At 43.4% G+C, this 133055-nt stretch overlaps 2 protein-coding genes across 5 annotated transcripts; one reads left to right on the top strand and one right to left on the bottom strand.

Moving 5' to 3' along the window:
- The first annotated feature begins 19864 nt into the window (after positions 1-19864).
- LOC116971269 (histone PARylation factor 1) lies at positions 19865-33635 on the top strand. The gene is made up of 8 exons (XM_033018300.1): positions 19865-19998; positions 22982-23144; positions 25186-25372; positions 26560-26658; positions 28000-28150; positions 30013-30100; positions 31811-31983; positions 33364-33635. The coding sequence occupies exons 1-8, from the start codon at positions 19954-19956 to the stop codon at positions 33493-33495; spliced, it is 1038 nt and encodes a 345-aa protein (XP_032874191.1). The 5' UTR covers positions 19865-19953; the 3' UTR covers positions 33496-33635.
- Positions 33636-40459: 6824 nt separating this feature from the next.
- clcn3 (chloride voltage-gated channel 3) lies at positions 40460-123445 on the bottom strand. 4 transcript variants are annotated; one of them, XM_033018297.1, is made up of 13 exons: positions 123219-123445; positions 85681-85838; positions 83053-83152; positions 80070-80257; positions 78735-78857; positions 73264-73470; positions 71870-71950; positions 63686-64231; positions 62107-62293; positions 56440-56838; positions 53774-53990; positions 46662-46737; positions 40460-43384 (listed from the first exon to the last, which is right to left on the bottom strand). In XM_033018297.1, exons 1-13 carry the CDS (start codon positions 123298-123300, stop codon positions 43226-43228), a joined length of 2523 nt encoding a protein of 840 aa, XP_032874188.1. In that variant the 5' UTR covers positions 123301-123445; the 3' UTR covers positions 40460-43225. The 4 variants fall into 4 exon arrangements, 3 of the variants coding, with proteins under 3 accessions (XP_032874188.1, XP_032874190.1, XP_032874189.1); XM_033018298.1 differs by lacking the exon at positions 123219-123445 and adding an exon at positions 122498-122518 and having other exon boundaries at positions 43226-43384; XR_004411456.1 differs by having other exon boundaries at positions 43249-43384; positions 46500-46737.
- Positions 123446-133055: the final 9610 nt, after the last annotated feature.

Raw genomic sequence — 133055 nt, 5'->3', positions numbered from 1 at the left:
GGCAGATACCCCTGGACAAACGCTCCACGGACCTGACCACGTTCAGCACGCCCTTCGGCAGGTTTAAGTTTTTGCGGATGCCGTTCGGTATCAACTCCGCCAGCGAGGTATTTCAGCGTTCAATGGAACAATTGTTTGCAGGTCTGCCCTGCGCGATCATTGTGGACGACATTCTGGTCTATGGGAGGGATGTGGCCGAACATGACCGCAACCTCCGACGGATTCTGGACCGTGCTCGGCAGATAAATTTGAAGCTTAATCGGTCAAAATGCAAGTTCCGGGTGCCTGAGGTCACATATGTTGGCCACATTTTCACGGCCCAAGGGTTGAAGCCGGACCCGCAAAAGACCAGCGCCATCTCAGAGCTGCCCGCCCCGACAGACGTTGTCAGTCTACAGCGTTTCCTGGGTATGGTGAACTACCTGGGAAAGTTTATCCCCGACCTCAGCGAGTTGAGCGCACCCCTGAGACAACTCACAAAAAAGGACATTGCCTGGGCATGGTTTCCACACCACCAACAGGCGTTTGATCTGCTAAAGACGAGGCTGGTCAGCACACCAACTCTGAAGTTCTTTGATCTACTGCGTCCGATCGTGGTCACTTGCGACGCCTCTCGATTTGGACTGGGTGCTGCTTGCCTGCAACCCCACGCTGATGACTCGCTGCTGCCCATCTCCTATGCCTCTAGGACCATGACGGACACAGAGCAGCGCTATGCACAGATAGAGAAGGAGCTGCTGGCGGTGGTTTTCGCGTGTTCGAAGTTTAAGGACTTCCGATTTGGCACCAGGTTCACCGTTGAGACGGATCACCAGCCTCTGGTAACGATACTGAACAAGCCTATACACTGTGCTCCAGCCAGGCTACAGCGGATGATGCTGCAGCTACAGCGCTTTGACTTTAAAATCATATATAAGAGGGGCACCGAGATGCATGTGGCTGATGCGCTGTCCTGGGCCCCCCGGACCTCCTGCGACCAGCACCCCTTCGAGCAGTCGGACTTACAGGTACTGAACGTTAACTTCGTCCCTTCTCAGCAACTACAGTGCTTGGTTGAACATACCGCTAACGACCCTGACCTGCAGCAGCTTGCTGCTGTCATCAAGCGCGGGTGGCCCACCAAACGGAATTCGTTGCCTGCCAGCGTCCACCCCTATTTTTTGGTCCGCGATGAGTTGGTCCTCCGGGACGGCATTATTATCAAAGGACACAAAGTGGTCGTCCCTGCCTCGCTGCATAGCTTGTATTTTGACGCCGCCCACATGGGGCATCCAGGGGCAGATGCCACTATCTCGCATGCCCAGGAACAGTACTACTGGCCGGCCATGGCAAAGTACATCCAGGCCAGGGTGGATTCCTGTCCGGACTGTAACTCTCTTGCCCCGCATCAGCAACGACAGCCGCTTTTGCAGCAGCCTGCCCCTGACATGCCCTGGTCTTCTCTGGCTGCCGATATTTTCGACTGGCATGGGAAGCAATACCTTGTGCTAGTAGACTCTTACTCGAATTGGTTCGAGGTGGACCTCCTCCCTGCCATCACCTCCGAGATGGTGATCAGCAAGCTTCGCCGTCACTTTGTCACGTTTGGTTCCCCTGTCCACACTGTATCTCTAATCTAATCTAAACTAGACACTTGGCATTCTGAAGCTACGAAAGAGGAAGATGAAGAAACATTCAAAACATCTACAATGCTAACAGATAGCAGCAATGAAACCAAAATTAACTGAAGGATATTGGGAAAAACAGTTTGGCAATCCTTTAGAGATGCAGTCCTGAAACAGACCCTTTACCCCACCAAGTTCCTGCCGATTCTACACATTAGTGACAATTTTACCAAAACCAATTAACCTATAAACCTGTACGTCTTTGGAGTGTGGGGGGAAACCGGAGCACCTGGAGAAAACCTACGCGGTCACAGGGAGAACGTACAAACTCCAATCAGACGGCACCAGGATTGAACCCGGGTCTCTGGGTATAGTCTGTATAATCCTGTGTAGTCTTTCCGCTGACGGGTTAGCATGCAACAAAAAAGCTTTTCACTGTGACAATCAACTCACCTCAACTAAAAGGGTTTACTGATAGTTGTGATGTTGGATCCTAGTTACTGTGTACGCATTGCATTAACTATCCCTGTTTCGAGGCTTCATGTCTCACAATGCCACTATTTTGCTGCATTTTAAATAGGTCACCTCAACATTCTGCGTGCAATGGCACTGGCCAACTGGGTCGCTGCCACATTCAGGGGCTTTGGCTGTACACCAGCTCAAGAAAAAATGCAACGTCAGCCAGAAGTGAACTTCTGCCAGCCTGATTTAACACTAGCAGGACCGCAGTAAATGTCTGCACTGAAATATACTGGCAGGTCACAAAATGGAAACACCAACCAAGGGAGTCTTTATCACTTGCCGTCCAAATGCTTTCCGACTGCAGTCCTGATAGATGAAGTTCAATGATGTTGTATCCGTGGAGTTCACTCACCTATCTGTCACTGCTGTAACACCGCTGTCACCACAGTAGTCTGTCTCCGTGGCAGCTGCAGTTTGCTGCAGTATTTACTGTTCTAGCTGTGTTAGGGAAAGATTACAATAAGGCGTCCACAAAACCAAACCCGTTCAAGCACTCAACGCATCCTGCAGCAGCTAGATCCAAGAGTCAAGAGTGTCACAGATACCCACTATTGAACAATGAAACTCTTACTTGCATCTGCATAACAAGTCTGTAAACACATCACCGGTAGTATATAAAACACAAAATAACATATTAATATAAAATATAACATACCGTAACATAATATCATAATAATATAATATAATTTTGTTATATTCAAAGGCACGATTGTAATCATGAAAAATCTTCCACTGACCAGACAGCATGCAACAGAAAAGCTTTTTACTGTATCTTGATAAACTAAGTATAATATAATATAATATATTTGTGTTATATAAATGTAATATATAATAAACAAAAATGTATAATATATATTATTATATAATCAACAGATACTATATAATAAACAACAAATCAATAATCCCAATACTAGTGCAAAAAGACAAAAATCTTTAATACAATCAAAAACAGTTCATAGTTCATCAGCTAGTGGAGCAACAAGAAACTAGACACTGGAAATCAGTGGGTAAAGACTGGTGCATTCATCTTATCAATTCCAAAATGCAGAATGTACTGTAGTTCTCAGCAATGTAGCATAATAGTTCCAGAGGCAAACTCCAATATTATCATACGCACACAAGTACAGTGATGTACCGATACAATGAAAATCTTGCTCGCGGCATCCAATGATGTAAAGGGAGGTCAGCACCACACTCTAGCTGATGGGAGGACAGTTGTGTTTCCTGATAACAGCTGGGAAGAAACTGTTCCTGAATCTGGAGGTGTGCGTTTGCAAACTTCTGTACTTCTTGCTGGATGGGAGAGCGGAGGAGAGGGCGTGTCTGGGCTGCAACTGGTCCTTGATTATGCTGGTGGCCTTGCTGAGGCAGCATGAAGTATAGATGGAGTCACTGGAAGGGAGGTTGGTTTGTGTGATGGTCTGTGCTAGGCTACATCCACAACCCTCTGCAATTTCTTGCGGTCTTGGATAGAGCTGTTCCCAAACCAGGATGTGATGCATCCCAGTAAGATGTTTTCTACAGCGCATCTGTAGAAGTTGTGAGAGTTGTTGGGGACATGCCGAACTTCCTGCGCCTAAGGAAGTAGAGGAATTGGTGTGATTTCTCAGCCATAGCTTCAATGGGGCCAGTCCAGGACAAATTGCTTGTGACGTTTATTCCGAGGAACTTGAAGCTTTTGACCATCTCTACTTCGGCGCCATCTATGTGAACTGGAGTGTGTGTGCTGTTTCACTTCCTGAAGTCAATCACTATCTCTTTTGGCTTGCTGACATTGAGGGAGAGGATGTTGTCTTGCTATCAAGTTACAAGGTTCTCAATCTCCTTTCTGTCCTCCATCTGATCATTTTTCAATATCTGACCCACTACACTGGTGTTGTCTGTAAACTTGTAGATTGAGTTGGATTGCTATTTGGATTGCTATGAGTGTATAAGGAATAGAGTAGGGGACTGATAATTCATCTTTGTGGACCCCAATGTTTAGAACACACAGAAACATAATGTCTGCTCCTGTCATCCATATGGTTATGACTGATCCAATCTTTTGGATCAGTCAAAACCGTTTAGTCTTTACTTTACAGTCTGAAGAAGGGTTCCAACCTGAAACGTCACCCATCCTTTTTCTCCAGAGGTGCTGCCTGACCCACTAAGTTACTCCAGCACTTAGTGTCAATCTTCAGTCTTTACTTTAGAGATGCAGTGTGGAGACATGCACTTCAGCCCACCGAGTCCACGCCAACCATCAATTTCCTTCCACGTCCCAAAGACATGTGGGTTTGTAGGTTAATGGGCTTCTGTAAAATGTCCCTGTTGTGTAGAATAGTGCTAGTGTATGAGGTTGCCGTGGACTCGGTGGATCAAAGGATCTGTTCCACGATGTGTCTCTAAAATAAACATGGTGGTGCAGCGGTAGAGTTGCTGCTTTACAGCGCTCACAGCGCCTGAGGTCCGGGTTCAATCCCGGCTACGGGTGTTGTCTGTACAGAGTTTGTACGTTCTCCCCGTGACTGCGTGGGCTTTCTCCAAGATCTTCAGTTTCCTCCCACATTCCAAAGACATACAGGTTTGTAGGAAACATTGGCTTGCTATCAATGTAAATTGTCCCTAGTGTGTGTAGGATAATGTTAATGTACAGGGTGATCACAGGTCGAGGCAGACCCGGTGGGCCAAAGGGCCTGTTTCCCCACTGTAAACTAAACTAAACCCGGGACACTGGCACTTTCCTACACATTAGGGTGAATTTACAATTTACAGAAGCCAATTAAACTACAAACCTGCATGTCTTTGGAGCGCGAGATGAAACCAGAGCACCTGGAGAAAACCCACGCAGTCACGGGGTGAACGTACAAACTCCGTACAGGCGACACCCGAAGTCAAGATCGAACCCGGGTCTCTGGTGCTGTAAGGCAGCACCACCCTGCTGCCCAGTCATGGCCCCAAGCTTCAGCCTGTTCCCCATGCATGAAGCTAAGTTGTTTTGTATTCAGCAATTGGAACCCAGAGTCAATGGTTTGACCGCATGGGCGAATGGTGGACACCCAACCTTTACCCACTGGGGTGACAACCTGTAAAGGAGCAAAGGAATGACTTCAGGAAAGGGATATCAGACTGCCCGATATCTGGAGTGCTTTAATCTGCCTGAAATTTCTTCAGGAGATTGTATCAGCCTTTGTCTGCTGAACTCTTAGGAAATAGAAAGCAATAGCTCACAGATTAATCTCCTGGAAATTATGGGGAAGATAATTGAATCAACGAACCTATTCCATAAATTGGGTTAGATTTACTTGGAATCAGGAAGATGCTCGATAAAATTCTTTGCAAGGTTTCGAGGGAAGGTCGGAGATTGTGGTCCCAATGACGATTCAATGGGCTGGGTTGAAATCTGGTTTACAATGGGGGCAGTGATGTAAGGTGCGGCTCAGCTGGTAGCAAGTTCACTGTGGGAACGGAAGGTCGCGCTGTCCCAGAGAGCTGCTTACAAAGGTCATGAGGTCATTAGGGATAGGAGTAGAATTAGGCCATTCGGCCCATCAAGTCTACTCCGCCATTCAATCATGGCTGATCTATCTCCCCCTCCTAACCCCATTCTCCTGCCTTCTCCCCATAACCTCAAGTTCTAGGTTGACATCCAGTACTGTAACGAGGGAGTGCTGATCTGTTAGAGGTACAGCGTTTCAGATAGGATGACAAAAGAGGGGCCCGGCGTAGGGGTGGCCGCCGAGAGAACAAAGAGGGACCTGTTGTGGGGGGAGGGGGAGAGGGGCAGCCGAGAACGAGGTTGGACCATCGGTACTATAATGAATACTTTTGTAACTCTGACAGCGCCCTATATATGGTGACTCTTTGCATACTTGTGTATGTATACAAAACAAAGAATTTTACTGTACCTAGGTACATGTGACAATAAAGTATCATTTATTCATTCAAAACACGGGTGGCACAATGGTAGAAATGATGCGTCACAGCACGAGAGACCCGGGTTTGATCCTGACCTCGGGTTCTGTCTGTGTGGAGTTTGCACGTTCTCCCTGTGACCACATGGGCTTCCTCCAAGTGCTCAAGTTTCCTCCCACATCCATAATTATGTTCATAAGTCTATGTCATAGTAGCAGAGGTAGGTCCATCAAGTCTACTTCATCATTCAATCATGGCTGATTTATCTTCCCATCTCAACCTCATTCTCCTGCCTTCTCCCCATAACCCCTGACACCCGCACTATTGAAGAATCTGTCAATCTGCAAAATGAATTCCCACAGATTCATCACCCTCTGACTAAAGAAATTCTTCCTCATCTTCTTTCTTAGGGTACATCCTTTTATTCTGAGGTACGTACTTTTATTCTGTGGGTTTGTAGGTTACTTGCCCTTTATAAACCACACCTAGTGTTTAATAAATGAATGTGAAAAATGAATAACATGGAACAAGTGTGAATTGCCTGTCCATTCCCTCCACAGATGCTGCCTGATCTGCTGTTACTCCAGTACTTTATGATCTACTTCATCATAAAACATGATTTGCCTTTAATAAGCTTAACCTGGCTTTATCTAATCAATCCACACTAAGTCAAACCCTTCTCCATGGATTGTCACCTTGTCGAGGTGGAGAAGCTTGTGTGGACCTGAGATCCTGAGAGCGATGCCGTCTGGAGCTATGCTCCTGGTAGGACCACCCATGGCGGTAAGGTCGAGGGGGAGGCCTCTGACAAAGAGCAATCCAACCAAGACCTCAACGGTGGAACAGACGGACGATGATGGCTGACCTTAGTGGAGCATCACAACGGCTGGGAAGGCGGATGAAGGCTGCAGCAGAAAAGGGTCTCCATGGACTCCATGCCACTGGATCCTGACCCAGATCTGCCAAGGACCATCGGGTGGCTGTCTGTGCACCAGTCTCCCCATGTTAAACAAAGTCTCCACAGGCGTCCTCCATATTGGGAATAGCACCCTGGAGACACCCATGGTCAGCCATGACTGAAGAAGGTCTAAGAAGACGAACTCAAACCATTTCTGTCCATGATTATTGGCTCCAGAGCTTTCCCACAGCTAAGGTTAAACTGACCGCCCTGTAATTACTTTGTTTATCCCTACACCCTCTTAGTTTAGTTTAGTTTATTGTCACGTGTATCGGGGTACAGTGAAAAGCTTTTTGTCGCCTTCTATCCAGTCAGCGAAAAGACTGTACATGATTACCATCAAGCCTTCCGCAGTGTACAGATACAGGATAAAGGGAATTTTTTTTTAGAGAAAGATAAAGTACAGTAAAATCCAATTAAAGATAGTTCACTGGTCTCCAATGAGATAGATGGTAGGTCAGGACCGCTCTCTAGTTGGTGAGATGATGGCTCAGTTGCCTGATAACAGCCCAAATAAGCAGGCATGCAATTTGTTTTTGTGTGGAATTGCTTTTTTAAATACATTTCTTTCTTTAATTAATTAATTAATTAATTCACTCAGCTTCTATATCTCCATCTGGCATTTGTTCCAGATACAGACTGCCCTCTGAGTAAAAAAGTTGCCGCTGAGGTCCTTCTTAAATCTCTCCCCTCTCCCCTATCATAAAGCGATGCCCTCTAGTTTTAGAATCCTCTACCGTGGGAAAAGGACTCGGAGCGTTCACTTCATCCACATTGTTTAATCTGTATACGTTTCACATGCAGCTGCTTTTTTAGCATGCTATTTGCTTCTGTATGTAATTGCTTCCTCAAATAAATCTATCTAAATAAACATGGTATTATTGTCCTCTGTAATTATCTCTGACACTCTATTATTTTGCTGAATAATTCGGTCCCGAGCTAGTTATTTGTTAAATCCTTGAACTCTAATCCACTCACAACAGATAGGGAGAAAATAAATAAAACTGCAGGCGTCAGAATCTGAAACAAAAGCAGAAAATGCAGGAAGAATTCAGCCAGTTGGGCAGCATCTGCGGAAGGGGAAACTGATATTTCAGGTCAAAGATTATTCATCAAAGCTGGGAAGGTTTAGTTTAGTTTAGTTTATTGTCACGTGTGCCGAGGTACAGTGAAAAGTTTTTGTTGCGTGCTAACCAGTCGGCAGAAAGATAATAATACATGATTACACTCGAGCCATTCACAGTGTACAGATACACTGGAATAACGTGAATGATGTTTAGTGCAAGATAAAGCCAGTAAAGTTCAATCAAAGATAGTCCGAGGGTCTCTAACGAGGTAGATGAGAGAAGTTGCAGGGAGCATGGGGGAGGAATGGATAGGACAACGGGAATGTGTCTGATAGAGTGATGCAAGGGTTGCCGTGGAAACAAACCTGCTGGAATAATATACACAGAAGAGAAGACACAAATAGGCCCCTTGGCTCACCATCTGTTATCTGCCTGCACATAGTCATATCCCTCTATTCCCTGCATATACATCCAAAAGCCCCTTAAATGCCGCTATTTCCAACCCGGACAGAGTGCTCCAGGCAATCACCATCCTCTGTGTAAAAAAGCTGCCCTGCACCCCTCCTTTAAACTTTGCCCCTCTCACCTTAAAGCTAATGTAGACACAAGGAACTGCAGATGCTGGTTTCAGAAAATAAATGACACACCCACCAATCACTTTCCAGGCTTTGTCCAGCCCCTTCCAGCTTTCTTCCCCTTCTACAATCAGTCTGAAGAAGGGTCCTGACCCGAAACGGAAAGACACAAAGTGCTGGAGTAACTCAGCGGGTCAGGCACAATCCCTGCAGAACATGGATAGGTGACGGTTTTGGGTCGGGGTTTGTCTGAAGGGTGCCTATCCAAAACGGAAAGACACAAGTACAGGGATAACTCAGGTCAGGCAGCAATCCTGGAGAACATGGATAGACGATGTTTTGAGTTGGGACTTGGTTGAACAAAGGGTCCCGATCCGAAACGTCATCTATCAATATTCTCCAAAGATGCTGCCTGACCCGCTGAGTTACTCCAGCATTTTGTGCCTTTTTTTCTTGGTGCGGTAATCTACTTGAAAGGTTAATGGGGGAAATTAGAGAGAGAGACAAAAGTGTGAAGAGATGCCGGTGCAGTCCAATTGGTAGAGGGAGAAAACAGCAAGTCAGTATTCAAGATAAATAATCTACAGTAGAACTAGCCAGTCAGATACTGAGAAAGTAGGATACATCTAACTCGAGGGGAAACTTATTTTTCACAAAGGGTGATGGGTGTATGGAATGAGCTGCCGGAGGAGGTAGTTGAGGCATGTACCATAACAATGTTTAAAAAGACATTTGGACAGGTACATGGATGGACTTTAGACTTTGGAGATACAGCATGGAAACAGGCCCTTTGGCATCACCGAGTCCACACCGGCCAACGATCATCACGGACACTCGACTATCCTACACACCAGGGACAATTTACAGAAGCCAATTAACCCCAGTCTGAGGAAGGGTCCCCACCCAAAACATCACTCAGCCTTTTCCTCCAGAGATGTTGCCTGACCTGCTGAGTTACTCCAGCACTTTGTGTCAACCTACTAACCTGTATGCCTTTGGATTGTAGGAAGAAACTGGAGCACCTATATGAAACCCACGCAGAATGTACAAACTTCGTACAGACAGCACCCAAAGTCAGGATTGAACGGTCTCTGACGCTGTTAGACAGCAACTCTATTGCTGCTCCACTGTGCTGCCTGATAGGTTTAGAAGGATATGTGCCAAACACAGGCAGGTAGGACTACTGTAGATGGGGCATATAGGTCGGCATGGGCAAGTTGGGATGAACGGCATGCTCTAGAGGTACGACTCTATGACTCTATGAGTATGACTCGTTGACTTATGTTGGGCCATGTGGTAACTGTGCAGGAAGTCACAGACAAGCATGCCAGAGTGGAAATGGGATGGAGAATTAAAGTGGCAGCAAATGGAAGCTCAGGCTGCATGGAAATTGATAAGTGCATACTGTTATGGGCCTGTCCCACTTACGCGACTTTTTCGGCGACTGCCGGTACCCGTCATAGATCATTGCAGGTCGCCAAAAAATGTCAACGTTGAAAATCCAGCGGCGACCAGAACAAGGTACGATTCTTTGGGCGACTACTCACGACCATACAGGCTTCACCTCACGACCATACAGGCTTCATTCACCCCTGTATGGTCGTGGGTAGTCTCCTCAGTCGCCCAAAGAGTGGTAGCATCTTTCTGGTCGCCGCTGGATTTTCAACGTTGAAAATTTTCGGCGACCTGCAATGATCTATGACTGGTGCCGGCAGTCGCCGTAAAAGTTCGTAAGTGGGACAGGCCCATAAGTCATAGAAGCAAAATTAGACCATTCTGTATATCGAGTCTACTCCGCCATTCGATCATGGCTGATCTATCTTTCCCTCTCAACCCCATTCTCTGGTCTTCTCCACATAACGTTTGACACCTGTACTAATCCAGAATCTATCATTCTCCGTGTATGTTCTGCAAAATCGCCACCAATCTGCGTCTGGTGTTGCCACCTACAGATGTGTGGTTTCCTTACAGTGTGAGTCAGGTGGACAGAGTGATAAAGAAGGCGTGTGGCACAGTTGCCTTCGTTGGGAAGGGCATTGATACAAAACTTGGGACATCATGATGCAGTTGTACAAGTCTTTAGCTTAGTTTAGTTTAGTTTATTTTCAGGTGTACCAAAGTACCGTGAAAAGCTTTTTAGTTTTGTGATAGCCAGTCAGCGGAAGGACAATGGTATAATCGAGTTGTCAACAGTGTACAAATACACGAAAAAGGGACTAACGTTTAGTGCACGGTAACATCCAGTAAAGTCCAATTAAAGTTGGTCTGAGGATCTCCAATGGCATAGATGAGCGATCAGGAAGGCTCTCTAGTTGTTGGTAGGATGGTTCAGTTGCCTGATAACAGCTGGGAAGTAACTGCCCCTGAATCTGGAGGTGCGCATTTTCACATTTCTGTACCTCTTGCCTGATGGGAGAGGGGAGAAGAGGGAGTGATCGGGGTGAGACTGGTCCTTGATTATGCTGGTGGCCTTAGCGAGGCAGCGTGAAATGTAGATGGAGTCAATTGGTGAGACAATAACTAGGCCGATAGTCCAGTATAGTGCTGAGGAAGGGTGCATGGATGAAGGTGCTGATTTTCCAGTGAGAAGCTTAGCTGCTACCTTGTCTAATCTATCAGGTCAATGGAAAAGGATTTATGGTGCTAATTCAATTTAAAAAAGTGAGGCACAAAGCATAGACACAAAGTGCTGGAGTAATTTAGCAGATCAAGCAGTATCTCTGGAGAAAGGGAATAGGTGACGTTTTGAATCCAGAACCTTCTTCAAACAGAGGGTCAGGTGTGAGGCAAACCAGAGGTCAAAGCAGGCATATCGTGAGGAGATTTCGCAGTGGATCAGACAAAATGTGTAAGAAGGAACTGCAAATGCTGGTTTACACTGAAGATAACACAAAATGCTGGAGTAACTCGGAGCACAGAATGCCGTCAGTACTGCACTGGACTGTCTGACTAGGTTCTGTGGTCAAGGAGGGAGACTCCAGCCAATTACCCATCAACATAAACAAAAGTACCACAAGAACTAAACTTAACTCCATCCACAGGATAGACACAAAGTGCTGGAGTAACTCAGTGGGTCGGGCAGCATCTCTGGAGAAAAGCAATAGGTGATGTTTAGGGTTGAGACCCTTCTTCAGACTGAGAGTCAGGTGAGAGGGAAACTGTTCATGATTTCAATAAACCACCGTGAATCAAGTAGAGTGTAGAAGTGCTTTCATCCCTGTGTCCGATTCCAACTAACTGATGTCAGCTAGATATGACAGTTTAAATGGTTACCGACATACGGAAAACCCGGACTGGACCCTATGAACTGGATGTGTAATATGAATGACAGATATCATCAAGTAAGCTAATATGATTAATCGACAGAAACTAGAGGTCAGAGTAGTCAGACCTTGAGGAGATTTTGCAGTGGGTACAGCTATAAATAACTAACTTTAATTGTCCACCCTTATGTGCACCAACACAAACTGTATCACTTGGACAATTATGGTCACCCACCCACATAAATCGCTTTGTTATCTCCCTTCTTCCCCATCTCTGCAATGCTTATTTTTTCCCTTTTCCTGTCCATTGACTTGATATGTTAATTCTGTTCCTCTCTCTAATGTTCCTCTCTGATATGCTGGATAGAGGGATTTTTTGCTCTTATTTCAAATTTCAATCATCTGCAGTATTTTGTTTTTACTTATAGATTTTTACTTGGCAAGGCTTTTATTATGCAGCTGATCAATAGGTTGCCAAACTACGCAATTCGAACATTCAATCAATCAGTGTCTGACATTGGTCATTTTACTGTTTTCTAGACTGTCCACTTTCTAAGCATAGGTAACAGTGAAAAGCTGACCATCATTCATTCGTTCACACGAGTTCAAAGTTATCCCACTTTCACATCCACTCTCGACACACTAGGGCCAATTTACAGAGGTCAATTAACCTACAAACCCGCACGTCTTTGGGATGTGGGAGGAAACCAGAGCACCCGGAGGAAGCCCACACAGTTACATGGAGAACGTGCAAACTCCACACACTCGAACCCAGGTCTCTGGCGCTATGAGGCCGCAACTCTACCAGCTGCGCCACAGTTCTGCCCTTGCAAAAGGTTGTTTGACTTGGGAAAACTGGTCCTTTTAAAGCATCCAGCTGTATTTTTAATACTCTCGCTGTACTGCCACAGCTGTCTTATTTTAACATTTTTAAACACCAAAGTCAATCTTGAGCTAGTTTACCCAAATGATCAAACACCTGCTGTGTGGTACAAATGACTTTAACGGAAAGCTCACTCCAGAAACCTTGTTCATATTTATCTTTCTGAGGTGTAGCTCATTCTACCACTGGAGCGCCATGATGTTGCTTCAAATCTCTGCTGCCAGCACCAGTTCTTTGAAAATCAAAACATGCAGGTGCTGAAAATCTGAAATAAAAACAGAAAATGCTTGAAATGCTCATGGGTCAGGCAGCATCTGTGGAAAGGGAACAGAGTTAATGTTTCAGGCTGAAGATGCTGTGTATGACCAGCATTTGTTGTCCTCATTTCAGATTTTCGGCATCTGCAGCTTTTTTCGGTTCAATGGTACTGTATTGTCACGTACCTAAGTACAGTGAAATTTCTATTTTCCATACAGTTCAGTGATGATCATACAAATTACAAGAGTGTAAGACAGTGGAAACAGTGAGAGTTTAGTTGAGTTTTGATGAGTTGAGCCGAGTTGGGTTTGGTTTTGTACAGTTTACTTTACATTAATTTAATTTAGCTTAGAGATACAGGTTGGAAACAGGCTCTTCAGCCCACCGAGTCCACACCAACTGACGATCACCCATGCACTAGTTCTATGCTAGACACAAGGTACAATTTACAGAAGCCAATTATCCTACAAACCTGCATGTCTTTGGGATGTGGGAGTGTTGATTCTGAATCTGATACTCTCTCCCTCGTCAGGTTCAGTAAATCACTGAGTCAAACACTGGAGTCCAAACCCTGCTTTGTTTGTATACAACACCGCGGGCCGGCCTCGGATCCACTCACTTGAGACCTCAGCAGCCTCGCGTAAACAGAACAGAAGGAAACACAACCGACACGCCGCAACAAAACGATCGCCCTTATATACCCCCGTGCAGTGGCGGGAAACTAACGGCGCAAAAGTACAAGGGGAGGTAACCCCTACAACCGAATCACGGCACCTACACAGTACACAGAAACAAAGTAGAAACATATTCAGTGAGGTAACCCCTCTGGACCAATCGCAGATACCGGCAGGAAGATACAGAAACAAAGTAGAAACATAAAACTCCCCGAACCAATCAGACACGGAACAAGTGTCAGTGTATTGAAACATAACAAAAACCTCTTTAGGTACCCAGATTTGGTGGCGACAGGGTCACATAGGCAGAAGATTCCTGGAGCTTCTTCAGAGGTCCAGACTTAGTGGCGACAGCTAGGTCACATGGGTCTCTCGCACCTTGCAATGTTTAGTCACTATCAGTGAAACCCACTCTTTCACAGACACCTGCCATTTCCCAAAGTACCCAAATCCCTGCATATTCACAGGAGGAAACAGGAGCACCCAGAGAAATCCCACGTGGTCCCAGGGAGAACATTGGGACTCGGCACAGACAGCACTCGTAGTCAGGATCGAATTGGAAACAGAAACTGAAAATATCAGGGAAAAAAAGATAGCTGTGGAGGTGAGGATTGCATCTGTAGGAAGAGAATCATAGTCAACATTTTAGGTCAATGCTGTCCCAGGGAGAACGAACAGGGAGAATGTATAAACTGCGCTGGTGGTCAAGATTGAACCCCGGTCTCTGGCGCTGTAAGGCAGCAACTCTGCCACTGTACTACTGTTCCGTTCACAAGAGTCGCCATATTTCAGGTGACATTTTGTACCCTTCAAGTCCAAAGGTTTTTTTAAAATGTTGGAACCTTAAATTGGCCGTAATTCCCCCTGTGCTTTTATTCTGAGGCTGTACCCTCTGATCGCAGACTCTCCCACTATGGTGGAGTTGCTGCCTCACAGCACCAGAGACCCAGGTTTGATCCTGACTACGGGTGCTATCTGTGCAGAGTTTGTATGTTCTGCCTGTGACCGTGTGGGTTTTTTTCCGGGTGCTCCGGTTTCCTCACACATCCCAAGGACGTTAAATGTTTATAGATTAATTGGCTTCTGTAGATTGTCCATAGTGTGTAGGATAGAACTAGAGTACGGGTGATCATTGGCCAGTGCGGACTCAGCCCACAATGTCTGTGCTGAACAGGATTACAAATCAGAGATAGTTCTAAATTAAATTTAAACAGTCAATTAAATCTACTTCTTTCGCCTAGTCTTTGATCATCTCATTAGCATCTGAAGTGACTTGATATCAAATATTTATAATAACATCACCATGATATGCCTTGGGCATTTTACAGTGTTAAAGACTCCATATAAAATATAATTGTAATTACTAGTTGAATTTCTTTTGTTCTGTTGAATTGAAACATAAAAAATAAACAGACCATCTGCCAGCACAGGATCCGTATCCTTCCATTCCCTGCATGTCCATATGCCTATCTAAAGCCATTAAATACCACTACGGTAGTAGACACAAAATGCTGGAGTAACTCAGCAGGACAGGCAGCATCTCTGGAGAGAAGGAGTGGGTGACCTTTCCAATCGAGGCCCTTAGGACTCGGCACAGACAGCACTCGTAGTCAGGATCGAATGGGAAACAGAAACTGAAAATATCAGGAAAGAAAAGATAGCAGTGGAGGTCAGGGTTGCATCTGTAGGAAGAGAATCATAGTCAACATTTCAGGTCAACGGAAGATCGTCAACATTAAATATTGACCACTTTCTCATAAGTTTAAAATTTTATAAGTTATATGAACAGAATTAGGCCAATCAGTCCATCATGTCTACTATACCATTCAATCATGGCTGATCTAGCTTTCCCTCTCAACCCCATTCTCCTGCCTTCTCCCAATAACCCCTGACTCCCCACCCCACCCCCCCTCTACTAATCAAGAATCTGTCAATCTGTGCCTTAAATCTGTCAATCTGTGCCATGTACCCAGTGACTTGACCTCCACATCAGTTTGTGGCAATGAATTTCACAGATTCACAACCCACTGACCAAAGAAATCCCACCTCCTTTCCAAGGTAGGTCATTTTATTCTGAGGCTATGGTCTCTGGTCTGAGACTCTCCCACTCTCTACCCTCATTCAAGATGGTTACAGGGAGAAGGCAGGAGAATGGAGTTGTTAGGGAAAAATAGATAGGCCATGATCCTATCAGAGCAGACTCGATGGGCCAAATGGCCCATTCTGCTCCTGTGTCTTATAATGATCGTATGAAGATGCCCTAGAAGCATATTTCTAGACCAAGTTGTTAGCCATTTGCTCTATCACCTACTTGCATGGCTTAATGAGTAATTTTGTTTGATAATTCTCCTTTAAGACCAATTGGAATAATTTTCTAACTGATACAAGATTTGTTTGATGTTCAGTATGGGATGGTAGGCTGAAGGCATGTCTCTCCGTGGTATTGCTTTCTTAGTGTTATTCAGCACACAAAGTATTTTTGTAGTAAACTTTGCTCTGGAATTTGATCCTTAAATGTCTCTGTGACTCGATTACTCCTTATCCTTTGAGCCACTTAATAATTCTACCCCTATCATCTCCTACCATCAGTCTTTTGATCACTTTATTTGGATCTTCTGATGTGACCTGATGTTAAATTTTCTTCATAACACCATAATGATATGCCTTGGGCATTTCCCACTGTTAATGATGTTGTACAAATGTGGGCTTAAGGGGTTTAGGTCCATTTTCTGTGCTGTACTGTTCTCTATAAAATATAATTGTTATAGCAAATTGAATGCCTTTCTTTGTAGAGTTAAGAAAATTAAAAATATAGAGTATTTCATGCCATGCCTCCTCCATCATTCTATTAGATCATAGATAACTTTTACTCTCAGCGACGCTTTCTTGCACTAATCCCGCATTCCTCATTCCCTTATAATATCTAAAAATGAATTGATCTCTGCCTTGAATATAACCCCCATCTGAGCCTCCGCAGCCCACTTAGGTAGGGAATTGCAAAGATTATGTGAGGCACAGTGGCACAGCTAATAGAGCCACTCCACTCATGTTACTCCACTTTATAAGAAAGGAAGGAGAGAGAAAACGGGGAATTATAGACCAGTTAGCCTTACATCGGTAGTGGGGAAGATGCTCGAGTCGATTATTAAAGATGTTATAGCAGCGCATTTGGAAAGCAGTGACAGGATCAGTCAATGTCAGCATGGATTTATGGAGGGGAAATCATGCTTGACTTATCTTCTGGAATTTTTTGAGGATGTAACAAGTAAAATGGATAAGGGAGAGCCAGTGGATATGATGTATCTGGACTTTTAAAAAGCCTTTGATAAGGTCCCACACAAGAGATTAGTGTGCAAAATTAGAGCACATGGTATTGGGGGTAGGGTATTGACATGGATAAAGAACTGGTTGGCAGACAGGAAACAAAGAGTAGGAATTAATGGTTCAATTTTAGAATGGCAGGCAGAGCCTAGTGGGGTGTCGCAAGGCTCGGTGCTGGGACCCCAGTTATTTACAATCTCTGAATAACTAAAAGTCTTCATCTTCTTTGTTCCCATTATGTGCCCACGATGTGGCTCTGTGTCAATCTGGTTTTCCTATCTTCTTCCAAACGCTAGGCCACAGTCTTTCTATTTTCACACATCCTGCTCACATTTTTCTGTGGTGGCGATAAACATCTTCCCGTCGCATTTCCACCTATATTTCCAAAGTTATTAATAATTGAAATTTTAAAAAGAGCCAAAACTGCCTTCTCACAGACAGCTTCCAGCCTTCTCACAGTGATGATGTCACAATGCCTCTCACAGTGCACCAATCACAATGGGCTCTCAAGCTGGCTGCCGACTGCCACAATGACATCACAACGGGACGTTGCCAGCAGTAACGAGGCTGCTACCCCTCTACCACTATCTGAAGGGGCTGCTCCTCAAGTTCTGGTTGCATTTTGGTCCCACGCCGTACTCAGCTTCATTTAAGATTTCATGCTATATTTCAAAAGTTATTCATGATTAAAGTTTTTTTTTTTTTAAAGCCAAATTAACTGCTTTTCAGTGGCAGACTCTTGCAGCACTTTCAGTGATTATGTCACAATGCCATCTCACAGACGTCCAATCACAATGGATCTCATTTACAAATGACATCACAATGGGACGTTGCCAATGGTAACGAGGTTGCTGCCACTGTTGCTGCCATGTTTTCTTGCTGTATCTCTAAACTAAACACCAGGTAGGGCAAGGCAATCAAGAGTGTCAAATACAACGGCCATTGGGAACAGTCAAGTTAGACTGTTCATGAACAAAGATTTATGTTATCTTTTAGTCATAGAGTTATAGTCTTACAGTGTGGAAACAGAACCTTCGGCCCAACGTGTCCCTCTAAACCTGTCCTATCCATATACCTGTCCAAATGTTTCTTAATCTTTTATACAATTTTCTCTCTTTGTTGTCCATTTACACTATAATCCTGTAATAGATTTCACACAGGCCATTCAGTATTTATTGTTTCTTTAGAATGGTCGAAGAACAGTTCTAAGTCATACACCTCTGATAGACACTGAGCAAACAACACAGCTCAAGCCAAACGCCATGACAGATGTCCTGTTACCATTTGACCTTTTTACAATTACAATTTATTCTTTTACAAAGGTGAAAATTGGATAGTTTATTCCATCACTATTTACAGCACAAATCCTTCTGTCCTGCAGCCAATAAATGCAATGGAAAAATCGAAGGTAGATAAACATGCTGGAGCAATGCAGCGGATGAGGCAGCATCTATGGAGTGAAGGAATAGGTGACGTTTCGGGTGGAGACCCTTCAATATGTTTGTGATTTTTGAACATGTCTAGACTAGAAGGCAGTCCTAACCTCTTATCTCCTCATTTGAGATCCTCACACTATTTTTAATCGGACTCTTCCTTGCACTAAACGCTATACTTTATCCTGTGGAAGGCTTGATTGTAATCATGTAGTCTTTCCGCTGACTGGATAGCATGCAACAAAAAAGCTTTTCATTGTATCTCGGTGCATGCGACAATAATAAACGAAACTATTCAAGAATTACAATGATGAAACCCAAATGCAGCCTTGACCCACTGCAGTTCACCGACCGCCACAACAGGTCCACGGCTGATGTCATCTCACTGGCCCTACGCTCATCTCTGGCACATCTGGATAAGAGAGACACCCAAGGCAGACTTCTATTCACAGACTACAGCTTTGTTTTTAATACTATTATCCCATCCTAGCTTCTTATCACCAAACTCGTGGAACCATCAGAAGGGGTAAACGGTAATATTTTAACAATAATACAACAGAAACAGTCCTTTCAGGTGAGGCAGAGTTTCACTTGCACCTCCTCCAACCTCATCTATTGTATCTGTTGTTCTTGATGTGAGCTCCTATACATCAGCAAGACCAAGCGCAGACTGGGCGGTCGTTTTGCTGAACACCTTAGTCATCCTACTAGTTCCACTGTTCACTCTCGTTTTCACTTCTTCCCCAGCCAACAATGGGCCATTATGGGCTTCACGCTTTCTTGGTCATTAGTTGCTGGCCCTGTTTTGTTGCTTTGTTCAGGCCTTTTCCTACCTCCAATCTCCTGGCAATGAATTCCACAGATTCACCATCCTCTGACTAAAGAAGATAGACTTTATCTTCAGTAATATTATTAATTAGTATTATCAAAATTGTTCACGAATATCTTGAAATTATTTTTTACATCCATACTTCAAATCAGTGCCAACATTATCCCACAGGTTAAATATCGCTCCACTTACTGACAGTCACCCTGTGCTCCCATTGGTCACACCACCCCGCACTCCCATTGGTCACACTGCCCCGTACTCTCATTGGCTCCCGTGGGTTTGCTACCTGATTGGTTCACATGACAGTCTGGCTGTGGGCTGATTGGTCCACTGTCACCTTCGAGGAAGCTGATTTGGTCCTGGGGTGGAGGAAGGGGATTTGGTCTTGTGGTGGAGGAAGGGGATTTGGTCCTGTGGTGGAGGACGGGGATTTGGTCCTGTGGTGGAGGCAGGGAATTTGGTCCTGTGGTGGAGGAAGGGGATTTGGTCCTGTGGTGGAGGATCGGGATTTGGTCCTGTGGTGGAGGCAGTGGATTTGGTCCTGTGGTGGAGGAAGGGGGTTTGGTCATGTGGTGGAGAAAAATAACGTCCCTGTGGCGGAGGGAGCTGGCGGGAACGGCCTGCCCCTGCATTATTTGCAGCGCGGTGGAGTTAATTTTCTTGTTGCTGGTGATGGCGGGGCGCGGGAAGAGGAAAGCGAGCGGCCGGAGCTCGGAGGTACAGGCAGCGGATGGGGAGGGGCAGGAGCTACATTGTAGCAGCAATGGTTATTGTTACAAAGTATCCCGCAACTGTTCCTGGCAGCCTTCGATGTGCCGTGGATGCGGGGAGCCGGCGAGGCCTCCCTCCGCTGGTACCGATGCCTGAGATAATGTGCAATAAAAAGCAACTGCACATGCTGGTTTATACCAGAGATAGACACAAAATGCTGGGGCAACTCCGCGGTCTTTTAACTTGGTTGAGTAGGGACAGGCCTAATCCGGTGCATTCTGCAACAAATATGCAATTTTAACATAAAATGCATAGACCCAATGTGCGGAGGCTGAGGGGAAATATAGAAAACAGAATAACTAATTATATTTTACCTTTTCTGTATCATTGCCTTGGAATATTATTTTTTTCCCCAATATCTACAAAATCTTGCTGGTTTAGAAATGACACAAGAATATGCTCAGGTCAGGAACAACGGGCCTTAAAAGTTGCTTGTATCAACAAGGGAATCAGGAAATGCAGGTGAAGGCCTACAACCCTGACTTCTGCTGCTTAAAACTATTCAGCAGATCAGTTTGTTCTGGCTTTTTCTCGCTTACAATTTATTTCCCTCTCCCTCCCCCTTCTACTTTCAGTCTGAAGAAGGGTAAAGACCCAAAACGTCACCTACTCCTTTTCTCCAGAGATGCTGCCTGACCGGCTGAGTTACTCCAGCATTTTTTGTCTACTCCAGCATCTGCAGTTCTTACCTACACTGTTCAGTTTAAGGTTTTGTTTATTATTATTTTCAAGTATACCGAGGTACAGTGAAAAGCTTTTTATATACCGAGGTACATGCTGAACAGTCGGCAAAAAGACTATACATGATTGCAAACAGGCCGTTCACAGTGTACAGATACAGGATAAAGGGAATAACGTTTCGTGCAAGATAAAATCCAGCAAAGTTCAATTAAAGACAGTTCAAAGGTTTCCAATGAGGTGGATGGGAGGTCAGGATCACTCTCTAGTTGGTGCTAAGATGGTTCAGTTGCCTGATAACAGCTGGGAAGAAACTGTCCCTGAAGAAGGCTCCTGACCAAAAATGTCATCTGGCCATTTCCCTCCAAATATGTTGTCTGACCCATAGAGTTCGTCCAGCACTTTAATCCAGGTTACAGCATCTGTGATCTCTTATGTCTGCAGGTGTTTCAATGGTTCAATGGTGCTTTGATTGTCACGTGTGCAAACGCACAGTGAAATTATTTTTTTACATACAGTCCAGTACAGTATTGCCATACCTAAGCACAATCCCCAATTAGCAAATTGTACAGAAATAGTCCACTGAGCCCCCTTGCAAGAGCCGCCATGTTTTGGCACAATTTTCTACGTCCAGTCCACGCTGTAGGTATTATGAGCGGTGCCCGTTCCAGGCAAGCCCCGGGTTGCTGCGGGCCTCCAGCCATCGCCTTCCTTGGACACATGGATGACCAGTGAACCCACGACCCTCTTCTCGCCCGTCCTCCTTTGTTCTCCGGGGGCACCTCCTGCAGTCGACCTCGAGGGTGCGGTGGTTAGGCTAGACCCCGGTTCCCTCTCCTCTCCCACCGGCCTCATTCCTCGCCCGTCACATGCTCCCGGTCTCTGGTCATGGAGGGACTAGCTTAGCGGCCTCTCCCCCCCCCTAACCTCCCCCCCCCCCAAAATTGTGAAGCCAGCCCAGCCAAAGATGTGACTACCAATAGGGATTACATAAAATAACAAACTGCTGGAGGAACTCAGCAGGTCAGGCAGCATCTGTGGATGGCAATGGGCGTGACATTTTGGGTCGCGATGAGAAGTCGTCATGGAACAGTTTTCCCCCCTGCACTGTTTTGTACCCAAGACAGTTTTTTTAACGCGTCAGTTTCCAAAGTTTTAAGTTCTTGATAGAAATCGCATTATTACCAAGTCCTGACCCGAAATGTCACTTTCGTCCCTGGATGCTGTCTGACCTGCCAAGTTCCTCCTGCACTTTGTGTTTTGCTCCATATTCCAGCATCTGTAGTCTCTTGTGTCTTCTGCAAGGCCCATTCCATCTTCTGTTTCTTCCTGGGGTAGAAACAAAGAACTGCAGATGCTGGTTTATACCAAAGTGTTGGAGTAACTCAGCGGGTCAGGCAGCATCTCTGGTGGAAAAAGACGTGTGACATTTCAGGTCGGGACCCTTCTTCAGACTAGAAGAAGGGTCACGACCCGAAACGTCACCTATGCATGTTCTCCAGGGATGCTGCCTGACCCGCTGAGTTACTCCAGCACTTTGTGTTTATCTCCTGTTTCATCCTTTTGTGGTGGCAAAGGTGCCTACAGATTGTACACATGCTTCCATTACTTATTCCTGTCTGTGACGTGAGCACTACAGTCATGGCCACGTCGAACCACTATGGCAGAAAGACTATACAAGATTACAATTGAGCCGACCACAGCATACAGATACAGGGTAAAGGGTATGGCGTTTAATGCAAAATAAAATCCGATGAAGATAGTTTGGAAGAACTGCTGTTGAAGTAAAGATTTAAAAGAGTGGAGCGATTGTAATGAATGATAGCAGATCCCCTTCTGCGACCAGCACGCTAAAGATTCGCCTAGCTTCGGTGCCATCCTGGACTATTATCAAACCAGCCTGTATAATGCAAATAGTGTTCCCTAGTTGGATCATGTACAGGCAATTCAGATCAATTTAATTTAGCATCATGTTCGGCACAAACATTGTGGGCCAAAGAGCCCGTTCCTACGCTGTACTGTTCTACGCTCTAATTCATCATTCGTACAAGTAAAACTTTAAACATAAACTTAAATGTAAACTTACACGTAAGCTTAAACTTAACGGTAATCTTAAACTAAAACTCAAACGCACAATAGATATGAGGTGCAGTGGGCTGATGGAAGTCCCCGGAGATTGGCTGAGTCCGGGTGTTATCTTTTGCTTCCAAATATATCCGAAGCCACTGCATTTTTCCCGTGTCGCCCTCAGACGAGGAATCCGGCAGAAGATGGGAAGAAAAACCGAGGGGGGGAGTCTGGCATCTCCGAAGATCTGCAACAGGAACTTCAACATCTGTACCAGCTGCCGATGCCCGAGGACTTCTACCACCTCTGGCAGTTTTGCGAGGAGCTGAATCCAGGGAATCCATGCGGTAAGTCCCAACTCCTTTGTGCCTCACCTACCCCTCATTCACAGAGAGTTGCAGGTGGAGAGCTGCCCGGCCAAGTGCTCTCCCAGAATAGTAGGGTAAGGCTCTTATGCATCTCGTTGGGTTCATCTCCTCAAACTCCAGGCAATCCAGTCTTCACGCTGCCTCGGCAAGACCGCCAGCATAATGTCTCACCCTGGTCTCTCCCCCTTCTCCCTTCTCCCATCAGGCAAGAGGTACAGAGGCGTGAGACCACAAACCAGATTCAGGGACAGTTTCTTCCCAGCTGCTTATCAGGCAAATGAACCATTTTATCACCAACTAGAGAGCGATCCCGACCTACCATCTACCTCATTAGGGACCTTCCGTTTACCTTTAATCGGACTTTACAGGATTTTATTTTGCACAAAACGTTATTCCCTTTATCCTGTATCTGTACACTGTGGATGGCTTAATTGTAATCATGTATAGTCTTTCCTCTGACTGGATAGCACACAACAAAAAAAGCTTTCCACTGTACTTTGGTAGACGTGACAATAAAACTAAACGAAATATGGATCCATTCTCTGTGATCTCTGCCCAGAATCCATTGTTATTTTCTCCAGTAGGAGTATGAAAGTGAGGGAGATGATTCTTGAGACCACGAGACATGAAGTGCTGGAGTAACTCGGAGAGTCAGGCAGCATCTCTGGAGGGCGTTTCGTGTCAGGAATTAAGAAGGTTCAGGGAAAACATTTGGATGTTCACAGACAGGAAAGGTTTAGAGGGATATGGGCCAAATGTGGTCAGGTGAGACTGGTGTAGATGTAGATGGGGCATCTTGTTCATAATGGGCAAGTTGGGCTGTAGGATCTGTTTCGACTCTCTCTGACTTGAAGCATTATCCATGTTCTCCAGAGTTGCTGCCTTAGGTCACCTATGAGTCTGAAGAAGGGCCCTGACCCGAAACATCCATGTTCTCCAGAGATGTTGCCTGCCCTAGTGTTACTCCTGCAGTTTCTATATATTTTCTGTATACCAGCATCTGCAGTTTCCTGCTTCTACCCTTTGCTTTATACCAATGTTGGCATGTCCTCGGGTGCTCCGCTTTCCTTACACATCTCAAACGAGGTTGGCAGAATAATGGGCCTCTGAGAATCGTCCATGGGTGTAGAATTTAGAGGTGCAGAATTGAATGGGGGTGGAGGGGTGCAGCATGCCGGACGGAAGCAGGCCTTTCGGTCCATCAAGTCCATGCCCTTAACAAGGAGGAGCGGCACAGTGGTGCAGCGGTAGAGTTGCTGTTTTACAGTACAGGGTACCAGAGACCCGGATTCAATCCTGACTACAGCTGCTGTCTGTACAGAGTTTGTACGTTCTCCATGTGACCGCGTGGGTTTTCTCTGAGTGCTCCAGTTTCCTCCCTCACTCCAAAGACATGCAGGTTTGCTGGTTAATTGGCTTCTGTAATTTACCAATTGTCCCTAGTGTGTAGGATAGAACTAGTGTATGGAGTGGTCGCTGGTCGGCATGGTCTTGGTGGGCCGAAGAACATATTTCCATGCCGTATCTCTAAACTAAGAAGATGTGATCATTTTTCTGAGGGAGATACAAGGAACTGCCGTTGCTGAAATCTTGAGGGAAACAAAAGGTAACTCAGGGGCTCATTGTAACATCTGTGGGTAGAATGGACGGACGACGCTTTGGCGCTGTATTTCCAAAGTAAAGGTGCTTTTACTCAAATAATCACAGCTACCAAAGTACTGGAAAGATCAAAACTGCCCAGCGGTTTGCAAACATCAATCAATCGATCATCAGATGACAACATTATCATCCTTGTCCATGTCCCCCCCCCCCCCCCCCCATGGTGACCAGCATTAACGGAAGTCCACCAAAGTCCCGTGGACACCGTGTGTCCCCGCTACACCAAGTCCATGCAAACCATCGAGCACAAATTGACGCATGGGGCATGACGGAAACAGGAGTGACCGGATTCTCCGCAGACTGATATTCCACTTTGTTCAAACTGACTTGGTGCTTGTGTTTGTTTCTATGTTTTAAACAGACGCGCTGACTTCCAGTCTTGGGCTACAGCTCGTTGGGCCCTACGATATACTAGCGGGAAAGCATAAAGTAACAACTAATGTGGAACCTAATTACTTTCTGCACTGGAGGTATTTCTACGACCCACCCGAATTTCAGACTGTCATCGCTGGAGACTATGAGACGCAGTATCATCTTGGCTATTTCAGGTAACGGGAAGACTGAAGCACAGGGGACACTTTGAGGCTGTTCAATTTTTGAGTATGGAGTCACAGAGTCATACAGAGTGGAAACGGGCCCTTCGGCCCAACTTGCCCACATAGACAAACATGCCCCATCTGCACAAGTCCCCACCTGCCTGGATTTGGCCAATATTCCTCCGTACCTATCCTATCCATGTACATGTCTGAATGTCTCTAAAATAGGTCAACAATCACCTGTACACTAGTTCCATCCTATACACTAGGAACAATTTACAGAAGTTATTTAATCTACAAACCTGCATGTCTTTTGGACGTGGGAGGAAACCGGAGCACCCAGAGGAAATGTACACCATCACAGGGAGAACGTGCAAACTCAGTGCACACAGACAGCACCTGTGGTCAGATCACTAGCGCTGTGAGGCAGTGGCTCTAACAGCTGCGTCACTGTGCCACCTGCCAGCAATCTTTGGCTTAGTTTTGTTTAATATATTATTGTCACGTGTACTGAGGTACAGTGAAAAGCTTTTTTGTTGCGTGCTATCCAGTCAGCGGAAAGACTAGAAACAATTACAATTGAGTTGTCCACAGTATTCAGATACAAGTTAAAGGGAATAACATATAGTGCAAGATAAACTCCAGTAAAATCTGATTTAAGTTAGTTTGAAAGTCTCCAATGAGGTAGATGGGTCAGGACCGCTCTCTAGTTGTTGATAGGATGGTTTAATTGGCTGATTACAGCTGGGAAGAAACTGTCCCTGAATCTGGAGGTGTGCATTTTCACACTTTTGTACCTCTAGCCTGTTGGTAGAGGGGAGAAGAGGGATGGGGGCTGGTCCTTGAGTATGCCGGTGGCAGCATGAAGTGTAGATGGAATCAATGGAAGGGAGGTTGATTTGCGTGATGGTCTGGGCTACGTTTCAAAACTCTCTGCAATTTGTTGCGGTCTTGGATGGAGCGATTCCTGAACCATACGTGGGTTGTGAGCTTGGGATCTGGTGTCCGATTCGCATTGATGAGTTGCTCTGCCGCATTTTGTAGATGGAAAACACTGCGACCAAGGTGGAGGGATTGGATGTTGAAGATGATAGTGTGTTCATGATGCCCGGGATGATGTTGGGTTGAGACTAGGTCTGCACTCCTCCAAGCTAGTGCTCAGAATTCCCTCACCCTCCGGTGTGTTGCATCTATTGCAGAGACACTCCTGACGAGCTGCCAGCGTTCGTGGCTGCGGGCGAGGCTAAGAAAGGCTGCTCATTGCTCCAGATGGGAGACAACTTGTTTTGCTCGCTCAAGTGAGTATGTTCTACTGTGGGAAGCTGAGACAGAACAGAACCTGCTTAGAGATACAGTGTACAAACAGCCCTCTGAGTCCAAGTCGACCAATGATCGCTCCGCACACCAGTTCATCCTACACCATCGGGGCAATCTACACAAACCTATTTTTTAGCTATAAGTATAGCTATAACTAAATAGACACAAAATGCTGGAGTTACTCAGAAGGTCAGGCAGGATCTCTGGAGGAAAGGAATAGGTGACGTTTCTGGTTGAGACCCTCCTTCAGACCTATTACTTTTCTCCAGAGATGCTGTCTGACCAGCTGAATTATTCCAGCGCCTTGTCTATTTTTGGTGTAAACCAGCATCTGCAGTTCCTTCCTACATTTTATAGCTCTAGCTATAGTGGCTGTAAGTTATTTATGTTGCTGAAAGCTAAAAATACAGACATGTCATATTCTTGTCATTAGAGACGGTTCTTGTCAATTTCAATGAGCCCTCGCCATAAAACTGACAGACTGTGTTCTTAGGAGACAATGCCGTCTGATTACTGCGGGGAGGTTACATAAAACAGTCTTTTCCATAAACATATTTTTCGCAAAGCAGCTTTTTTTCCATGGCTTGTCAATTTCTAAAGTAACTTATAAATGGTCCGTTACCGATATAAATCATGTCGTAGCCAGTTTGTCGAACGTAATAGAAGTAGTATGTTCCCTTTCAGTGATATTGTTGTGAAAACATGGGTTGTTTGCCATTGTGGTGTTGTAGGTTAATTGGCTTTGGTAAAGATTGTAAATTGTCCCTAGTGCTAGGATAGTGCTGGTCATCACGGATGCGGTGGGCCGAAGGGCGTGTTTCTGCACTGTATCTCTGAACTAAAGTACAGTAAGCTAAGTGTCCCTGTTGTAGCTGGAACTCCATAGAGGGATACTCTCCTGAAGAAAAACCACGGCAGGACTGACCCTGCTCCGTATGCAACCTCTGCGTATGTTGCGTTTAGATTAGCTTTAATTGTGTGCTGGCCATGTGGCCAGGTGGCTTTTATGGGAGACAGACAGGGAAGTTATAAAATTCCAGTTACATGTTTCTAAGTGTAGCTGTTGTCCCTTCGAACCCTTCACTCTTACATTGTGTAGGAAGGAACTCCAGATGCTGGTTTATACTGTAGACACAAATTGTTGGAGTAACTCAGCGGGTTAGGCAGCATCTCTGCAGAAATGGAATAGGTGACGTTTTGGCTTGGCATTCTAAAGAAAGGTTCTCACCCGAAACATCATCTATTCTTTTTCTCCAGGGATGCTGCCCGACCCGCTGAGTTACTCCAGCATTTTGTGTCTAACTCAAATTTCTTTTTTCCAGCCTACTTTTAAATAGAAGATTGAAGGAAATAAGTAATAAACGGCAGATCAGTTCGCTGAAGGAGCTGGAGACCAAACTGACGGCGATGGCAAAGAAATTGAATTATTCTCTAGAGCAAAGAACGAAAGGAATGAAAGCGAGGGATAGGAAGGTACGTTTTTGTGCTTCTGCCCAGAGGCGATTCTTGTCAATTTCAATGGCCTCCCATGGTGAAACAGACAGACTATGTTCTTTAGAGACAATGTGTCTGATTACTGCTGGGAGATCACATAGAAATTGTTTCTTTTCCCTACACTTTTTTTCCCCCAAAGCAGTTTTTTTTATCTCTGGCTTGTCAACTTCCCAAATAACATTTAAGTGGTTCTCTCAAGTTTCCGATAGAAATCACGTTATAACCAATAGCCTTTGCCACTTATTCCTCCCACCTGCTAATCAACCCTTCCTCACCTGTATCACTTGCCAAGCTTCACCCCTTGCAGAGCAGACTCGATGGGCCAAATGGTCTAAATCAGCTCCTATGTCCCATGGTCTTCGACTCCACTACTACTACAATCAGGCTGAGTAAGGGTCCAGATCTGAAAGGTCATCTGTCCATCTCCACCCCAGATGCTGCCTGACCCGCTGAGTTACTCCAGTACTTTGCATTTTGCTGAACATTCCAACACCTACAGTTCCTTGCGTCTCTCATAAATGATGTACAATTCTTGCCAGAGTCATAGAAAGATACAGCAGGGAAACAGGCCCATTGGCCCACCGAGTGTGGTCTGACCATCAACCCCCCACCCTCTTCCATTTACACTGACCCCTCATTAATCCCATTTCCTATTCTCTCCAATTTCTCTTCAGCCAGTAAACAGCCTGTTACTCTGCTTGTTACAAAGGCAAAGTAATAGGCTCTGTAACTCTGCCTTTATTACAGATAACAATGTTCCATTGAAGAAAATAAAGATTCACAGTATAGGAAGGAACCAACATATTGGCATGGGTAGAAGAATGGTTAACTAACAGGAAACAGAGTAGACATAATCGACTCTTCTCTGGTTGGCAAGTTTGATTGAATTGATTGAACGATGGAGCCAGGCCATTTGGCCCATCGAGTCCATACTGACCATTGATTACCTGTTCGCACTAGTTTTGTGTTATCCCACTTTGTCATCCATTCCCTATACACTTGGGGCAATTAACCTACAAGCCCACGCATCTTTGCCATGGGGTGGGTGGAAACTAGAGCACCCAGAGAAAGCCCACGCAGTCACAGGGACAACACGCAAACTCCACACAGACAGCACCCAAGTTCAGGATTGAACCTAGGTCTCTGGTATTGAGGCAGCAATTCTACTGCTACGTCACTGTGTCGTTCTACCAAACACCTACTCTCCACCCCCCTACTTCTGTGCCTTCTTTTCCAGCTACTTTCTCAATGACCACCTGTTGCAACAAGTGGTGAGTGAGTTCAATCTACACTTCATGCTGCCTCGGCAAGGCCACCAGCATAATCACGGACAGGTCTCGCCCGGGGCACTCCTTCTTCTCCCCTCTACCATCAGGCAAGAAGTGTGAAAATGCACACCTCCAGATTCAGGGACAGTTTCTTCCCAGCTGTTATCAGGCAACTGTGACCGTGTGGGTTTTCCCTGGGTGCTCCGGTTTCCTCCCACACTCCAAAGACGTGCAGGTTTGTAGGTTCATTGGCTTTAATAAAATTGTAAATTGTCTCTAGAGTGTAGGATAGTGTTAGTGTATGGGGTGATCATTGATCGGCACGGGCTTGGAGGGCCGAAGGGCCTGTTTCTATGCTGTATCTAAAGTCTAAAAAAATAAAGTCCTAGCTCACCCAACCTCTCCCTATTGCCCAGCCCCTCGAGTCATGGCAACATCCTCGTTAATCTTCTCTGCACTTTTCCAGCTTGTGTGGATGAACAATTAAGCCTCTGGCCAAATGTTGCTGTTTTGTTTCTGAATGCGGAGTTATTTATATAGTTATAGCGCAGTCATTTCTGCCTTTATTTCCAGGTTTCCACAAAAACATTCCATGGTGCAGGTTTGGTTGTTCCAATAGATAAAAGTGGCGTGGGTTACAGAGAACTTCCCGAGACTGACGGTGCGTTTTGATACGTTATTTACCTCTTCATAGAATCATAGTCATTGAGTCATACAGCATGGAAACAGTCCCATCGGCCCAAATTGCCCACGCCAACCAACATGTCCCATCTACACTAGTCCCACCTGCCCGCGTTTGGCCCATATCCCTCTAAACTTGCCCTATCCACATATCTGGCTAAATGTCTCATAAACATTATGATAGTATCTGCCTCAACTATCTCCTCTGGCAGCTCATTCCATACATCCACCACCCTTTCTGTAAAAAGCTATCCCTCGGGTTCCTATTAAATCTGTTCCCCTTCACCTTAAACCAGGGGTTCCCAACCTTTTTCGTCCCGTTCGCCCCTGGCAACTTTAATAGCACATAACAATGTTATTTCACTTATTTATGAACAACTAATAATGAACAGATACCAGTATACCAGAACCAAACAAAGTCAGTCAATGAGAAAAAATATGTACAAATCCAGAATCAACAAATTTACCCCCTGAGTCGGCATAATTTACCCCCTGAGTCGGCATAATTTACCCCCTGGGGGTAGATTTACCCCAGGTTGGAAACCCTTGCCTTAAACCTATGTCTTGTTCTCAATTCCCCTGATCGACATTTATCTGATTTATTCCTCTTGTGATTTTGTGCACTTCAATAAGATCACCGATCACCTCCTCATCCTCAGGCGTATCAAGGTATAGAGTCCGAGGGTGATCAACCTCTCCCTATAGCTCAGGCCCTCGAGTTCATTTTGTGAGTCAATCTCTATTTTAAAAAAACTCTATGACATTAGGGTCATAGAGTTGTAGAGTACAGAACATTACTTTTACTTTAGACTTTAGAAATACAGCGTGGAAACAGGCTCTTCGGCCCACCCAGTCAAGCGCCGACCAGCTAACCCCCTACACTAGCACTATCCTGCACACTGGGTACAATTTACAATTTTACCAAATCTAATACACCTGCATGTCTTTGGAGAGTGGGAGGAAACCGGTGCACCCCGGAGAAAATCCACGTGGTCACGGGGAGAACGTGTACATTCTGTACAGACAACACCCGTGGTCAGGATCGAACCCAGGTCCCTGGAGCTACGGTATATGGCAGCAACTCTACCGCTGTGCCACAGTGCCCTTTGGTCCACTGCGTCTATGCTAACCTCTTTATCCATCTACATTAATCCTATTTGCCTACACTTAGGTATTCATTTCTGCCCTGCCTATTTACTGCTTAAATGTCTCTGAAATGTCATGACTGTGTCTGATTCCACCACTTTCTGTGATAGTGTGTTTCAGATATCAATCAGAACTTAAATGTTTAAAAGCGGCAGAGACTCGGGTTTGATTCTGACCTTGGGTGCTGTCAGCATGGAGTTTGCACGTTCTGCCTGTGACCACGTGGGTTTCCTCTGGGTGCTCTGATTTTCTCACACATCCCACTTACGTTTGCAGGTTAATTGGCCTCTGTAAATTGCCCCAAGTGTGCAGGGAGTGGATGCAAAAGGGGGATAACATAGAATTAGTGTGACCGGAGAATCGATGGTCAGCCTGGACTTGGTGGGCCGAAGGGTCTGTTTCCATGCTGTGTCCCTTTTTGTAAAAAACTTGGCCTCGGGTTCGGCATGAACATTGCGAGCCGAGGGCTTGTTCCTGTGCTGTACTGATCGGTGATAATGTGTGTAGAAATAACCATCATTTCTTTCTCTCCAAAACAAAAAAGGAAGTCTTAAAAAGATCTGCAAAGCAATCGTAGAAGCCCCAAGTGATGAAGCCCGGATCAAAGCTTTTGCCCCGATCCAAGAGATGATAACCTATGTTCAATTTGCAAACGATGAATGTGACTACGGCATGGGATATGAACTTGGGATCGACCTCTTCTGTTATGGATCGCACGTGAGTAGATGACTGACCTTCAGCACAGCTTCTAATATGAGTGGGTACCAGATCTATCAATGAAGTACGGTTAACTAAAGTTGTCTTGAAAAGTAAGTGCTGGTTAGGTCAGTGTAGTGCGTACCTCTCGAATAAATGAATAAAGAGTTAACATATGAGGGGTTAATGGCTCTGGGTCTGCACTCGCTGGAGAAAGTCCTGGATAGAGTTGAGGTGGAGAGGTAGAGAGGATGTATTCCCCGTAGTAGGAGTCTAGGACCAGAGGGACAGCCTCAGAATAAAAGGACGTACCTTTAGATTGGAGATGAGGAGGGATTTCTTTAGCAGAGGGTGGTGAATCTGGAATTCATTGCCACAGATGGCCGTGGAGGAGGCCAAGTCATTGGGTATTTTTCAAGCGTAGATTGACAGATTATTGATTAGTAAGGGTGTTCACACTAGTTCTATAGGGAACCCGCACTAGTTCTATAGGGTGTTCACACTAGTTCCATAGGGAATTTACATTAGTTCTATAGGCACACACTAGGAACAATTTACAGAAGGCAATTAACCTACAAATCTGTTTGTCTTTGGAATGTGGGAGGAAACCGGAGCACCTGGAGAAAACCCACACTGTCACAGGGAGAATGTACAAACACCGCAGACAGCACACCTCTGAAGAAGGGTTTCGGCCCGAAACGTTGCCTATTTCCTTTGCTCCATAGATGCTGCTGCACCCGCTGAGTTTCTCCAGCACTTTTGTCTACCTAGTCAGAATCTAACGTGGGTCGCTGGTGCTGTGAGGCAACTGCTCTACCATTGTGCCACTCAGATTGACTTATGATGAGATTCCACCGACTGTCCAGCACACTTTTTTTACTAGTCCTACCATGGCCTTTTATGATTCCCACATTATCATCAACTTGCACTAGATTCTATCACTTATCTACTCACTGGGGATTATTAAGTCAGTTAATCTATCAATTTCTTTTTTTTCCCCAAAATTTAATTTAACCTTATAGATGTAGGCTGGTAGAGCCGCTGCCTCACAATGGCAGAGACCTGGGTTCGATCCTGACCTTGGGTGCTGTCAGTGTAGAGTTTGCACGTTCTCCCTCTGAACGCGTGGCTCCAAGTTGCCAGCCACATCCCAAAAACGTGTGGGTTTGTAGGTCAATTGGCCTCTGTAAATTGTCATTAACGTGCAGGGAGTGCATGCGAAGTAGGATAGCAGAGAACGGGTATGAGCGGATGGCCGATGGTTGGCGTGGACTCGATGGGCCAAAGGGACTGTTTCCATGCTGTATTTCCAAATTAATTTAAACTAAACCAAGTGACCTGCAGCAGCATTGACTTGTTAGGTTTAAATTATTTCACGAAGACACATTCTTCTCTTTACAGTATTTCCACAAGGTGGTGCGGCAACTGTTACCTCTAGCCTACAAGCTCTTAAAGAGTCACCTCTTTGCAGAGATTGTTGAAGCTCACATAGCCAAGAGAAAATGGGACGATTTGGACCAACTTAAAGGTTGAAGCTGTGATGAAAGGATTGTGACAACACAGCATTGAATCTACATGTTTACTACATAGTTACTAGCATTTTCAATTTGGATTGTATTATTTTGAAGAATGAGTGTTTTGTTTTTTACAATAAAGATTCATTGGTGCTTTAATAATGCTTGTTTTAAAAAAAATAATGATATTGACATCCATTTGAATCTGACACAGTGCTGGAGGAATGCAGCGGGTCAGGCTGCATCTCTGGAGAACATGGATAGATGATGTTCCAGTTAGGAGGGTCCAGACTCGAAACATCACCTATCCATGTTCTCCAGAGATGCTGCCTAACCTGCTGAATTACTCCAGCGCTGTGTCTGTTTTTGTAAACCAGCATCTGCAGTTCCCTGTATCTCAATCTAAAGTTGGGTCATCTGAAGACCATCGGGTTATCTGGGTTTGGCTTGTTTCCAGGCACTCGGGTCTATCCAAATTACAACATTTAAAAGACATTTGGACTAGAATCTTTAGCAAAACATAAAGAGGTGGAGTAACTCAGGGGTCAGGCAGCATCTGTGGAGGGAATGGATAGGTGACGTTTTAGGTTGGGACCCTTCAACAACTCAAAACTTGGCTTGTCCGTTCCCTCCACAGTTGCTGCCTGACCCGCTGAGTTCCTCCAGCACTTCATGTTTTACTCAAGAGAATTTGGGGAATACAAGTGCGGCACATTGGTGCAGTGGTAGAGACTCGGGTTCAATCCTGACCACAGGTGTTGTCCGTACAGTCAGGGCCTGCCTTAAGCCGATTTGACCGATTGCCCCCAATTGGGCCCCGCGCCTAATGGAGGCCCCGCACTAATGTTCCGTATTTCGTACGGAAATACGAATTCTCTTTGTTAAATAAAGATTTTTTTTTAAATTTGCCATCCGGATTTTTTTTTTAAACGAAGATGTATAACAACCGCTGCACGGCCATCAGACACAAACGATTTGTTAACTAGTACTGTTAGCACTTCTTAACATGAAGTAGTTAACAAGATGTTATATCAATCTGCATCCATCCACATTCCTCAGTAAATGTTATTGTGTTTTGAATGAGTATTAATGACGCCATGTTCCTTTGAATAAAATTCACGCGGCGTCAATAATACTTGTTTAAAACACAATTACATTTACTGAGGAATGTAGATCGATGACACATTGAGAATTTCTTTAAACTCACCATCATGAGTGAGGGCCCCGGACCGCGAGAACGGGCTTCTTCCTGGTGTGCAGGTTAGTCATTCACCTACCGACCCACGTTGTGTCTCTCTGTGTTTTGCTCTCTCCCTCTCTCTCCCTCTCCCGCTCCCCGTCTCGTCTCTCTCTAGCTCTCTCACCCTGTTGTCTCAGCATTCCCGGAATCATTGACGTTTAGCGGTTGACAAAAATGTTCGGGAAACCCAGCGGGTGAGGCAGCCGCCTTGCCCGCTGAGTTCCTCCAGCACTCTGTGTTTTTTGTTTGGCTCGGAAGTCAGCGGCTCTGGGGAGAGGGTTGCGTTTCTGGTCGAGACCCTTCTTCAGACAATCACAAGTACTCTCACCGACGAGAGTTCAATTCAGTCTGAAGAAGGGTCTTCTCTCCAGTCGCTGCGCTACCTGGCCTGCTGAGTTACTCCAGCTTTATGTCTATCTTCAATTTCAGAGAAATGCAATTTCTCACGGGGGGCTTATAACGTCTCTAAACCCCACTGGGACCCTCTGAACACCTCTAAACCCTCTCTATTCCCCCCTATTTCCCTCTACAACACTTCTGAACCCATCTGAAGTCCTCTAAACATCTCTAAACTGTTTAAACTAGGAGGCTACAAGGTGACGTATAGGCTGGGTGAGTGGGCAAATGCATGGCAGATGCAGTATAATGTGGATAAATGTGAGGTTACCCACTTTGGTGAAAAAACAGGAAAGTATATTATCTGAATGGTGGCCGATTAGGAAAAGGAGTTGGAGGAATTGAGTGAAATCCAGGTTAGCCGGGAAGTGGTGTTGGGTAAATTGAATGGATTAAAGGCCGATAAATCCCCAGGGCCAGATAGGCTGCATCCCAGAGTACTTAAGGAAGTAGCTCCAGAAATAGTGGATGCATTAGTAATAATCTTTCAAAACTCTTTAGATTCTGGAGTAGTTCCTGAGGATTGGCGGGTAGCAAACGTAACCCCACTTTTTAAGAAGGGAGGGAGAGAGAAAACGGGGAATTACAGACCAGTTAGTCTAACATCGGTAGTGGGGAAACTGCTAGAGTCAGTTATTAAAGATGGGATAGCAGCACATTTGGAAAGTGGTGAAATCATTGGACAAAGTCAGCATGGATTTACAAAAGGTAAATCATGTCTGACGAATCTTATAGAATTCTTCGAGGATGTAACTAGTAGCGTGGATAGGGGAGAACCAGTGGATGTGGTGTATCTGGACTTCCAGAAGGCTTTCGACAAGGTCCCACATAAGAGATTAGTATACAAACTTAAAGCACACGGCATTGGGGATTCAGTATTGATGTGGATAGAGAACTGGCTGGCAAACAGGAAGCAAAGAGTAGGAGTAAACGGGTCCTTTTCACAATGGCAGGCAGTGACTAGTGGGGTACCGCAAGGCTCAGTGCTGGGACCCCAGCTATTTACAATATATATTAATGATCTGGATGAGGGAATTGAAGGCAATATCTCCAAGTTTGCGGATGACACTAAGCTGGGGGGCAGTGTTAGCTGTGAGGAGGATGCTAGGAGACTGCAAGGTGACTTGGATAGGCTGGGTGAGTGGGCAAATGTTTGGCAGATGCAGTATAATGTGGATAAATGTGAGGTTATCCATTTTGGTGGCAAAAACAGGAAAGCAGACTATTATCTAAATGGTGGCAGACTAGGAAAAGGGGAGATGCAGCGAGACCTGGGTGTCATGGTACACCAGTCATTGAAAGTGGGCATGCAGGTGCAGCAGGCAGTGAAGAAAGCGAATGGTATGTTAGCTTTCATAGCATAAGGATTTGAGTATAGGAGCAGGGAGGTTCTACTGCAGTTGTACAGGGTCTTGGTGAGACCACACCTGGAGTATTGCATACAGTTTTGGTCTCCAAATCTGAGGAAGGACATTATTGCCATAGAGGGAGTGCAGAGAATGTTCACCAGACTGATTCCTGGGATGTCAGGACTGTCTTATGAAGAAAGACTGGATAGACTTGGTTTATACTCTCTAGAATTTAGGAGATTGAGAGGGGATCTTATAGAAACTTACAAAATTCTTAAGGGGTTGGACAGGCTAGATGCAGGAAGATTGCTCCCGATGTTGGGGAAGTCCAGGACAAGGGGTCACAGCTTAAGGATAAGGGGGAAATCCTTTAAAACCGAGATGAGAAGAACTTTTTTCACACAGAGAGTGGTGAATCTCTGGAACTCTCTGCCACAGAGGGTAGTCGAGGCCAGTTCATTGGCTATATTTAAGAGGGAGTTAGATGTGGCCCTTGTGACTAAGGGGATCAGAGTATGGAGAGAAGGCAGGTACGGGATACTGAGTTGGATGATCAGCCATGATCATATTGAATGGCGGTGCAGGCTCGAAGGGCCGAATGGCCTACTCCTGCACCTAATTTCTATGTTTCTATGTTTCTATGTCATGGTACACCAGTCATTGAAAGTAGGCACGCAGGTGCAGAAGGCCGTGAAGAAAGCGAATGGTATGTTAGCATTCATAGCAAAATGATTTGAGTATAGGAGCAGGGAGGTTCTACTGCAGTTGTACAGGGTCTTGGTGAGACCACACCAGGAGTATTGCGTACAGTTTTGGGCTCCTAATCTGAGGAAAGACATTCTTGCCATAGAGTGAGTACAGAGAAGGTTCACCAGACTGATTCCTGGGATGTCAGGACTTTCATATGAAGAAAGACTGGATAGACTCGGCTTGCACTTGCTAAAATTTAGAAGATTGAGGGGGGATCTTATAGAAACGCACAAAATTCTTAAGGAGTTGGACAGATGCAGGAAGATTGTTCCCGATGTTGGGGAAGTCCAGAACAAGGGGTCACAGTTTAAGGATAAAGGGGAAATCTTTTAGGACTGAGATGAGAAAAACATTTTTTACACAGAGAGTGGTGAATCTCTGGAATTCTCTGGCACAGAATGTAGTTGAGGCCAGTTCGTTGGCTATATTTAAGAGGGAGTTAGATGTGGCCCTTGTGGCTAAAGGAATCAGGGGGTATGGAGAGAAAGCAGGTTCAGGACACTGAGTTGGATGATCAGCCATGATCACATTGAATGGCTGTGCACGCTCAAAGGGCCGAATGGCCTACTCCTGCACCTTGTTTCTATGTTTCTATGACTGCATCCAACTGCTGTCTGGTTCGTTGATCGGTTTGCTAGATATGAACTGTTTTGGGAGAGAAAAATGCTCACGGCAGACCAAACGTGTTAAACAGAAATTGGTCAGATATTGAGCTTTACACAGTAAGAAATCATGTGAAATAATCATTGAATTTTAAATGAATGTACCTGCATGTTATACTGTTTAGTTTGGAGATACAACCAGATAGTCTACTGAGTTCGCACCGACCAGCGATTTTTGTTACAGATTTGACAATTTTATTTGGCAGCCAATCAATCGCTGTCTCTAAGGGGGTTGCATCCAATCACCAACCAGCTTGCTTTAAAATTCCCGTCCAATCAACAAATAGGTCTCTTCCCGTCCAATCAGCCGCTGTCTCCAAGGGCATTGTGTCCAATCACATAATGCAGTTTAATGGTAATTAGCAGCTACGGTAAAGGTTGAAAGCCAGCGGAGCCAAAGATCTTATAGCGGATCTTTGAGCGGAGCTACTGACAGTCAAACGGGAGGGAGCAGGAGAGATTCACACAGTGTATAATCCATAGCACCTAGTGTACAATTTCATAATATATACTAAATAACTGGGCTGACACACCTTGGCTGGGAACCTGGGGCCCACCAAAATTGTTCCCAATTGGGCCCCGCACATCCTAAGGCCGGCCCTGCGTACAGTGCATGTTCTCCCTGTGACCACATAGGTTTTCTCCGGGTGCTCCGGTTTCCTCCCACATTCCAAAGACGTGCAAGTTTGTAGGTTAATTGGCTTCTGTAAAATTGTCCCTAGTGTGTATGATAGAACTAGTGCACGGGGTGATCACTGGTTGGTGTGAACTCGGTGGGCCAAAGAGCCTGTTTCCACACTATTTCTAAACTATAGAATTAGATCATAAATAATCATTTATCTCCTGGGTAGACGTTTAGTAATGAAGGGACAGTGAAAGACACGACTGAATTTCATGAAAATTCCCCCAAAACCTCCAGATATTAAGCAGGTCAGGTAGCATCTGAAGAGAGAGAGAGAGAGAGTAAATGTTACAAGTTGAGGACCTTTCTATTCTGACCTGATCCATCCAAAGCTGCCACCCGCCTGCTAAATGTTTCCAGTATTTTTGACTTGGTTTTTATAACATCATGCATTTATTTAATTTACATCAGACTTTAGCAATATAGAATGGAATCTGTACACTATCCAACACACTAGGGACAATTTGTAATTTTACAGAAGCCAATTAACCTACAAATCTGTACATCTTTGGAGTACAATCTTTCTTCATAGGATCTTGCCTTGAAAACTCCCTATGCTTTGAAACACTAATTGGCTACCATCTGCCCACAAAGGACAGAGGAGGTCTTTTACGTGGTATCCAATGGTGCAGAGATTCGGCGGGAGGAAACCGGAGCACACAGTGAAAACCCACACGGTCTCGGGGAGAAAGTACAAACTCCGTACAGACAGCTCCCGTAGTCAGGATCGAACCCGGGTATTCGGTGCAATAAGGCCAACCTTTGATCACAGATTAACACTCGTTCTATGTTATCTCACATAAGACCTTAGAGATACAGTGTGTAAATAGTCCCTTCGGCCCATCGAGAATGCACCGACCAGCGATCACCCCATACCCTAACACTATATCCTACACACTGGGGACCATTTAAAATGTTTTATGTTCTTGGAGTGTGGGAGGAAACCAGAGCATCCGAAGAAAACCCACACAGAGAACGTACAAACCCCATACAGACAGCCCCTATAGTCAGCTTTGAACCCGGTTCTCTGTCACTATAAGATAGCAGCTCTACTGTTGCGCCACCGCGCCGCCCTTTCACTTTCTCCAACTACATTAGGGGATTTTTTTTTTTACAAAGACCAAGTAACCTACAAACCTGCATGTCTTTGTGTTGCGGGAGGAAACCCATGCGGTCATAGGGAGAACGTGCAAACTCCACACAGCCAGCACGAGGTCAGTAACGAACCCGGCCACTGGGGCTATGAGGCAGCAACTCTACCAGCTGCGCCAATGTGCCACCCAGATAACTCTAGATTCTCCCAAGAGGAAAAATATTCTCCTGACCTCTACCCCGTCAAACTCCTCAGAATCAAGTTTCATAAAATTAATCTCTCATTCTGCTAAATTCCAACCTGCTCAAGCTCTATACTCCGAGTGTGAGCTGACCAATGGTTGGTACCACTGTAACATGACATCCCAACTCTTGAATTCAATGAAACAAGGAACTGCAGATGCTGGTTAGTACACAAAAGGACACAGACTGCTGGAGTAACTCAGCGGATCAGGCACCATCTCTGGAGAAGGTAGACAAAAATGCTGGGGAAACTCAGCGGATGAGGTAGCACCGAAGGGTCTCGACCCGAAACGTCACCTATTTCCTTCGTTCCATAGATGCTGCCTCACTCGCTGAGTTTCTCCAGCATTTTCAGCATCTACCTTCTCCAGCATCTACCTTCGATTTTCCAGCATCTGCAGTTCCTTCTTAAACATCTCTGGAGAACATCGATTGGTGACGTTTCGGGTCGAGACTCTTCTTAAGGCTTGAACAATACCTTGGCTGGAGAAGTTAAAGTAGCCTTTTTACTGAATAATGAAAGAGATAAAATCAATACAGGAAAGTCCCAAGGAAACTCCCAACAACAATTTACTGTTTTAACGGAGAATTTAATACAATATAATATATAATCAGACTTTCACAGTAACCATAATTAAGCTCACCTTAAGAATGTGAAATTCTATTACACCAAATATAAATTAAAAAATACCATTGAGGATCAGTATTAAATACAATTCTAGGCAACATTGCAGGTTAACAAAGATGAAGCATTCTTTGTTAACCAAAAGCAGGGCGACAGGTAATAACTGGGCACAGGCACCACCCCGAAAGGATCTTTCCTTCAAACTTTCTGCTTTATCTGGTACGTGTAAAGTGGCTGGAGGAAATTCCTCTTGGGGGCCAAGACCCCACATTTGCTGTGTAAAAGCAAAAATTGCCAGCGATTAACCAAAGGACATTCTTTACCCAAAGAGTGGCGAGAGTTGTGGAACTTACAACGTGGGAAGCCGTTGAGGGAAATACCAGAAAACACCCCTAAAGAAGAAGCCACACCATTACAAAAAATGAATAGTTCATGTCAATATTACTGGGGTAATGACCTGTTTTGGTTCTGTACACTCTAGTTAAGATCTATAACCATGTGAACGGGAAGGGGGGGGGGGGGGGGAGGCTAATTGTTTCCAGGGAAGACATCCAAACCTCATTTGGCAGTGATTTTTACCCTGAAAAAAACCTAGTCAATCTGTCTTCATCCTTTGTACCTGGTGATTTGCCTGCTCTCTACCTCTGGAACTTCACATTTATTATTTCCAGCACAGGCATCTCGCGTTTCACGTGCGTTTGATGCATGCATTTTTGAAATGTCGCGCTTGCTCATTCAATACCTAAGCTTAATTTATGGGCTTCTATTTTCGAATAACACGCTCAAATTTACTGCTAGCAGCGTGGTTGTGTATGTGTTTAATTCGCTCGTCTTTGTATTCTGCGTGGTTTTTCAAGCACATAACCCCTGGGTAAAACGCAAGGTGCCTGTATTTGCAATATTACTTCAGTTATTTAACACGTTGAACTGAACACTTGCTCTAAATGCTTGGACTTTAGCTGCATAAGCTGTCCGAGATATCTTTTAACTGCAGATGCTCTCTGAGATGTTGAATTCTGCTATGATGTTGTTACTTGTAGATTTTTTAAATGACTTTTAATTATTCTACTGCCCATTCTGATTTTGATATCTTGGGCATATTTCCTAAATTACGGGTTTGAGGATGTACAAAGACTGCAAGGAAGCAATTAACTGATAATGCTTAATCGCTTTCAAGTGGTTCACACTGAGTACTTTTACTCAAGCGAGCTTGAGGTCCATTGAAACGTCTCACAGGGTTTTAGTCCCTAACCAGCAACTTGACAGAATAAAAGGAACACAAAACCTTGTCCATTCTGTGCAAAAACGCTGGATCACCTTTATAACAGTGAGAAATTTAGTGCAATCTTCAAGTCATTTAAAACAGAAAGCAACATCTGTTTTACAAAAGTTTATATATTAGTCCAAACTTTCTTTAAAATAACCACAGGTAATATCGTGTGAAGTATACAAATTATGTATGAATTATGCCAGTTTTACTGTGGTTTCATTTAGTTAATTTAGTTAATATACATTATTCTGTAAACTTTTCTCTATGAACGCTCTATGAATAATGATGCAAATTCAAAGTGCAACAAACAAACGGATGAATAGTCAGTCACAAGATGTGACCACCTGATGCCACCAGTAAGAAGAGAAAATCACCTGAATATGGAATGCACAATAGTTCACTGAAATAAAACCACATGCAAGGTTCCAGTTAGAAAAATTACAATGATTGTGCGGAAAATATTAAACGTTCAGATGAGATACACAAGCAATTATCTGTGTTGTACTGTATCTGCAATATTGTTGACTACGCAAACACAATCCAGAGATTACTGGTAAATCTTGTGGTAAAAGGAAGAGGGGCGGAATCGATGCACATAAAAGCTTGTTATCCTGCAGTAATAGATCCTCATAGCTTCATTAAAAGGTTATTAAATTAAAGTAAAATGCAGGACGGATAAAAGGTTCCACATATTGCCAAGGCCCCAGTCCAACTCAGGAAAGTACTTTCTTTAAACACTTTGGATTTTGATGCAGGCCTCTCAGATCTTGTGGTTGTTCCAACCCAGTATGCTGCAGGCAGGGACATTTCACTTGGTGTTTGCTTCAACTTGATTCGCTTCACCTCAACTGTCTACTTCGGTGGCCGAGACTTCCACACAAAGTCAGGTCCCCGTTTTTCTTCAACTTTCCGGGGTGGGAAAAGTGGTCAAGCATTCAGGGAATTGAGCACAGCTCATTTTAAATTAAGCATCCTGCTTCCTTCCCCCTACCCCTCTCTCCCCCCCTCCCTCACCCCCCCCCCCCCCCCTCCCCCCAACCCTGGCAACAAGACACCAGTGTCGATATCTCTGAAATGGACTGTATTCTATGTGAAGACGTAGGATGTTTGTTTCGGTTCAACCCAGGAGTCGTCAAGAACTAATGACTGAGTATAGTGGTTTAAACATGGCAGGAGGACCATTAACATCTGATTTTGTTTTCCAACATTGTTGTCTTATCTGTTAATAGCATACCTCAACAACAACAAAAGTCTTAAAAGTGGACATTTCTCGGCATAGTTTTACTTGTATAGCGGGCTTGTAGTATCAGGTTTAATACTGACTTGGGCCTCTGCTGATAAAACTCCCACTCCAAAGCAGACCAGTGCTAACTGAAAACTGCAGTAAGATGTGTTGCCTTCCCTCTCTGTGGTGCCGTTGAGCTGGAATCTTTGGAGCGGTCAGATCTCTGTGCTCTTTAACAGGTGGACTTCCTCCTCACTCTCCTCGCGATCCTCCAACACGGTGTTCAGTTGAACATGATCGACTCTGGGTCTTGATCTGCCATTTGAGCCATATGACGAAGGATGTCCTTCTTTGTTATGATGCCAAGGAGACGCCTGGGGAAGGAGAAAGGGAAAACAACGGATCGGATTCAATGAAAGGGCGATAACCGCGTTAAGAAGCAGCAGATGAGGGGAAGAAAAAGCAGGTGGAAAGAAACGACAGAGAACGTTCATGCCATTCCCACTTGCGATGATCAATATCAGCGTGGGACTGGCACGCTAATAGTGCCACCCTAAATGGTACTCCAAATGGTAATGGCTGGAACGTGTACACCCCCAAGAAACAATATTTAAGATTTGTTTTGTTAATTTCATTGATCAAAAAAAAAGTACAGAGTGTGACATTAGCGATAGGATTTGACAAAATTATTCGGAAGAAAGCAGAAAGTAAAATCGGATAGTCACCGTTCTCACTGATCCGGTTAGTATAATAACGGCAGCAGGATGCATGAAACGTGAACTATGAACAAATTAGCAGGAAGCATCTTTGCCTTTGGGTCAGCTGGGGATTGGGAATGGGAAAGGTGGGTTGGTGGAGATGTGAGGGAGAGGTGGAGGATGGAATACACTGATCATTTCCAAAACTAAACAACTTGGGAATATTCAGCATGGGGATCTCGCAGCAGCCTAAACCTGAGGGGATGAAGCAATGTTTGATACATACCAATTCCACTGATAAACACCAAACATATTGGAAGGTGATGTCTATGATCTCTTAACACTGTAGCAATGTTGACCATGAGCTATAAAGCACAAAGCAAAACGTGCATCCGACTATCGTTGTAAAAACAAAAGGCAAATCCATAAAAGGCAATTACTTAAAATATAATTTAAAAATCAGTTCAAATGAAAAAAAAAAGATGGAATCTAATTTTCTGCAAAAATCATTTTGTGTGCAATTTATAAAATTACATGCTCAGATTTACAACAAAATGTTTTTTTTAATGGTGTCTTACGCGCACACACACACACACACACACCAATAGCATTACATTTTGACTTGTATTACCACCAGAAGAGATCGCTGGGCTGAAGGACTTTTCATTTGTATTAGAGGAAACAATGAATGGATACCATGATATAAAGACCTAGAAAGCGGGGTAATGACTTTCAACATAACAGAGAGGGCTCCTGTTGATGCGACTGCCATTATTTTTGAGACTGGGGCCGGTTCCAGCTCTCTGAATATTTCACTTATGAATGAGGATCAGCTATTGATCCCGGGGAAAGTTTCTGTAGGGAATAAAATAAACCTGTTCCCCTAAAGAGCAAAAATAAATTTGTGGACATAGAACCCGTGGGACTGTGTTTAGTTTAGACATTACTTTAGTTTGGAGATACAGCATGGGAACAGAACCATCGGCCCACCGAGTCCGCCCCGACCAGCGTACACTAACACTATCATACACACTTAGGGACAATTTCCAATTTCACCCTACAAACCTCCACATCTTTGGAATGTGGGAGCAAACCAGAGCTCCCGGAGAAAACCCACGCGGTCACGGGGAGAACATACAAAGTCCATACAGACAGCACCCGTGGTCAAGTTTGAACCCGGGTCTCTGACACTAAGGCAGCAACTCTACCGCTGCACCACCGTGCTGCCCCTTGTTTGCCCATTTTTGTTTATAAAATTATGAGAGGCATAGCGGGGTATTCCCCATAGATAGGTAGCCAGTCAGAACCTTTCTCCCAGGGTGGAAACGTCCAACACTGGAGGGCATAGCAATAAGGTGAGAGGGGAAAAGTTTAATGAGATGTGCGTGGTCGTTTTTTGCACCTGGTGTGGAGGGGGACTGGAATGCCATGGGAGGTGGTGGACAGACACAATAATGGCGTTTAAGTCTTTTATGTGCATGGAATAGAGGAATATGGATTATGTACAGGCCGATGAGATCAGTTTAACTTGGAATCATGTTCGACACAAACATAGTGTGCCGAAGGGCATGTTCCAGGTCGGTACTGGTCTATGTTCTGTCAATAGATTGCCTAAGTGCAGGGAACAAGGATTTTGTTGTGATCTCTGGTCTGGATTGTGCATAAGCAATGTAAAAAATGCAGAGCCAGGCCCTTATATAAACATCTCCAAGGAATATAGTCCAAGCCTGCCCAACACCTCCCAATAACTCAGGCCCTCAAGTCCTGGTAAAATCCTTGTAAATCCTCGTAAATCATTTCTGCACTCTTTCCAGCTGAACAACATCTTCCCTATAGCAATTCCCCATGACTCGGGAACAGAGCCACCTTCTGCATCTGCATCAGCACAGACTGCCAGAGATGAAGAAGGCAGCCTGTTGGGACGGACTAAAAATAGACAAGAGGGATATCAGTGACAAGACAATAAATGACAATGGGCGATTCTAAATTATTTGACGCCGCACGTTACGAGTACGTCCAAACTGGTGGTCCGACATCTCCTTTAATCTGGACAAAATGACATGAGCATAACTTGAAATCCTCTCCGGAAGTCCCACCGAAAATGTGGTGCCTAGACCAGGTGGGGCGACTGGTCACAACCTCATCGGGACTTCCGCGACCGATCAGCCGGGGCTCTGGAACTCCGGCCCGGCTGGAGCCGGTAGATCCGTTCCCACGGCCAACCTCCATGGCCGACTTTGTAGGCCGGTATCTCGGCTCCTCTGCAGCCCAGATGGACCGTTCCAGTACCATTGGACTCCTCTTAGAAGCCATGACCTCTGTCGGTCCAACGAAACTGATAATCCAGAAAGGCTCTGGAACCAAGGCTGCCTGAAAATCGGATGGACCTGTACTGTGCCTGTAAATTAATTTTCTTAGGTCAGCAGTCCACACTAAGTTTCAACATTTACCTGTCAGTGAATAACAAGTTGAAACATATGCATGCACATGGTGGCTGAAAAGATAACAGAGGTCACACTGCAGATAAAAAAGAGCCACAGATGCTGCATCTGGTTGTTCACTTTCCTTTATACTGAGCTCGGGTCTGGCTGACTGGACAATGAATAGAAAGTTAGAGGACTGATGGTCTTCAGACACTTAAAGCCTCTGGCAGGAATAGAAAGAGCACAGTTCTCAGTGATAATAAAATACATCACCGATGTCTGGTGTATTTAATCCAGTCTTAATTAAAGAAAAATGAGATGAAGACTTCTTCACAGCTAGAGGTTAGACAAGCTTGTATGGTTCTTACTTAAGTAGTCAATAAGATATGTGATCTCAGCTGTTCCCAAATATAAAAACAATTTTGAGTAGTTTTTCAATGTTATTCATATCACAGTTTCATGCTTCCTCGCACAGCAGTTTTTAAAAATAGTGTATTCCTCTATTTAGCAGATCTGCCATGACTAGTCACCAAAGGTTCGACGTGTTGTTTTAGTTGCTCGAGGTGTTCTAATATGTTCTTCTTTGTGATGATCCCCAAGATATTCCTGAAACAAACCATGTTTTGCTAATGACTGCGTGTTGCGATAAAATGAAGCAAATTAAGTTTGTACAACCGGAAAACAGGCTGTAGAAACTAATTAAAAGTAAAATGCATGACAAAATGCAGCAACTAAAATGCATAAAAGCTAAAAATAATAATAACATGCCTCCCTCATTTCGGTTAAAGCTTCAGAATCAAGCATAAAGCAACCCTTCCTCCCCCCTCCCCCCCCACCTCGCAACTCAATAAAAATGAATGATTATATTTCATTCATGGCATTGATTATGATGATTACAAGCACCTCAAAGGATAGGTTTGCATTATTAGCAGTAGATCAGGTGCATATTATTGTCTACAAGTCTTGGCCTCGTAATCCATGGAGCCATCAGCTAGAGTCTGCTGAGTTTCACTGTGAAAATTGTCATCAGTGTCTAACAGACTTAACACTTCAGGTTAAACAAAGTGAAGAAACGAATTCCATGCTAGTTCACAAAGCATTGTGTTGATTATATATACTTCATGCAATTCCAAGCCATTTTCACTTTGAGTGCTTAACAGGCCTTGTGGCGTAACATGCAGATGGGTGAAGCAAATATATGGAAGGATGTTCACAGATCAGTTTTTCAAAAAGCTGAATGGAGAGAGAAGTGCACATTACCTCCTGAAGTTAGAGTTTTCATTATTCAAACTTATTATTAAGACTGTTTCTAAATGTTATTCAGCACAATGTTCCTTTTTCCCCTCAAAATATTTTGGTAAATCAAATGCATTGTTGGTTCGTCAAGGTTGAATAAGGTGGGGAACAAAGTGGCTGAAAACTGAAGCTGAGCTGTGAAAAAGGAAATGGAAACCTGCACTGGCTAACCAAAAGTGACATCATGTTGCACAGATCTGCGAAAAACAGCATGAACTGGAATTAGAAAGCCTAAAACAAAAAGCCAAAGCAGTATTGTGTGCTACAACGTTGTTTTGGACAGCACAGTGGGCAGCTGTAGAGTTGCTGTTTCAGAGGGGCCAAAGTCCCGAGTTCAACCATGACCTCAGATGCTGTGTGTATGGAGCTTGTACGTTCTCCCTGTGACCGTATGGGTTTTCTCTGTGTGCTCCAGTTTCCTCCCACGCACCAAAGAAGTTCAGGTTTGTAGATTAATTGGCTTCTGTAAAGTGTAAAAAAAAACGTCCCTATTGTGTAAGACAGCGATAGTATACAGGTGATCGCTGGTCTGTGCGGACTTAGTGGGCCGAAGGGCCTGCTTCCACGTTGTATTTCTAACATATAAAGTCTAAACATTTGCATTTTCACACCACAGCACGCTGATGCGTACAGTACGGGGAAACGGTGAGTAGGCATCAGATCCTGGGATAATGGCAGGCACGTGCAGGAAACAATGCTGCCATGGAAGTGGGGTGGGGAGAGAGAAAATTATCTGGGTTACTCTTGGACCTCGCTTGTCTAATGACTGCAACTACTTCTCGTCATTGTCCTGGCTAACACATCAGCAAAGATGGCAGAAGGATGAAGAAAAAGCACAATTAAGCCAGTGATATACAGTAAACACCCATTATAATGGACTTTAGGGGTGGGGTGGAGAATGGTATCCGTTATTGCCGATTGTTCGATTACCAAGTAATATGATATAATTGTAAAAGTAGTGGGAACAAAGAGCTGCAGATGCTGGTTACAAAGTGCTGGAGTAACTCAGCAGGTCAGGCAGCACCTCTGGAGAACATGGATAGGTTATTTTCTGGGTCAGGACCCTTCTTCAGACTCTCAGCGTGGTATTGGGGCTAGAATCAGGTGCGCTGGCGGCGGGAGGGAGAGGCGATGATCGGCAGTATTGGTCGCGGCCGATGGGCGCCCGTAGTGCTGGTAAGGGGCGGTGACAGGCATGGCCTGGGAGTGGCTGGGGAAGGTGTGTAGGACGGCGGTGTACGTCCGGCCTGGAACCGGCCATGTGCGGCTTTGTGGGGTGGCGATGGCAGCCAGCCTGCAAGCGTCCAGGGACGGCGGTGCGGGCTGGGGGTGGACGCGGCAGCCTGTCCTGGCCATGAAGATCAGTAGGCCTGTCCGTTATAACTGAAATCTGTTATAAAGCAGTCCGAATTAACGAGGGTTTACTGTATACTAAAAGATATGGTCAATTTTTTTTAATTCACCAGATCAAGGCCCGCAGCAACTGCTCCCTGGAAGAATAACCCCCACTTTAATAGGAGATTAAAGCAGCTCCTGCATCCTTTAATGGGAACAATAGCTCACCTCCCATTAAAGAAAGCAAGTTATTGTTGAGAAATTGTCGAGATATTTTGGAAGAAATACTTTCGAAAAACACGATTGGTTTTCCTGAAACACTGCAATTTGCCATTGCTGTGTATTGCCTCCACATTACCACCCAGAGTTTCCTCCACCATCCTGATTGACTGATTAAATCAAAATATATCTCTGCGCCTCCAACACACTTCATTAAAATTTTACAATTCCTACAATTCAGGGATCTATCAACGAGAGTCGCTGCCTCAGAATGGCAGTCAGCATCATCAGAGCCCCACACCACACTGTCCACACTCTCATTTTACTCCTGCCATCGAGCAGAAGGTATAGGCACCTGAAAACTGTAACGGCCAGGTTCAGGAGCAGCTTCTTCTCTACAACCAACAGGCTATTGATCACTAAAACTTCCAAATAATCCCTGAACTATATAGACTTGGGGACATTATTTTTTTGCACTATTTATTTGTCTGTGTATGTGTATATTATATATATATAATATATATAAATTTATATATATATATATATATAAACTTTTTTTGTTGTTTATTATGGGTTTTATAGAGAAATATGTTTACATATCTGTTTTGCTACTGCTAGTATTTAATTGTTCTTATTCGAGACATGACAATAAAATACTCTTGACTATTGAGTACCAACACCAAATCGACTGCAGTGGTTGAAGAAGGCAGTCTAGCACTATTGCTGTCCATGCCGGTGCTCCAGTGAGAACAATCTCACCCTATGTCCAATGTAAAAATTCCCAATGCCTCAGCAATTGTGCAGTGTGAAATACAGGTACCTGTACAGGGAAATTAATTATTTCACTGTTCAGCTACTGTCATCAGAGGATATATACCTGAGCCAGCAGAGGGCGCTCACATCAAGTGACCACAAAAATGAACACTATCAATTGGACACTGCCAAAAAGCAAACCATGTTCTATTTCATTTTTACAACCAGCAATTTTCAGTGTGCCTTGTAAAAAACTAGTGATATCTGGAGGCTGATATTCCTGTCCTCAGTGCAAAGATCGACATGGGTGAAAGATTTCTACTTTATTTCACATCGAGTTGCGATGTCATGTTGCAGTTGTATAAGACGTTGATGAGGCCACATTTAGAGTGTTGTGTTCAGTTTTGGGCACCATGTTATAGGAAGTTTGTTGTCAAGCTGGAAAGGGTGCAGAGAGGATTTATGAGGATGTTGCCAGGACTCAAGGGTCGGAGCTATAGGGAGAAGTTGAGCAGGCTAGGACTATTCCTTGGAATGCAGGATGATGTGGGGTGATGTTATTAGAGATGCACAAAATCATGAGAGGAATAGATTAGGTAAACGCACAGAGTCACTTGCCCAGAGTACAGGAGTCGAGAACCAGAGGACATAGGTTCAAGGTAAGGGGGGAAAGATTTAATAGGAACCTGAGGGGTAACTTTTTAAAGAGTGGGGGGGGGGGGGTGTATGAAACAAGCTGCCGTAGAAGATAGGTTGAGGCTGGTACTATCGCAACGTTTTGACAGGTACATGGATAGGACAGGTTTAGAGGGACATGAGCGTAATGCAGGCAGGTGGGACCAGTGTAGATGGGACATGTTGGCCAGTGTGGACAAGATTGGCTGAAGGGTCTGTTTCCACACTGAATAAATTCAGCTACAGTGTGTTGGGAGTGTCACCTACTGACCTTTTAAGCATTTTTGCAACAGCCGAAATTAAGAAGTAAGGCAGACACTCCCAGCTGGAGGTAGAATGTAGAAACAAAGGGTTGGTAGCCGACTAAAAATCAAGGTCTATTTGCTCCTGTCCCGGTGATAAATAAATCCATGAAAAGAAGCAAATGAATAATAAAGGGAAGCACTGACAAGTGCATACATGTATGAATCATTTATGACACACAAGAAACATAATCTGGAAGAGGCCATTTTTCTCCCTCAGTAAAATGTGGGTAGATCTTTTACCTCAGCGCCACTTTCTTGGATTAACCCCATAATGTTGATTCTCTTAAAGTATGCTAAAATCCAATTTTGGATTTCAGGGTGTTATGGCCATCTTGAGTCGAGCATTTCTAAGATTCATTACCCTCTGGGTGAAGATGTTTCTTCGCAACCCAGTCCTCAATAACAAGGGGTTTACAGGAGGTGGCTTCAGGGACTTTCAAGCCCATGAGGTGAAGTGTTCCAAAACTCACTTAATTCTGGGAGGGTACCAGCATTATGGAAAAAATTAAATGTGATACCCTTGTTCAAGAAGGGAGAGAGGCATAAAGCGGGAAACTATAGGCCATTTAGTTTAATATTCGAGAATATTATGCTGTCTATGATCAAGGAATAAATAATTCTTTAGAAAGTTATTTAAATACAATTTTATGAAATAAATCATGTTTGACATATTTGGTGGGATTCTTAGAGATAAAACAATCAGGGTCAAAGTTCTGGGAAGCCTATCAGATGCAGTTTACTTGCACTTTCAGAAGGCATTTGATAAGGTGCCAATTAAATGTGAATGCACACGATAGCTCATGTAAACCTTGTAAATTGAGGCATGTGCTAGAATTGGGGGCACCGTGAAACTGGCACAGAGAGGCTTGATGCAGTCAGCCAAGATCATATTGAATGGGAGGACATACTTGACGAACCATGTGGCCCACTTCAACTCCAGGAAGCTTTCTCCTGCTCCTGTTTTCTTGGCCCTATTCTTGTGTTGCATTCTACAGGTGATAATGCAGGACAAGTGGAGGATGGAGTGAATATTTACGGTAACAATCATCCAGGCTGTTCTGTTTTGGAGGATGTCAAGTTTCTAGAATGCTATCATAACTATATGCATCAAGGAAATTTGAAAATATTCTAGCAACTACTGAAAAAAACAGAAAATGCTGGAAACAGCAGGTCAGGCATCAGCTGTGGAAAGAGAAACAGAGTTAACATTTCAGGTCCAAGACCTTTTATTCAGAACTGGGAAAGAGAGAAGAAACATTTAGACTATCCACCCCTGAATCATGCATTATAGATAATAAGGTAAAATACAGGGAATCAGGACCAGAATATTCATGAGTCTAAATCTTGAAACCCATCCTCACACCTTATGGATACGATTTAATCACACAGAATAAAGCAGGTTTGAGAAAAAAAACACCTTTCCGAGGAACTTGAGAAGAATGATAATATTCTGGCCTTCAGGTCAGAATAATATGACTTGAGACGAGATTAACAAGAAGAGATTAACAACCTGATGGTAAAATGGAGAATAATGAATAAAGAACAGGACAAAGCAGAGTGTGTGCACTTCTTACTCTGACAGGGAATTTGAGATTTAATTCCACTCCCTATTTCATTCTAAAATGGATCTGCTCAAATGTACAAAATACTATTGACCTTTGAAACTTTTCAAAGGTGTTGACATTTTCAATTTGATTTGTATGGGCAGAGATTAATGTTGTTGTGTAAGGAGTTGATAAGAGCTATTTATTAGGCATGGCAATCTCCACCGACTGTAGAACCTTGGATGCAGCCAAAGCCTGAATTCACTTTACACATAAATAGAAATCTTGTGCATTCAAGATGTATTGCCCTTTAGCAATCAGGAGGGTAGCACAGCATCGCCTGGCATTGTTTGGAACTTAGCCTCTGTTACTGATCATTGACGATTTTAGCAAAAATTATAATTTGAAGAAGCGAGACTGAGTCATAGTAAGAACTATCAACCATCAAGATCTTGAACCACATGCCACAACCCTAACCACAACCCTACCCTAGCAACAGCCTACTATGGATTTAGTTTTACGCAAGGTTTTTCAGTTTGTACTGTTACGGTTACCTAGAATAACTGATATTTTATTGTGTTATTGATTATTGCAAATTTATTTGCTGTGTTATTGCGTTAATGGGCCTGTGAAGCTGCAGAAGGTAAGAATTTCATTGTTCCATTACTGATGACTATGAAAATCAAACACTCTTAACCCATGATTTCTCTTCTGGGTCATGTTGATGAGAAACAACCTTTGCTTCACGAGTGTACACCAATCCATTTGCTCCTTGCTGCCTCCTTTTGAACAAAAATTGACCTATGTCTGCCCTTTTGTGTACTAACACTAAGCAAGGTCTACTGGATTTTCATGTAGCCCACTCTCTGCAGCTCTGCACAATTATCAATGCCCAACAAAACGTAAAATGCTCAGAAATAACGAGAAAATGGTATGAGTATTTACTCCTACAGTACCACTGTTTGCTATATATTCCTGTTGTGTATATCAACGTACACTAATTTTAACCTTGCAAAAGGTTTTTAAAAATACAATAACCAATACAATAACCAACATAATGATTTAACCATATATTGTAATAATTAACTTAAAACCGAAATGGATGGGCACACTTTGTAAATTGTCTGCAGGAGGGTTTCATGAAGGGGTGGCAATTTTCCCCTGATGGATAGCCTAATTTCCATGTACGTGGAGATTGAATACATATGAAAGAGCCTTTCATCCACAATACCAAACCCTCACTGTGTTTAGAGAGTATCACGGAAAACCCATTCTTAAAGCCTCCACAAATTGAATAGATTGTTTTACATGTTTCTTTCCCTCTTGACTGCTTCTCCGCACGTGCTAAATAGCTTGAAACTTCTTCCATTTCCAGCGCATCCTCGTGTTGTTTTCTTTCAGCTAATGATTAAAACTCTGGAGGAATTACAGTGAAATTTATCCTTTAAGTCTCGGCAGTCAGAATTACTGTGGGCCAAACATTTTCCTGAGGGTGTGATTCTGAACATGACTTACCCATTGTGCGTTACAAGGCACTGCCTCAGGCCCAGCTTGCGGAAGATGTCCACTACAATCTCCATAGGCGTATGGTCTGTGACCGTGAATGGGCTCATATCAAGAATGCTTCGCAGCTTCAATGGGCGTGGGCTGTCTGCTGGAAGTGTCGGAGCGTGCTGGGTAAAGTGAACCCTGGAACTGCTGACAATGCCTTCTTGCTTTCTTCTAGAATTTTCTGAAAGGAGAGGATAAAAAAAAAATCAAATTTGAAAATCTGCTTCAATTATCAGGAACTCAGGATTCAGGGCGGTTGATTATTTCAGCACATTTGCATTGTTTAATCTTGCTTTCAATAATAACTATTACTGAAGTACGTGTGCCCCGACATTTGCAATGTGCAGTGTGCAACAATACTCATGAACTAAACAAAGTCACAAAGTGCTGGAGTAACTCAGTAGGTCAGGCAGCATCCCTGGAGAACATGATTAGTACGGGTGTCAGAGGTCATGGGGAGAATGCAGGAGAATGGGGTTGAGGGGGAAAGATAAATCAGCCATCATTGAATAGCGAAGTAGACCTGATAGACCGAATGGCCTAATTCTGTTCCTAGAACTTATGAAGAACATGGACAGGTGATGTTTCGGGTCGAAATCCGTCTTCACACTGATTGTGGTGGGGGCAAAAAGCTGGAAGAGACGTTGGCAACTACAGATGCTGATCTACACAAAAGGGTACAAAGTGCAGGAGCAACTTAGCGGGTCTGGCAGCATCTCTGGAGAACATGGATAGGTGACGTTTTAGTTCCGGACTCTTCTTCAGACTGATTGGGAAGGGGTGGGGGGTGGGAGGGATTCTCTTCCAGCTTTCTTTATTCCCCGTTTATCCCTCCTCACCTGCAATGTCTGAAGAAGGGTCCCAACCCAAAATGTCACCTTACATGTTCTCTGGGGATGCTGTCTGATCAGCTGTGTTACTCCAGAACTTTGTGTTTTTTTTCCTGTAAACCAGCATCTACAGTTTTATGTTTCTACAATAATCATAAACTTGTAGGTTGTACTGAAAATGAGAAGCTGGGACAGAGGATGCCGCCTGCTCAGCATGGGCACAGCCTGTCCTTGGAAAATTGGAGTACACAATTATATTATTTTCTCTCTCTTTCTCTTAATATTGATCCCATCTACACCTTGACAAAAAACATATGAATTCCAAAATGATGCACGAATACCCAAACTAAGAACCCTCAAAAGGACAAACTGAAATGTCACCTATTCTTTTTCTCCAGAGATGCTGCCTGACCCGCTGAGTTACTCCAGCATTTGGTGTCTATCTTCGGTATAAACCAGCATCTGCAGTTCCTTCCTACACACTGAGAACCCTTCTGATACAGTCCTCTGCTTTTCCACTAATGTTCCACCAACCTCCCAAGCCTCTGCGCTAGTGAACCCACTGCATTTTAATAAGGTGGATGTCAGAGTGGGATGGGGCAGTGGAGAGCAAATAGCAGCTGAAATGGACACTGCAGCACTTAACTCCCACTTTCAGGAAAACTACTATTTATTTTACTCCGACTATATGTTTTTTCTCTTTTGTTAATTTCTGTAAGGTGTCCTTGAGACTTTGAAAGGCGCCCGCAAATAAAATTTATTATTATTATTATTATTAACATTCTGCTTGCCTCCTGCTCTTCATCACTTGTTTCCTAAGGCTTATTTTTAAAGAAGCTCCTTTCATTTTTCTTTTTCCAATAACTTTCATGCAGTGTCAGAACACCAACACACAACATCGGTCTGTGGGTTTGATTTATTTAGATCTGCAGCCTCCCTTTAAACAGTGATCTGTAAATACTATTTATGTCTGCTTGATCTGTATATTTCAAATGTAACTTCACGGTTTTATCTCACTGGTTACTGTTTTGAAATATGCCTTTGAAATATAATTTTCAAGATATGGGAGTTGCTAGCAAAATTGAGCTGCAATGATTATTGGGCTATGATGATTAATTAACTGTGCTTTTGCCTCCTTCCTTCATGGACCACATTTTCAGATAGAAAGCGAGAGGTTTTCTGAGCAGAAAAACACTTAGCAAAGTGAGTTCACACTCCTGATTTAAAAGATCACATTCACTGTATCCAATGAGCGATTTCCGAAGATGTGGGTATTATAACAACATTTAAAAGACTTTCAGATTGGTACATGGATAGGAAAGGTTTAGACGGATATGAGCCAAACACAGGCAGATGGGACTAGTGTAGATGGGGCATCGTAATTGTAATGGCATGTTGGGCCCAAGGGCCTGTTTCCACGCTGTATGACCATGTCTTTATGCGTGTGTGAACATACACAATATACAACCCGTACTGAAGTCATTGGGCGGCATGGTGACGCAGCGGTAGAGTTGCTGCCTTGCAGCCCCAGAAACCCGGGTTCAATCCTGACTATGGGTGTCATCTGTATAGAGTTTGTACGTTCTCCCTGTGACCACGTGGGTTTTCTCCGGGTGCTCTGGTTTCCTCCCCCAGTTCAAAGACACACAGGTTTGCAGGTTAATTGACTTTGGTAAAAATTGTAAATTGTCCCTAGTGTGCAGGGTAGTGCTAGTTTACGGGGTGATTGCTGGTCGGCACAGGCTCAGTGAGTCGAAGGCCTGTGTCTGCACTGTATTTCTAAACTAAACTAAACCATACCTAATGCAATAGTTATATCCCTTCGGAGTGCAAATCCAACCAATCTTTGCGACTCTTTTGAAACAATGACAGGAAAACCATTATACGTTGATTCATTAATCGTCATTTCTAGGTCTTCTACTGTCATATCGTCCTGTGTCAGGACCGAGAGAGGTGCTTCATTGCTCCGAGGACGCATCACGTCCGCTGCCAGCGTTGTATGGGTGAACTCTTCTTTAGCGTCCAGGAATGGATACCCATTCAAGCGGATGTGCGATTCGTAAATGCCCTCTCTGCCAAACGCGTCTCCCACCCACTTGCTTGTCATCACAGCTGCCATGAGGGGAACGATGTACTCCAGCCCACCGGTTAATTCAAACACAATTACCACCAGGGAAACAGTCATCCGGGTCACACCGCCTGTAAAACAAACGGAAACAAAATTACTGCCAGAGAATGGGCAGCACGTTAGTGCAGCGGTAGAGTTGCTGCCTTATAGCGCCAGAGATCCGTGTTCAGTCCTGACTACAGGTGCTGTCTGTACGGAGTTTGTACGTTCTCCCCGTGACCGTGTGGGTTTTCTCTGGGTGCTCTGATTTCTTCCACACTCCAAAGATATACAAGTTTGTAGATTAATTGGCTTTGGCAAAGATTGTAAATTGTCCCTAGTGTGTAAGATAATCGCTGGTCCGCGCGGACTCGATGGGCCGAAGGACCTATTTCCATGCCGTATCTCTAAACTAAGAAGATGTGATAATTTTCCTGAGGGAGATTCAAGGAACTGCCAATGCTGAAATCTTGAGGGGAACAAAAGGTAATACAGAAGCTCAGGCAGCATCTGTGGGGAGAATGGACAGACAACGTTTCAGGTCAGACTTCACCAGTCTAAATAAGGGCCCTGATCCGAACGTTGTCTGTCCATTCTCTCCACAGATGCTGCTTGACCCACTAAGTTCCTCCTGCATTTTATGTGTTTTGTGGAATAATTTTCTATCTATACTATTTTTTAAGATCACCTCTCTTCCATTCATTAGACCAGCTCATCTCTTTGCTGAGCAATGCGACAAGAATTTTATATTGTGGAAAACCTCCTTGTTCAGACAATGACTTTGGTAAAAACATTTTAAATTGTCTCCAGTGTGTAGGATAGTGCTAGTGTACGGTTGATCACTGGTCGGCACGGTCTCAGTGGGCTGAAGGGCCTCTTTCCACACTGTATCTCCTGTCTAATTTACAGCTTCATCCGTTTTGTGCCATCTATCTCGCTGAATTAATTGTCCTATCAATGATTATAAGGTCATAACTTCATGTCATCAGAGCAGAATTAGACCATTCAGCCCATCGAGTCTACACCGCCATCCCATCATTGCTGATCTATCTTTCCCTCTCAACCCCATTCTCCAGCCTTCTCCTCATAATCCTTCACACCCTTGATTTCAAGAGAGAGTTAGATAGGGCTCTTAAAGATAAAGGAGTCTAGGGGAGAAGGCAGGAACGGGGTTTCTTGGTCCTCCAAAATATTCCAAATGGAATTTAAACTGGAGGTGGTGAATGGAGGGCTTAAGCCAGAAAGGGGTACTGATTGTGGATGATCAGCCATGATCACATTGAATGGAGGTGCTGGCTCGAAGGGCCGAATGGCCTACTCCTGCACCTATTGTCTATTGCCTTACTAATCTGGACAGGGTCATTGGTTACAAATTAATATCCTGCAAAGATTGCTTTATTGATTTCAGAGTCTATATTGCAAAGTGCAAGGGCTTTACAACTAAAATGATAGATGGAATAATGCTGAAGCTGTTCGAATCCAAAGCGACTAAAGGTGGAACAACTCATTTTGACATCAAAACTAATTTTTTGGGGGTTGTACAGCTTAGGCCTATTTGAATCTTTAGATGTTCCCAAAGGGTGAAGATCGGAGAGAAGTTCTCAGCTCCCACACACAACTCTCATATAAAGGGAGAGGGGAATGATTTAATATGGGTCTGTGGAACAACATTTTCATACAAAGGATTGTGGTATTTAGAATGAGTTGCCAGAGACGGATATAATTAAACTGTTTAAACAGCATTTGGACAGGGGCATGACTGAAAAAATTTAGAGGGGTATGGCTTAGATAGATATCCCAACCCAACTTGGTTAGCACACAACAGATTTTCGCTGTACCTTATAATCTTTGATAGGACACGTGACAATAAACTAAACTCAAACTCATTTGAAAGATCTACAGCTTACAAAGCACAAATGTATTTATTGATGCTGTCTTGAACAATTTTTATCGCCATTTTCAAGTTCCACATAGGTTACCCACCTCTGTCCTGCTATCGATAATCCAAAGGTGCCCCTCACTGCAGTGGTCATTTTCCAGTTGATGAATTTGTCTAATTCAGTTTAGAGACACAACATGGAAACAGGCCTTTTGGACCATCGGGTCTACAGTGACTCTCACCCATTCACACTTGTTCTGTTATCCCACATGATTCACTTCCCACACACTAGGGGCAATTTCAAGAATCAATTTCATTAACCTACAAATCTTAGGGGTGTGAGAGGAAACCGGAGCACCCGGAGGAAACCCACCTAGTCATGTGCAAACTCACACAGCACTTGAGGTCAGAATCAAATTCGGGTCTCTCGAGCTGTGAGGCAGCCGTTCTACCTGCTGCAACACCGTGCCTTCCGAACCATTTTGCTTTCTAAAGCATGAGTGCTTTCAGTGATAATAATCTTTTCAGTGCTATTCTATTCTCTAAAAATAAATAGCTTCTGAAGATGAGCAAAAGCTTGCAGCCATTTTGAGTCACCCACTCCATTAGAGTTGGCTCAATTTTGACCCTTACAACATGGTATTCAGCAGCTTCCTCTATGAAAAGGTTGCCATGAAAGTGAAAGGTATAGTGATACAACCTAAACCTTTCCAGTGGGAACAAGGTGTGAATGTGTTACCGAGCTGATGACCTGCAAGAAAACATGATGATGAACATATGGTACATCAGCTTGTGAGCAACGCTTGGATCCCAAGATCCCAGGATCACATCACAGGATTCAGCATCAATTCTTTGGATCATTTCCAAAGTCTAAATTTATCAGCTTGTGATTTTGTTGACAACAGCTGTTTCTCGAGTTGAAGCATACCTTTTGTGTTCATGGGATCAGTTGAAGGTATTTTGGGCCCATTGGATCTCATAAGAGGGGTACCGCAAGGCTCGGTGCTGGGACCACAGCTATTTGCAATATACATCAATGATTTAGATGTAGGGATTCAAAGTAACATTAGCAAATTTGCAGATGACACAAAGCTGGGTGGCAGTGTGAACTGTGAGGAGAATGCAGGGTGACTTGGACAGGTTGGGTGAGTGGGCAGATGCATGGCAGATGCAGTTTAATGTAGATAAATGTGAGGTTATCCACATTGATAGCAAAAACAGGAAGGCAGATTATTATCTAAATGGTGTCAAGTTGGGAAAAGGGGAAGTACAATGGGATCTGGGGGTCCTTGTTCATCAGTCAATGAAAGTAAGCATGCAGGTACAGCAGGCAGTGAAGAAAGTGAATGGCATGTTGGCTTTCATAGCAAGAGGAGTATATGAGCAAAGAGGTCCTTCTGCAGTTGTATAGGGCCCTAGTGAGGCCACACCTGGAGTATTGTGTGCTGTTTTGGTCCCCTAATTTGAGGAAGGACATTATTGCGATTGAGGGAGTGCAGTGTAGGTTTACAAGGTTAATTCCCGGGATGGTGGGACTGTCATATGCTGAGAAAATGGAGCGGCTGGGCTTGTATACTCTGGTGTTTAGAAGGATGAGAGGTTCTTATTGAAACAAATAAGATTATTAAGGGTTTGGACACTCTAGAGGCAGGAAACATGTTCCCGATGTTGGGGGAGTCCAGAACCAGGGGCCACTGTTTAAGAATTAAGGTTTAAGCCATTTATAACGGAGATGAGGAAACACTTTTTCACACAGAGTGTTGTGAGTCTGTCAAATTCTCTGCCTCAGGGAAGGCTGGTTACTTTCAAGAGAGAACTAAATAGGGCTCAAAGATAGCAGAGTCAGGGGATATGGGGAGAAGGTGTAAATCCAGGCCAAAATGGAGCCAGAATAGAACCAAAATTTAGCAGAGGATTCATGCATTGCAAGGCCTTTTTGGTCAAGTCTGTGTCTCAGTATATAAAAGTCACAAGCTGCTGGCTAGTGCCAGGAAGTCTAGGTCCCAGATCAATGTTGCAGATAAGAAATATATGAATATCTCTTCCATTGTCAGAATAAATGAGATTCTTACAGAGGACCTCCAAAGTATTGTAAATGCATGAAGTTGATTGGATTGCTGCAAAAGAATTGTAAATAATGTAAATAATGTCGCAAGACAGTTACCCTGCTGTTTGTTGATTGGCCAAAGTGTTTAGCCCTGGCAGGATTGTTTTGAGTTCCAGGGTAAATGTTGCACTATTCAGTTAGTTAGCCCTTTCCAGAAGCTTCTCCAAGAAACAATGTATGGGAGACTCTCTAATTGGTTTGGGAAACTGTTAATAATGTATTGATGTAATTAATGTTTGATTGGACTGTAAAGAGACCACCCCTATGTAGTTCGGCCTTAGATTTTAGATCGGTGTCGATCTTCTGGAGGAACGCTTGGGACTACGTGACGTTTTCGAGTATTTCTGCTTGCACGAGGCTGAAGGGCTTGGCCAGGCAGAGACAAGGATCGAACCCGCGGTGGTTTAGGTATCGTATAGGGGAATTTACTGTTCAATCTAAAAATAAAGTTTAGTTGTTCCAGGGCTTGACTCAGTGTTTTTGACTGAACTAGACTAGGGGGTAAGCTTGACAAGAGCGTATTTACAAAGGCAGGAACGGGGTACTAAATGGGGATGATCAGCCATGATCACATTGAATGGCTGTGCTGGCTCAAAGGGCCGAATGGCCTACTCCTACACCTATTGTCTATAAGTCGCGTCTTTGATGACGTACTTTGCTCTTTCCAAACAAATTAACCCAACATTGATTTGTCTTCGTATTAGTTGCAACAAGGTGGGCCTCATGCCACATTTTGTGCTTGGTTGGCATAATTTTCATAACTAGTGTGAACAGGTGATCAATGGTCAGCATTGACTCTATCGGCCGAAGGGCCTGTTTCCATGCTGTATCTCAAAGTTAAACTAAACTAAACTTGTCACCTATCTATGTGTTTTCCCTTCTATGAATTTTCTGTCAGCTTTGAGAGGATACCATATTGTTACCATAATGACGTCACCCTTCAATCTACCCCCTGCACAAACGGACCCTATCAATCTGTGTGAGAGTGTAACCTTATTTAGCTTTCTAAGGATTCCCCTGATCCCATGAGAAACTCATCAACATTTATTTGGAGAGTATGACTTTACCCTATGCATACTTGTGGACCGTTAGGATTACATAGAAACATAGAAATTAGGTGCAGGAGTAGGCCATTCAGCCCTTCGAGCCTTCACCTCCATTCAATATGATCATGGCTGATCATCCAACTCATTAGAAATAGAACAGAAGGACACAAAGTACTGGATTAAATCAGAAGGTGAGACAAGTTCTCCAGGGATGCTGCCTGACCCGCTGAGTTACCCCAGCACTCTGTGTCCTTCTGCATAAACCAGCATCTGCAGTTCCTTGTTTCTAGGATTAATTCTAGATTGCCAATAAAGTTTACAAACGTACCCAAACATGCTGCAGCACCAACCATTGCATACAGGCCAGGTGTAACACAGTCGGCTCCAACATTACACCACTGGTTAAATATGAACCAGTCATGGTGATGATAGGCCATTTGTTCCACTGCAATTCCCACTATCCTGCCAGCAATGGCACCAATTGCCATGCTTGGAATGAAGAGACCTGAAGGTACCTGCAACGAAGTACAGAATGCAGTATTAATAGAAACCAACTGAGAGATGGATAAGACAATTTTTGTACCCATACTAATTCTACTTCTGCTTCTATTAGGTCTTGCATGTTGTTGCACAGATATATGTCACTGCAGCTCACAAAAATGTGCTCTAAAACAAAATGTTGCGATTTGTAGTTTTGGAATTGATAGTCATAGTGTGGAAACAGGCACTTCGGCCAAACTTGCCCACACCGGCCAACATGTCCCATCTATACTAGTCCCACCTGCCCGCGTTTGATTCATATCCCTCTAAACCCTATCCATGAGCCTGTCTAACTGTTTCTTAAATGTTGGGATAGTCCCTGCCTCAACTATCTCCACTGGCAGCTTGTTCCATACATCCACCACCCTTTGTGTGAAAAGGTCACACCTCAAATTCCTATTAAAGGGCCTGTCCCATTTTCCACAGTCCTCTGTTGAGTTGAAAGGACCTTAAAAAAAAATCAAGATTTTTGTGATCTACGAAATCCTCCTCCCAACTATCTTTTTATTCGTGGACTTTTTTGACATGCTGGAAAAAACATCCAGACTTACCTGATGCCCCGAGTACCTACAGCTGGCATAACGAGCCGCTACGATATATCTACGGACTCCTACGGCATCCTACGGACTCGCTACGGACATTCTCCGAGTTTGAATCAAGGTGAAAACTCGGGCGAATTCGTGAGTAACTCAGGAAAGTGGGACAGGCCCTTAAATCTTTTCCCCTTCACCTTAAACCTATGTCCCCTGGTCCTCAATTCACCTACTCTGGGCAAGAGACTCTGCATTCAAGGATATAGGACTAAATAACTGCACACCATGTAATAGAAATGAATGACTGATACTGGAGTAATTAAAAGGGTCAGGCAGCGTCTCTGGAGAAAATGGATAAGTGACATTTTAGGTCGGGACCTTTCTTCAGAATGTCACCTACCGAGTTACTCCAATAGCACACTAGCGTGTAGGAAGTGGATGCGAAGGATATAGTGTGAATGGGTGAATGGCGATCGGTGTGGACTCGGTGGGCCGAAAGACCTTTTTCCATGCTGTTAAACTAAAACTAAAAGCACCCCACTGCTAACCAGTCTCACATTGCTTAATGTAATAAATGATCTAATTCAAGATCTACTCTGCACGCATGGTTTAGCGACAAAAATAAAATATATACAACTCTTTTCAACTTTTGATCTGTTACTGTAATACATTTCTAATCTTTGAAACAATTAAGCACAGAGATAGTGTGGTTATCTAGTCCTGTCATTTCCAAAACTACAACTCCCAACTCTTTGTTTGAAAGGATTGCACAATTAACGGATTCCTATGAACATCTGAACGTTGTAGTTAGTTTGAAAATAAAACATTTGTTACCTTAATTCCAAATGTGAAAATGGTCATAATAATTTTGAATATTAGTGCCAGGGCCAGTTTACCAATGGCATCGTAAACTCCTTGGCCTGCGGGTCGATCTGGAATATCATCCAACAGCTTACTGACGTTTGCATCAGTCTGGTAGTCACAAAGTGGTGAAGATTCGAGTGGCCCACAGTCAGTGAAAAGCTCTTTAATCAACTCGCTAGTGTTCTTCCTTGTGTACTGGTTGGGAAAAGCGATCACTGCGGTGATGACGGTCACTATAATGACTTCTAGGACGGGAAACTTGCCAAACTTAGTGGTTTTCCGTCGCCTACACCACGCAATGTTAGCACGGATGAAGAAAGCTCCCCACAGTCCTCCAAACACGCCCAGCAGGATGAAAGGGATCAGTTCAAATAAATACCAGGGTGTGTGGTACTCCACATAAAAGAGGACCAAACGGCTGTTTCCAAACGGATTAATGGAGCGCAAGATGAAGGCTGCCACTAATGCAGCAAAAAATGACCTCCACAGGGTTTTCAAGGGAAAGTAGTAGCTAACCTGGAAGACAAAGGGTTTTATTTTTAAAGGTGAATAGGAAATACACCTAAAATTACCTCTTTCAAAATCTTTTCAATATCGAATTCATAGCAGGCTGGTCAAAGAAAGCTGGCCAACTTATTGACAATAAAGGGGAAATTTTAACTTTTGGAATGTTGCTTATTACAAAGGTATGCATTTGCCCAAAAGTGGATATTTGGTTAAATGGCAGATGTAAATGGTGCTTTACAGATTTTTAATAAAACCGTAAACTAATCTCAATCATGCACATAAACAAGAAAAAGGACAAAGGCCAATTTCTCCGTCAAACGCATGAACCATCCCATTTTTCTTTTTTTTTTATAATTGAACACTTTTTTTGTTTATCATATTACCCATAGAGTAATGTGTTCACAAAACTGTTGTGTTGCTGCAAGTAAGAATTTCTTTAGACTTTACAGATGCAATGTGGAAACAGGCCCTTAGGCCCATCAGCCAACTAACACCCTGTACACTAGCACTATCCTACACACTAGGAACAATTTAAAGAAGCCAATTAACCTACAAACCTGTATGTCTTTGGAGTGTGGGAGGAAACCAGAGAAGGTGGCAGAGCACCAGGAGAAAACCTACGCGGTCACAGTGAGAACATACAAATTCCGTACACACAGCACCTGTAGGCAGGATCGAACCTATGTCTCTTGCGTTGTAAGGAAGTAAGTCTACTGCTGCACGAATATGCGGCCCTAAATGTCATTGTTCCGTTTTGGTACATATGACAATTAAATACTCTGGAAATACAAATTGTCCACATAATATTGTTATATTTCAGAATGTGGCATTGCTGAACATGCTAGCGTTTATTGGCCATCGTTGAATGACCCTGGTGCTGAGTCACTTCTTAAACTTCTGCTGCCTTTCTGCCAATGATATTTACACATTGCTGTAAGAAACGAGTTCCAGGATTTAGACCCAGAGACAATGAAGGAATGGTGACACATTTCAAAATAAGGAATGTGCGTGACCTGGTGGTGGTGGTCCCATGGGTCCTTTGTGGGGCGGTATTCATGGAACGGCTGGCAGGTCGTCGGCAGCAAGGTGGGACTTGGTGAGAGCAATCTAGCGGATGGGCCACCGAGAACAAAGAGGGAGCCGGTGGGACGCCGCCAACAGCAAAGTGGGACTTGGCGGGGCGCTGCTGAGAGCAATCCAGCGGGGGGGGGGGGGCTGCCGAGAACTAAGAGGGACCCGGCGGGCCACCACGGGCCACGTGCGGCGGCAGGCCTGGTTCGCCGCTGCGAGAAGACAAGACTGTACTTTTGAAACTTTGTCGGCGCCAGAAACATGGCGACTCATTGTGCACTGCCTACGCAAAGTCTGCTGTATGATTTTACCGGATTTTATACAAAAACAATGCATTTCACTGTACCTAGGGACATGTTACAATAAAGTGCCATTGATTTGAATGGTTGGATTTGGGAATAGTCTGGGTGAGGAAGTGCAGCGGGTTTTACAGGTTTACTTTGCACTGCAGCTACCGCCTGCCAGTCACGGAGGGAATGAGTGTTTAGGTGTGGTGGATGAACTGCCAATTAAGTGTGCTGCTTTGTCCTGGATGCTTTTGTATCTATACATCCAGGCATGTGGAGAGCATTTCATCATGCTCTTGAATTTCCTCCTGTGGAAAGACTCAAATTCAAGACGTGTCACTGACACACACATCCAGTCTGGGCGGTGGACTCGATTTCATTGAACATCAAAGAAAAGTTTTGTGGTGCTATTATTACTTTCCACTTCATAAGCCCTTGCCTGAATGATACTTTGTTACAGCTGCCTGCAGGAAAGTAATGCTTCACTTGCAGTTGAAATGAAATTAAATATAATGCAATCATCAGTGAGCTCAGTGAACATTATGTACAAAATCATGAGAGGAATAGATCGGGTAGATGGATAGAGTCTCTCGCCCAGATAAGGGGAATTGAGAACCAGAGAACATAGGTTTAAGGTGAAGGGGGAAAGATTTAATAGGAATCTGACATAACTTTTTCACACAAAGAGTGGTGGGTGTGTGGAAGGAGCTGCCAGAGGAGGTAATTGAGGCAGATACTACTGCAACATTTAAGAACAATTTGGACTGGTACAGTACATGGATAGGACAGGTTTAGAGGGATATGGACCAAACGCAAGCAGGTGGGACTAGTGTAGATGACACATTATGGTCAGTGTGGGCAACGGGCCTGTTTCCACGCTGTATGACTCTATCTCCTCCTGCACTTCAGCGGAGCAAAAATCATTGATGAAATCAGTGAAGGTGAATGTTCATATAGCAGCATCTGCCAACAAACTCTTGCAGTAATGTCCTGAGGTCAGGTGATTCATATCCAAACAATACAACCTCCTTCTTTTGTGCTGCATGAAAGGACACAAAGTGCTGGAGTAACTCAGCGGGCCAGGTAGCATCTCTGGAGAACATGGAAAGGTGACGTTACGGATCGGAATCCTTCTTCAGACTGAAGGCTTCCTTTGTGCTGGGTATGGTTACAACCATTGAAATTATTTCCTCGCTGACTTCAGTTTTATCTGTCACTGCAATCAGACACGTGCCATTTTGATTGTCACGTACAGTCATTTTCACCTAATGTCTGCACTTTAGATTTTTGGTCTGCATTTAGCCCAAGGTTGCGATGAGGTCTGGAGTGGATCGTTTCTGGTAACACAAAAATATGCTTCGGCAGCAAGTTCCCAGGGTTTTTCTTGATCCTGGCTGCCTTTTCCGTGTTTGTTTTGTTTCAATTTTTATTTTCACGTTTTGTATTTCATTCCATGGATGGGTTGGGCATTTAACCCCCTGAGCCTGTTTTACCACATAATGAGATCATAGATGATTGTGACCTTTCTTTGTACACCTCCCTTTGTCCCATGTTTCTCAACATGATTAATCAACAATCTTTGATTTAAAATTAATGAGTAGCCTGAGTATCAACTGTGTTTGTGCAAAACTAATTCAAACTTCCATTACCCATTACATGTTCAAGCATTCTCTAACTTCAGCACCGAAAGACATGGAACTAATTTATAAAATATGACCTAATAGTCCCAGACACTACCAACAGTAGAAAGAATCTATCCTTTCATTTCCCATTAGTATTTTTGATTAAATTTACCTTTCAATCTTCTAAACCTCAGAAATACAATCCTAGCTTGTGAAATTTCATCTCTTAATTTAGAGCTTTCACATTCTGGATAAATGTAGGCTGCACCCCCTCTCAAGATCAATCCATTCTCAGAAGTGCACAGAATGCCCAAATGCAGTGTAATCTAGAATTAGTCTGTTTGTTAAGGGCGGTACGGTGGTGCGGCGGTGGAGTTGCTGCTATACCGCACCAGGGACCTGGGTTGGAACCTGACTACGGGTGCTGTGTTACGGAGTTTGTCCGTTCTCCCTGTGACCGTGTGGGTTTGCTCTGGGCACTCCAGTGTCATCCCACACTCCAAAGACATGCAGGTTTGTAGGTTAACTGGCTTCGGTAAAAAAAATTGTAAATTGTCCCCAGTGTGTAGGATAGTGCTAGTGAACATGGTGATTGCTGGTTGGCACAGACTTGGTGGGCTGAAGGGCCTAATTCCATGCTGTATCTCTACAGTGAAGTCTTGTAAAGCCAAAATTAACTTAAATCACTATTTTCTATTCCTCTAGATGTAAAGACCAACGTTTCATTAAGAGTTTTTGATTATTATCTGTGGCTATTCCTGACATTTTAACCTTTGTACATGAACTCTTTAGACAAGCACATGGATAGGACAGGTTCAGAGGGATATCGGCCAAACGCAGGCAGGTGGGATTTGTGTAGATGGGACATGTTGGCCGGAGAGGGCAAGTTGGGCTGAAGGGCCTGTTTCCACGCTGTAAGACTCTACGACTCTTTACATCTCCAATCATTCCAGCTTTAGAAAGTATTCGGATCAATCCTTTTTCGCACCAAAGTCTCATGTTCAATTACTCTGAAATACATCCTCCACAGTATCGCTGAGCCACCCGATCTCTTAATAGTTCGCTTTTTAATACTTTTGTTACAATGCTGCCTTTTGTTCAACATAAAGGTGTTTATATATACAGCTGAGGTCCCACTCCCAAGACAATTTCTGATGCAAAATCATGAGTTACATCCTGTCAATTTGATACCTACCCATTATCACAACTCTGTCTTCTGTTGCTCATAACATTTCTAACACGGGTTAGTAATTTACCTGGACTTTTATGATCTTTAACCTTAAGCAATAGTCCCTCATCAGAGATGTTATTGATTACCTCCTGCAAGTCCACACAAATAACATTAACAGGCATTACTCAGTCTGCTATATAGTCACCCATTTCAGGAAATTAAACATTTACATATGTACCTACCCGTCACATATGCCGATACAAGGAACTACAGATGCTGGCTAATACACAAAGTGCTGGAGTAACAGAAGGTCAAGTAGCACCTCTGGAGAACATGGACTGATGACATTTCGGATCCAAAACGTCACCTATCCTTGTTCTCCAAAGATGCTGCATTACCCGCTGAGTTACTCTAGCACTTTGTGTCCATTGCACATACAAGCTGGCTCTCTTCATTCAGCAGAAATTTTCCTGGTGTTCAATCAACCTTAATCATGGACTCCATTTTCTAACATTAAATGTCACACCAAATGGAATCCAATTCTCGGATTTTCTTATTTAGGTATCAGAAATAACTGAGAGAAATGTATTTTCCTTATCTGAAAAGGAATTAAAACAAATAAATACAATTTTGGTTCAGGGGATTCGCTATGTTTTCACCAGGTTCCTGTAAATCTGGTTCTGAACCTTTGGGCGGCACAGTGGTAGAGCTGCTGCCACACAGTGCTGGAGACCCAGGTTTGATTATGACCTTGTCCGTGTGGAGTTTGCATGTTCTTCCTGTGACCTTATGGGTTTCCTCCGGGTGCTTCGGTTTCCTCCCACATCCCAAAGACGTGTGGTTTGTAGGCTAATTGGCCTCTGTAAGATTGCTTTCAGTGTGTAGGGAATGGATGCAAAGGTGGGTTAACATAGAACTAATGTGAACGGGTGATCAATGGTCAGCATGGACTCAGTAAGCTGAAGGCCCTGATTCCATGCTGTCTATCTAAAAAAACTAAAGACTAAAAAATCTAAAATTTTATTTATTTTTAATGCCATTATTTTATTCATAGAATCATAGAGTGAATCACAGCGTGGAAGCAGGCCCTTCGGCCCAACTTGCCCACATCGACCAACATCCCAATTACAGTCATCTCATCTCTCTGTGTTTGGCCCATATCCTGTCCTATCCATGTACCTGTTTAATTGGCCCATATCCTGTCCTATCCATGTACCTGTCTAATTGCAATAGTCCCTGCCTTAATTACCTCCTCTGGCAGTTAGTTCCATTCACCCAGCACCCTTTGTGCGAAAATATGTTACCCCTCAGATTCCTATAAAATCTTTCCCCCTTCACCTTAAACCTATGTCCTCTGGTTCTCGATTTCCCCTACTCTGGGCAAGAGACTGTGTGTGTCTACCTGATCTATTCCTCTCATGATTTTATACACCTCGAAGATCACCCCTCATCCTCCTGCGCTCCAAGGTATAGAGTCCCAGACTGCTCAACCTCTCCCGAGAGCTCAGACTCTCGTCAACTTTTTTGGTCACATCGTCAAACTCAATCAGATTTGTGAGATATGGCCTCACATGTACAAAACCATGCTGACTCTCCCTAATGAATGCTTGTCCATCTAAATGCATGTATATCCTATGCCTCAGATACTCTCTGGTAACTTTCCAACTACAGATGTTAAGCTCATTGGCCTATAGTATCCAGCCTTTTCCCTGCAGCCCTTCTTGAATAGAGGCACAACATTTGCCACCCTCCGGTCTTCCAGCACCTCTCCTCTATGTAATGACGACTCGTAAATTTCAACTAGTGCTTCCGCAGTTTGCTCTCGAGCTTCCTACAATGTCCTCGGATATATCTGATCAGGCCCAGAAGATCTGTTTACTTTTATACGCGTCAGGACCTTCAGCACCTCTTTGACCACAATACTGACTGCTCTCAAGATACTTCCATTGACTGCCCCAAGTTCCTCAATCCTCTCGTCGTTCTCCATAGTTGAAGCAGAGGAGAAATACTCATTGACGACCTTGTCCATCTCATGTGGCTCCACACATGATTGCTGTGATTCCTGAGGGGTCCCTCTCTCTCTAGTTACCTTTTTCTCTTTATCTTAAGTAAATCTCTTGGGATTATATTTAATGCTATTTGCCTGAGCTATCTACTGTCCCCCTTTTGCCCTTTTGATTTCCTTCTTAGTTTGCTCCTTAGTTCCTGAAACTCCTCTCGGGATACACTTGATCCCATCCGCCAAAACCTATCCCATTGCCTCCTTCTTAATCTTGACCAATGCCTCAATTTTCCTCGTCATCCAAGGTTCCTTACGTTTGCCTGCCTTGCCTTTCAATCTAACAGGGACATGCATGTCCTGTGCTCTTATCAGCACACTTTTAAAAATATCCCACATTCCTGACGTTCCTTTTCCTTCATTACAGATAATCTATTTGTGTTAATGTTATTGAATCTCTGTCCCTGATTTAATTTTAGTTTAGTTGGACTGTTGAGGCCAGCATTAATCAGTTATGATCATATAGCATGGCTTGTAGGGCCTGTAGGCCTACTACTGCTCCCATTTCCGTTCTAGTCTCCCACTCTAAACATAGAGGCAAAGGTTAACCCAGTTCTTGAGTTCAACATTCAGACTTCTGCTCTAAACATTGATGCTAATGCGAGGTGCAGCAAAGCCGAGGCTCTGAAAGACCCTTTATTCCTGTGTACAGATTGTGTATAAAAATGAGAACACAGTTGAAAATGTATGAATGCTAACTGTTCAATTTGTAAAGGCTGCACGCAAAGCCTTGGCTACTGCCAAACTAAACTTCATTCCACGTTACAAAATCAGACAGCAGCTTTATTTTGGGTGGCTACAGAAGGTAAAACAGCACTGCAGCTGCTACCCACTGCTATTTACGTTTACTAATGTAATATGCCTCAAAACCGGGCCCCATACCTGAGGAAGGATGTGATGGCATTGGAGAGGATCCAGAGGATGTTTACGAGAATGATCCCAGGGACGATTGTGTTAACATATGATGAGCATTTGACGGCACTGAGCCTGCACTCGCTGGAGTTTACGAGGAAGGGGGGGGGGGGAACACACGACCCTCATTGAAACTTACCAAATAGTGAAAGGCCAGGATAGAGTGGATGTGGAGAGGATGTTTCCACTAGCGGGAGAGTCTAGGACCAGAGGCCATAGCAACAGAATAAAAGGAAAAACCCTTTAAAAAGATGAGGAGGAATTTATTTACTCAGAGGATGGTGAATCTGCAGAATTCATTGCCACAGTTGGCTCAATGGATGTTTTTAAGGTGGAGATTGACAAATTCTTGATTAGTATGGGTGTCAGGGGTTACGTGGAGAAGGCAAGATAATGGGGTTGAGAGGGAAAGATAGATCAGCCATGATTGAATGCTGGAGAAGACTTGATGGGCTAAATGGCCTAATTCTGCTCCACTGACTTTTGAACTTATGAAACTGAAAGTGAAGAGAAAGCACCCATTACCTCTTCCAAGCTAAAAAGGACACCGCCAATTGGAGCACCAAAAGCCACAGAGACTCCAGCTGCTGACGCTGCAGACAACACCTGTGTGAAGAAACAACAGTTGGTGAACTTACTTTAATGTCTAGTTGTTTAGTTTATTATTGTCACATGTACCCAGGTGCAGTGAAAATATCTTTGTTACCTGTTATCCAGTCAGTGAAAATACAATACACGATTACAATCATGCCATCACAATACAGATATAGGATAAAGAGAGTAACATTTAGTGCAAGATAAAATCTGATTAAAGACAGTGCGAAGGTCTCCAATGAGGTAGATGAAAGGTCTGGACCGCTCTCTAGTTGGTGATAGGATGGTTCAGTTGCCTGATAACAGCTGGGAAGAAACTGTCCCTGAATCTGGAGGTGTGTGTGTTTTCACACTTCTGTACCTCTTGCCTGTTGGGAAAGAAAAGACAAAGGAGTGGCTGGGGTGAGACTGGCCCGTGATTATGCTGGTGGCCTTGCCGAAGCAGCGTGAAGTGCAGATGGAGTTAATGGAAGAGAAGTTGGTTTGCGTGATGGTCTGGGCTACGTCCACAACTCTCTGCAATTTCTTGTGGTCTTGGATGGAGCTGTTCCCAAGATGTGGTTCACAGTGAATACTTTTAGATGCAGAAAATGCACAGAGGTAGATGTATAGTCTTGTAACCAGGGTAGGGGATCAAGTACTGGAGTACATTGGTTTAAGGTGAGAGGGAAATGATTTAATAGGAACCTGAGGGGCAACTTTCTCCATACAGTGTGTGGTAGTTATATGGAACGAGGTGCCAGACGAGATAGTTGAGGCACGTACAATAACAACATTTAAAATAAATCTGGTCAGGTACATGACTCTAAGATTGGCTTGTTGACAGATGGCAGAAGGTATTGTTGGATCAATGTTTCTATTGAATCACATTTAAAAAGGTTAAGTATAACCAACATCACAGAGATGCAGTGGTAGAGCTAGGTTGAGCGCAGGGGAGTATATGTGTGTGCGCATAGTTTGAACATTCTCCCTGTGACTATATGTGTTTTTCTGGGTTCTCTGGTTTATTCCTACTTTCCGAAGACATACAGGTTTGTAGGTTGATTAGATTCTGTAAATTGCCTTTGGTGTGTAGGACAGAACTAATGTGCGGGTGATCAATGGTCGGCGTGGACTCAGTGGGCCGAAGGGCCTGTTCACACTGTATCTCTAAACTAAACTTAACCAAGTGCTTTATAAAGATTCAAGAGTCAAGGCAGAATGCTGATTACAAGACCTACCTCTAAGATGATGGGAAACAAAGCAAGCACAGAAATGCTTGACAAACCTTTGAAAGGGAAGGAATCGTAAGAAAAAATAATGAAAAAATATAGTAGGATTCCTACCTCTCGCTTCTTTGCTTCATTTTTGTTGTATTTTGGGAATAAATAAGAAAATATATTTCCACAGCAACAGGCAACATGTACAAGAGGACCCTCTTTCCCCAGGCTGAGTCCAGAAGCCACAGCTAAAACCAGAGTGATTGTTTTAATTAGCAACGTCCATTTGCCTAGGTAGCCCCGGATGATGAAGCCACTAAGAATAGTTTTAATCTGTAATAGAGAAACATAAATAATATTAGATTGAAAAAAAATGGTGTTATGTGATAAGACAGGCAGATAAACTTGGGAAGAAAGAATAAGGAGTGATAATACTGACTAAACGCAAAGTTCTAAAGGGTGGCACGGTGGCGCAGCGGTAGAGGCTAATTTATTTTTGGTAAAAGTGTAAATTGTCCGTAGTGTGATAGTGCTAGTGTAGGGGGATTGCTGGTCGGCGAGGACTCGTGGGTCGAAGGGCCTGCTTCCGCGTTGTATCTCTAAACTAAACTAGAAGAATGTGAGGACAGAGGGTGCTGGGAGTGTCTGTGCGTTCACCATTGAAAAACCTAAGGCATATTCAGATTCAGATTCAGATTCAGATTCAACTTTAATTGTCATTGTCCGTGTACAGTACAGAGACAACGAAATGCATTTAGCATCTCCTTGGAAGAGCGACATAGCATATGATTTGAATAAATATTTACATTAGCATATATACAGACATAGTGTTTTTCCTGTGGGAGGAGTGTCCGGTGGGGGGGGTTGATTGGCAGTCACCGAGGTACGTTGTTGAGTAGAGTGACAGCCGCAGGGAAGAAGCTGTTCCTGGACCTGCTGGTCCGGCAACGGAGAGACCTGTAGTGCCTCCCGGATGGTAGGAGGGTAAACAGTCCATGGTTGGGGTGAGAGCAGCCCTTGGCGATGCTGAGCGCCCTCCGCAGACAACGCTTGCTTTGGACAGACTCAATGGAGGGGAGTGAGGAACCGGTGATGCGTTGGGCAATTTTCACCACCCTCTGCAATGCCTTCCGGTCGGAGACAGAGCAGTTGCCATACCATACTGTGATACAGTTGGTAAGGATGCTCTCGATGGTGCAGCGGTAGAAGTTCACCAGGATCTGAGGAGGCAGATGGACCTTCTTCAGTCTCCTCAGGAAGAAGAGACGCTGGTGAGCCTTCTTGATCAGAGTTGAGGTATTGTGGGTCCAAGAGAGGTCATCGGAGATGTTAACACCCAGGAACCTGAAGCTAGAAACACGTTCCACCTCCATCCCGTTAATGTGGATGGGGGTGTGCGTGCCGCCCCTGGACTTCCTGAAGTCTACAATGAGCTCCTTGGTCTTCTTGGAGTTAAGGGCCAGGTTGTTGTCAGCGCACCATGCTGCTAAGTGCTGGACCTCCTCCCTGTAGGCCGACTCATCGTTGTTGCTGATGAGGCCAATCACCGTTGTATCATCTGCATACTTGATGATGGTGTTAGTACCATGTACAGGTGTGCAGTCATAGGTGAAGAGGGAGTAGAGGAGGGGGCTCAGCACACGGCCCTGTGGAACGCCAGTGTTCAGGGTGAGGGTTGAAGAGGTGTGCTTGTCTAACCTAACAGACTGTGGTCTGTTGGTTAGAAAGTCCAGTATCCAGTTGCAGAGGGAGGGATCGATGCCCAGGTTACCGAGTTTGGTGATCAGTTTAGATGGTATAATGGTGTTGAATGCTGAGCTGTAATCGATGAACAGCATTCTTACGTAAGTGTCTCTGTTGTCGAGGTGGGAGAGGTAGGAGTGATGTGCCGTTGAGATGGCATCCTCCGTACTCCTATTCTTGCGGTAGGCAAACTGATAGGAAATTGGAAATACCAATGTGGGGGGTAGGCAGCCTTTGAGGTGTGCCAGGACCAACCTCTCGAAGCACTTGGTGATGATGGGAGTTAGTGCAACTGGGCGGAAGTCGTTGAGGCTTGCCGCAGTGGAGTGTTTTGGCACTGGCACGATGGAGGTGGTTTTAAGGCACGTGGGGACAACTGCTTGGGCAAGTGACAGGTTGAAGATGTCAGTCCAGACGTCTGTCAGCTGCGCAGCACAGGCCCTGAGCACGCGCCCGGGGATGCCGTCAGGGCCAGCAGCCTTACGTGCATTAGTCCTACTCAGTGCCACGTATACGTCGTAGGGGGTGAGTGTGAGGGGTTGGTGATTGGCAGGGAGCACAGCCTTGATGGCTGTCTCTAGATTGTCCCTGTCGAAGCGGCCATAGAAGTGATTAAGCTCCTCAAGGAAGGAGGCGTCGCTGGATGTGGGGGTGGTGTTGGAGGGTCTATAGTCCGTGATGGCCTGGATGCCTTGCCACATGCGTCGGGGGTCGGAGTTGTTGTTGAAGTGCTCCTCAATCCTGAGCTTATGGCAGTGCTTGGCCTTCTTGATGCCTCTCTTCAGGTTAGCCCTGGATGAGCTGTAGGCTCCAGTATCGCCTGACCTGAAAGCGTTGTCCCGTGAAATTGAGAAAGTCATCAAAATACATGGGCATATTGAGTGAGTGGAACTTATGGGATTTTAATCCTCATAAGTAGAGGCTTCCTAAAAGCAGGAAAGTTACATTGGAATCCATGAAAACCTGGTGGATTGGATTCAAAATTCAGCTTAACCATAGAAGATAGAAAGTAGAAATGGAAGGGAGTTAAGGGCCTGTCCCACTTTCACGACCTTTTTTACTCGTGGACATTTTTCATCAGGCTAGAAAAACGCCCTGACCTACTTCATGCCACGAGTACCTACGACTAGCATCACTGCCTGCTACAACCTACCTACGACCTCGTGACAACCATACTGCGAGTACGAGTCAAGGGCAAACTCAGCAGGGGTCGTGAATTAGGTCGTGAAAGTGGGACAGGCCCTTTATTCTGACTGGAGGTCTGTGACCAGTGGTGTTCACCAGCAATCAATCCTGGTACTTCTGCTATTTGAGAAATGGTACCCTGAGATTAAGCTGGACCAATGTGAGGTTTTGCACTGGTTCTGACAGAGGTCAAATATAAGAAAGTACCCTAGGGAGCATTGATGTAGAAGGGAGCAAGTCGATAGCTCCCCCAAAGTGGATAGGATGATGAAGACAGTCAGTCAGTGTATAAAAGTCAGGATATTTAACAATGCAGCGTTTAAAAACTTTGGTTAGGCCATATTTTAAGTATTATCTGCAATTCTGTTCATCACATTACAGGAAGGATGTGTCGGCTTTGGAGTGGGTAAAGAAGAGATTCACCAGGATGTTGCCTGGACTAGAGAGTATTAGATATAAGCAGAGGTTGGACAAACTTGTGATTGTGTTCCCTGGAGCATCTGAAGGCGAGGGGGGACCTGATGGATGAATGAAAGGCACAAACGCGGTAGATAGTCAGAGTCATTTTCCCAGAAAGAAAATGTGAAATACAGGATGACAGTTTTAAGGTGAGAGAGGGAACGTTTAAAGGAAATTTACGAGGCACACAAACTGGTAGGTGCCTGGAACGCACTACTAGGGAAGTGGTAGAAGCAAATAAATAGTTTTAATTAATAATTAAAATAAAAGAGTAATAAATGTCAAGATGCATCTAAACAGACATAAGGCCAGCGGGGAATAGAGGGATAAAGATCATGTGCTGGCAAATGTGCAGATTAGATTGGCATCATGATCAGCACAATGTAGTTGAAGGACCGGTTCCTCTGCTGTACTGTGCTATATCTGTTCTACATAAAAGAGGCTTCAAGGACAAATTGTTTTCTAAATGCAGATCTGTTATTCACTGCAAGTGATGGTGGTGGAATAAATCAAGGTTTTCGAGGGGCATTGGAAGGAAAATAATCTGTCGGGCCAGAGATGGGATTGACTGCATTGCTCTGCTAGATGGTCAGTTTCCTTCGTGCCCAAATCTTTCTTTAATTCTGTGAAAGCATTTCAAAATCGTGCCAATGACAGTGGCACATTTCGGGAATTGGAAAGCACGTTTGACACACTGCGACAGACCAGTCATCACTCATAAACCTTTGAATCATGTGAGAGTAACACGAGGAGACAAAGGTTAAAACTGATGCCGAAGACTTAAGAGGGATCAGGAATTGATTTTTCATTTAATAAGCATTGAGAAATTGCTTTTACACAAAATGACATAGAAATTTGACAGGCATTTAAAATTATGAAGGACTTAGACATTGGCATAGAGAAACTCCCCAGCATGGGCTCAAGTGAGCTGAATAGCGCCCTTCTGTGCAGTAACCCTTCTCTGATTCTGTAAATTGGAGGTCATGCATGTTTTCTCCTAGATTAATTATAATAGTTTGAAATCCCCATGCACTTTTTATCCAGCTAACTAAAAAAAAGTAAAATTATGGTTAGTATTCAATCAAGATGCTCGTTCAAATTTCTTAATATTCTTAGCATATGTGGAGAACAAACATGAAAGGTTATAAAAACATGTCAAAATTGGTACTTGTCAAGATGACATACTAAGGAATACAGTTCTTCCATTCTCCCAAAGGAATTCAGAAGTCATAGACAGAATGACTCATTTTATTCTAACAAATTGTTTTGATTCTCAACACAAGACCGGCCTTCAGAACTGAAAAATATTTCTACTGGCAGTTGAACTATTATTGCCCAGTGCTATATGATAGCCCAAGTAGAACTGGACTAAATCCTTCACACTCAGCTCAGTTAAATATTTCAGACAGCAGGAGACAGAGGACACTAAATTCATCATTCCAGATTAGATCCAAATTAAGAATCCAAATATAATTTGATGTGCAAATCACAGGTGAATGTTTTTTTCAATTTCTTACCAGTTTTTTAATTTCTCACCCGTTTCTTACTAATTTCTGACATCCATGTCAGTGAAGCTTTTTAACTGGCTTCTACTGGGAGACATTATTCTTGCCCATTGATGTGTTTCGGCTCAACAGGAAACCTTTTCTTTAGACTTTAGAGATACAGCGCGGAAACAGGCCCTTCGGCCCACTGAGTCCACGCCGACCAGCGATTATCCCATACACTAGCACTATCCTACACACTAAGGACAATTTACAATTCTTACCGAAGTTAGATTAACCTACAAACCTGTACTTCTTTGGAGTGTGGATGGAAACCGCAGCACCCGGAGAAAACTCACACTGGCACAGGGAGAACGTACAAACTCCATACAGACAGCACCCATAGTCAGGATTGAATGCGGGAGCTGTAAGCAGCAGCTCTATCGTTGCACCACTGTCAGGCAGAGACCGTCATCTCCTAACAACGAGTTTTGACCAAATGTCTACACCTGAAGCTTTACAACCTTAAATTCTTACAGCAACAAACAAGTCATTTCATTCATCATGCCCATGTTGATAAAACATTAACTGGTCCTTTATTCTTCTCAGGTATAGCAGGCCAGTCATCCAGTGTTGCATTTAATGAAGAAAAAAATGACTTTTTTCAGAACAGTAAATGTAAATTACATTGTTAAAAGATTTTTAAAAAAATGTTTTGAATCTCACCTCTGGAATCCCAGAGCCGCAGGCATATGGAGCAAACACCTTCACTAAGGAAACAGCCAGGAAGCCAAATCCCAAGGCCCAAAGGATGTACATAATGTAGTTCATTATATAAGAACCTGGACCCTGCAAAACATTACACCAAAAACGCTGAATCACAGCCTGCAAGCTTTTGGGAAACATATACTCATGCATCTTTTATCCCAATGTTAGCACTGGGGAGAGAACAGCTCCCATTTCAGGCAGATCACCATTAGGCAAATAATAAGCACCTAGTTTTCAGGTAACGCCGAATAGTCAACAACAGAACAAAACACTCTCAAACATTTTCAAACCTCCCAGAATATCATTTTGCTTTCAAACTCTGTGGATGGAAAACTGATACCCATATCTTCTTCTTGCGAATGGCGTGCACAGCCTAACGTTGTAGGACAACTTGTTCTATTTGTTCTTATTTGATTGCATTTGTCGAAACAGGGCGGACCACGTGAAGGTTGCAATCTTCCACCCCGATACCCATATAATTAACCAGAGGTATTAAGGGTACTGAAGGCACAAGGAACTGCAGATGCTGGAATATTGAATAAAACTTTAGACATTAGAAATACAGCGCCGAAACTGGCCTTTCAGCCCATCGAATCTGCGACAACCAACGATCATTATCCTACACACATTATCCTAGGGTCAATTTACAATTTTATTGAACCCAATTAACCTACACACCTGTATGTCTTAGGGGTGTGGGAGGAAACTTGAGCACCCAGAGTAAGCCGTGTGTAGGAAGGAACTGCAGATGCTGGTTTAAACTGAAGATAGGCACAAAATGCTGGTAGACAAAAATGCTGGAGAAACTCAGCGGGTGAGGCAGCATCTATGGAGCGAAGGAATAGGTGACATTTCGGGTCGAGACCCTTCTTCAGAAGAGTTACTCTAGCATTTTGTGTCTACCCAGAGTAAACCCATGTGGTCACAGGGAGAATGTACAAACTCCGTACAGACAGCACTCGAGGTCAGGATCAAACCCGGGTCTCTGGCGCTGTAGGACAACAACTCTACTGCTGCGCCACAGTGCCGCCCGCACTGTTACAAGATTGAGACAGACAACAACAAAATAAATCAGATTGAAGAAGAAACTGAAATATCACCTGTCCATGTTCTCCAGGGATGCTGCCTGGCCTTCTGAGTTACTCCAGCATTTTTGTGTCTTTTTTTGTAAACCAGCATCTGAAGTTCCTTGTTTCTACTTTTTACTTATTTGAATTTCAGCAAAAATGACTGCTTATACAGTATGCATAAAGGTGACATCTGTCATGAGGTATTCACAGTAAGTCTACTTACATCCGCTTGTCCAATTATTAATTCGGCCCATGTTTTCCACTGAGGACATTTGTTTCTTGCTTCAAACGTTGTCTCACTCGATCCCCAGCAGCACTGTTCATGGTTAAACCACAATGCGCTCAGACAAATGCCCTCCTTTAAATCAGTCATCCAGTCAGCAGCAATATCTATTAAACCAGCCAAGGCACCTGAAGATTGTCACATCAAATCACACCTTTAGTTGCCAATTTTCTTCAAAGTTTGAATGCATGAATGAATTGTGCAGCCTGTCACTAAAATCAAACAATCTAATTTGTGCCAAACTCAGTTTTTTCATGGTACAAAATAACAACTATGTGCCACCTACCTTCAAGTTTATTCCACCATGCTATCAGAACGAAAGCCAAGATACATGCTAACAATTAACTCATTCTACTTTTCACAGTTTAAAAGTGAATTCTACTTATTTAACACCTTTCGTACAGAACGTCTCAAGATGCTGCACAGAAATAAGTGATTCTGAGTCACAGAAGTCAAGATTGGAAAGGTATGACTGCAAGTCTGATGAAATGCAAGATACGGACGGAGAGGAATGCGAGGTATTTAGTGCAAACTGACATTTAATGGGTGCTTCAAGTCCATTTGGAATGGACAACTTTGAAGGAGGAAGGTGCTTGCAGGGGAAGTGGGTGGAGATTGGAATCATTCCATTGATGGAATCCAAGGTATCTCTCTTATTTCACATCTCTGAAGTAGCTTGTTACAAATGAATTGCCTGCTAGACCGCTTCAGAGGATGATTAACAATCAACTGCATTGTTATAGACATGAGGAACTAGAGCAGAGAGAACATATAATAACATAAGCTAACTTGGGTACTGGAAAGCAGTTTGTCAATTATTTACTGGGAGTAGGAGACAAGTCTCATTGAAAAAATCATACAGAGAGGACAAGGCAGGAAAAAAAGATAAATGACAAATTCAGGACTGGAGCTAAGAGAGGCATCTTCAAAAAAGTTTGCCTTAGGGGCAAGAAGAAATAGAATCAGAAGAGGCATCTGAATGGATGGACTTCTCAAGACATGGTGTGCAATACACCAAAATTTCCTTTGTAAGAAAAATGACAACCTATGAAACATTGCACAATTATTCGCAAGGACAATGGTCTTTTATATTCTGTGGCAGAAGGTAGCAGGTACTGAAAGAAGCAATGACTATGAACAAAGATTTTATTCCACTGAATTTTCATCACATTGACATTCTTTCACATCTTAATGTATTTGGAAACTATTGCCACCAAAGATGGATAGAGCATAAAAGATTTGAGATTGTTGGCACTTTGCATAAATCATATTTCACACATATCAGGTATTATGCATATCTGCACAACTATAACAAATCACTACAGCTCCACCACCAATTTTCTGACAAATGGTTGTCCGGCACCTCCTTTAATCTGGGCAAAATTACGAGAGCAACTTGAAATCCCCCCTGGAAATCCACCCGAAAATGTGGCGCCTAGGTGAGGCTGCCGATCTCGATCTCATCGGAACTTCTGTGGCCGATCGGTGGGTCAAATTTGACCCCTGCAGTCGGGACTCTGGAAAATTGGCCTGGCCGGAGCCAATAGACAATAGGTGCAGTAGTAGGCCATTCGGCCCTTCGAGCCAGTACCGCCATTCAATGTGATCATGGATGATCATCCCCAATCAGTATCCCGTTCCTGCCTTCTCCCCATATCCCCTGACTCCGCTATCTTTAAGAGCCCTATCTAGCTCTCTCTTGAAAGTATCCAGAGAACCGGCCTCCACCGCCCTCTGAGGCAGAGAATTCCACAGACTCACAACTCACTGTGTGGAAAAAGTGTTTCCTCATCTCCGTTCTAAAAGGCTTACCCCTTATTCTTGAATTGTGGCCCCTGTTTCTGGACTCCCCCAACATCGGGAACATGTTTCCTGCCTCTAGCGTGTCCAAACCCTTAATAATCTTATATTTCAATAGGATATCCTCTCATCCTGCTAAATTCCGGCAGATCCGTTCTCATAGCCGACTTCTGCGACTGATCGTCGGGTCAAATTTGCTCCCTGTGGCTGGGACTCTGGAACTCCGGCCTAGCCACTTCGGAGGCCGACTTTGCCGGCCGGTATCTCAGCCCCTTGGCGGCCTAGACAAACCAGTCGGTACAATTTGACTTTTCTCAGAGGCCACGACCTCTGTTACCACGATCAGTGGCAAAATGGATAATCCAGCAAGGCTCTGGAACCAATGGTGCCAGAAAATCGGTGGTGGGCCTGTATTACATTATTAATGAGTCTGCTTCCGTCCATAAACAATAATTTGTATTTCTAGATCTACTTTAATGTCATGGTTTATCAGCAGTATTTATCAGCAGTATTAAAAAAAAACTCACTTAAAAACATAAAGGAAAGAAGCTCTTAAATTCTGACTCTCTGACCTAGTATTAGCCATCTGCCATAACATTTTCTTAGATGGTTTGGAGATGAGGGGTGTTTATGAAGGAAATTCTGGAGCTGAGTCCAGACAGCTAAAGGAAAAGCCACCAAGGGATGGCAGTGGAAAACAATAATGATTAAAATGGAATAGTGCAGATGTCTCAGTGGGATGGAGGGCAAGAAGAAATAAGTAGGGGTGAGATCACAGAGACATGTTGAAAACACCAATAAGTATTGTAAACCTATAATCTTATTTAACAAAGAACAATGTAAATTGTAAGGTGATAGCTGCTCTTACGACAAAGGCAATTGAGAATACGTTTATGAAGGGCAAACTGGGTCTTCATAACTCCTGTAAAGTTGATCAGAAATCAATTTCCAATCCAGATATTAGGACTCAGGACTTAAACATCTGCTATCTTTCCCAAAGAGTTCGAAATTTCTTCATATTAATGTTTATCAAGAATGAGTTCACAGAACTAAACATTTCTCATTCAACGATCTCTGTCAGATATATTTACAATCGATAATGACGTAGCATCCATCCCTTTACCTGATGCCAGACCAGTCAGAGTTACAACCAGCCATCCAGACCAAGCATCATATAAGCTTTTTACGAACTCCCATACAGAATCTTTCTTCCTGCTAGTAATCTGCAACAAAAGAGTATTGAATTATAAACTACATTCAAAACTATTTGTCCAGCAGTACTCAACTTTCCTGCTTAGACATCAAAAATAATGTTTATGAAATATTTTCCTGAACTTTTCATCATGCACACTGTAAATTAAAAATAAATACAGAAACCAATGTTGCACTGATAAGCAAAAACTAGTAATTGGTTCCTAATCCTGTGCCTCAGCAATGGACTCAATGAATAAGCTTTGTCAGTCTTTGACAAAAGAGCAACCTTCAACACTGTTGTAATGATTATCTGAGCTATAAAAATTTTATTGCAATCATGTCATCTCGCATTTTTCCCAACACAATTTGAATCGTTTCTTAAATGCAGTTAATTATTGTTAACCTAATGATAAACTGACTTTATAAATGTGATTGCAATGGAATGGACGAGGGAATGCTGAGTAATACAAGGTGCTGCAGTAACTCAGATGGTCAGGCAGCATCATCTGTAGAGGGAATGGTGACATTTTGTGTTGGGTCTGAAGATGGGTCCTGATTTGAAATGGTGCCTATCCATTCCCTCCACAGATGGCGCCTGACACGGTCATTATAGTGCAAGCTCAGTTAAATAATAAGCAGCCAGAGGAGGTAGTTGAGGCAGGTACTAGCATAACATTTTCAGAGACAATCGTACAGGTCCATGGATAGGACAGAGTTAGATGGTTATGGCCAAGTGCAGGCAGGTGGGACTAGTGTAGATGGGACATGTTGGTTGGTGTGGGCAAGTTGGGCCGAAGGGCCTGTTTCCACGTTTTATGACTTTTTGTCTCTAATAATGATTTCCGCTCACCTGTGACCTGGCATGCATTTCTGAGAAAGGCTCAAAGTGCCAGCTGGATGGCAAGCTCAAAATGAGAGGGTTTAAGCTGGTCTGGCAGTGGGTGGTAAAATGAGATAAATTTGAAAGGTGCCAGAGAAATGGGGAATCAGACATATTGTACCATTATTTAACAAAACTTTTCTGTCAGCTTAATCTTGGTGGAAGGCAAGAAAATCTAAGGGACTGTTCTAATCATCATCTCTGAGGATGCAGATTAACCAACGACAGCATGGATTGGATGATGACATTGAAGCAAAAAAACACAGGTGCAAAAGTCCAAAATAAAAACAGAAAATCCCAGAAAAACTCAACATGTCAGACAGTGCCTGTGCAGAGAGGAAATGAGGCAAAGATTCAGCTGTGATTTTCTATCATTCTTTTAGCAGCCCTAGATATTCCATCAACATTGGCTCTATCTCTTTATCAACAGAAGCTGCCTGATCTGCTGAGCATTTCTATTTTTGTTAAGAGAAAGTTGTATAGAACAAAATTGATTTGAAGTTTTGAAGTGGCAACAAGGATGGTAGACCTGGATTTCTACCAAGGCACCATGAGGAAGATTGATCAGTGAAATTTAAGTTGCCATGATGTTCTGCAGGCTCAGTAGGAGGTGTCACGATGTTTGTGATATTCATTAATGGATTGCACCAAAATGTTAGAGGTATTTTTAAGAAGTCAGCAGCTGATAAGAAAAAAGTATTGTGGTAAGAGTGGGGGCAAAAAAGGTTTTAAAAGAAAGTAAGTTATTTTCAGACAGGAACAACAGTGCAGTTAGCAAATAAAGTGGGTCCCCTTCAAGACCATTGGAAGGTTTGAGTTATAGAGAGAGAATAGATAGGCTAGCAGTACTTTCCCTGGAGCAACGAAGGCCACGGGGTGACCCTATACTGGTTTATAAAATAAGTGGCACAGATAAGATGGATTGTCACAATCTTTTCCCCCTCCGAGTATGGTTGTCTAAATGTAGAAACATAGGTTTAGGGTCGAAGGATAAAGATTTAAAGGGGTCTAGACAGAGGGGGTGGATAGGTGGAACAAGCTGAAAGAGAAAGCGCTAAATGCAGATCCAATTACAATGTTTAAAAGACATTTGAACAGGTTTATGGATAGGAAAAGCTCAGTGGGATGTGGGCCAAATGCAGGCAAATGAGACAAGCTCAGGAATGTAACTTGGTCAGCATGGACCGAAAGGCCAGTTTTCATGCGATACAATTCTATAGCTCTGGTGGACAGTATTCATTTGGAAAGGCAGTATGATCCTGTGAGGAAAAAATCCTGCCTCACTAATTAAAGTTTTTTTGTGGAGGTAACTCCGACAATTGATGAAGGCAGGGCAGTAGATGTTGTCTACGTCGACTTTAAGATATTTGACGAGGTCCTGCATGGTAGGCTGGTCTAGAAAGTTTAGGCAACAAGGGACCTGAGATGCTTGCTAATTAGAACTAAGAATATCTTTGGTCCTCTCTCCACTATCTGCCCTACTGAATATTTTCAGCATCTTCTGATCTCCTCTAAATGAGCTCCTGCACGTTGTGATCGACACCACTGACGGTGATCTCAAAACTTAAAAGACAACAGAAATAGTAGTTATTAAAATAAATATATTTAGATTCACCACTTTTCTGAATTGTTCATCTCTCCACCAATATTCAATGTGAAATTACTTGTCCCACTCACCTTTCTGTGCCTTTCACGGTCTTTACACTTCTCCCGCACCCAGTCAATGGTGTGGAAATCATCATATGTTCCAACGCCAGGTATTGGTTCGTCCAAAAGGTCCAATAAATGCGTTGTGCTGTTTATACCACCCCCATTCGTCATTGTATAGTTGGCTCCTTTAAGAAGAAAATTCATAATAATTTCATTCACAGCAATAAACTATTTGTGTGATTTTCTTTTTTTTTTAATTGACATTGATCCTGGAAACAATCAGACATTATGCTATAATTAGATTCCAATTATATAAATCCACATATATTTTAATCCAAATTGCAATGAAAACATTCCATTAATTCCTGCTCCAGACTCCTCTCAATTTACAGGCAGTGCATCATCCACTGTGAAGACACAGTGCTGGTGTAGCTCAGCAGGTCCGGCAGCACCTCAGGAGAACATGGATAGGCGACATTTTGGGTCGACACCCTTCCTAGGAGTCTGAAGAAAGATCCTGACTTGAAACGTCACCCAAGTCCATCTATCTTTGACTTCACCATGTGCCAACTGACAGAATCAATAGGCACAAGGAATCTATTTTAATGCTGTATTGAAGACAATACGCAATGCTAGAAACTAATTTCAAGCATTCTTTCGTTTTTAACAAAGCAAATCCTTTAATCTTATTTAAAATACAAAAATAATTCCCAACAAAAATGATGACGTAATATTCTGAAGATGGTTGCATGGACTAGACTACAATACGAACCAGTAACAAACTGAAAATATACAACCATGACCCACTGGCATCTAAAAGTAAAGAAATAGTGTTACAGTTACAGATAAAGTGCAGATAAATGAAGTGCAAGGGCTGCAATGAGATGTTGAAATTTCTTGCAGCCTTGGGCAGAGCATTTTCCAAACCAAGCTGTGATGCATCTCGGTGGGATTCTTTCTACGCTTGAGTTGAGTTGAGTTAAGTTTTGTTTATTGTCATGTATAGTGAGAAGCTTTTGTTGCGTGTTGACTAGTCAACGGAAAGACTACACATGATTAGAATCTAGCCATCCACAGTGTACAGATGCATGATAAAGGGAATAACGTGAATAAAATTTAATGCAAGATAATGTCCAGTAAAGACCAATCAAAGATAGTCCGATGATCTCCATTGAGGAAGATAGGAGCTCAGGCCTGCTCTCTAGTTGTTGGTAGGATGGTTCAGTTACTTGATAACAGCTGGGAAGAAACTGTCCCTGAATCTGGAAGTGTGTGTTTTCATACTTCTATACCTGTTGCCTGATGGAAGAGGGGAGAAGAGGGAGTGATTCGTCCTTGATTATGCTGGTGGCATTGCCGAGGCAGCATGAGCTATAAACGGAATTAATGGAAGGGAGGCCGGTTTATGTGATGGTCTGTGCTGCGTCCACAATTCTCTGCAACTTCTTGCAATCTTGGATGCTGCTGTTCCAAAACCATGCTATGATGAATCCTGGTGCACCTGTAGAAGTTGGCAAGAATCGCTGGATACATGCTGAACTTCTTTAGTCTCTTGAGAAATTAGAGGCTATGGTGTGCTTTCTTGGTGACAGCTACATTGGTCGATTGGTAAAAGCGAACATTGGTTCATGTTCATAATTTTTCAACAGCTCTATTCCTTTTGTACTACTACACCCTTTTAACACGGTTTGAATTCTGATCAGCAATCCTAAATGAGTGATTGTTTGACAATATGAATCCTGACACAAAGATTGAAACAAAATTCTGAAGGACATTAACAGACTGCGACTGCTTCCATTAGTAACATGACACCCATATTTTCTGAAGGAACATCAACTTCACAAAGAAGACATGAATGAAAAATAAATATTTGATATCAATCTTCAGCCTTTAGGAATATTAGTCTAAATCTGCTTTTGTATACTTTCAGATAAATCATCCACTGCCATAACTGGAAACTTTCCTCAATCCTGGCATTTATAGTCATAGCTTGGACTCTGTGACAAACTGTGAGACTAGTTTTAATTGATTACTCAATTGAACAAGAACAGTTATTAACAAAAAAGACACAAAGTGCTGGAGTAATTCAGCGGGTCAGAGGGGCATCTCTGGAGAACATGGGTGGATGATCATTTGGGTCAGGAATCTTCTTCAGATTGAAGAAGGGTCCTGACCCAAAACATCACCTATCCATGTTCTCCAAAGTTGCTGCATGACATGCTGAGTTACTATAGCAGTTTCTGCCTTTTTTTGTAAATCAGCATCTGCCGTTCCTTGTATCCACATTAACAAAACGGCATCAGCTAAGGAGGTGGAGCAAGTTATATGACTGAGAACTCACAATCTACATGCAGTAAAAAATAATCTACTCTGAAAATAGTCTATTTAAAAGAGAAAGGGAACCAGAACCTGCAGTGACATCTCTCTTTAAAAGCAGGGTAACATTTCCAGAACATCCCTTGCATGGAGGAGTATTGCAGATACATTATGTAGATAGAAATCACTTAGTCAGGAATAGAGGTGTGGTCTCCTGGTTTACTGTTAACAGGGAATATGGCCCCATGATCTCTTCTTGAGCTGGTTGAAGTGCTACCACCCTATTGCTACTTTTGGAAGCACTGAAGCTCTGAAGTGCATCAAATTAATTGCAATATCCAAATTATTTTAACTCCTATTGACAGAATTAAATACCTTTGTTTTAGTTGTGATTATTTGATCTTTGTTGCTGTTCTTTTCATTCTTTCAATTTAATTGCAGCATGTAATTCTTTTTCACTCCACATTTTGACTATCTCAGTACATGTGAGAATAATAAACCAATACCAACCTATCCGACTATGCACATATTCAGTGTTTCCATTTACACAATCTATCTTCTTTGATCTCTACAGTACCAGTGAAGGATCATATGATTCAATGCTTCCACACTGGCCTGGTCTTTGAAGAGGAAAGTGCCCATGATATTTATGTCTGCTGAATTAACATGCATTTTATGTTCTAAACATAATAAAAATGTACTACAGATGCTGATTTATACGAAGGATAGACACAGAATGCTGGAGTAACTCAGCAGGTCAGGCAGCTTCTCTGGAGAAAATGGATAGGTGACGTTTCTGGTCGGGACCTTCCTTCAGACCGATTGTCGTGGGGGGGAAGGGGGAGAAACGGGAAGCAAGAAAAAAACCTGGACAAATTGGGGCCAGCACCAGATGACCAGGAGGTTTCCTGATAGGTCGATTGTCAGCTAGAAACGGTGTGATCTCAAGAGGGATACATTGATATGAACTGTGGAACTGGCTATCCAATTTTTAGTGGGGGGGGGGGGGGGGGTGGGGGTGGGGAGTTGGGGGGGGGTGGGGGGGTGGGGAGGGCCAATGGGATGGGAAGCGATAGGTGGTGTTTGTAGAATTTATTTAAAATTAAAGACTAGTAGGCCTTGGTTGACTAGGTGATGGCAGAAAAGTAGGCCTTGGCGGACCAAGATTAAGTGTTCAGTGAAATGGTCGCCGAGTCTATGCTTTGTCTCGTCAATGTACAGCAGCCCACATTGGGAACACCAAACACAGTAGTGAGGTTAGTGGAGGTGCATGTGAACCTCTGTTTAACCCGTTCTGCAGTTAGCAATGATATACCCGTTTGGGATCACACCGCCTCGAGCCAACAATCAGCATATCAGGGCAAAAAAAATCACCCATGTCATTTTCTCAAGTCTTGTTGCAAAATACAGCTTCAAAATTGAAAAGTGTTTCATTAATTGGTGTACTGTTTGATTAAAATGTTAGAGTAAAGAATGCAATCAGGGAAAAAATACACTGTATTCTTTAATCTAACATTTTAATAAAACAGTTCACCAATTCAGGAACCACTTTTCAATTTTGAAGCTGTATTTTGCAACAAGACTTGAGAAAATGACACGGATGATCTTTAAATTTCCTAATTTAGCACGCTTGAATGCTTAAATTCCTTTCCAGCTATTGAAAGGATGGCATGTAACATAGGCTAGAACATTATCATTTTGTTATGGGAATCAAAGTTGGAAATTAACTATTATGATATGACTGCAAGAAAAATAAATGTTGGTTACATGTTGAAAAGAATGAGAATGGATTCTGAACAGATTATTGTTACAATTTATATTGTAATTAAATGAATTAGCTATATCAATATCAAACAAAACTAAAATGGGATTAACTAAATTTACTGTGTGGATATATTAGCAAGTCTAGGATGAACATTTCTGCCATCGGCCAGCTTGGACAGCTGCATTGGATTTTTAATCAATGGGAATGTGATTGGAATAAATGTTTTAATAAAATTTCCACAGCCTTGTAAATTTTCAGAAAGAGAAAGAAATACAATCAATAAAGTAGATTACTTGGAGCCAAACTCCAGTTTATGCAAAGCGATTAATTTTGCAGCACAACAAATACAATTGTTTGAGATTGTTTCAGAAAATTGAACAGGCTGCTACAGTTGGTGCTGACCTTATTCCAAAATCTGATGTAATCTCTGTGCTGGGAAACTGCTCATCTAGTTATGGTCTAAACTCGTGACTGACTGCAGGGTAATACGATTAATCATGAAACCAGTCTCGATTTCAGTAGCATTTATGAAGAGGGGATATCAGATCTGTCTATTTTTCACATCTTCTTGTTACCAGACTTGACAAGAGTATATTTACTATGCATCTCCAGTCATAGAAACATAGAAAATAGGTGCAGGAGGAGGCCATTCGGCCCTTCGAACCAGCACCGTCATTCATTGTGATCATGGCTGATCGTCCCGTATCAATAACCCGTGCCTGCCTTCACCTTATATCCCTTGACACCACTAGCCCCTAGAGCTCTATCTAACTCTCTCTTAAATCCATCCATTGACTTGGCCTCCACTGCCCTCTGTGGCAGGGAATTCCATAAATTCGCAACTCTCTGGGTGAAAAAGTATTTTCTCACCTCAGTCTTAAATGACCTCCCCTTTATTCTAAGACTGTAGCCCCTGGTTCTGGCCTCGCCCCACATTGGGAACATTTTTCCTGCATCTAGCTTGTCCAGTCCTTTTATAATTTTATACGTTTCAATAATATCCCTCCTCATCCTTCTAAACTCCAGTGAATACAAGCCCAGTCTTTTCAATCTTTCCACATTAGACAGTCCCGCCATCCCAGGGATCAATCTCGCGAACCTACGCTGCACTGCCTCAATCACAAGGATGTCTGTCCTTCCTCAAATTAGGAGACCAAAACTGTACACAATATTCCAGATGTGGTCTCACCAGAGCCCTATACAACTGCAGAAGAACCTCTTTACTCCTATACTGAAATCCTCTTGTTATGAAGGCTGATCATGACGATCAGTCATGATGAAATTGCCATAACGTACAATTGTATTCCAGCATAGGCTGAAAGTGAGAGGGAGAGATTTAGGAGAGGCATAGGGGGTAGGTTTTTCAGTCAGGAATAGAGCTCTAGCCTGCTCAATCTCTCCCTATAGCTCAGGCCCTTGAGTCCTGGCAACATCCTCGTAAATCCTCTCTGCACCCTTTCCAGCTTGACAACATTTCCCCGATAGCATAGTGCCCAAAACTGAACACAATACTCTAAATGTGGCCTCACCAATGTCTTATGTAACTGCAACAAGACCTCCCAACGTCTACACTCAAGTAGTTAGATAGAGCTCTACAGGCTAGTGGAATCAAGGGATATGGGGAGAAGGCAGGCACGTGTTATTGATTGGGGACAATCAGCCATGATCACAATGAATGGCGGTGCTGGCTCGAAGGGCCGAATGGCCTCCTCCTGCATCTATTTTCTATGTTTCTATGTTACTCTGACTGATGAAGACTAAAGTCCCAAAAGCCTTTTTGTGAAGCCACTTTCAAGGAACTATGTACCTGGACGTTAACATCTTAGATGACCAGTCCTGGTCCCAGCACATAGATGTAATCACAAAGATTTTCTATTGTTTTCTCTGTTTTCCTAGATTTTACACAGATTCATCATGTCAGTGAATACTCTAAAATACTGCTGATGTACTGTAGAAAGAAACCAGACTGATTGCCGCATAGCCTGGTACAGCAATTTCAAAGCATAGAAATGCAAGAAGCTGCAAAAAGTTCTGGACTCAGCCTGGTCCATCAAGGACACACCCCACCCCACCATCGAAAGCATCTACACGATGTACTGCCTCAAGTGGTGGCATGTATCATCAAGAATCCCCACCATACGAACTAGTTTCTCTTCTCACTGTTACCGTCGAGCAAGAGGCACAGAAGCCTGAAGTTGCACACCTCCAGATTGAGGAACACCCAATTTCCTGCAATGATCAGGTACTTGAACAAAGCCATACACCCCTAATCCTACAACATTTTGTACTACTATCTTGTTATGGGTTTTTTTTTATTGTCTTGTAGAATTTGTGCATCTGATGTATAATGTATGTATATTTCATGTTTCTATGTTATCCAAATTTATGTGCCTGTGATGCTACTGCAAGTTTTTCATGGTACTGTGCTTGTGGAGATGACAACAAACTTGACTAGACGAGAGGAGTTTTGACAACTCAGAGACAAAACTGCTCCAGTCAAGTCAAGTTCTACCATAACCAATTTTATTCTCCACACATTCCCCTTCTCCTTCAATTCCCCCTGGATTCTAAAACCCACCTATAATTGGGGCACTTCAATTTAAATTACCAACCCACACATTTTTGGGACATGGGAGGAAACCAAATCACCTATGAGAAACTCACTCAATCAAAGGGAGAATGTGCAGGTTCCACACATTCAGCACCCAAAATCGTGATATGATACGATTAAACTTTATTTATTCCAGGAGGGAAATTGAACTGCCAAAAGTCATAAAACACAAGATCCATGAAACATGAAAGTGATGAGTAGAAAGGATTGGGGATGTGCAAAGATTGGGGGGGGAGGGGAGTCAGTCTACCCCATGACAGAAGAAAGAGGAGTTGTACAGTTTGATAGCCACAGGGAAAAAATGATCTCCTATGGCATTCTGTACACCTTGGTGGAACCAGTCTGCTGCTAAAGGTACTCCTCAGGTTGACCAGAGTATCATGTGATCAGGTTGAGCAGTGTGATTGATATATGATTGCTGGAACTGAGGCAGCAGCTCTTCTAGCTGTGCAACTGTGCTGTGTTTATGGTTCAGTGCTGTCCTGATTTCCATCCTATGCGCTGCAGCATGGAATTAGAGAACGTCAAATGCCAGCTCAGCACACAGTCCTGAAGATTGTAGGTTAGCAATATACAGGCAGATCTTGGTCCTGCAACATACCTCATGCAGGAGGAATTCAACCACAGCAGAAATACAACCATGTTCAAACCTGAACTGAACAAACCAGGCTATATAGGCTAGACACAAAGTGCAGGAGTAACTCAGCAGGTCAGGCAGCATCTCTGGAGAAAAAGGATGGGTGAGGTTTCGAGTCAGAACCCTTCAGACTGAAAGTAGGAAGGGGGGGAAACTTGAGGTAGGAAAAGACCAGAACAGGGTCAGCAACAGATGATCAAGGAAGGGTAGAGCCCATAATGGCCCATTATAGGCTAGCTCTTTTTTTAACCTTGGCTCGTAGGAACTTGAGGGGTGACCTTTTGGAAGTTTATAAAATGATGAGAGAATAGATAAACAAAAAAGCTGGAGAAACTCAGCAGGTGAGGCAGCATCTATGGAGCGAAGGAAATAGGCCCTTCTTCAGACTGATGTGGGGGTGGGGGGGTGGGAAGGTGGGAAGAAGAAAGAGGCGGAGACAGTGGACTGTGGGAGAGCTGGGAAGGGGAGGGGAAAGAGGGAGAAAGCAGGGACTACCTGAAATTGGAGAAGTCAATATTCATACCGTTGCGGTGTAAACTACCCAAGCAAAATATGAGGTGCTGCTCCTCCAATTTATGGTGGGCCTCACTTTGGCCATGGAGGAGGCTCAGGACAGAAAGGTCGGATTCGGAATGGGAGGGGGAGTTGCAGTGATGAGCCACCGGGAGATCAGGTTGGTTATTGCGGACCGAGCGGAGGTGTTGGGCGAAGCGATCGCCTACACTTGGTCTCGCCGATGTAAAGCAGCTGACACCTAGAGCAGCGGATGCATTAGATGAGGTTGGATGAGGTGCAAGTGAACCTCTGCCACACCTGGAAAGATTGCTTTGGTCCTTGGATGGAGTCAAGGGGGGAGGTAAAGCGACAAGTGTAGCATTTCCTGTGGTTGCAAGAGAAAGTGCCAGGAGAGGGGGTGGTTTGGGTGGGAAGGGACAAATTGACCAGGTAGTTACAGAGGGAGCGGTCGCTGCGGAAAGCCGAAAGGGGAGGAGATGGGAAGATGTGACCAGTGGTGGGATCCCGTTGGAGGTGGCGAAAATGTCGGTGGATTATCTGTTGTATGTGACAGCTGGTAGGGTGGAAGGTCAGGTCAAGGGGGATTCTGCCCTTGTTACGAGTGGGGGGATAGGGGAGTGAGAGCAGAGTTACGGGGTATAGAAGAGACCCTGGTGAGAGCCTCATCTATAGTAGAAGAGGGGAACCCCCGTTCCCTAAAGAATGAGGACATCTCCGATGCCCTGGTGTGGAACACCTCATCCTGGGTAGAGATGCAGCGTTGAAGGAGGAATTGGGAGTAGGGGATGGAGTCCTTACAGGAAGTAGGGTGGGAAGAAGTGTAGTCCAGATAGCCATGGGAATCAGTGGGTTTATAGTGGATGTCGGTCAGTAGTCTGTCACCTGCGATGGAGATAGTGAGGTCTAGAAACGGTAGGGAGATGTCGGAAAAGGTCCAGGTGTATTTGAGTGCCAGATGGAAGTTAGTGGTGAAATGGATGAAGTCTGTTAGTTGTGTATGGGTGCAGGTGGTAGCACCAATGCAGTCGTCGATGTAGCGGAGGTAGAGTTCGGGGATAGGGCCACGGTACGCCTCGAACGTTGCCTCACCCGCTGAGTTTCTCCAGCTTTTTTGTCTACCTTCGATTTTCCAGCATCTGCAGTTTCTTCTTAAACAAGAGACTAGATAAGGTAAATAGCCACAGTTTGGGTCCCATGGTAGGGGAGTCTAAAGATAGGGGAGGGTATAGATTTATGGTGAGAGGGGAAAGAATGAAAAGGGGCCTGAAGGACAATGTTTTCATACAAAAGGTGGTGCATATATGGAATAAGCTGCCAGTGGAAGTAGTGGAGCATACAATCACAACATTCAATAAATATTTGGACAGTCTAGTGAATAGGAAAGGCTTGGAGGTATATGGGCCTAACAGAAGCATGTGGGATAAGCTCGATTAGGTCGACATGGATGAGGAGAAAAGGATGGGTGATGTTTCGGGACTTCTTTCTGAAGAAGGGTCCTGACCTGAAACATCACTGATCCTTTTTCTCCTGAGATGCTGCCTGACTCGCTTAGTTACTCAGCACTTTGTGTCTACCTTCAGTATAACCCAGCATATGAAGTTCCTTTCTGCACTAGTTATTTTGTGGAGAGCTAACTAAAAGTCAGCGCTGCTAGAAACTTTAAATAAATCAAATGTCTATTGCTGAAAATGCCGGACTTCTATCTTTTTTTTATTACTGTACATTGCATTCAAGAAGCAATGAAAGCTTTAAGAGATAGGGTTAAATGAACAAACAACACATTTCTGTACCAATATTCTCACAAGAAAATGGCATCCCCAAGTCCGAAAATACATGGCTATGTAATTAGCTTAATTCTTTAAATATTTGCAAGTGTGTATTTTTCAGACAAATAATTGATGTTAATTGCATCTTGGCACATTCCTTCAATTCAATATGATGAGGTACCCATGGTGTTGATTCCTACTTAATCACACGTTAAACCCAAGCCAATTGCATGTAATGATGCATTAAATGTGCCCAAGAATTTCATCTTCATTGAAAAGCAAAAGTCTTCAGATACAATGAATCTAAAATTAATAATGGAAAATGCTGGAAATAGTCAGGTCAGGTAACATCTGAAGGCTTATTAATTGCAGTTAATCTGTTTGGAGGAAGAGTGTGTGTATAGATAATGAATGAGAATGGGAGGAGGAATTAAAATAAATTCAGTAGTTTATTCAGGGTAAAATAAGAGAGACCTCGGGGGACAAGTACGCAGCTCCCTGAAAATGGCGACACAGGTCGGCGGGGTGATGAAGATGGTGTTTGGCACATTGCCTTCCTCAATCGGTGTATTGCACACAGGAATTGAGAGTTCATGTAACTATTGAACATGACGTTGGTGGGACCACAATTGGAGTATTGTGCAGTGCTGGTCACCTGACTAAAGGCAGGATGTATTAGTCCGGAAATGGTGAAGAAAAGATTCACCGTGACTGGAGGGCTTGAGTTATAAGGAGAGAATGGATAGGCTTGGCCTTTTGCCCTGGAGCATGGGCTGAGGATTGATCTTATGGAGATGTAATTCAGGGAATGTTAAGTCTTTTTCTAGTATGGGAATCTAAAATTAGAGGTCATAGATTTAAAGTGGGAGAGAAAAGATTTAAAGGGCTATCTAAGGGCGAGTTTTCACCTGACTGATGGATATGTGAAAAAGCTGCCAGAGGAAGTGATTGTGGCAGGTACAATTACAACGTTTAAAATACATTTAGACAGGTATATATACAATGGAAAGGTTTAGTGGGATATGGGCCAAATACAGGCAAATGGGACTGGCTCAGGAAGGCATTGGCATATTGGGCTGTCGGCCCGTTTCCATGCTATACAGTATAACTATGGTGACACATATCCCTTGATCTCCCCATATCCCTTGATTCTGTTAGGAGCTGAATCTACCTCTCTCTTGAAATTCAGTGAATCGGCCTCCACTGCCTTCTGTGGCAGAGAATACCACAGATTCACAACTCTCTGGGTGAAGAAAGTTTGTCCTCATCTCAGTCCTAAATGACCTACCCCTTATTCTTAAACTGTGACTCCTGGTTCTGGACTCCCCCAACATCGGGAACATTTTTCCTGCATCTAGCCTGTCCAATCCCTTAAGAATTGTATATGTTTCTATAAGATTCCCTCTCATCCTTCTAAATTCCAGTGAATACAAGCCCAATCGACCCATTCTTTCATCATATGTCAGTTCCGCCATCCCGGGAATTAACCTGGTGAACCTACGCTGCACTCCCTCAATAGCTAGAATGTCCTTCCTCCAAATAGGAGACCAAAACTGCACACAATACTCCAGGTGCAGTCTCTCCAGGGCCTTGTACAACTGCAGTAGTTGCTCCTATACTCAAATCCCTAGGTACCTGGATGTACGTGAGGAGGGGAAGGTATAGAAGTATTACATCTTCTGCGGTTGCCGGGTAAAGTACACGGGGGGTGGATAGTTTGGGTGGGAAGAGAAGAGTGAACCGAGGAGCTGCGGAGGTAGCAGTACCTTCACACCCAAAAATTCACTCATGCCTTCCCACCCAAAAACCACCCCCTCCACAACTTCTTGGTTTACTCATCCCTTCCCACCCAAAACCATTCCCTCCATAACTCTGACTCTGAAATCCAAAAAAAATAATAATGCAGAGAAAATAAACGGTTGAACTAACCAGCTGGACCAGAATTTTAAAGTCATGTGTAAATATCATGTTCTCTTTATTTCCATTTCATTCAACCACCATTTTACTTTAGTTTAGTGATAATAGCATGGAAACAGGCCCTTCGGTCCACCGAGTCTGTACCAACCGCCGATTCCCAACACACTAGCACTATCCTATACACACTAGGGACTTGCAGTATGGGAGAAAACCAGAGGACCCGGAGCCTGCAAACCCATATGTCTTTGGAGTGTGGGAGGAAACCAGAGGACCTGGAGAAAACCCGTACAGAAAAGCACCCGTGGTCAGGATCAAACCCGGGTCTCTGGCGCTGTAAGGCAGCAACTCTACCGCTTAGCCACTGTGCTGCCCTCAACACTCCTCAACAGATTGTCAACATTAATCTAAGCTCCTTTTGCAGAACACACTCTTTCTAAATGGGAGCACTGAATCCATGATGCCCATAATTATAATGCCAAATGATTTCCCATGGCATGGAATCCAGGAATAACTCTACAAATTTCTAGTCAATGTAAAGTATAAGTTTCTGCACAAGTCATGCAGGTTTAGATCCAAAATAAATGCAAGCGACTCACTAAATTTAGTGCTAAAAACAAATCACTTTCCCGATTTCATTTGCTACTTGATGTGGCATCTTGTAATGGGACACATTGACTGTTTAAAGCTCAGCAATTTTTATAAAATATTTCCAGAACTACCTCATTATTTTCTACCTCACCAGAATTTCATCTCTATCGCAACCCAGACAAGGGACAACCGGCAAGACCTACGGAAAAGATCCAGTCTTCATTGAAGTATTAGAAAAGTACATGTGCCATGAATTCACTCTCATGCGTAGAGGAGTACAGTGGCTTGCAAAAGTTTTCATACCCCTTGAACTTTTCCACATTTTGTCACGTTACAACCACAAACGTAAATGTATTTTATTGGAATTTTATGTGATAGACCAACACAAAATGGTGCATAATTGTGAAGTGGAAGAAAAATGATACATGGTTTTCAATTTTTTTTACAAATAAAAAACTGAAAAGTGTGGCGTTCAAAAGTATTCAGCCCCTCTGAGTCAATACTTTGTAGAACCACCTTTCGCTGCAATTACAGCTGCAAGTCTTTTGGGGTATGTCTCTACCAGCTTTGCACATCTAGAGACTGAAATTTTTGCCCATTCATCTTTGCAAAATAGCTCAAGCTCAGTCAGATTGGATGGAGAGCGTCTGTGAACAGCAATTTTCAAGTCTTGCCAGAGATTCTCAATTGGATTTAGGTCTGGACTTTGACTGGGCCATTCTAACACATGAACATGCTTTGATCTAAACCATTCCATTGTAGCTCTGGCTGTATGTTTAGGGTCGTTGTCCTGCTGGAAGGTGAACCTCCGCCCCAGTCTCAAGTCTTTTGCAGACTCTAACAGGTTTTCTTCCAAGATTGCCCTGTATTTGGCTCCATCCATCTTCCCATCAACTCTGACCAGCTTCCCTGTCCCTGCTGAAGAAAAGCATCCCCACAGCATGATGCTGCCACCACCATGTTTCACAGTGCGGATGGTGTGTTCAGGGTGATGTGCAGTGTTAGTTTTCCGCCACACATAGCGTTTTGCATTTAGGCCAAAAACTTCAATTTTGGTCTCATCTGACCAGAGCACCTTCCTCCACATGTTTGCTGTGTCCCCCACATGGCTTGTGGCAAACTGCAAACGGGACTTCTTATGGCTTTTTTTCAACAATGGCTTTCTTCTTGCCACTCTTCCTTAAAGGCCCGATTTGTGGAGTGCACGACTAATAGTTGTCCTGTCGACAGATTCTCCCACCTGAGCTGTGGATCTCTGCAGCTCCTCCAGAGTTACCATGGGCCTCTTGGCTGCTTCTCTGATCAATGCTCTCCTTGCCCGGCCTGTCAGTTTAGGTGGACGGCCATGTCTTGGTAGGTTTGCAGTTGTGCCATACTCTTTCCATTTTCGGATGATGGATTGAACAGTGCTCCGTGAGATGTTCAAAGCTTGGGGTATTTTTTCATAACCTAACCCTGCTTTAAACTTCTCCACAACTTTATCCCTGATCTGTCTGGTGTGTTCCTTGGGCTTCATGATGCTGTTTGTTCACTAATGTTCTCTAACAAACCTCTGAGGCCTTCATAGAACAGCTGTATTTATACTGAGATTAGATTACACACAAGTGGACTCTATTTACTAATTAGGTGACTTCTGAAGGCAATTGGTTGCACTGGATTTTATTTAGGAGTATCAGAGTAAAGGGGGCTGAATACTTTTGCACGCCACACTTTTCAGTTTTTTATTTGTAAAAAAATTTGAAAACCATGTATCATTTTCCTTCCACTTCACAATTATGCGACACTTTGTGTTGGTCTATCACATAAAATCCCAATAAAATGCATTTATGTTTGTGGTTGTAACGTGACAAAATGTGGAAAAGTTCAAGGAGTATGAATACTTTTGCAAGCCACTGTATATGCAGACATCCTCAGAGGTACGTAGAGTACAGCCGTTCTCAGAGCTGGCACGGTGTGCAGCGGTAGAGTTGCTGCCTTACAGCGCCAGAGACCCGGCAGTTCGAACCCGGGTCTCTGGCAATGTAAAGCAGCAACTCACCACTACACCACCGTGCCGCTCAGAGTCGACATTACTGTAAATACGAGTCCCCTTGCTATTAGCCACAGGGAAAGTCAGCACAAAATCCCCTCCCAATTGCCTTTTCCCTAATGAATATTAAAGAGCTGACAGTTTCTTATTAATGATTGGGATGAGAATAATAATAATAATAATAAATTTTATTTATGGGCGCCTTTCAAGAGTCTCAAGGACACCTTACAAAAATTTAGCAGGTAGAGGAAAAACATGTAAGGGGAATGAAATAAATAGTAGAGACATGACTAGTACACAAAGTAAAGACAGAATTCAATACAAAACACAATATGAGGCAATTAATGCACAGATGAAAAGGGAGGGGGACGTGGGGCTAAGGATAGGCAGAGGTGAAGAGATGGGTCTTGAGGCGGGACTGGAAGATGGTGAGGGACACGGAATTGCGGATCAGTTGGGGGAGGGAGTTCCAGAGCCTGAGAGCTGCCCTGGAGAAGGCTCTGTCCCCAAAACTGCGGAGGTTGGACTTGTGGATGGAGAGGAGACCGGCTGATGTGGATCTGAAGGACCGTGAGGGTTGGTAGGGGGAGAGGAGGTCAGTGAGATACGGGGGGGGCCAGATGGTGGAGGGCTTTGTAGGTGAGGATCAGGAATTTGTAGTTGATCCGGTGGGAGATGGGAAGCCAGTGAAGTTGTTTGAGGACTGGAGTGATGTGATGCCAGGATTTGGTGTGGGTGATGAGTCGGGCGGCTGCGTTCTGGACCAGTTGGAGTCGGTTGATGTAGGTGGAGCTGATGCCAAGGAGAAGTGAGTTGCAGTAGTCCAGTTGGGAGGAGATGAAGGCATGGATGAGTCTTTCAGCAGCGGGAGGTGTGAGAGAATGTACAAGGCATGATTATTAAGTTCGCAGGTGCCACTAAAGAGGATGGTATCGCAGATAGTGAAGATGGTTATTAAAAATTATGGGGGAATCTTGATCAGCTGGGGATGGCTAATGCAGTTTAATGCAGATAAGTGTGTGTTATTGCATTTTGGGAAGTCAATCCAGGGCAGGACCTTCACTGTGAATGTGGAAACCTGGGAACTGTTGTAGAGCAGGCGGATCACACACTACCCATTCTGCCTCCCAATCAAACACTTCCTTTTGTAGCGAGCTTCTGGATGCTGCAGAAAGCCACTGCAGAATGTACAGAACCGAAGTGAAAGCATATTATCCTCAAACCCGACCAGCTATCAAAGAAAAAGAATCAAGAGTGTTTAATTGTCATTCGTCATGTGTGAAAACAGGACAATGAAATTCTTACTTGCAGCAGCATAACAGGTCTGTAACCACAATACTCATATCACAATAAACAAAAGAAAGTTCAACTAATTTTATAAAGACCTAATATTAGTGCAAAACAAAATCATAATGTCCCTGCTGCGACCAAGAGTCCCAAGCGCAACCAACAGTTCGTAGTTTAGTTGGTGTTTTTTGTGTTCAAGAGCCTGATGGTTGCTGGGAAGAAGCTGTTCCTGAGCCTGGCGGTTATAGCTTTCAGACTTCGACACTTTATTCTCCATAACAGGAGTGAAATGAGAGCATGGCTAAGGGCCTTGGTGATACGAGCTGCCTTTTTGAGGCAGTGTCTGATATAGATCCCTTTTATGATGAGGAGATCATGTGCGATAGTGACAACACTGCAACAAACTAGAATGGAGATGATTGATCACACCTATTAGGCATTCAAGATTGCCAAGCTAATGTGTACACTGCAGATTGATTTTGTGTAAATAACATCCACAACTGCAGTCAATTTCGTTTATCTGCAGAAAACACCAGGCTCTTATGAAGAGAAATCGCTGTATTTTGTTTCTTCTGCTTTCTGTGTAGACTCTATCTTCTGAATAAATTGACTATTTGGTTTTCAGTAGATTGCTGAGAGTCATATCCTGACTCAGACTGATGAGGGAAATCTGACCTCACCCAAGTCTGCCTGATGGTTTTCTGAAAGATGCTATTTAGAATCACATTGTGCAATATTGTGCAGCAGGTCCTTCAACCTACTGTGTTGATGCCAACCATCATGCCTATTTATACTTAATACATCAATCCCGCACCTACATCAATTCTATGTAGTCTTTGCTGATGCAAGTACCTGTCTGGATACCTCTTAAATGGTGTCACTGTTCCTGCCTCCACCACCTCCTCTGGCAGCTCAATCCAGATACCAACTACTTTGTGAAAAACATACGCTATAAATCCTTTTTAAACCTCCTCCCTCACACCTAAAATGTATGCCCTATGATTTTAGACCTCTACCACGGGAAACAGATTCAGCCTGTCTGTGCCTCTCGTAATTTTATATTCCTCTATCATGTCACCTCCACAGAAAATGGAGCCAGGCTATCCAATTTCTCCTTACAACTCAACCTCTCTGATCAAGGCAAATATCATTGTGAATCTTTTAGTTTTAGTTTAGTTTAGATAGTGTGGAAACAGGCCCTCCGGCCCACCGGGTCCGCGCCGACCAGCGATCCCTGCACATTAACACTATCTTACACAAACTAAAGACAACTTACAATTATACCAAGTCAATTAACCTACAAGTTGGTACACCTTTGGAGTGTGGGAGCAAACCGGAGTTCCCGGAGAAAACCCACGCAGGTCACAGGGAGAACGTACAAACTCCGTACAGACGAGCACCCGTAGTCAGGATGGAACCCGGGTCCCTAGCGCTGTAAGGCAGCAGCTCTACCGTTGCGCCACTGTGCCGCCCTTGGAGACAGGAGGAACTATAGATGCTGATTTACCAAAAAGAACACAAAGTGCCAGAGTAACTAAGCGTATCAGGCAGCATTGTCCAGAGATGTTGCCCGACCCGTTGAGTTACTTCAGCACTTTGTGTCATCTCTGTGAATCTTTTCTGCAACTTCTGGAGCTTACTCACACCTTTTCCGTGGCGTGGCGCAGAACTGCACACAATACTCGTTGAGTGACCTAGCCAATATATTCTACAACTGTAACATGACATCTCAAATCCTGCCTGTACCTTCTGAACCATTCTGTCTGCCAGTAATGCTATTTTCAGGGAACTATGTAATTGTACCTATTGGTCTCTCTGTTTAACACCCATCTCCTGGGCCCTGCCATTCACTGTATATATCCTCACAGCTTTAATTTTTCAAAATGCACTTTGTATTGCGTGACTGCTAACTTGTTTTCTGGCATGTGTTGTCTGTCACCATTCTATTTATTCAGTCAACAGCAAGTGACAGCTGAAGTAAATATTAGTCTAGGTGTGCCTTTAATGATTTATAAACCATTTTTCTTTCAGCTTTTTAAATGAGTAATTGAGCTGGTGTGTAGGTTAATTTGCCTCTGTAAAATGGCGCTAGTGTGTAGGGAGTGGATACAATACGATAAAACTTTATTCATCCCCGGAGGGAAATTGGTCTGCCAACAGTCTCAACACACAAGGTACACAAAAAACTTGAAATTAAAAGTGAAAACATAAAGAAAAAGACAAGCGACTGTTGTCTGGCTGCCGTGTGCACAGCGCCTTCATCAGAACAAATGAACAAACAAACAAACAACACAGACTTATCCCCTGGGCAGAGGGTTCTAAATGAGAGGTGCAATGGTAACAGACAACAAGTGTGAATGAGTTATCAATGTTTGGCAAGGACTCAGAAGGGCATGTTTTCATGCCGTATTTCTAAACTAAACTACTCACATTTCTTGATGCATGTGTAGATGTCCTTATAGAGGTGAATAAGATCATGAGAGGAATACATAGGTTAAATGCAGAGAGTATTTTACCCAAATTATGGGAATTAAGTACCAGAGGGCATAGGTTTAAGTTGAGGGTGTAAAGATTTAATAGGAACCTGAGGGATAACTTTTTTACACAAAGGGTGCTGGGTGGATGGAACGAGCTGCCGGAGGAGGTAATTGAGGTAGGTTCCATCACAAAATTAAAAAAACATTTGAACAGCTACATGAATAGGATAGGTTTAGAGGGATATGGGCACAGGCAGGTGGGACTAATGCAGATGCTGCATGTTGGTAGGTGTGGTCAAGTTGGGACAAAGGCCCTATTTCCATTGTATAACGCTATGAGATGATGTGGCTTCACATTATGGAAAATTGTAATATGGATCCCTGACTTGGAAATGCAAACACTACTACCCCTCCCATCCACACATTTGGTAGGGGTCACCTGTCTACTTGAACACCCAGGTTGAGCTGTTCCATGACAAACTCTTGCCCAACACCAGTGATACCAAGGAACTAATAGCTGACTTCAGAAAGGGGAAGTCGTTAGACTACAGCATTGTCCAGAGATGTTGCCTGACCCGTTGAGTTACTCCAGCACTTTGTGTCATCACTGTGAATCTTTTCTGCACCTTCTGAATTTATTTTCCTTGGAGTGTGATAGTTTCCAGTCTTTGCATTTAAATCAGTTTCTGGATCAATCCAGAGAAATCACTTATGTTTTCTGTTTTCTAGTAGTGAAAAGGATTTGCTCGCTACAATGCATCACAGGATTTCAAGAAATGTGAATGCACTGTGGTTCCTGTTCTGTAGGATACAGTTGACTATGATGCATTATTTAAGAAGAGGTTTTCTCGGGGCATCTTAAGGCCTTTTACATTGATTTCTCAAATAAATTTCTGTTATTACCCTTAGTTTGGGGTCAGGGTGATGGAAAAATGCAGTGGATTAGACAGTAGTGGGAGATGTCCACACATTGTATGCTCAGATGATAACGCCGTCAAACAGGAGTCTGAGTTGGGGGTGTTGCCATCAGGTCTTGCACTTGTCTCTCTAATGAAACATTATCTGATCATACCTTATTCCAATCATTTTTTAAGAAACGAAACTCTGTCAGAGTTAGCTTTCTCTGCTCTCTCTTTGCCAGCCGCACCTTTCGGGAGATGAATAGCCAGGAGGGAACATCTAACATGCATATGATAACAATAGGGGTGGTAATTTCGAAGTCTAGACGACGAATTAGAGGAATTAAATAGCATAATAATATCTATATACAAAGACAAGTCTCAGGGTTGTCAAGATAGTTATTTTGAGGCTTTGCAATGAAGTGGTTCAATCATAAATTATTGCTTGTGATTCTGATAAATTGCGCACAGAAAAATACATATTTTACAGAAATGAAGGAATCATCAAGTATGAAGAGAATAATCTGTTTGGAAAGATTTAAGAGACCTAAGCTTTATGGTCAGCAAAGAAGACAGTTAAAGTGGGGAAATACATTAAGGTAAAACAAATAAAGTAAGGTTAAAATAAATGCCATATTGAAAAAACCCCAGCATTTATTCTTAAACTGAGTGGGCTGCCTCTCATTTCAAAGATTAGTTAAAAGGAAAATACATTTATGTGGGACAAGAGTCACACATACACAGATTGAGGAACAGTGGCAGATTTACTTCCCTTGACCTCTCAAGGAGGTGACGTTGGAGCTCGTGAAGAGCATTAGGGTGAATAAATCCACAAGACATGATGGGATCTGTTTCAGGTTATTAAGAGAGGCAAGAGAGAAGATTGCAAGAGCCTTGATGAAGATCATGTTTATTTTAGCCAGAGGATGGTGGGTGTCTGGAACATGCTGCCGGGGGGGGGGGGGATGGTGGAAGCAAACACAATAGTGGTATTTAAGAGGTTTTTAGATATTAGATTAGATTAGATTCCTTTATTGTCATTTCGTTTCCCTGCAGTCATACATATAATAAAAAATGACAAAGACACACAATCAACACAAATTTAACATCCACCACAGTGAGTTCACCAAACACCTCCTCACTGTGATGGAAGGCAAAATCTTAAAGTCTCTGTCTCTTCCCTCTTTGTTCTCCCTCTGCGCCGAGGCGATCCAGATGTTGTGACCCCACCGGGTGATGGGGTCTATGCACATAGATATCAAAGGAATGGAGGGATATTCATCACAAGCATACAGCAGAGATTAATTTATCTTGGCATCATGTTCCACATGAACATTGAGGGCCTGTTCCTGTGCTGTCTTGCTCTATGTTCTTTGTTCATGTGTCTTTAAAAATGACAATCACTAGAAAATCACTATTAATGATGTTCAGTTCCACATGTATTTAACTATATGAATGCAAACTCCCATTTGCCCTGGTTGGGTTAAAACCTTCTCCATGAAACCTTCTCCATGAAACCATTGGTCTAGGCCTGTAGAATACTAATTCTGTAATATCATAAATATAATCTTATTTGCATCATATCAAATAAAGCCAAATTAACAGGATTAATGCACATTAAATTAAAATAGATACCAGAAAATTTAAAACAAAATGTTTCCACAATATAGTAAATATCTGGCTGCAGCCTAGTAGCATGCAACTGACTGAATGTAGAAACCTAAACGTCTTGTTTTTGTAAACCAGCATTTCCTTGTTCCTGCATTCAGGGCTAATTGAATATATCCTTCAAAGAGATGGCACAAGTAGAATGAAGTGTACAATCCAAAATGTTTTGTTTTTTTGTGCTCATAATGTGAAGTAACTATTGCTGCAAGGCCTACGTTTATTGTCCATTTCCAATCAGCAGTTAAACTGAGCTCATATTACTGGATGCCTGACCATTTCAGTGATCGATTAAGAATCAATGTCGAAGCACTGCTCCAATTATTTCTATAAGTTCACCGACAACACTACCGTGTAGTGGCCACGTCACCAGCAGTGATGAGTCAGCATACAGGATACAGACTGGTTGATTAGCTCAATGCCAACAAGACCTTGCAACTGGTTGGTGACTTCAGAAAGGTGAAATGGGGAGATCACACACCAGAATTAGTTAGCAGCTTCAAATTCCTGGATGTTAACATCTCAAATAATCCCCACAGCACCTTCCTGAGGTCATCTGTTGCCGGCCCTGATTTGTTCTCGCCTTTTCTCGACTTCTATCTTTCAGTCTGAAGAAGGGTTCCAACCCAAAATGTCACTTATTCCTTTTCTCCAGAAATTCTGGCTGGACCACTGAGTTACTCCAGTGTTTTGTCCATCTTCAATGTAATCACAAAGGTGCACATCAGCACCGCTACTTCCCCAGATGTTTAAAGAGATTCAGCATGTCACCACATACACTAATAAAGTTAAGGAAATACAGAGTAGAAATTATCTTGACTGGTTACACCATAGCCTGGTACAGCCATTCTAACGCACAGGAGTGTAAAAAGCTGCAGAGTGGTGTCCATGTTCTCCACATATATTGCCTGACCTGTTGAGCTACTCCAGCACTTTGTGTCTTATTTTGTAAACCAGCAATTGCAGTTCCTAGCTTCTACAGGGGAAGGCCTGGCATGTGATAGCTGGAGCCAAAGGAGAGGGGGAGAGGAGAAATGGATGCAAGTCCAGTTGGGGCACAAGAATAAGAGGACGGAAAAAAGAGGAAACAAAGGTTGTTTGTAGGCTGGATCCCTAAAATTGTAGAATTCAATCCTTATCTCACACCTTTTAGAGAGGTATATGGATAGGAAAGGTTTAGAGGCATATGGGCAGAATGCAAACAGGTGGGACGAGTGTAGATGGGGCATGTTGGTCAGTGTGGGCATATTTCCACGCTGTATGACTCTATGACTATGTGCTGTGAGGCTGCCGTATGCAAGCTTTTCATTGTACCTGTGTAAGAAGGAACTGCAGATGTTGGTTTAAAATGAAGATTGACGCAAAAAGCTGAAGTAACTCAGCAGGACAAGCAGCATCTCTGGAGAGAAGGAATGGAGAGATGTTGCTTGTCCCGCTGAGTTACCCCAGCTTTTTATGTCTATTTTCATTGTACCTGTACTTCACCGTACTTGTGCATACTCATGGGCGGAAATCCGGGGGGGGGGGGGGGGGGGGGGGGGGGCATGCGTTCCCCATGTTTTGAGAGGTGGGGGAACAATCCCCCCCCATGCTATTCCTTCCCTGCTCCTTCTCCCCCGGTCAGTCAGTCAAACTGCTGTGTCAAGGCAATTGAGGCTATCAATGTTGAAGCCCCCACCAGACGATGGTAGATCCCGTAACCGATTTTAAGTCGCGCCGGGCGATGAAAGGCCCCGCGAACGGGCCGATTCAAGCCCCAAATCGGAAGAAGCTGCTATTGTTGCTGGAGCTCCCGAAAGTCGGTGACTCACCAGGGACCTGCGAGCTCCCGATGTTACCGTCCACTAGGCCTGCAGCCGAAGCCTCCGAAGTCACGTTGCAGCCGCAATGCCACCACAGCCTCCGAAGTCAGCCAGCTCCGTGATGGTAACTGCGACCCGAGCCCTCAAGGTTGATTCCAGTTGGAGGCTGCTAGCAAGGTTGATTCCAGTTGGAGGCTGCTAGCTCCTAGATGTTAGGTCTCAGCGCAAATATATGTCTATTTTCATTTACACCACTTTTGGCCATCTTTCACTGTCCATCAAGTCTTCCCCAGGCCCCAGTATCTTTATAGTAAGATGCGTGTAAGGGGTGTGTGTGTGTGTGTGTAGGGGGGGGAGTGGGAGGAAATAAAATTGCTAGTTGTCATGCACACTTGTCACCGAGCCACCAGGTTATTGTGTCCCCGTCCCCCGTCCCCCGTCCCCCGTCCCCCGTCCCCGGGTTACCGGGATACTTTGATCCAGGAGCAGACAAGCCTCTCTTGTTGGTTAATAATTTGATTTTGGTTAGTGGTCAAGGGGACAGAACTGTGAATGCCACTCATCACTCAGATGCAAAGAAATGTGGTGGTATCAAGTAAATACAGTCAGAAAGATAGGTATCCATTTACCATGTCTTGGAGGCTGCTTTGCCAGTTCAATATCTGGTTTAAGCTCATCTCCCTACAGTTAAAAATGAACGTGCCTAGAGGGATAGGATTCCACTCTTGCAGTCCATGTAGGAACTAGGCACGAGGCCCATTTGAGAGGCTGAGATCCAATGTGATAAGCACAACTTCAAAAGATAACAACCACTGGATTAAAACCTCTGGAAAAAATGTTAAGTATGTTAAAGCCACTTTATTGTGGCTGGAGAAAGAAACTGAATTAAGTTAAGAAAAACGGAAAATTAAAATACAATTGCAACTGTGGAGATGTCATCGCATGGTGATCCACGTTGAGAACTAAATGCTCCCAAACAATGTTTCAGATGAAAGATTAATAAGCTGAAATATTAAGATAACTAGGAACTGTAGATGCTGGTTTACCACAGAAAGACACAAAGTGCTGGAGTAATTCAGCAGGTCAGACAGCAATCCTGGAAAACATGGATAGGTGGCATTTCAATTCAGGATCCGCTTTCAAACTTAAGTTCGGGTCAGAATATGGTTGTGGAGCCAGAGAGCAGCAGGAATCACAGGGAAACTACAGATCCGTCTCAAGAAGGATCCTAACCTATCCATGTTCTCCAGGATGCTGCCTGGCCCACTGAGTTACTCCAGTATTTTGTGTCTTTCCAAACCGAAATATTAATTCTGATTCTGTGCATAGATGTTATCTGATCCCCTGAGTATCTCCAGCATTTTCTGTTTTGTTCCGATGTTATGAAAGGAAAAATACAATATAAAAAAGCAGGGAGATGAGTGCTGGGAAGAATTTGAGCAATTTATGTTTTTTTTGTGTTGTCTCAGAGTCTATTTTCCTGTGATGCTGCTACATGCAAGATGTTATCATAGAAGTAGTTCTGTTATAATGTGATATCCAAGAATATATTGTTTTCTAAGAAACCTTTTGTTATATGAAATCACATTTTTAAAACAACTGTGTCGCTGGTGCAAAGGAGATTTAGGGCAAGAGTTCAGATTGACAATAACAGAGTTTTCAATGATAAACCTAAACTTCTATTATTATAAGCTGTTGAAAAGATTTTTATTACTGCAAGCTAAAAATACTATAGACCATGTGTTCTATTGTTACACAAGTGTCAATAGAAGCGACTACTTGTCAATTTCAATGACCACCCGCAGCTAAAATAGCTGCTGTGTTTTTAAGAGACAATGGTGTCTGGTTACTGCAGGGAAGTTACATGGAAACAGTGACAGCTTTTTTTCTGCTTATCAATTTCCAAAGTTGCGTTTAAGTGGTTCTCTAATTCGTAATCAAAATTGTGTTATAGTCATAGAGCGATACAGCGTTACAGGGTGGAAACATGCCCTTCGGCCCAACTTGCCCACGCCGGCCAACATGTCCCAACTACACTAGTCCCACCTGCCTTTGTTTGATCCATATCACTCCAAACCTGTCCTATCCATGTACTTGTCGAACGGTTTCTTAAACGTTGGAATAATCCCAGCCTCAACTACCTCCTCTGGCAGCTTGGTCCATACACACACCACCCTTTGTGTGAAAATGTTACCCCTCAGATTCCTATTAAATTACCAAGTCTGTTTATCACCTACACTTGTGATAATGCAGAATATAGTTCTCAGCATTATGGTGCATAAGTACCATTGCCAAGTCTAATGTCGGCAATGGGCTTGAGGTGAATCCCGCACCAACTGTCGGGCCTCAGTCTCTTCTATTGCCCAAACGAGGCCACATGCAAATTGGAATAACAGACCCTCATATTCCGCTTCCACCCAAAACCTAACTGCATGAACATTGAATTCTCTAATTTCAGGTAAATCCCTCCTGCCCGTAATCGCTTATCTACCCAGCTTTCCACAATTACTCCCATCCCCTCTTTCATCTACTCAATCCATTTGTCACCATTATCCCTGTACTCCCATTTTTGTTTCTTCCCTGCCCCGTTCTACTGCACCTACCATCCTATCCTTTTGTTCTACCTTTCACTCCTTTGACTTTTCCACTGATCACTTTCAGCCTTGGTTATCAACTTCACCCTTCTCTCCCCCAAATGACTCAACTGCTAATTAATCCCTCTTTACCTGGATCCATGTAGCACTTGAGATGACACAAAGTGCTGGAGTAACTCAGTGGGTCAGGCAATATCTCCCGAGCTCTCCAGAGATGCTGCCTGACCTTCCAAGTTACTCAAGCACTTTGTGTCTTCTTTTGGAAATCAGCATCTGCAGTTCCTTGTTTCCATCTAGCACTTACAAGTTCTTGCCCCACCCCTTCCCCTCTCCTCTTTCTACCAGCTTGCTTCATTCCTCTCCATCAATCTGAAGATGGGTCTTGGCCGGAAAAGTCATCTGTCTATTTTCCTCCAAAGATGCTGCCTGACCCACTGAGTTCCACCAGCAGCGTGTTTTTTATTGCTCAAGATTCCAGCATGTTCAGTCTTTTGTGTCTCTTTGTTTTTAGTAAAAGCCATCAAATTAATCAAAGTTTAATATCTCCACATATCATAAGCACAGCAAGGTCTCAGTACAGTACAAATTATGAAATGTGGGATATGTATATTTATTAACTTCAACTGACTACTGTAGTTTTTGATTATCCACACATCTATAAGATTCACAATGCTGTAATTAGTCCTCAAGTGTGGTGAAGTTAAAAATCAATAGAAGAGCATTTCAACAATCTAAACAAAAAGTGGAAACACCACTGCACTTGAAGGACTGGTTTATGTTATATACCGTGCATTCAGAAAGTATTCAGATCCCCTCACCCTTTCCACATTTTGTTACGTTACAGCCTTATTCTAAAATGGATTAAATTCATTTTTTTATCATCAATCTACGCACAATACCCCATCCATAACAAAAAAGAGAAAACAGGTGCTTAGAAGTGTTTGCAAAGTATTAAAAAGAAATTACTGAAATATCACATTTACATAAGTATTCAGACCCTTTACAGTACTTTGTTGAGGCACCTTTGGCAGCGATTACAGCCTCAAGTCTTCTTGGGTTTAACACTACAAGCTTGGCACGCCTGTATTTGGGTAATTTCTCCCATTCTTCTCTGCAGATCCTCTCAAGCTCTGTCAGGTTGGATGGAGAACGTCGTTGCACAGCTATTTTCAGGTCACTCTAGAGATGTTCAATCGGGTTCAAGTCGGGGATCTGGCTGGGCCACTCAAGGACATTCATAGACTTGTCATGAAGCCACTCCTGCGATGTCTTGGCTGTGTCATTAGGGTCATTGTTCTGTTAGAAGGTGAACGCTACCAATGTTAGACTTTATTAATTTGTCCCGTTCCGCCCATCGGTTGATGGCTTTTACCACATTAATCGCCAGAAGATCTATTTTATTAAAATGGAAAGACTCCAACCCTCCGACCACACTCCAGTGGTACTCTGAAACGATATCATGTTTAAATTTAGAAAAAAATCAGGTGACATTGTGGAACCCTTGGTTAAATTTGATAAGACTTGGGGAAAATTTATTCAACACTTTCATACAACATAAATTGCTCCCTCTCTAACCGTTATAAAAACTATTTTACCTCTATATGGTGGAACGGACTTGCCGACAAACAGACTTAAATTGTTGAAATTCTCAGTTTAGATTCTGTTTTGCTTTGCTTTGTTTTTATTTATTTTATTTTTATTTTTATTTTATTTTTCCTTTATTTTTTTTCTTTAGTTTAGGGGGGTTATGTTTCTTCCTTTTTTCCTCTTTTTTTTGTCTTTTTATCTTTGCGTTTTTTTCTCTATATATATATGTTTTCTTTTCAAGATTTAACTATATTTACATAGAGACCAGGAGGTCTATATTCAATGTGTATTTTGACACTGGACTCATATTAGGTTATACCTGTTATTAATGTAATCCTAATCCCTATGTATCAATATCATTGTTATGTTTATCATTATTCTTTTTGCTCTGTTTTTTATGTTTTGTTTTTGTTTTTTGGAAAAAAAACAATAAAAAGATTTTAGAAGAAAGAAAGAAGGTGAACCTCCGCCCCAGTCTGAAGTCCAGGACGCTCTGGAGCAGGTTTTCATCAAGAATCTCTCTGTACTTTGCTCCGTTCATCTTTCCCTCGATCCTGACTAGTCTCCCAGTTCCCGCCGTTGAAAAACATCCCCACAGCATGATGCTGCCACCACCATGCTTCACCGTAGGCTTGGTATTCAGGCCAAAGTTTCCAATCTTGGTTTCATCAGACCAGAGAATCTTGTTTCTGATGCCTTTTGGCAATCTCCAAGCGGGCTGTCATGTACCATTTACTGAGGAGTGTCTTCCGTCTGGCCACTCTACCATAAAGGCCTGATTGGTGGAGTGCTGCAGATATAGTTGTCCTTCTGTAAGGTTCTCCCATCTCTACAGAGGCACTCTGGAGCTCTGTCAGAGTGACCATTGGGTTCTTGATCACCTCCCTGACCAAGCCCCTTCTCCCCCGATTGCTCAGTTTGACTGGGCGGCCAACTTTATGAAGAGTCCTGGTTCTTCCATTTAAGAATGACGGAGGCCACTGTGCTCTTCGGGACCTGCAATGCTGCAGAAATTGTTTTATACCCTTCCCCAGATCTGTGTCTCGACACAATCCTGTCTCGGGGGTCTACGGACAATTCCTTCGTCTTCATGGCTTGGTTTTTGCTCTAGCATGCACGGTCAACAGTGGGACCTTATATAGACAAGTGTGTGCCTTTCCAAATCATGTCCAATCAATTTATTTTACCACTGGTGGACTTCCATCAATTTGTAGAAACATCTCAAGGATAATCAATGGAAACAGGATGAACCTAAGCTCAATTTTGAGTGTCATAGCAAAGGGTCTGAATACTTATGTAAATGCGATATTTCAGTTATTTCTTTTTAATTACTTTTCAAAAATGTCTAAACACCTGTTTTTGTTTCTTCATTCTGGGATATTGTGTGTTGATTGATGATAAAAAAAAAATGGATTTCATCCATTTTACAATAAGGCTGGCTGTAACGTAACAAAATGTTGAAAAGGTGAAAGGGTCTGAATACTTTCTGAATGTACTGGATGGGGACTGAAACTCCCACATATGAAATCCGGTAATAGATCAAAAGGAAAGCTGTAATTAACAGCTAGCAGGGTTTTACCTTAAGGCAAGACCTCCCAGCCACGTGCATTTCCTGACCTCAAATGGGAGACCAATTAAGACAGAGGCTGAAGTCAGGCAGAGGTAACATGGTACGTCATGGAAGACCTGCGTTAGTTGGATCACTCCTGGTGACTATTGTGAGTAGGCAGGGCACAGCCCATAGAAGAGGGCCAAAGAGAACAGAAATGGGATCGTATCAACTGCCACGGTAAGGCTACTGTTATCTCTCAACCCCAAGTAAAGGTTTATCACCACAGAATAAAGAATTCTGGTCACTTGTCATTTATTAAATGCTTTTGCATATCCACCAATAATTCAGGTACTGACATAAAATGCTTTGAAGGAACTGCACATTTTATGTTCCTTTCAAATGAAGAACATTGTGCGAATCGTGTTTCCATGGCGTATTTTAGATCAAGGAAACTAAATATGTTTTATTTGAACAAATACTATGTTAAATAATTAAATGGAGACATTTCAGATACATGACAGTAAACAGCCCGATGTAATAGTGCATCAAACAGACTACCTGCAAGCATTTTCTACCAAATAATCATAACAGTATTAATTAAAACTATAAAACTAACTAAACCCAGGCTATTCTAAAGGCAACAAAAATTAAGATATGGTTGATCACAGCTGAGTTATAGGACAGCAGTATTCAGAGGTAAGCAGGGAAAATGTTTGAATGCACAGGAAAACATATCTGAAATTGTTATTTTTTTGTGACATTTCTTTGAGCTAGACACCTCATTAGAAAAAGGATGCGATTCAATAAATAGTTATTCTGGTATTGACAATGTTATCCAGGAAGAAAGGGTTTCACTGTTTGCATCCTGGTATCTCTGTCCATGTCATTACCTTATCTTCCCCAGCCAACAATGGGCCATTATGAACTCCACCCTTCCTGAGGTTATCTGTTGCCAGCCCGGTTTTGTTCTGGCCTTTTCTCAAAAATCAACATTGGTATAAATTAGCATCTGCAGTTCCTTACTACCCAAAAGATTTCAAGTGTCAGATTGCTGTAATGTCATTCCTTTATGTTTTGCAAAACAAAAATGGATCAATCTGTTTGCAAAAGACTGGGAGCATTCTACTCCTGTTTTTTTCTGCTCAATATTAGATGAATGGGGGAATGTTCACATGACGCCTGAGTCACAAAGTTGAACTAAACAATCTCCCACTTGCAAATTCCATTCAATACAACACCTGTCTTGATTTACTAAATGAGCACAATTCACTTTCTGATAAAGTCTTCAATCCGCAGTGTTAACTGTTTCTCCTTTCTCAGATTCTGCTGTACTTCCTAAATCCTTCCAGTAATTTTTTTAAGCGAAATTAAAAAATGTACATGTGCAGCTACATTTCCAGAACATTTGTTAAAACATACATAAATGCATTTGGTTAAGGATGTTATCTCTTTGAATCACTTCCCTCTGGAAGGCGACTCCGGACTGACAAAGCTGCCACAGCCAGACATAAAAACAGCTTTTTTCCCCCACAAGTAGCAGCTCTACTCAATAACCAAAAATCTGTAGCCTCCTTTTGCTCTATATTTTTTTTAATTCACTGTTTTAATCAATAATGTTTTTTATTAATGTTTAATGTTGTATATATCATTCCTAACTGACACTGTATGTCATGTTATAGAATTATAGTGTTATATAATGTTATAGAATTTTTCGAGGATGTAACTAGTAGCGTGGATAGGGGAGAACCAGTGGATGTGGTGTATCTGGACTTCCAGAAGGCTTTCGACAAGGTCCCACATAAGAGATTAGTTTACAAACTTAAAGCACACGGCATTGGGGGTTCAGTATTGATGTGGATAGAGAACTGGCTGGCAAACAGGAAGCAAAGAGTAGGAGTAAACGGGTCCTTTTCACAATGGCAGGCAGTGACTAGTGGGGTACCGCAAGGCTCAGTGCTGGGACCCCAGCTGTTTACAATATATATTAATGATCTGGATGAGGGAATTGAAGGCAATATCTCCAAGTTTGCGGATGACATTAAGCTGGGGGGGCAGTGTTAGCTGTGAGGAGGATGTTAGGAGACTGCAAGGCTGGGTGAGTGGGCAAATGTTTGGCAGATGCAGTATAATGTGGATAAATATGAGGTTATCCATTTTGGTGGCAAAAACAGGAAAGCAGACTATTATCTAAATGGTGGCCGACTAGGAAAAGGGGAGATGCAGCGAGACCTGGGTGTCATGGTACACCAGTCATTGAAAGTGGGCATGCAGGTGCAGCAGGCAGTGAAGAAAGCGAATGGTATGTTAGCTTTCATAACAAAAGGATTTGAGTATAGGAGCAGGGAGGTTCTACTGCAGTTGTACAGGGTCTTGGTGAGACCACACCTGGAGTATTGCGTACAGTTTTGGTCTCCAAATCTGAGGAAGGACATTATTGCCATATAGGGAGTGCAGAGAAGGTTCACCAGACTGATTCCTGGGATGTCAGGACCGTCTTATGAAGAAAGACTGGATAGACTTGGTTTATACTCTCTAGAATTTAGGAAATTGAGAGGGGATCTTATAGAAACTTACAAAATTCTTAAGGGGTTGGACAGGCTAGATGCAGGAAGATTGCTCCCGATGTTGGGGAAGTCCAGGACAAGGGGTCACAGCTTAAGGATAAGGGGGAAATCCTTTAAAACCGAGATGAGAAGAACTTTTTTCACACAGAGAGTGGTGAATCTCTGGAACTCTCTGCCACAGAGGGTAGTCGAGGCCAGTTCATTGGCTATATTTAAGAGGGAGTTAGATGTGGCCCTTGTGGCTAAGGGGATCAGAGGGTATGGAGAGAAGGCAGGTACGGGATACTGAGTTGGATGATCAGCCATGATCATATTGAATGGCGGTGCAGGCTCGAAGGGCCGAATGGCCTACTCCTGCACCTAATTTCTATGTTTCTATGTTGTCACTTGGGGGCGGAGCCTCAAGACAAATTCCTTGTATGTGAATACTTGGCCAATAAATGCATTCATTCATTCATTCGTTATGTCACTGCTAGTCTCATGAATACCTTTTAAGCACTGCCAGAGGCATCTTTAAGGTAGATCTGTGAGAGTTCATCAAAGCTATAAATCAAATCACCCAGTTTTATTATCAAATTATTTTTAAAAATCTCGTGCACAAATTTAACCAGTTTACCTTTACATTAAACAAGCAACAACAACTGATGGTGTTCATGTCTATTTCACATCTAAGACCTACTTTCATCTATATATTGAACATCAGGCTATATCTTTTATGGTTGCCAAAAAGTTGTCAAACTAAATACATGCATAACTCTTTGAAGATTTAAAGTTAAATTATCTGTATGGTGCCAAACAAAGTCAATATTAATGGCAATATCAATTTTACTCCTAGAAATAAAACATTATGGTTTGGGCTTGATAATCTTTAAAAACATGTCAAGATAGGTCTGAAGTAGGGTCTCTACAGAAAACGTCACCCATTCCTTATCTCCAGAGATGCTGCCTCTCCCACTGAGTTACTCCAGCATTTTGTGTCTATATTCAAGATACCACACTTGCAGCACTTTTCAAAATCAGATTACTGGTTCAAGGCCTTGGCTTAAGCACATCAATGTAGTTCAAAACTGAAGGAATATCAAATTGTCTATCACATGTTCACTAGATGAAGGTGTCAAACGCCTTAAGTGAGTGAAAGATTTAATTACATCACAAACAACTCCTGTATATCCTCAACCACAATTACTCTTCAAAATAATAATTTCACTGCAAAGTTAGCTTCAATTTGGGCAGTGATTTGTACTCAGTGCATACATCATTGAGCATATGAAAGTGCTTTAAAAATATAAATCTTTCCTCTTTATTATATTCAGAGATCTACAAGCACAGCACTGCAGATGCTGGTTTATACCAAAGATAGATACAAAATGCTGGAGTAACTCAGCGGGTCAGGCAGCATCTCTGGAGAAAATGAATAGGTGATGTTTTGGGTCTGTACCCTTCTTCAGACTGAAAGATAGAGGTGGGGTGGGGCAGTGGAGGCGAGGAAAGGCCAGAATAAATCAGGGCCGCGACGGATGACCTCAGGAAACATGGAGTCCATAATGGCCATTGTTAGCAGGGGAAGATGAGCTAACGAGAAGGATACAAGGGTGCCACCAGTGGAACAAGTAGGATGACAACGGTGGGCGGGGGGGGGGGGGGGGGTTATAGAAATGCAGGAGTTACTTGAAATTAGAGTAATCAACATTCATACGGCTGGGTTGTAAGCTGCCCAAGCAAAATATGGAATATTATTTTCAAATATTTTATATAAAGAAAGCAAGGATAAAGTTTAGGACAGAGTAATACGTTCAACTTCCAACCCACCACCAGCTTCCACATCATCCTTTGCAATTTCTGTCAGCTTCAATATTCCACCATTACACATCTACCGGGTGGCGCCAGCAATGGCAACAATCTGTCTCGTCCCTTACTTCTTTGTTGTTTTTATTACGTGTTAAATTATGTTTTAGTGTTCTTTAGCTTGTTTTATGTGGGGGGGGTTGGGGGAAACATTTTTTAAATCTCTTACCTCGACGGAGATGCGATTTGTTTCCATATCGTATCTCCGTCCGCACTGCGGCTTATCATCGAGGAGCTGGCGGCCTCTGCTGGAGACGGACATCGAGAGCTCCAACCGCGGGAGCCTGCGAACTTACCATCACGGAGCTCGCGATCCCTGTCAGGGATCGACTTTGGAACTCAAACCGCGGGAGCCTGCGGACATTAACATCTTGGAGCTCACGGTCCCTGGTTAGAGACCGACTTCTGGAGCGCCAACCTGCAGGAGCTTCGATCGCCCCGATTGCGGGAGCTTCGATCGCCCCGATGAGGGGGCTTCGATCGCCCCGACGAGGGGACTCTGATCGCCGGCTGCAGGAGCTTTGATCGCCTCGACTGCGGATTGTTCGACTGCCCCGACCGTGGGCGAATAAAGAGGAAGAAGATTGGACTTTATTGCCTTCCATCATAGTGGGGAATGTGGGGAATCCGCTGTGGTGGATGTTTATGTAGCTGTGTGTCTTGTTGCTTTATTTATTATGGCTGTATGGTAATTCGAGTTTCACTGTACCTTAATTGGAACACGTGACAATAAACTGACCTTTGAACCCTTTGAACTTCCCCTTCAACATTCCCTGCTCATCTCTTTTGTACCCACCAATCACTTCTCTGGTACTTTCCCACGCACCACTGGAGATGCAACAGCTGCACTTTCACTTCTTCTCTTAGCACCATCCAGAGACCTATACAGTTCTCGCCATGAAGTATGTCTTCCAAATCAGACGTTCCAGACGAAGCAGTGATTTACTCTGAATGTCTCATATGCTACATTCAGTGTTCACAACATGGTCTGCCCTAGATAAACACAAAGTGCTGGCGTAACTCAGCTTCTCTGGAAAAAATGGATGGGTGATATTTCGGGTCAGGAGCCATCTTCAGAAGCAAGCCCTTACACTCATAATCTTGGAACTGAAGACAACAAGAAATAACATATCGGTCTGTAAAAGGGTCCCGGCCCGAAACATCACCCATCCTTTCTCTTGCGAGATGTGGCCTGACCGACTGAGTTATTCCAACACTTTGTATCTATCTTTGGTATAAACCAGCATCTGCAGTTCTTTCCAGTTCCACATGATTCCACTAGATTGGGAAAAACATAGTTGATCTTTGGCCACCTAACCAGACACATTGAAGTAGCAATCTTTTGAAACATTTTTTCATTTCCACGCAATCCCCTCTCAGTCACCCCATTTTAAGCTGAATTCAACAATAGCCTCTGATGTTATACATTAGCCTTAAGCTTTTCTCAGCACTACCTCCATAGCTCAGAACTAGAAAGCCACAGTTATGGGAGTTGCCTCTTATCGCAGTGCTATTTGCGATGGTACTAACCAGATCAGTGCAGCAGGCCCACAATGTCTGTGCTGAACATGATGCCAAGTCCATCTCTTGTCTACCTGCACATAATCCACATCCCTCCATTCCCTGTAAATCCATATGCCTATCCAAAAGCCTCTTAAATGCCATTATCATACCAGCACTTCTAAAAAGATCAATGTTATAATTTAGTTTTCTAACAACTTCACATGAATGTTTATTAATGAAATCCATCGGTACCATCTTGTCGAGAAAAAAAGCACTGACCCAACCTATCAAAAATATTTTCAACATATTCAAGCTGGTGCACAAGCATTCTCAATGTTTTTATTCGGCTCGTGTCAGATGGATTCTATTTTTTACATCACAGCAGGCCATTTGGAATGCATCTTTGTATGAATGCTACAACAAATCAGCCAAATTGAAAACAAGCAGATTATATAAGAAAATGTTGGTTATACCCAGCAGCTTCAATGTGAAGGCAGCGTTATTTTTTGGGAGTGCATATTATTCCAGATATTAACCTACTTTCTTTCTCAGCCGCACAAAACCGTTTGTTACTTCCAACCTGTCCAAATATCCAGGATTCAGCTACCTTGATGATTAATGCCACAGATTGAAGAAACTAATTCAGATATAGGCTATTAAAGTAATTATTTTACTGAACAAATCAAATTTAATTATTCTATCTTACTGTTGAGCAACAACAACTTACAAAGCAACAAAATAAGATTCCATGACTCTATGCAGGTTTTGAATTTATATAGGGATTTTATTTTATTTTTTAATGTTTCAAGGCACATTACATGAATTTTAAATGGATTTGGACATTAAACCACACAAACAGTAGGAATTTGTCCTCTTTCGAGCCATACATAACGTGCAGTAATGTAGAAATGTTGAAGAGCATTTCAGAAATTTTGATTAAGAAGTGGAGTTCAACATGTATAGGTCAATACATCACATATCTAGATGATATAATAGATGTTCAATTTCTAGCCCATGATATTATAAATGAAGCAACAAATGGGAGGAATGCCATCCAACATGGTCAAATAATTTCACTGGAACTTTAATTCAACAGACCTAGAAATTAATTCAGCGACCTGAAGTTGTACAAAAAGGTATTTCACAACCATCTATCAGGAAAATAGGGGCAGTCTATATATAGATATGTTGTCAGTAAAACATGCATCTTGTAAAATGAATTTAAAAATGAGAGGGGTGGGATTACAAGATCAAATAGCAATGTGTTCTACAGCTCGTCCGAGCTCACAAGATGGTATTTCTTGTTTTATTTAGTTCCAAGATTATGACATTAAGGGCATGCTTATGAATCAGGTCTTCAAGGCAAATCATACATATTTGCTTGCCAACATGTTAAAAGATAGCAGGCATGGACGCATACTTAATAATGTGCATCTGACCTACATTTCTCATTGGCAGGATTCAAAGGCCTCCCTTCACTGTGATACTCAAGAACTGGCAAACAAAAACTCCTAGAAAGTTGGTTAAAGGCACACATGCTTTACTGATAAATATACGGGGAGTGGCACTTAATATTTTTGTGCAGCCTGGTGCTAATTTACTTTTGCGTTATAGAGCACAATTCCAGGCTCTTTAGCCCAACTCAAACTTGAAACCATTTTTAAAAACAAACAGTGTAGGAACGAACTGCAGATGCTGGTTAAAAATCAAATATAGACACAAAATGTTGGAGTAACTCAGAGGGACAGGCAGCATCTGTGGAGAGAAGGAATGGGTGATGTTTTGGGTCGAGACCCTTATTCAGACTGAAGAAGGGTCTCAAGCCGAAGCGTCACCCATTCCTTCTCACCAGAGATGCTGCCTGTCCCGCTGAGTTACTCCAGCAGTTTGTGGCTACCTATATCAGAGTACTTCTTGTACAATGCATTGTTAATGTTGTTGCACAGTAACAATACAATAATAAAAGAGTAAAAAGTTCAAATAAATCAGTCTAATCAGTTCACAATCAGTGTCTTTACAATATTAGCCTTTGACAACAGCAAAATATCATAGAAGACAGGAACAAAGTGAATTTTGTGTACTTTTTAAAAAGATATAGTAATTAAATTAATCAAATAAAAAAGTCTAAAAGCAGTCAACACATAAATAACATAGAACATCACAAGAACAGGCTGTGCCGAACATGATGCCAAGACCATCTCTTATAGAAACATAGAAAAATAGGTGCAGTAGGCCATTCGGCCCTTCGATATGATCATGGCTGATCATCCAAAATCAGTACCCCGTTCCTGCTATTTCCCCATATCCCTTGATTCCGTTAGCCCTAAGAGCTAAATCTAAATCTCTTGAAAACATCCAGTGAATTGGCCTCCACTGTCTTCTGTGATAGAGAATTCCACAAATTCACAACCCTGCGTATAATTCCTTTCCCTCCATTCCCTGCATATCCACATCTATCCAAAAGCCTCTTGAATGCTACTATCGTATTTGCCTCAACCACCAACCCTGGCAGCACGTTCCAGGCACTCACCAACATTTGTGTAAAAAAAAGTTGCCCCACAAATCTCCTTTAAACTTTGCCCCTCTCATATCTCTGAAAAGTAATCAAAAAGACCCATTGACAATTAACTATGCAGTTATATCGCCTGCCCACAGGCAATATAGCTGAAGCAAAAATAGATTGTTATCATCCTGTAACAAACACATTTATCTACTTGGGAAACAATGCATATACAGGCCAAGGTTATTGAACTTCTTTCAACATGCCAGTTGTATAATTCTTATGCTTCAGAAAATTTCCTCCAGGAATTATGACTAAATAGACACTAAACATGACAAAAATCGAGGTGCCGTGGTTAAAACTTCAGCCATGCAGCACCTTACGGTGAATCATACTTGCAGTTTAAATTTCCAAGCGCAGTTACCTAGGCCAGCTTCCAGTTTTCCCCGCAGAAAGGGTTCAGCCTACCTTGCACAAATCCCCAACAGCAGCTGCTAACAATGATGTAATTCAAGCTGCATTTTTCCACAGAATTAACTGAGATAAGAGTGGCGTGTAAGGATATCTACACTAATAAAAATTACTTGAAACTATTGCTTAACCACTGAAGTGACATAGCATTCCATTGGTGTGGAGGTGGTGGAGGGGGTTGAGCTAAGCAAATGAGATGAATACACAACACTGGATTTCTTTGTGAAACCATTTTAGTCCAGTACTTAAAATGCGTTGCATTGAATGCTGGTTTAAAACAATAGCTTATTAACATGAACTTGATCTAGATAGGATATTCTTATAAATATATGTGGCACAGTTGCATGCCCTGTTAAATTAAATCTCCAAATAATTTTCTTTGCCGAGGCAAAAAAAGAATAAAAGCAGCATCTGTTACCATAAGCGACGACACTAATGGTATCACTAACTGACCAGCGTAATCTTTTGGGACTAAACCATTCTTCCATAAAAAATGGGAATAACTAGAAAAAGCAAAATGAAGTAACACAATATCAATTCTGATTGCAAGATTAAATTCTGTTCCAGTACAAGAGAAAGGATTTAGAAACTGACAGATTTTATTCAAAAATATACATATTCTACCTATCAAGGATCATTCGCTCATTTGCAAATAGAGCTGAATTAAAACTCACCTTTCCTGGGCATTTCTTGCATAGGAATGCAGTTGCCACCGCCACCATCGTAAGGTAAGTATGGGTCAGCAGGCATATCCATGAGAATTTGCTGCACTGAAAGTATGCTGCACTGAAAGTCTACCACACTATTCTCTCAATCTGCAGTCAGCAGAGCTGCCATGTTAGCTCAAGAAAACAGGCTGTGTGCGTGTGCAGCAGCTTGGATCCTGTGATAGGCTATGATGTAAGCAACAGGAAATTGCTCCTGTCACGTTGCCACTGGTTACTAGTCCACTGATCCCAGAAGCTTAGCAGCAGAGTAAATGCATCGTCATCTAATATCTCTGAAGGTGACAGTACTAATTTTGGCAGATAACACTAACCAAAATGTAGGTAAACTACCGTTGCTCTTTTGTCAAAGAGAAAACTTGTATATATGCATAATTACATTTTGTTCAGCTTAAATGTTCATTACAATGCTTATTTCCTTTGAGCATAAGGAAAGGAGGCGGTAAACTGGGGAAAAGCAAGATAGCCAAATAATGAAAAAGAATGTAACATGTAATTGGTACATTTTTAACATGCCTCAGTATCTCAGGTCTCTTATTTAAAGAATGACAAAACAAATCCATTTTATCAAGGCACATAACAAAGTAAGAAAATCTCACTATAAATGGTCAATTGATTTAGTGACATTGATTGAGCCAGTGCACCAGAGCAACTTGGGGCTCATCATCAAAAATAGAACTGGGACTTCATCAACAACTGGGAAATAGTCTCATCCCAAGGACGGCAACTTAATGGTGCATTCCTGCAAGAGAAAGTCCATAAGCAGAACTAAAGCCTCTGTCTTTTATCAGGTAGGTGCATGTTAAAAAGTTCAAGGGGGAGATAACACTATAATATTAAATTACAATGAAAAACTGTAAACTTTAGCGTTTGGAGAGTGGAAGGTAATCTCTGAATGAGGATGGTGGGGAGAGAAGTAGAAAAAGAATAAAAAAGTGTTATTGGAATGGCATTGGAAATTATTCAGGCAAAAGAAGATTTGTAAAAACCTCAAGTTGAAAGAGTCTGCCCAATATTAGAAAAGTCAATTCCCAGAAGGGAGTGACAACCTTGTGGTTATGGGGAGGAGTGACAAAGGTAAGTGTTCGACAATGACATCCAATGTTATCATGACAAACAGCAGAAAGATTACCAGCAGATCCACTCAGTAAACGGTCAATCTACAGCACTAACATGAGAAGGAAACAGAAATTCCTGACACCTGCAGCTCTCAAGCTGTTGTTACGGTGAAGACTTTACAAGAGAACCAGACACTATTTATTCACCCTAAACATTAAAAAAAGAAAAAGAAAAACTGCAGCTGCTGGGAACCCAAGATAAAACAGAAAATGCAAGAAAGCTTCAGTGGCTCATGCAGGCACATCTGCGGAGAGAGAGTAAAAACAAGTTAACATTTTAAGTCAATGATTTTTCATCAGAACTCTTGAAAAGCCATTAACCTAAACTGATAACTCAATTTTTCCCTCCACATTAATTATTTATTCATTATTATTTGCTCACAGACTATGGATATCATTGCCAAGCCTGGCATATTTTTTGTTCATTCCTAGTTTTCCTTAACCGAGAATGTAAGTGGAAGGCAAGTTGTTGGAGGCAGATTCTTACGGATGGGATCTGTCAGTATTTGGATAAGCACAGACTGATTAGGGATAGTTAATCTTTGGTTTCTGAGTGGGAAATTATGACTCACAAATCTGATAGTATGTTTTGAAGATAGACAAAAATGATGGAGAAATTCAGCGGGTGAGGCAGCATCTATTGAGCGAAGGAATAGGCGACGTTTCGGGTCGAGACCCTTCTTCAGACTGATGTTGGGGGGGGGGGGAAGAAAGGAAGAGGCGGATAAAGTAGACTGTGGGAGAGCTGGGAAGGAGGGAGAAAGCAAGGACTACCTGAAATTGGAGGTCAATGTTCATACTGCTGGGGTATATACTACCCAAGCGAAATATGAGGTGCTGCTCCTCCAATTTGCAGTGGGACTCACTCTGGCCATGGAGGAGGCCCAGGAAAGAAAGATCGGATTCGGAATGAGAGGGGGAGTTGAAGTCCTGAGCCACCGGGAGATCAGGTTGGTTATTGCGAACTGAGCGGAGGTGTTGGGCGAAGCGATCGCCAAGCCTGCGCTTGGTCTCACCGATATAGAGCAGTTGACACCTGGAACAGCAGATGCAATAGATGAGATTGGAGGTGCAGGTGAACCTCCGCCTCATCTGGAAAGACTGCTTGGGTCCTTGGATGGAGTCGAGGGGGGAGGTAAAGCGACAAGTATAGCATTTCCTGCGGTTGCAAAGGAAAGTACCGGGGGAAGGGGTGGTTTGGGTGGGAAGGGACGAATTGACCAGGGAGTTACAGAGGGAACGGTCTCTGCGGAAAGCAGAAAGGGGAGGAGATGGGAAGATGTGGCCAGTGGTGGGATCCCGTTGGGGGTGGCGAAAATGTCAGAGGATTATGTGTTGTATGCGACGGCTGGTGGGGTCGAAGGTGAGGACAAGGGGGACTCTGTCCTTGTTCCGAGTGTGGGGATGGGGAGTGAGAACGGAGCTACAGGATATAGAGGAGATCCTGAAGAGAGCCTCATCTATAGTCAAAGAGTTGAACCCCCGTTCCCTAAAGAATGAGGACATCTCCGATACCCTGGTTTGGAACACCTGGGTGCAGATGCAGCATAGACGGAGGAATTGGGAGTAGGGGATAGAGTCCTTACAGGAAGCAGGGTGGGAAGAAGTGTAGTCCAGATAGTCAAGGGAGTCAGTGGGTTTATAGTAGTTGTGTTTTGAAGAGATCACTAAGGGGATTGGTGTGGACAGGGAAGTGGCCAATACCAATATCAACTTCAGTAACACCTTTGATAAGGTCCTGCACCGCAGGCTGGTCTGGAAGGTTAGATCACACAGAGGCTAATGCGAGCTAGTCAAATGGATCCAAAATTGGCTTGGAGAAAGGAACCAAAGGGAGTAGTGGAAGGTTGCTCTTCTGAAAGGAGGACTCGTGCTGGGTCCGCAGGGGTTGGTACTGGGCCCACAGTGGTTTGTTACCTACTTGAATGATTTTGATGACACTGTAGTTCACATAGTATTTTTGAAGATTACATCAACATTTGTGGTTTAGTGGACAGTAAAGAAGGATATTTAAGTTTACATAAGGATATATATAGAGCAGTTGGGAAGCTGGGTCAAGGAGTGGCAAATGGAACTTAACCCCGACGAGTGGCGTTGCCTTTTGACATGTCAAACCCAGACAGGACTTGCACAATAAATGGTAGCATCCTGGAGAATGTTACAGAACAAAAAAAAATTGAGATTACAGGTGCACAGTTCCCTGAGTGAGTCAGATAGGCGGGATGAAGACGGCATTTTGCACGCTTGCCATTATTGGGAAGGGTATTGAGTGCAAATTTTGGGACATCATGCGTTTGCACAAATTGTTGATGAAACCATACTTGGGAGTAATGTATACAGTTCTGGTCGTCCAGCTGTTGAAAGGATGTCATTAAATTGGGAAAAAGTGTGAAAGAAATTAAACAGGATGTTTCCTGGACTTGGGTTAAAGGGAGAGGCTGGATAGACTGGGACTTTATTCTTTGACTGAAGGACCTTATTGAGGTGTACAAGGTTACAAAGGACACAGGTCTTTTTCCCCATGTAGAGTACTAAAACTGGAGGGTATAGGCTTACGGTAAGAGGGGAGAGAGATCTCAGGGACAACGTATTCCACTCAGAGGGTAGTCTGTATCTGAAATAGACTGCCAGAGAATGCTATAGAAGAGAATACAAATATGACTTTCAAAAGGCTTTTGCACAAATATATAGATATGGTTCAGAGTGATATGAGCAAAACGGGACTAGCCTAATATGTCACATTGATCGACATATATCCATGCTGTATAGCTCTATGACTCAAGAGTCAACCACAGCAGTGGGTCTGGAGTTGCATAAGGCTAGATTGGTTAAGACTGTCAGATTTCCTGTTGGGAAACACGTGAAACAGCTGGGTTATTTTTAACAATCCTGTAATTCCAGTTACCATTAAATAGACTAGCATTTTATTAAGTTTCAGCCTTTTATTTAACTACTTGAATTTAAAATTCCCCAGATGCAATGATGGGATGTTTCTGAATCAACCAAACACAGCTCTGGATTTAATGTGATTATTTAACCACCTTATCCTAGCACATCAGTCCAATTCAAAATCCGACTAAACTGCTTCAGATTGCAGTAAAATCCATTAAAATTCAAGTCCTGTTGCAAGTATACAAACTAGTCCACAGAATACTAAAATGTTTAAAAACAATGCGTCTATTATGGTACCACCTACACAATCACATAATCATTGCCAACATTAAAGCAAAATAATAAGCAAAGGGCTGCACAGTGGAACAGTAGTAGAGCTGCTGCCTCACAGCGCTGGAGACCCAGGTTCCATCCTGACTACTGACTGCAGGTGCTATCTGTGTAAAGTTTACACATTCTTTTGTGAACGCATGGTTTTCTTCCAGTGCTGCACCCTCCATCCACATTCCAAAAAAACATGCCGGTTTGCTCTCGAAATTACCTCTCTAAATTGCCCCTCGTAGGAAATTGCCCCTAGCAAAAGTGTGATGTACTGGTGACCGATGGACTTGGTGGGCCGAAGTGCCTGTTTCCACTGTATCTTTAAAATTAAAATAGGAATGTAAAACAACAAGATAATTTTTCATCATGCACACCCAATTCTAATAATATGAATTAAAAATCTCATGATCACATAGCATAAACACCCATGACTAACAATGTCTAAAATGGCTAAACACAATAAAACAAGAGCAAACAAAGACAAACAACTATATAAATTATCCAGTTAAAACTACGACTTACAATGACCTCCCTTTCATTCACCTGCTTGGACAAGCAAGGCAGAGCAATAAACCACAGACTTTCTTTAAACTGGTGAAAAGAGTGAGTCATTTGTTATTTCAAGTTTAAATTTTAGCTCCAATAAATTTAATGCTACTTCCAAAAATTATTTCATATATGGAGAACTTCACTTTGCTTTTTTTTTTTAAGGTTAACGGCCAAGGAAACATTTTACATGATCTTAAGTTGTATTTTCTTGTTTCTTTGAGGAGAAAAAGAATAGACAAAATAATTCTTGGAATACTGTATTTCTGATGGGCCCAACATTTATTGCTCTTTCCCTGATGTACAACTCAGTGCTTGTTAGTGCGTAATGTTATAGGAAGCGTGTAAAAACAACCTCAATGGTTTATTTATTGCCAACTGTACCAGGTACTGTGAAATACATTATTTGCATACAGCTCAGCAAGACTATCCCTGTACATAAGCACAATCGCTCCGTCCGGTCAGTGCAGAACAGCTCACTGAGTCCAGATGCAAAAGGCGCCATTTTACAGTCCCAGTTGCAGCTGGACCCAAAGGCCTGTTGCAGACGTCGCCTCCATTTTGTTCATCCTGCGAACCAACGTCCCTCTCCACACGTGACCCTCTTCAGCTCTTGTTCCCTGGGGAGCGCCTCCTGCAGCCGGTGCACAAGGTAAGACCCCCCACCCCTACTCACTGGGTCCCTTATCCAGTGTCCGCCGCCGTAACTGTTTCCTTCCACCTCCTCTCCCATTCCTGGTCCACGAGGTGAGCAGGAGCCGGGTTTGGCATCCTTCCCTCTCCGAGCTAGCCGGTTGGTTGCGGTTGCGGGCTTGCGGTTGAGATACCGCCGCAGTTTACCGGGCCATCGAGCCAAGCCCCAGGCCGCAGCAAGGTCTCCAAAGGCCCACTCCACCATCGAGGCCCGGTTCTGTCTCCCACCACCGGTCCACTAACGGCCCTCAGTCCAACGCCCTTCTCTCCGATCCAAAGGGCGAGCAGAGGCCAGGCTCGGCGGCAACATCGCCGGGTTGGTTCTTGTTACCGCAACAGTGTTGTCAGGCATGACCATGGGCTGTCAGGAGCGACATTATGTCAAGTGGCTCATAGCAAATGGAGTTACACAAAGGTAAAACCATGTAATGGCAGCAGGTTTCAAAAAGCAAGGAGAATTAGCTTTATTTTAAGAATTCAACAACTTCATTATTACTTTTGTTGCCGCCGATATTTTATTTCCATATCTTGTTGAGAAGCCAAATTATCCCAACTCTCAAACCAAATTTGCTCCCCTAATTCTTTAAGTTACTAACTTAGTAACATGGCTGACCTTTGTACTATGGTTATGTGCACTCCACTCCTCTTCACTAATTTGTGTCTTGTAGAGAAGGGCAAAACCTAGAACTCCTGATTTCTGTAATACATGGAGGAATACATAAAAACATAATTTATCATTCATAATTCAGATTCATCTTAAAATAGACCCAAAGGTGGCAATTTGATATTGGGTTCAAAAGGGAACTGCAGATGCTGGAATATTGAAGGTACACAAAATTGCTGGAGGAACTCAGCGGGTGCAGCAGCATCTATGGAGCGAAGGAAATAGGCGACGTTTCGGGCCGAAACCCTTCCGAAACGTCGCCTATTTCCTTCGCTCCATAGATGCTGCTGCACCCGCTGAGTTCCTCCAGCAATTTTGTGTACCTTCAATTTGATATTGGTACTGGTTTATTATTGTCACATGTACTGAAATACAGTGAGACGCTTTGTTTGCATGCTATCTAATAAAATAATACTATAGATGAGTACAATCAAACCATACACAAATGTAACAGGCAATTGAAAGAGAAAAATATCAAAGTGCAGAATAAAGTGTTACACCATTTTAGCACGACAGTTAGAGAAAAAGTGCAGGGTCTGCAATTAGGTAGATTGGAAAATTGGGGCCACACCCTAGTTTATGGAAGAACCATTCGGTCATCTGATCATAATGTGGAAGAAATCTGGATTCAATTTCATATTGTAGTTGCTCCAAGGACTGTTAAGATAGTTAAGAGTAACAAATTCTCCATTAAACGGCATAAACCACAACTATAATTTGTATTTAAATACTACCTTTACTATTGTCACGGCTGCCAACTCTCACGCTTTTGGCGTGAGACTCACGCCCTGGAGCAATTTCTCACGCCCTCACGCTCACGACCGAGTTCTCACGCTGAGTTCAGTCCCTGCGCAATTTGACCCTTAGCGCCGCGTGCCAGGGATCTGTGCGGTCCGGGGAAGCGCGTCAGTTGGCAGCTGTGAGTGACGTCGCGCCTCTTCTCTTGGTTGGATGTGCAGCCGCCGACAACATGAAGCAGCTGGAGATGGAACTAACCAGGTGAATCAGTTGTAAAACCTGGGGGGGGTGTTTCGGAATGGCCATAAATTAAGTATAAATACGAGGAGTCCTCAGTAGTGTGTTTAGATCTTTTGCAATATGCAATATACGGGTTTTCGGCCCGTAACCCGAAAAACCGCGGGGTTTTTTTCAATTCGTTTTTGCGGGGTCGGGGCAGGCGAGCCGACCTGAGAACTGCGGACAGTGCGAGTGTCCCGGGCTGTCGGAGGCGTCTGAAGCGCCGCTGCCGCGAGAGTCTCTGTGCCGAAGGGACAGACTCTCAAAGGGAGGTGGAGAGAGAGAGAGGGGGGAAGGAGACAGAGGGGGGTGAGAGGAGAGAGAGGGGAGAGACAGAGAGGGGGGTGGTGAATGGAGAGAGAGAAGAGGGAGAGGGGAAAGAGGTAGGGGAGAAAGGGGGAGAGTGAGGTGGGGGGGGGGGGAGAGAGAGAGAGGGGTGAGAGGGACGAAAGAGGGAAGAGAGAGAGGGGGTGGAGAGGGTAGGAGAGAATGGGAGAGAGAGGGGTGGTAAAAGAGAGAGGGGTGGTAAAAGAGAGAGGGGGAAGAGGGAGAAAGAGAGAAACAGGGGAAAGAGAGAGAGATGGGGGGGCAAAGAGAAAGAGGAGATAGAGACAAAGAGAGAGGGGAGAGAGAGCCAGGGGGAGAGTGAGGTGGGAGGATATGGGGGAGAGAGAGGAGGAGAGAGGAGGAAAGAGAGATGAGAGATGAGAGAGAGAGAGAGAGAGTGAGAGAGAGAGAGGGGGGGAAGAGAGAGAGGTGAGAGGAGACAGAGAAAGAGGGAGAGAGAGGGGAGAGTGTGTGGAGAGGGAGAGGGGGAGATAGGGAGGGAGAAAGAGAGGGGGCAGAGAGAGGGGGATGCGAGGGGGAGAGAGAGGAGAGAGAGAGAGGGGGGAGAGGAGAGGGGACGAGAGAGAGAGGGGGGAGAGTGAGGTGGGACGGGGAGAGTGAGGTGGGACGGAGAGAGGGGGAGAGAGAGAGGGGTGAGAGAGAGGGGAAGAGAGGAGAGAGAGAGAGGGGGAGAGAGAAGAGAGAGGGAATGGGAGAGTGAGAGGGGGAGACAGGGGAGAGAGAGGGGTGAGAGGAGAAACAGAGAGGGAGAGAGGGGAAAGAGATGGAGGGGAGAGAGAGGGGGGGGGGGTTGAGAGGAGAGAGAGTGCATCCTGGAGGACAACCAGTGGCTGCTGGAAGTAAGTACCAAGCACTGGGTAGAAACGGTGGAAGATTGTGGGCTTCAAATGGGGGTGGTTGGTGAAAGCATCCTGCTTGCCTGCTAGATTTTCACTTACTGTAACTGCAGGAAAAATGTTCCCGATATTGGGGGCGTTCAGAACCATGGGTCACAGTTTAAGAATAAAGGGGGGGGGGGGCAGTTAGGACTGAGATGAGAACAAACTTTCTTCACGCAGAGAGTTGTGAATCTGTGGAATTCTCTGCCACAGAAGGCAGTGCAGGCCAATTCACTGGATGTTTTCAAGAGAGAGTTACATTTAATTCTTGGGGCTAACAACATCAAGGGATATGGGGAAAAAACAGGAAAGATGTACTGATTTTAGATGAATAGCCATGATCATATTGAATGGCAGTGCTGGCTCGAAGGGCCGAATGGCCTATTCCTGCACCTATTTTCTATGTTTCTATGCTTGAGTATATGGCAATAAAACTCGATCACTTGATTTTGAATCATTCATGCATGGTGGAGGTATAATGTAGTCATAGAGAGATACAGTGTGAAAACAGGCCCTTCGGCGCAACTTGCCCACACCCGCCAACATGTCCCAGCTACGCTACCTGCTTTTGGTCCATACCTCCAAACCTGTCCTATCCATGTAGCAGTCTAACTTTTTCTTAAATGTGGGATGGTCCCTGCCTCAACTACCTCCTCTGGCAGCTTGTTCCATACACCCATCACCCTTTGTGTGGATAAAGTTACCTCTTAAAAATACTTCATATAAAAAACATTGAAATCATACTTCTACAGTGCACTAAAACATGATTTTAATACATCAAATTTCAAAAGGTTCCTACCCTTGGAGGGGGGACATCCTTCCTCCACACCCTCTCCCCACTCGGTTGCTCCACTCCCTCACCGGGTACCCCCAAGGCCAGTGGTCAGTGATCGCACAGCCTCCCCCCTTTCAAAAACGTTCCAATCCAATTTAAAGCATATATATTGTATTCAAGTGTAAATTAAAAGACTCGCTGCAGTATGCACCATATTGCACAATCCCCCCCCCCCCCCCCCCCCCCCCCCCCCCCCGGTCGCTACGCTCCCTCGGGCTTGGTCTCTCGCAATTTCTCACTCCCAACTCTCGCCCAATGTTGGCAGCCCTGCAAAAGTGTAACAAATCAATATTTCTATTCTGAATCATGAGAAGATTTTGGAAAGACAGTGGATATACAGGCAGTGGAGGGATATTGATTATTTGTAGGCAGATAAGAGTAGGTATGTTGCAAAGCCTACCTGAAGCGTCTTTGAAAATCTGCCGCTGCAAGTGTGCGCGATTTTGGCGCCGTTTAGAGGGGGCGGGTTTAAAA

Source organism: Amblyraja radiata, chromosome 3, assembly GCF_010909765.2.
Source record: "Amblyraja radiata isolate CabotCenter1 chromosome 3, sAmbRad1.1.pri, whole genome shotgun sequence".
Lineage (NCBI taxonomy): Eukaryota > Metazoa > Chordata > Chondrichthyes > Rajiformes > Rajidae > Amblyraja > Amblyraja radiata.
This window is presented reverse-complemented; position numbering and strand designations above follow the sequence as displayed.

Coding starts and splice junctions, on each gene's coding strand:
- LOC116971269 (XM_033018300.1), top strand. CDS start 19,954: ATGGCGGGGCGCGGGAAGAGGAAAGCGAGCGGCCGGAGCTCGGAG. Junction 26,659..27,999: donor AACTTGTTTTGCTCGCTCAA/GTGAGTATGTTC, acceptor TCTTTTTTCCAG/CCTACTTTTAAATAGAAGAT. Junction 30,101..31,810: donor AGAACTTCCCGAGACTGACG/GTGCGTTTTGAT, acceptor AAAACAAAAAAG/GAAGTCTTAAAAAGATCTGC.
- clcn3 (XM_033018297.1), bottom strand. CDS start 123,300: ATGGATATGCCTGCTGACCCATACTTACCTTACGATGGTGGCGGTGGC. Junction 85,839..123,218: donor GCAAGAAATGCCCAGGAAAG/GTGAGTTTTAAT, acceptor TTCTTCTTAAAG/GAGCCAACTATACAATGACG. Junction 83,153..85,680: donor ACCGTGAAAGGCACAGAAAG/GTGAGTGGGACA, acceptor CTTTTGTTGCAG/ATTACTAGCAGGAAGAAAGA.